The sequence below is a fragment of the Haliotis rubra genome, unplaced genomic scaffold, assembly GCF_003918875.1.
Source record: "Haliotis rubra isolate DU_JTF1 unplaced genomic scaffold, ASM391887v1 Scf53, whole genome shotgun sequence".
NCBI lineage: Eukaryota > Metazoa > Mollusca > Gastropoda > Lepetellida > Haliotidae > Haliotis > Haliotis rubra.
The window spans coordinates 511,386-655,564 of NW_025767224.1; the positions used below are offsets into that span (position 1 = coordinate 511,386).

At 41.1% G+C, this 144,179-nt stretch overlaps 8 protein-coding genes across 13 annotated transcripts in view; 1 reads left to right on the forward strand and 7 right to left on the reverse strand.

Annotated features, from left to right (window-relative positions):
* The window catches only part of LOC124252942 (deoxyribonuclease-1-like), a 7,913-nt gene extending 5,504 nt beyond the window's left edge, over positions 1 to 2,409 (reverse strand). The window contains exons 1-2 of the mRNA XM_046686630.1: positions 1,626 to 2,409; positions 591 to 679 (exon numbers count right to left, since the gene is read on the reverse strand). Coding sequence (XP_046542586.1) covers positions 591 to 679; positions 1,626 to 1,778 — 242 coding nt within the window. The 5' untranslated portion in view covers positions 1,779 to 2,409. The remainder of the gene's footprint in view (positions 1 to 590; positions 680 to 1,625) is intronic.
* Positions 2,410 to 8,066: 5,657 nt separating this feature from the next.
* On the reverse strand, positions 8,067 to 19,539 carry LOC124252924 (solute carrier family 35 member E3-like). Its single transcript, XM_046686598.1, has 6 exons — positions 19,126 to 19,539; positions 17,934 to 18,044; positions 16,724 to 16,882; positions 14,819 to 14,901; positions 13,832 to 13,944; positions 8,067 to 9,110 (listed from the first exon to the last, which is right to left on the reverse strand). Exons 1-6 carry the CDS (start codon positions 19,510 to 19,512, stop codon positions 9,037 to 9,039), a joined length of 927 nt encoding a protein of 308 aa, XP_046542554.1. The 5' UTR covers positions 19,513 to 19,539; the 3' UTR covers positions 8,067 to 9,036.
* Positions 19,540 to 21,553: 2,014 nt separating this feature from the next.
* LOC124252941 lies at positions 21,554 to 59,649 on the forward strand. Its single transcript, XM_046686629.1, has 21 exons — positions 21,554 to 21,823; positions 23,813 to 23,875; positions 24,511 to 24,706; positions 32,572 to 32,638; positions 33,215 to 33,290; positions 34,806 to 34,901; positions 41,986 to 42,061; positions 42,757 to 42,940; positions 43,950 to 44,016; positions 45,861 to 45,927; positions 46,454 to 46,534; positions 47,011 to 47,109; positions 47,474 to 47,576; positions 47,852 to 47,905; positions 49,715 to 49,782; positions 49,984 to 50,168; positions 50,798 to 50,851; positions 51,438 to 51,498; positions 52,137 to 52,361; positions 52,827 to 52,904; positions 56,206 to 59,649. The coding sequence occupies exons 2-21, from the start codon at positions 23,816 to 23,818 to the stop codon at positions 56,283 to 56,285; spliced, it is 1,977 nt and encodes a 658-aa protein (XP_046542585.1). The 5' UTR covers positions 21,554 to 21,823; positions 23,813 to 23,815; the 3' UTR covers positions 56,286 to 59,649.
* Positions 59,650 to 62,691: 3,042 nt separating this feature from the next.
* Positions 62,692 to 63,489, reverse strand: LOC124253015 (alpha-1,6-mannosyl-glycoprotein 2-beta-N-acetylglucosaminyltransferase-like). Its single transcript, XM_046686731.1, has one exon. The coding sequence runs from the start codon at positions 63,487 to 63,489 to the stop codon at positions 62,692 to 62,694; it is 798 nt and encodes a 265-aa protein (XP_046542687.1).
* A 3,197-nt stretch (positions 63,490 to 66,686) lies between these two features.
* Positions 66,687 to 95,123, reverse strand: LOC124252951 (perlustrin-like protein). 5 transcript variants are annotated; one of them, XM_046686641.1, is made up of 3 exons: positions 77,895 to 78,153; positions 69,712 to 69,784; positions 66,687 to 66,780 (listed from the first exon to the last, which is right to left on the reverse strand). In XM_046686641.1, the coding sequence occupies exons 1-3, from the start codon at positions 78,107 to 78,109 to the stop codon at positions 66,769 to 66,771; spliced, it is 300 nt and encodes a 99-aa protein (XP_046542597.1). In that variant the 5' UTR covers positions 78,110 to 78,153; the 3' UTR covers positions 66,687 to 66,768. The 5 variants fall into 5 exon arrangements, with proteins under 5 accessions (XP_046542597.1, XP_046542596.1, XP_046542600.1 ...); XM_046686640.1 differs by lacking the exon at positions 77,895 to 78,153 and adding an exon at positions 71,833 to 72,067; XM_046686644.1 differs by lacking the exons at positions 66,687 to 66,780; positions 77,895 to 78,153 and adding exons at positions 67,141 to 67,164; positions 71,833 to 72,071.
* A 4,267-nt stretch (positions 95,124 to 99,390) lies between these two features.
* LOC124252977 (universal stress protein YxiE-like) lies at positions 99,391 to 113,598 on the reverse strand. 2 transcript variants are annotated; one of them, XM_046686689.1, is made up of 5 exons: positions 113,388 to 113,598; positions 101,641 to 101,733; positions 100,376 to 100,473; positions 99,846 to 100,047; positions 99,391 to 99,794 (listed from the first exon to the last, which is right to left on the reverse strand). In XM_046686689.1, exons 1-4 carry the CDS (start codon positions 113,452 to 113,454, stop codon positions 99,850 to 99,852), a joined length of 456 nt encoding a protein of 151 aa, XP_046542645.1. In that variant the 5' UTR covers positions 113,455 to 113,598; the 3' UTR covers positions 99,391 to 99,794; positions 99,846 to 99,849. The 2 variants fall into 2 exon arrangements, with proteins under 2 accessions (XP_046542645.1, XP_046542644.1); XM_046686688.1 differs by having other exon boundaries at positions 99,391 to 100,047; positions 113,388 to 113,591.
* Positions 113,599 to 119,082: 5,484 nt separating this feature from the next.
* LOC124252945 (TRAP-T-associated universal stress protein TeaD-like) lies at positions 119,083 to 140,219 on the reverse strand. Its single transcript, XM_046686633.1, has 4 exons — positions 139,896 to 140,219; positions 128,644 to 128,733; positions 121,979 to 122,088; positions 119,083 to 120,700 (listed from the first exon to the last, which is right to left on the reverse strand). The coding sequence occupies exons 1-4, from the start codon at positions 139,972 to 139,974 to the stop codon at positions 120,494 to 120,496; spliced, it is 486 nt and encodes a 161-aa protein (XP_046542589.1). The 5' UTR covers positions 139,975 to 140,219; the 3' UTR covers positions 119,083 to 120,493.
* A 2,686-nt stretch (positions 140,220 to 142,905) lies between these two features.
* The window catches only part of LOC124252946 (universal stress protein YxiE-like), a 6,096-nt gene continuing 4,822 nt past the window's right edge, over positions 142,906 to 144,179 (reverse strand). The window contains exon 4 of the mRNA XM_046686634.1: positions 142,906 to 143,750. Within this exon, the coding sequence (XP_046542590.1) occupies positions 143,532 to 143,750 (219 nt within the window). The 3' untranslated portion in view covers positions 142,906 to 143,531. The remainder of the gene's footprint in view (positions 143,751 to 144,179) is intronic.

The window sequence follows — 144,179 nt, forward strand, 5'->3', positions numbered from 1 at the left end:
TAATATCTGATGACACAAGTTCCCGGGATTTCTCACAAAAAATACTTTGCTCTGGAGAACTAGACCCGATTGGCAGACTTCACAAGTTTGTATCAGCCATCCAACACCTGTATACTATACAAGGTAGGAGGTACTATATACTGTACATATTACATGTATTAATCCAGCAGTAGAGTTTATCATTATTTAACAGAACAGCCTCATACAGAATCTAATTATTGTTGTAGACTGATCACGAAGAGCAAAAACTATTTAATCTTGATAGAAACACATACTACCATCTAACACAACTCTCTCATTCACTCACTCATCCACTCACTCATCCACTCTCACCCACTCATAAAACGTACACTAAACAACTCACTCTCGCTCTTGAAGCGTTTTTTCAACATTGTATGCAGGAAATAACTAAATTTGTATGTGTGTGCATTAACACACATCCTATACGCGTCTGTACACACACACATTATGTGTGCACTAACACACATCCTACACGCGTCTGTACACACACACACACACATTATGTGTGCATTAACACACATCCTATACGCGTCTGTACACACACACACATTATGTGTGCACTAACTCACTGTTGTAGTCTCTCCGTTAACACTGACGTGGCCGTCCCCGAGATGTCGCGGATCTCCATCAGCAGGATGATGTCATACCGAGATATTATCTGCAGTTGATGGAAAAAACCCTTGAAATATACAACCCATTAATTCTTATCACACAGTCTCAAGTTCAAAGGTCGTTGTGTTAATGCTTTGTATACAAACACGTCATCGCCGTGGCTCTAGTGCGTGACAACGCCTTTGTGACGACATCATACTGAGGCTTTTCTTGGTGACAGTGGCTGTGTAGTTTAGTGTACACGTTGGGGATAAAAGACAATATTCCCGTCCAATACCGCTTCTGATTATATTTGTTTACATACAGGTTAAACATGTTGGCTAAGATTATCAACGATACCAATGTACAGATATAAAAAAAATGTGATACGATTTGATTTGATTTTACACCGGAAAGCAAAAGTGGGTTTTATCTGTTAAAAACGTGGTAGCATGTTATACTTGCAGAATCAAAATGAAATTTAACTGAAATAATCGTTGGGAAGTTATTGTTCATATATAATAAAGGACACTCGTCATTAACATTATCTCACATTACATAATCGATTTATGTTCAAAACCTAATTTCGATCTGATGAGTATCTTTTGCAAGCACTTAATAAAACATAATAGATACAGATCTGCATTTCCAGAATTCGATGTTGAAACAAGATTATATTATAAATTCCTGGAGAAAAGTAGACTGTAAAATATTTATTCAATCAGCCTGTTTCATGAAAGTCTAGGTTTAACAATATACATCCACTTATGGTTCAGTTTCCAGATAAGTTTAGTGCATTGATATTGTGAGCAAATACCAATACTGTCCGTAACAGAATTTAAAGACATTATTTTATCCAGTGAAGTTAGAAATAAGATCTGTACAGTGTACATCTACACTTACTACCCAAACAGACTATCGAGTATCGTACAATATATGGGCCTGTGGCCTGTCAGTATTTCCGCTGCAAAGAGATCGTGAATCAAAACCGTAATACATGTCACCCAACCTACCTTGGCAATTGTCTCCACAACATCGGGTTTAGATGCTTTGGAAGTTCCAAATATTTTCAGATTGAATGCTCCAAGACGTAACCCGCTGGTGCCAAGAAGGAAGTCTAGCACGCAAAGTACGACAACTAGGTAACTCCAGGCCAGTGTCGCCATAGTCACTCCGCGAAGTCGGGAAGCTGTGATTTCTAGAGATCCTCGTTATACCGTGTACACGATAGCCCGGGGCGATACTGGAATCATTGCGTCAACCTTACGTACTAAAACCGACATCGTAGTTTCTCCTTGAGCAGTTCTGTGTTTCCGTATTACTAAGAAAACTTATGTTTCCCTCTTTAAATATCCCGATATTTGTTCCATAAACAATGATTTCAAGCGAGTGCATGTGTTCACTCATGCAGTTGCTACATTCGCCATTTTGTCGGTATGTTTTCAAAAGTTGACGTCACTTGTATTAGCTCCAGTGATCTCGTGAGAAGAAAATGGGCAGATGCCCCACACACTGTCACGTGACCGCAACCCATACTTATACTGATACCCTTCACAAAGCAGGTAAGGTCAGAATATACAATACACATGAGACACGCCTGCTACACAATCCACATTCCGACATTCTTGTTATATAAATATCCAAGGGCTTGTCAAAGGATATCACCCTAAAACACATTGAGGGTTATGTATACAGTACAGTGGCGATACAGTTAACTACTTATATATACTTGTGCAAGAGGGAAATGATGATGTGTTTCCGCGATGTACAACCACGTGCAACGCGGAAGTGAATATGTTAGAAAATGAACCTTCTTAACTGAAGAGTGTACTTTGTAAACAAATCACGTCGGTAGCCTTCACGTACCTTGCAGACCGCAGATCACAGGCTTGCAATGGTTGGTGGCATTTTAGAAATTTAAAAAAAAAATAAAATACAGGGTTGACACAAATTAAACGTCTTCATTCCTTCGAGGCGACCTTAAGGTGCAGATCTGCTAAAAATGGTACCAGCAATAAAATATGAACCGAAACAACGCAAGGAAAGAATAGGAAGCAAGGGTAAATATCTACAGACTGTAGACATCAATATCTTCATTTATACTGCATCTGCGATTTTCAAATGATTACTTTGTAGTGTATAAATTGTATATGGCTGCGAAATTCATTTTGAAAAATTTAATAATCATTAGTAATCGTATTACATAGTTTTTTTCAGTTGAGGGCAATGAGTGAGTATGGTTTTACGCCGCCTTTAGCTCTATTCCAGCAATATCACGGCGGGGGACACCAGAAATGGACTCCACACATTAGATACCCATGTCGTCAATGTGTGAAGACCTGGGTTCCCGATTCCCCACCAGGGTACAATCAGTGTGAAGCCCAGAAAATTCTGGTGTCCCCGTCGTGAATATACTGAGATGGAATATTGATACTGAATTATAACACTTCGGAAAACTGTGATTGGCAACTCACTAACTCAGTCACTCTTGTGGTTGAGGTTGAAGATGAGAAACAAATGACCGCTCATTAACACACAGACAGCGTTTTACTACTCCAAGGCAAAACTAGCAGTTATCATATTCATATTTATCATATTGTGATTCCTTTAGAAGATAGTATGTTCACGGGGTTGTGTCCAGTGTCCTCTTTCAGTGGTGCACCTTCTCAACATCCCATGGGTACACAGGGATGATATGGATTGTAGTATTGGCGTGGTATTGACTTTTCTCTATATTTCGTAATTATAACAATGAAATGAGGAGCTTAATAAATCATGGAAAACAGCGTTTTTTGTGCAGGGACGTCCGTAAACCCTGCCAATGCCGGACTTGAGGTTCTCGGGATTGTTATATTCCTGCAAAGACGTATATACGTCTTTGATTCCTGCTATATATTCTCGGTCAGAAAATAATCACGGTTAAACGAAAACACAGTGATTTAGCATCAGTCTACACAACAAGGATACAATTATCTTCATCAACGAATGAGCAAACACGGATATTAGGTGACTGGTGAGCAGAATTTACTGCAAGACAAGTTGTCAAGCATATAACATTGTCATATTTTAATGTAAGCTGTGCACTTCTTGGTCTTGGGTACGGCCTGGCTTACATCGTGTTGGGACTTGGCCTGGCTTCCATGGTGATGGGACTCGGCCTGTGCTTGCTTGGTTATAAACAGCAGTGATCATCAGTGTGGTCATATGTTTATGGTTAGGGAGTATACTAACCCATGGATTACTGAGGATGGTTAGGTCACTGAGTGTCAGCTCTAATGGTCTTCTGATTTAACCTAGTGAGTGAGTGAGTTTAGTTTTACGCCGCACTCAGCAATATTCCAGCTATATGACGGCGGTCTGTAAATATTCGGGTCTTGAGCAGCCATACCAATGATCAACAGCATGAGCATTGATCTACGCAATCGGGATACGATGACATGGTTGTACTAGTGAGTGAGTGAGTGAGTGAATTTAGTTTTACGCAGCACTCAGCAATATTCCAGCTATATGGCGGCGGTCTGTAAATAATCGAGTCTGGACCAGACAAGCCAGTGATCAACAGCATGAGCATCGATCTGCGCAATTGGGAACCGATGACATGTGTCAACCAAGTCAGCGAGCCTGACCACCCAATCCGTTCGTCGCCTCTTACGACAAGCATGGGTTACTGAAGGCACATTCTAACCTGGACCTTCACAGGTGACAAGGTTGTACTACTGTAGTGGTAACATGGATCTCAATGAGAGTAAATCTGCAATTCTACTCCATGATCATCTGCTCCTGGCACAACTAAGGCCTGCAACTCTGTACCATCATTTTGCAGAGTTTAAGATGGCTGGGCCATCAATGCCAGAACATCCAAAACTTTGTTTGTTCTGTGTAATCAACAACCAAAAACATAAAAAGTGAATAAAAATTTATTGTCCCTCAAATGTTATTAACAGTGAAAATAAATACATGTGACAGAACAGAAGCAGCTAAAACTATGTATTTTGTTTAATCATATAACAATATATGATACCATCAGAACTTGTACAAGAATCAGATAAATACAGATAGCCATTTTTCTTCTGCTACCAAGTGCACAGAGATTTGGTCATTGTCAGAACTGTTTTCTTATTTTCGCCTCTAAATGGTTTCAGAAAGATTCCTTATATTCAATGTATGGTTGGTGGAACATGAAAACTTATTCAAAGAAAATTAATATTTGAAGTTTTAAAATGAGAAAGACTAATTTCAAGTTGGCAATGCCACATTTGTATATCACTCTCTGTACTTTTAAGAAAAATGTACCTCAAACAATACATTAAATGCAATTGTCCTCAATCGTTGTACTTGCGACAAAATGTATATAACATTCACGCCTGTATAACCATGCACACAGGCTAAAACAATTCACAATCTACCAAAAACTCACCAATAAAACAGTTTCCACAAAGAGCATCACCTGAAAGCTACGTTTTGTATGGATTGCCATGAAAATAAGAAATGCAATAAAATATTTCCAAGAACTAAAAATATGCCCATCACTGAATGTTTGCAGTTGACAGACCCAAAACCATACTTCCCTGACAATAGATCACCTGTTGTTAAACAGTGACATCTTTCTGTCCATAACACAAAAACACAACTATCCAAACCTATAAGCTTCTATTCCCAACTTTTTATCTTATCAGTACCAACCTATTCATATATTAACTGAAATAACAATTTTCTCATGAACGAAACTCTGAAAAACTGTTCAACAGTGTTGTGTGATCTGTTGTGCACATGCTGTGTTACGATCCCACAATAAAATACTACGTGGTCCATACTCTTCTAACTCACCAGTTGTGCAACGCCACCAGCTGGTTGTGCCTTTCTATACATACGTCCTGTCTACAGTCATAGATGCAACTAGCCTAGACACTCCCATATTGCACTGCAGGTTTCATCTTATCTTGACACATATATTGCACCATGTGTATCTAACCTAGCCACTCAGGTGTATCTAGCCTTGCATGACAGGTGGTTGTGTACTCATCTAGTCTAGACATAGACATGTTACTGTGCAAATGCCACAAATTGTTCCTCAGGAAAATATCAAACACAGTTCAATGTTTACTTGTCATGATTCATACAAAGACCCTGATTAGTCCAAAACTCATGATTCCAATGATGTTTTTAAATGTTCATTACTACCTGTAATCTATATCCCATTCTGCTGATTGGCAGAACAGGCAGGTTTACATTCACATTGCCTAAAATGATTTTCGGACTCCAAACGTAATATTTCAGAATTCATTCTAATATAGTTAAAGCTAATGAAATACATTATGAGAGTGACATTATTTCACCAATGAACATGATAAAGATGAAAAGCGTGTAGCATAAATAATCTTCTTTGACTGTTTTGGATTCAGTCTTACAAATACAATGTCAAGATGCCCCAGAAAAAATTATCATTATGGAACAAAAAATTAAAAGAAGGGGTGTTTCATAAATTAAAACACAAGTTTGTTAGTTGGAGTTTTTTACTCAAGAAAAAGAAGAAGACTATAATTATTTAAGCAAACATGAGTTAATTTGCCATAGTCATACATGTTGCATCCAGATCGTACATCAAAACTTGTGTAGCCACTACTCAGGGGAGACAACTCTAGCATGCCATGTCACAAAGCCATTACCCAGATACAGAAAAAAGATCCTGTCAACATCTCACAGAAAAACATAACATCATCACATTCTATATAAATGGATGAAAGAAGCTTCACAAGTATAAATGGATTTATAAATATTTCATCAAAAGAGGGGGGGGGGGGGTCATTCAAGTTCAGGTTTATGACAGTTCTTAATGATTATTTATGGTTCAGGTGTTCTGTAGTATTCAGTTTATGCTAAAGTTCATTCCATTTTATCGTGTCTTTGTATCATTTTCTTCAGTGCCAAGCATTTCCCAAATATAAGCCCTGGCCTTAATTATGGGTTTTTTAATTGTGAAAGAGGAGGGCTTAAATACAGGAAATCCCGGTATGTAAACATAAGTTGCCTGAGGCCCTGTGTGAAACCAGCTGCTGCTATGGAGCACATAAAGTGTATCACGTCAGTAATGTACAATGAAATATCCTGGACCCATACACCACCTTCTTTCTGGATTGCCTGTAACAATACAACAATAGACATTCAGTCAATTTACAAGTATGATTCATGATTGACTTTAGTAGAGGTATCACCAGCACTCAACTTGAAGTTTGCGGTCATCTCAGATACAAAATACTTGCTGCAAAAGGACCTGCCATAGTATTTGGAAGACACATTGTCCAGCTAAAACTTGATTCATAACTGTCTGTCGATGTGTTCCAGATGATCGAAAGTCATGATTTTGGAACAAAAGATTGTTTCATCTGATGTTTTTGATAAGAAAAACAGACATTTTACATTTTCTCATTTTCTGAGAAACAGGCACTGACCAAGAGATTCTCTCTATATTTGTTGCATGATGTTTTGCCTGATATTTTTTAAATATACAAACAAACAAAATATAAGTGTTCTGTGAACAAACCTGGATACCCTGCTGATCCCCCTAAAAATGTTTGGCCCCCTCCCTGGCAAGAATACTGACATACAGTTTCCAGGAGATGAAACCTTGATGCCGAATCCCACTCGATGCCGATACCATATCAACTGCCAGGCACCAAATAAGTATCCCGCAAACCTCTGCAAGATGGCCATCGCATACATTCAGCTCACAACTAGATTAGACAAAGTGTGTCTGATGCCAAGCACCAGATATTTATCCCGTAAACCTCTGCAAGATGGCCATCTCATACATTCAGCTCACAACTAGATAAGACAAAGTGTGTCTGATGCCAAGCACCAGATATTTATCCCGTAAACCTCTGCAAGCTGGCCATCTCATACATTCAGCTCACAACTAGATAAGACAAAGTGTGTCTGATGCCAAGCACTTGATATTTATCCCGTAAACCTCTGCAAGCTGGCCATCTCATACATTCAGCTCACAACTAGATAAGACAAAGTGTGTCTATACCACATTATCGACCACTACACACTGCAGCTGAAACCATACACACGTTCCACCACGAGACAAACAACTAAAGCAGTGGTCATTCTAGATCGAAGTGCTGCAGTATTACAACGCTCTATCGTTAACTAGGGCTGGTTAAACAGACAGAAAGGTAGTTGATTATTTTTCAAAAGTGCCATTATATAAATAAAAATCAGAAATGATAGAAATAAGAAAAATATTATTACTAATCATCAATATGAAAATTGTGTTGTTGATATTTTTGTCATGAAATAAACTTTCACTTTACACAGACAATACACAGATAGGACATTATTCATGGGCTGCTATATTATGTTCAGGATGGTGTTTTGTTAGTAATTTCTGTGGATATGTGCCACCACTCACCAGTGAAATATGTTAATTTCTTTCCGATTTTCTTTCTTTTCTTAGCGTTACTTCTCCTATATTTATTGATGATCCAGTCAATGATGTTTTATCTCTGTGATCCGTATTGCTAGTCAGCCCATGATACAAGACCTACTACAACCATCACTGGTTCCCACTGCAACAGAATCTAACCCAGATATTTATGCCCAGTTGAGCTTTATGTTTCATACTTAAATGAAATTAATGTCTTCCTCAGGAAACTGGGACAGAAATGTACTTTGTTTTTCTCAAATGTGCCACTGAGTGTGGACAAATAGAGTGCCTTTTGGAATTTGAGAATACCAAACAAAGGGATGGTTCAAAGAAATATGTTCCTTCAGGGTCCGCAATTTCAACTTTTCCACCATTTGCCCAATTTATATGTGTAAAGTGCATTTCTTCCCTGGCTTTAAATGATATGACCTGTCACAAGGAACAAGCTCATTACAAATAGCATTCTTAACCCTCCACATATAGAGTGCGGAGTCAAGGTATGGCTGGAGAGTCAGCATTGCAATGCTTTGAAACTGACAACACAACCTGACACTGAAACAAGCAGTTTGATAGATCCAATTATTAACATTGACTAGCTTACACTGTCTTATAGTTTGACTAAAACTAAAAATGTCTAATTACCGGTAGCTATTTTGATTTGTTCTATTGAAACACATTTCTTTCTGAATGCCCTCTCTCAGAATGATATCACATATTATCACTTGTGGTTTCTGTTTTTCACTAACTGGAAAGAACACTGCTTCAAGAATGTTCAGAGTCCTCAAACAACATATAAAAATATAATATAATCTCTAAAACAACAACAAACAACACAGTGTTTAAACATGACACATTCAGTTTCCCCAATGGCCAGATACACGCTTTCATGATGATGATGTTGTCATGACAACCCTGTATCACATCACCCCAGATTAGACTCCAACACAGATTGATTCTTGTGAAGAAACATCCTCACATATTCCCACAGATGACTTCTATTGCTTTTCTGTTACAGGCAGACTCTTGGCCTTCATCTCTTGCAGTTTAAAATGTGTGTAGGCAAGCACTCCTGCAACAGACAAATACAGATACTAACATGGTACATATTTTTCAAATATTGAAACACATACAATGACATATTTTTTATTCTACATTTTGATAGCTGAAGAGCACTTGCAATAGCCTGTAATATTTGGTTCAGCAAGTTTGCAATCAACTTGTTATGCCGTTCACATCTGAAACAACTGACACCCTCCACTCTATGAGCCCTGGATGTAGTTGATGGAAATGTGCAAAGCAAGTACAAAAGGGAGGTAACCAAGAATTAATCCCTATCTTCACAAACTTACAGTTTGGAATTATTATGAAAACATTTCCAAGGTATAAGGCAAGTGTGTAACATTCAATGCATTATAAATATTGCTATTTGAAATAGGCTATTATTGCAAGTATAAACATGTGTTTGCCACTAAGATGGCAATGTCCCCTCGCCGCTAAAGAAGAGTGAAATATATATAACATATTTACTACGTTTTATTTTGGGGTCACATACAAGAAATGACTGGTGTCTGATAAATCACCCAATGTAGTCTGTTGACATAATTGTTTTATGAGATATCTCGTTTACGTAAGTTTGAAAAGTGGTCAAAGTGTCATGGTGACCTTGAACATACGGTCAAGGTCACCCAAATGAGCTGATGTCTGCGTAATCCCCCCATATAGGTTGTCACTAAATTTGAAGACATTGGGTAGAATAGTTCATGAGATATCACGTTAACAAGAGTTACAAAGGTGGTCAAAGTGTTGTGGTGACCTTGAAAATCAGGTCATGGTCACCAAAGTCGACTGGTGTCTGACACACACGCACGCACGCACACACACACACACACACACACACACACACACACACACACACACACACACACACACACACACACACACACGCACACACACACACACACGTAGGCTGTCACCAAATTTAAAGACATTGGGTACAACAGTTCATGAGATATCGCGTTAACAAGAATCGGGACGTACATATGGATGCTGCTGAATACATAGTCCCCGTTCCGCGTTGCAGTGAGGGACAAAAAACACAATTATAGAAAGAATTACTCTCAGTTTACCACTATATTGGTAACATCCTCTTTACTCATGACTGCAACATATCTATTGAGGACTAAGTGGGACCCCCCAAAATCATTATTACTTTCCTCCCAAGGTGGCGAGAATGACAACCTACCTCTAGCAATGTGAGAATGACAACCTACCTCTGAGGGCGGTGAGAATGACAACTTAAATCCACGGGTGGTGAGAATGACAACCTACCTCCAGGGGTGATGAGAATGACAACCTACCTCCGAGGGTGGTGAGAATGACAACCTACCTCCAAGTGTGGTGAGAATGACAACCTACCTCCAGGGGGTGGTGAGAATGACAACCTACCTCCAGAGGGTGGTGAGAATGACAACCTACCTCCAGGGGTGGTGAGAATGACAACCTACCTCCGAGGGTGGTGAGAATGACAACCTACCTCCAAGTGTGGTGAGAATGACAACCTACCTCCAAGGGTGGTGAGAATGACAACCTACCTCCGAGGGTGGTGAGAATGACAACCTACCTCCAAGTGTGGTGAGAATGACAACCTACCTCCAAGTGTGGTGAGAATGACAACCTACCTCCAGGGGTGGTGAGAATGACAACCTACACTCCAAGTGTGGTGAGAATGACAACCTACCTCCAAGTGTGGTGAGAATGACAACCTACCTCCAAGGGTGGTGAGAATGACAACCTACCTCCGAGGGTGGTGAGAATGACAACCTACCTCCGAGGGTGGTGAGAATGACAACCTACCTCCGAGGGTGGTGAGAATGACAACCTACCTCCAAGGGTGGTGAGAATGACAACCTACCTCCGAGGGTGGTGAGAATGACAACCTACCTCCAAGGGTGGTGAGAATTACAACCTACCTCCGAGGGTGGTGAGAATGACAACCTACCTCCAAGTGTGGTGAGAATGACAACCTACCTCCAAGTGTGGTGAGAATGACAACCTACCTCCAGGGGTGGTGAGAATGACAACCTACCTCGAGGGGTGGTGAGAATGACAACCTACCTCCGAGGGTGGTGAGAATGACAACCTACCTCCGGGGTGGTGAGAATGACAACCTACCTCCAGGGGTGGTGAGAATTACAACCTACCTCCGAGGGTGGGTGAGAATGACAACCTACCTCCAGGGGTGGTGAGAATTACAACCTACCTCTGAGGGTGGTGAGAATGACAACCTACCTCCAGGGTGGTGAGAATGACAACCTACCTCCAAGTGTGGTGAGAATGACAACCTACCTCCAAGTGTGGTGAGAATGACAACCTACCTCCAGGGGTGGTGAGAATGACAACCTACCTCCGAGGGTGGTGAGAATGACAACCTGCCTCCGAGGGTGGTGAGAGTGACAACCTACCTCCGAGGGTGGGTGGTGAGAATGACAACCTACCTCCAAGTGTGGTGAGAATGACAACCTACCTCCGAGGGTGGTGAGAATGACAACCTACCTCCAAGGGTGGTGAGAATGACAACCTACCTCCGAGGGTGGTGAGAATGACAACCTACCTCCAAGTGTGGTGAGAATGACAACCTACCTCCAGGGGTGGTGAGAATGACAACCTACCTCCGAGGGTGGTGAGAATGACAACCTACCTCCAAGTGTGGTGAGAATGACAACCTACCTCCAAGGGTGGTGAGAATGACAACCTACCTCCGAGGGTGGTGAGAATGACAACCTACCTCCAAGTGTGTGGTGAGAATGACAACCTACCTCCAAGTGTGTGGTGAGAATGACAACCTACCTCCAGGGTGGTGAGAATGACAACCTACCTCCGGGGTGGTGAGAATGACAACCTACCTCCAAGTGTGGGTGAGAATGACAACCTACCTCCAAGTGTGGTGAGAATGACAACCTACCTCTCCGGGGTGGTGAGAATGACAACCTACCTCCAAGTGTGGTGAGAATGACAACCTACCTCCAAGTGTGGTGAGAATGACAACCTACCTCCAAGGGTGGTGAGAATGACAACCTACCTCCGAGGGTGGTGAGAATGACAACCTACCTCCGAGGGTGGTGAGAATGACAACCTACCTCCGAGGGTGGTGAGAATGACAACCTACCTCCGAGGGTGGTGAGAATGACAACCTACCTCCGAGGGTGGTGAGAATGACAACCTACCTCCGGTGGTGAGAATTACAACCCACCTCCGAGGGGGTGGTGAGAATGACAACCTACCTCCAAGTGTGGTGAGAATGACAACCCACCTCCAAGTGTGGTGAGAATGACAACCTACCTCCAGGGGTGGTGAGAATTACAACCTACCTCCTGAGGGTGGTGAGAATGACAACCTACCTCCGAGGGTGGTGAGAGTGACAACCTACCTCCGAGGGTGGTGAGAATGACAACCTACCTCCAGGGGTGGTGAGAATTACAACCTACCTCCAGGGGTGGTGAGAATGACAACCTACCTCCGAGGGTGATGAGAATGACAACCTACCTCCAGGGGTGGTGAGAATGACAACCTACCTCCGAGGGTGGTGAGAATGACAACCTACCTCCAAGTGTGGTGAGAATGACAACCTACCTCCAAGTGTGTGTGAGAATGACAACCCACCTCCGAGGGTGGTGAGAATGACAACCTACCTCCAAGTGTGGTGAGAATGACAACCTACCTCCAAGTGTGGTGTGAGAATGACAACCTACCCAGGGGTGGTGAGAATGACAACCCTACCTCGAGGGTGGTGAGAATGACAACCTACCTCCAAGTGTGGTGAGAATGACAACCTACCTCCAAGTGTGGTGAGAATGACAACCTACCTCCGAGGGTGGTGAGAATGACAACCTACCTCCAAGTGTGGTGAGAATGACAACCTACCTCCAAGGGTGGTGAGAATGACAACCTACCTCCAAGGGTGGTGAGAATGACAACCTACCTCCGAGGGTGGTGAGAATGACAACCCACCTCCGAGGGTGGTGAGGAGTGACAACCTACCTCCGAGGGTGGTGAGAATGACAACCTACCTCCGAGGGTGGTGAGAATGACAACCTACCTCCGAGGGTGGTGAGAATGACAACCTACCTCCGAGGGTGGTGAGAATGACAACCTACCTCCGAGGGTGGTGAGAATGACAACCTACCTCCGAGTGTGGTGAGAATGACAACCTACCTCCAAGTGTGGTGAGAATGACAACCTACCTCCAAGGGTGGTGAGAATGACAACCTACCTCCGAGGGTGGTGAGAATGACAACCTACCTCCGAGGGTGGTGAGGTGACAACCCACCTCCTGAGGGTGGTGAGAATGACAACCTACCTCCAGGGGTGGTGAGAATTACAACCTACCTCCGAGGGTGGTGAGAATGACAACCTACCTCCAGGGGTGGTGAGAATTACAACCTACCTCCGAGGGTGGTGAGAATGACAACCTACCTCGAGGGTGGTGAGAATGACAACCTACCTCCCAGGGTGGTGAGAATGACAACCTACCTCCAAGGGTGGTGAGAATGACAACCTACCTCCGAGGGTGGTGAGAATGACAACCTACCTCCGAGGGTGGTGAGAATGACAACCTACCTCCGAGGGTGGTGAGAATGACAACCTACCTCCGAGGGTGGTGAGAATGACAACCTACCTCCGAGGGTGGTGAGAATGACAACCTACCTCCGAGGGTGGTGAGAATGACAACCTACCTCCGAGGGTGGTGAGAATGACAACCTACCTCCGAGGGTGGTGAGAATGACAACCTACCTCCGAGGGTGGTGAGAATGCCAAAGACCTGCAACAGCTGTAGGTGGTCGTCGAACAGCAAGTAGCCTCCCAGGAGAGTGAGACAAAACTTGAGGTGCCCCACCATGTTATATCTGAACACAGTCAGGAACAACAACAACAACAACATCAACGCATGGACTAACACTGCTTCAAGCAACCGTGCTACATCTAGAGTCCTGTATTCTCATTCAGACCATGACATCAATATCTGACTTAAAAGATAACTTCATCAACACCAAGAAAAGCACTACTTTCATAATCCCATCAGGAACACAATTAAAGATACTGATTTTACTTCATACCTGTTGCAAATATTTGTTACAGTGCCTAGATTTTCAATAGTAAATGTGTCAACTTAGTTTATGCTGAAAATTCGAGAAACACAGACTTTGTCATTTCATTGCTTATAAATTTCAGAAAGCAACATTTTGACTGTGTACTCCTCTGACATACTGTGACATCAGGGCCTTCAGGTCACAATGCCTAGACTTGTCTGTGGAACATTATGATGTCCTCATCATGGCTAGGTACACGATTCAATACCTGTACAGTTTGCAAGTTCAAAATCTCACTCTGCTGTACTTGATATCAAAGGAAATATGAAGCTATTGAACCTATATTCCAAACTTCCTGAACATGTAACTTGAACACAATAAGCCAACCTCTAGTCCCAACAGACATACACACAGTCCCACTTTCAAATTAGGGGCAGTGGGGTAGCCTCGTGGCTAAAGCATTCGCTTGTCACACCAAACACCCAGGTTCGATTCCCCTCATGGGTACAATGTGTGAAGCCCATTTCTGGTGTTCCCTGCCATTATATTGCTGGAATATTGCTAGAAGCTGCATAAAACCAATCTCACTCACTCACTTTCAAATTATGTGTGACATGCTGACAATCGCAAATAGGTGCAGCTTCAATGATGTGATATAAGCAATGCGTATTCACAAACTGATAAAGGATACGTGACAGGTGATGTGTTGCCGATGATCCAAAAGATGGAAAGGTTAACTGAGAAGGCAACCACACCAGACAGGAACACCATCACCTGAAACAAATAGAGCATATTACATGGGTGAATGTCGTATCGAGTTTGTCAGTGTCTGTTTCAGTGTGTGCTGCAGTCAACGCTTTGCATTGTTTGTGTGGAGAGGTGTGATGGGGTAGCCAAGTGGTTAAACATTCCCTTGTCACACAAAAACCACAGTCCCTACATGGGTGTCCCAAGCTGGAATATTGCTGCAATATTGCAAAGAGTGGCATAAAACTATACCCACTCACTCACACACTGTCCATATCATGATGTCAATGATAGATCTCTGGCCTACCGAAGAAAGCTTTCCCACTGTGCAGAAAAACGCAGAAAAGCCCACATTAATCGTGGAAATAGCACATAAACATAATACCTCGCTACTGAAACAGTAAAAACGGCAACTTTAAATCGCTAAAACGGGATAAAAAAATGAAGAGCCTGCAAACTTCAATTTTGCGCATGCGCACATCGAAGAGGAAGTCTCGACCGCATGTTGACATTTTCCAGCTTGGACAAAAATTACATTCCCTTTCTAAAGTATTTCTGTTGTGTTATTTGGCATTTATCATCATCATACTTGTGTGCACACTTGTTTAATTTACTTTCCATTCGTATGAAATGATTGACAGCAATTATTTCGACATATTCAATACTTTTTCCACGCAAGGTTGCTCGGAAATTTGAAAGAAGCGTGGATTGTAATGCGCATGCGCAGTAGAGGTCAAAGTGCTCTGATACAAAATGTTGCAGTTTCATAGTCTTTCGTTGCCATTTTTACTGTTTCAGTAACGAGGTATCATGTTAATGTTGCTATTTCCACGATTAATGTGGGCTTTTCTGCGTTTTTCTGCACAGTGGGAAAGTTTTCTTTGGTAGGCCTGGATATGTTTGATGCTAGAGGCCACACTCAGCAACAATACATCTGTATGATGATCTGACAGTAATTGTGTTTAGACTATGTAACTGACATCACGAACATCTATGCAAATAGAATAAAATAACATTCATGTCAGTGAGTCTGACCACCCAATCCCTTTAGTCACCTTTTGACAAGTATGGTTTCCTGAAGACCTATTTGTACCCAAATCTTCACTGTGAACCGATGACAGACTGTGATGTTGTAAACGTCATGTGTTGTGATATCATTACACATTAATTTCCGCATTTCATTCAAGAGAACTTAATCGCCAATGTTGAACAACATGAAAATGTGTTCATGATTATTTTATTCACTCGAGTACCTTATGGACCATTTCAAAAGTTTGATGTCAGAAAAATAAATTCCTTAAGTTTAGGAGTTAGGTCGGGATTAATGGCCTTTCAATCCTCAAAAGTCAACCATATTTCTGTGTTTTTTATACAGGAACTAAAATGATCAAATCCCCTATCCTACTTCACTTATCCTCGCTTTACCATGAGATAGTTATCTAAACTGTGGACTTTTTAATACACACTTATTGTTCCTTGTCCAAAGATTCCAGAATATTGCTCATGGTGTATTAAAACATGGAATGGTACAGAAACAGGTTATATTGAATTGTACTGAAATAGACTTGTACTTCCTCATGTTTTTAGCATTACAGGGATTACAACTTTTTAAGAATTAATTTTGGGGGACAAGGGTGTATGTCTCAAAACTTAAGGAATTAGCATTCTCTCTTTCTTTATTTAACAAAACAACTTCAAACTTCTGAAATATTGCCATTTCTGTTACCTGATCTTTGTGTTTCTATACCAGTTGCCATAATCAATATCATGACTGATTTGTTAAGATACATAATCCAATCTGTTGCCATTATCAGTTATCTGGAACTGTAACGCCTACATGACTACGTACAAGAGCCTCGATGGGCCAGTTGTGGAGAACCCCGTGGAACTGCAAGACTGGTTCAAAGAACGGAATGACAAACATCAGGAGGACTGCAGAGAGGGGAGCTTGGTAGTAGAGGAGCTGCATGGAGTTTACTTGGAATTCATGCTGTTTCTCACCTACCCACTGAAATAAAACATACATGACTCAATCTTTTAAAAACATGGCAATAACTAGACATGACAGCAGTCTTCATATTACTATTTCTGTGACATTTCCAGAATTATTTCAATATTCACTAGACTGCAAAACATAATCTATAACACAAATCCAGTTCCATTGTTCACACTAACAATGCATATCAAACTCTGTTATCAGTTCATTCAGACAGCAGAAGCCCACTGGTATGAGTGTTCTGACTTCAGGGTTCATGGAAATATACAACTTTAATTGATCTGGTAAGTCAATACAATATCATAGAATTAGATACACTTTTAACAGTGGTGTTTGAAATTAGCATGGGTCCTTGGTCCTGTGATCCTTATAGGCCAGCTGCTAAAGCGTTTATATCAAAGGACCTTTTAATTGTTTAAACTCTTGACATAAGGCAGCTAACACTTCACATATCACATATTGTAGAGGAGCCCCAAATTCCTTGACATTGGCTGCCATGGTACTTGATTCAAGGGAGCCCTTAATCATGTTATGGAGTTGCATGCGTAATGATAAGAACCTTGACTGTCATTCATAATTCTGAACACCGGTAACTAGTGATGTAACGATGCATCGAACTATCAATGGATTGCAAATGTTGAGTCTCCGATAGCAATTAATCGACAGTAGAAACGAAAAACTCTTGATGCATCGATAGTATGTTTTACTATCGATAGTTTAGTAACTGGCTTCCGTTGATAAATTAGCAGCACAAAATACAAAATGTACCAGATTCGTTCACTTTGATTATGTTTTAACTGGTTACAAGACCTGGGTTTCAAGTTTCTAGTCAGTTATTGAAAGAGACTGAAACTACTTCAATTTGTATTTATTTCATATAAACTATACATTCATTTGGGAAATGACTCCAAATGAGACTATTCAAGGAGATAAAAAAAAACAATTGCAATAGTTGCTCGCAATAGACTGTCTCTATTGCAATTTATGCAAAAGATCTTTTCCCCCCCCTCCCCCCACTAGTGTCCCCTACTGGTGACAGTCGTGACCTGTGTAAGAAACCTACCACTTGGTAAAGAGATGTGACCAATACTCCCGCTGAAGCAAAACTAATACCAACGATATTAAACTTGACATCGTAGAAAGAGTTGAGGAAGACACCCATTGTGATGGGAATCTGAAAAAGAAAGACAGATTTGGTTCAGATGCAGAGCTAACTGTACACTAAAGAACAGTTTCTCTTTTAACATGTTTAACACATGATCTTTCACTAGTTTCAGCATCAGATTTACTATATCATGAGTAACCCCAAGACAATCACCTATCCCCATTTATTAATCTGAAGCAGCATTCAAACTTCCATGCCTGCCTGCCAACATACAAATTACAATTATGTTGAAAGTCTTAACATGCAGTCTGACATTATAATTTTATCATGTTTATATCTGAAAACACAGGCCCACATAAAACAGAGTTACTTTTAGAAGGAATATATTTCAATAACAATGTATTAAAGGCTTCCATGGCAAACATATTGTAAATTTTGCAAAGAGTGCAGTTTATCAGGCGTAGCTTATCATGCTTATTGAAGCACTAAGGGGCGACTGACGACCCTGACTCTCATTTCACAGATCTGGCGTGTCTCTTCATTCCTTTGGGTTAGCTGTGATCGGGTTTGGGAAGGTTATACCAAACTATCCTTATACCTTTGATCCCCTTTTGAGAAAGGTACCCCTTACCAATGAAATACCTCTATTTAAATCATTAGGGTTAGGCACCCCTCTATGATCTTTAGGGTTAGTTCACAATAGTTGTGAAGTAAGGAATGATTCAACTAACTCTTTATATAAATAAATCCAAGAAGTTTCTGAAAAATTCATCGATGATCATGTTTTAAACTTCATGTTTTGTGGAGAAAGTGACTACTTGGACTACAGCGCATGCACAGAAAGGTAAACAATTGGGTGCCATTGACTGGATGAAAACGAGCACTGATTATTTGTGATTGCACACAAGCATTGACAAACAAAATGAACTCTAGATAGTTGAATAGTTGAACTTAGCTTCAAACAAACCAAGTGATATTGGCTGCAGCACTCACTGCCATCCGAAACGGTGCGCGGGTAAAGTCAACTGATGCCCCATAAATTTGCTACACATGTTGTTTTAGGTATGACAAACCAGAAACAGGGAGATCTTAAAACAATAAAAACACACACGAAACATGCTGCAGCGAAACATCCGTAAAATGTCCTTACCAAGGTAGATTTCACCTTCCAAGAAAAGCTTCGTGAATAAGCATACGTTTGAATGGCAATGATGCATGGTGTTGTCATTGTCTTGATCAGCTGATACGTTCCAACAGTGTTCGTTTCAAGAGATAAATTAGTGAAAACGACAAAACCACAAAATGACAACGCAAGGGGCAGCATCTGCAGGAACGGAAGACTTTTGGGTTTAAATAGATTACCCAGTTTGCAGAGAAACAGTCCAAATGTGGTGACGATGAAGTGAATGCATGTCAAAGTGATGTTCGGAAATCCGTAATGAGTGTAGATCCATTTGTTTAACAAGACGATCACTATAGAACAGCAAATATTCAGCACGAGACAGATGGATACGACCGTGCTGCTGGGCGGCGCCATGTTCCCACAATGCAGCAAATAGTTTTATACGCGCTGATTCGTGTTTTAAAAAATTGAAACTTACTTAGACATCCCTAATTTCCCGTCAAATGTACTTCTACAGAATTTTGAATACACATAGTAAACATATTCAAACTCATAAAACGCTGATATAATTTTTCATTGAAGTTTGCAAACAAGCACCGCACTGTTAAATACTATAATCCGTGCAACTGATATCATACAACTTGAACTATGCTCGACTGCCTTGTGCCCAATTTCAGTCTTGGTCCATAGTCATTGGCTCGAACTGAAACGTCCCCCTGTCTTATCACGATAAATTATTAATTGCTATTTTAAGTAAAACAGTCATCAAAGTCAATTTTTTTTAATGTCAAAATTTTATCAAAGTCAATATTACATCAAAGAAAAAAATTCATCTAAGTCAAATTTCTTTAATGTCAAAATTTCAATATTTTATCATTTTCAATATTACACCAAAGTCAATATTTCAATATTTCAAAGCCTGTGTGGGAATTGTTTTCATCATTATAGTGAAAATAACTGGGTGGCAATTGACCTAGGTGGGAATTGTCCTGCTCCCAATTATGTAATGTCAATCTCATTATTGCTGGTTTTGATATGCCTTATTTGGTATTATGAACTATTTCGCCGGTTTAAGAAATCACATGACAAGCCATCGTCACGGAGCATGCTTTTATTAAAGTCTATTGAAACCTGCCTTTCATACATGTATACGCTAGTGGACACTATTATCTCTGGAAGATAATGGCAAGCAGGAGAAGTATGTATGACAGAAAAGTAGACCCTATTATTTGAGCAAAATTATTCTTGACAGTCATATTTAATTTCAGTCCTCATCAAGTGTAAATGTTCTGTATTTGATAGTTTTGGTGAGTGGAATCAAATCAAATTTCGTCTATACCCCCATGAGGTCATTTGAGACTGAAGCGATTCTCGTGCCTCAAAACATGTTGTTATCACATTATTCGTATTCGAGGACGACAGATGAGCGAAGAACCGCTTTGAGGGGCATTTTGAAGTATGGATGAGATGTATGGAAGAATAACTTCTACATTAAAGCAATGAGCGATGTTTTGGTGTAATTTCTAACACAGTTCGAACACCCAAGATCCCTTGAAACACGACTTCAAGATCATCACAGATCAGAATCCAAAGCTGACTCTAAGACAGCTTTACCAGACCACATATGTGACAGCCACAGCATCCAGTGGAACAAAGCATACCTTACAAACAGCCTCAAAGACTTCAGAATCAGAAAACTCCAAAGAGGCAATCACATCGAAAGACTCCAACAACCAGTTCACTGTGGTCGAGACTTTTACATATCACCAACATACCATAAACTCATCAAAGATACAATCAGTCGTAATCCTTTCTTTATTCTTTTGTTCATCCTGCTGGTTTCAGCTATTTTATCATGGATCATCGGCATTGTGCTTCTCCACTGCAACGTTAACCACATCACAATCCAATCAACTGTATATATATATACCTGTATATACGTTGTGATATAAACATATTTTATTCATGAAATATTCACATGACATGAATATGGATTGGCACAACAAGCCAACGGCTTATGTGAGTGCCGCTCCATTAAATATAATACAATACAATCAATAATTAATTTCAAATATATTGTATGTCCATGAACCATACTCTGTACATCACTTGCTTGATGACGGTGTCAGAACCTAGAAAACCCATTGCTTCTGAAACAGTTTTAGATTAATGTAGATGAAGACAGGTCAAGATGACCTGGAATTCATGAGCGTGCATACGGATGAGTGTTTGGGGACCAGGGCAAACATTTCAACTGTGCTGGGTTAGCTGGGTTAGTCGCGATCGTACCACAGTTGCTAGACACCCATGAGAAGTTAGAGGACGTCGCAGGCTCGTTTCTTTGTGTGCAGGTGAACTTGACACGGGTGTTCATTATCTTAAAAAGACGGCAACCGTCGTATGTTGTCCTGTGCATGTGTCACGACGCTTCTCCAGCGAGTACATAATCCTATAATCCCCTTCTTGTCGTAGAGGGACTGGTGGGTGAGGTTTTTCGTCGTTCTTAGCAACATTGCAGCAATATGACGACGGGGGATGCAGGAAAGGGCCTTTACACATTGTACCCATGTGTGGAATCGAACGCGAGTCTTCATCGTGTCTAGCGACCGCTTTAACCAGAAGGCTATCCTACCGCCCCTCATCCTGTACAGAGGTGTGCTGAAAGAGCGCCTATAGCGCTGCTCTGGGTGCCGTTGCACAAAGCAACCTTAGTGCCGCGAATGTCGTAAGTCTGTGTGAATTACGACCACCTTAGTGCTACAACTGTCGTAAGTCTGTGTGAATTACGATCACCTTAGTGCTACAACTGTCGTAAGTCTGTGTGAACTACGATTACCTTAGTGCTACAACTGTCGTAAGTCTGTGTGAATTACGACCACCTTAGAGCCGCGAATGTCGTAAGTCTGTGTGAATTACGATCACCTTAGTGCTACAACTGTCGTAAGTCTACCTTAAGGTAAGTGACTGACGATCACCTTAGCGTTAACATTACTTTGTGCAACGGCACCCTGGGATGTTGTGACGCCAGCATTCTACGACCAATTGATACCTTCAGATGTACAGCAACATATATACAATTTAGTAACGTGGTGTTCACGTTCACGCAGTATTCTAGTGAAAAACTGATGTGAAAACTTCCGGATTTATGTTGTGTTCATGGTGGGTAGGAATAGATATATAATCCTTTTTTATACAGATTAAACATTTTACTCACGAACCTCTTTATGTATACTCCCCATCAAAAGTTTAGACTCACAAGTGTAAATGTAGCCACTTACTTCAGTCAACTGTTCTAAACAAGATTTTGTAAAATAATCCACCCAGTTTAAAGGCACTGTTTATACATGAGCTGATGTATTGTAAAACAAATTCGTCACGTTGAAAAGTTGTCACGTGTTCAATAAATGATGAAACTCGGTGAAAAATGGCGATTTTGTTTCAAAACTTTACACCAATTTGCAGCTGTTCACATGCACGATATTTGCAGATGCTTTTCACCAATTTGATGCATGATCCTCGTGCAATTAATCTGCATAAGGTTTGTTGATGTTTCCCCCAAGTTATTGGAGAAATTCATCTTCGTTGTAACCATATGTACATACATAACTTATAGTGATTGCGAGTATAAACTTTTGATGGGTAGTATATTTGAGCATGATTATATAGAGAATTACATGTGGTAGTACCGATGGTCTATCAATCTTAAACACATGTATAGAAACAGGGAACTCATGTTTTTGACAAACCGTCTCAAGTCTATTGGCTAACAACTGGAGTATCCAACAAATGATGCATGTTTGTGAGGCTGTTTACACGGTTATGTTCATAGACTGTTGATCTAGCTGTATAGCAATCTACAGACTGTATTGATGATTTCTTTGAGAGGCATTTTAGAAGTAAAGATGAAGGAAAACCGAGTTGTATGGACAGTCAACTTCTTTATTGCAATGAGTGGGATGATTACACGCAGTGAGAGTAACGCAACGTCGCATTCATTGCAATAAAGAAGTTGACTACCCATACAACTGTTTTCCTGTATTGCAGATGTATGACATTTCCTATCATACCGGGCCGTACAAATCACTTATCCATTAGCGTTTAGGTCGAGTAATTAGTGTCTTGTGTGAAACTTACCTTCAGTAAGCGGGATAATTAATCACTGATTGATATAACTAGGTAATAAAACTCGAGTGAGGACTCAAGCATTTGGCTGTTTCAACACGTTCCAAATGACTGAGCGTTGGTCAACGTGACCTTCCGATCTTAGCAATTATAATGCATATATTATGCGCTTCGTTTATTATCGAATGGAGTGTCCATATAGTGTATTTAAAGAAACACGTGCACAGTATAATGCCAAAATGAACAGTATGACATGTGTGCTAAGTGAGACATTTTAATACACATTTGTAAATATTGTAAATGTTGTTTTTTTACATACGTACAGTGGAGAAAACTATTGAAATATGTTAATTATCATTTTGCGGTTATAATCCCTAAGTATGAATGGCTGCCAGAGATCCCTTCAACTAGTCTATTTAGTCGATAAGAATATCTCATGTGACTCACTTCCTGTTTACTTCCGTGTCACGTGATCTACGTTGATTGACATTTAGGAAGCAAAGCGTGTCATGTCACAGGCATGTAGACTCATTCATCACTTGGCAGTTACCGATAACAGTGTTGTAGCCGACTCTCATCATCTCTTTTGTAGAAAATGGGAAGAGAAAGCGACCTGATCAAAGCAGTAAAGCACAACGACGCTTCAAAAGTTCAGGTATTTGGTCGAAGCATTTTTGTGTTGCTCAGATATTTTTTGTTGGTAAATACAACAGTCTCGACCGTGTACTATTATCTACAGGTGGCTGATAACGTTTATGTCACGATGTAATTACCGGTTGGTACTCAACTGCACAGTTTAGCAAAGCCAAAGATCTATTTTTGGTCTCTGGTGAGCCTTCAATTCTTATCAACAAGTTTAAATTGACTTTCTTCTCGAAAGAACAGTAAATACTAGTATTTTAAATAATGAATGGTGATGATTATGTTTTTCGTTTGTGTTGTTATAACTGCAATTATATGGTTTGTCCGCTTCCTTATGTTATCATTGAAATAGATATACTGCAGGTACAAACATTTGATATTGCTTCACTGACTGGGTTGTGATAGGGTAGATTACCCCCAACTCTATCCTCAGCCCACAGATTAGATCTTATTAGATTCTTTTCATATTGCTTTGGTATTTATAATATATTGTCATATTCAAAATTTGAAAAGTTCTGGATCATGGAAGTGGTTTTGTGGTTATCTGTGGAGCTATATGGTTTGTGTGGGATTGGGCTAGAGTTTTTACCTATGACAGTATGAGTGTACTTCTTCAATATCACCCTGCTCTACTACATCCTGTTTCAGAAATTGCTGCTCCCGGATAAAGGATACAATGTGAAGCGAAACACAACCAACACATGGTCGGAGAGTCCACTGGTCAGTCCGCCGGACCGCACCAAGTCTACTGGTGGACGGATACGTCTTGAGCTTGGCCATATAGATATAAATTGTCACGAGCGGAATACGGAATACACACCTCTTATTATTGCGACACTGAATGGTAAGGTTACTGAGATACATTGTCTTGGAGAACTAAGGTCCCATACCCCAAATATTTGTGCATTTTGGGTATTTCACTGACCAATTGTTTTAGTTGCAACCCAGCTATTCTTGTAACAGTTGAAAACACCAGGTCAGCTGAAAACACTAGATCAGAAATCAGTATTTTAGATTCTGAAACAAACTGAATGTTAATGCATTTTATTGTTGCTGTAATAAGGTTGACCTACAAATTTTGGAAACATGCTGAGAGTATCAGTTTGACATTACTATGAAGGTGTATTGACACACAGCCAAGTTCTGATCACTGTTTGTTGGATGTATGTTACTTGAATATACAGATATTTAGTTTGTACTTTGTTACATCTTTGATTATTTGTTGAATCAAAGAAATACAAAAGGTGGCCATTGGTATCAACATTCGTTTATGGTATAACCGATTTGGCTTGAACATTTATTATGTTTACAAGTTATCTTGAAATGAACAAAATTAGGTACTGGGCAACTTTTACTGGGCAGTTTTCATTTAAACCTCAAAACCTTCCATAATGCCAAAGTATAATGTATGTTGTGTTACATATATGGAATGATTTGTGTCATGATACACCTGTTGTTTGATACTTTGATGTGTGCTTATGTATTGTGATATGCTCAGTGACCAACTGTATCATACAATGTACATCATCATACAAACTTTCGTATATTATGATATGATATTATTTATCTCAGGAACATAATTTATCACTTCTACAGGATGATTGCAGTGTATTGGGTAGTGGGTGGCCCAGTTGTCTTTATCTTCATCTTCAGCTATTTTTTCTCGAAAACCCACCAACGGTTGTACATGAGACAAATAAATGCAAATGAATGCAATAAATACCAAGATAGCAAGGATGTACAAAGTGATATCAACATCATTTATAATACATATACAAAGATATAATATTACTAATTGAAAAAGAAATCAGAAGCGCTATAATATGCAATGAAGAGTTATGTCCCTTTGTCTTGCCAGAATCTGCTGATCATTGGTTCGCAACTGCTCTTGGTTTCTTTCTAGGTTATGGACAACAATTACAACCTGTGTCACTTTTTCTCCCACACAACACTGACACACTTTCATGTATCGAAATACTGGTACCACGTATCAGAGCTGCAGATAGGCTGATTATTTCTATAAAATGCACTCACTTCGTGTTGGGTCGCTTGTGTAGAAGTGTTCATGTAGAAATTTGAAAAACAATGGTATAACAGCACACTACTCAATTGCCCAGTGTAGGTTTCTCAGACTGCACAGAGTGCATCTCTTCCTTCAGTGTAATTCAGACGTGTCATATGTCATGTGACTCATTTGAGGTAGCACACAATCCTAATAATAAAAATAATAATAATAATAAGAAGAATAATATACCAAATCTGTATAGTGCCCTGTATGCTGCAGACACATGATAACATCCTGGTATTTAGATTTAGGATCACATATGGTAATAAGGAGCTTCCTGAAAACCAGAAAGATGAACTCACTACCCATTGTGTCGGTTAACATAACAGCATGACTAAAGGAATAGATACTCAATGGCTCAAAGACTTTACTGATGCCTTGATGTGTACTGTTCCAATAAGGCTGAACTGACTCACATGGGTTTGACAATGCATTGTGAGACATTTTGCCAATATACATTAAAAAGCTCATTAAAATTAAAAATTCCACCTTCCGGATGACCGCTAATGGAAATATCTATTCCAAAGGACATTACTCTTTAACCAAAATTTCTTAATCTAAGAATTCTAAGTTTTAATGAGCATGGTACCACCTCTTTTTGCCCCCCTTTAATCAAGATGAGAACGGGGCCCCAACAGCCAGATGGCAAAATGTGGATGGGTGGTCATCCTCGATGACTTGATTGATTGTATGTCAGGGTACCTCTAGTCAGTCTGGCCTAAGGTCAGTTAGTTGAAGGCCGCGGTGACAGCAGTAATATAGCTGACTGCTTCATAAACAAAAACAAAGAACGACATTTTCACAATTTGTTGATTTAGGAACTGATTTTGTATTGTCAAGTTGAAGAGAATTGTTTTAATTATTTGATATTTACATACACCATTGTGACTTATCGTGATGATGAGAAGCAGCCACAGGCTTTGTAAGATCAGGTGTTTTAATCTGATTTGACACACTCTCAGTCAGAGTCCGACAAACACCCCATGACAGGTTACACCACTCTCAACACCTAGTCCTTAAGGAGGCTCGAGGGTTTATTCAAAGCGGAAATGTGCCTCCATTATGCACACATGTACAGAATAGACATAGAAAGAATATAGATCACATCACAATATTCACAAATATATTCATTTTATCAAATTCTCAACAAGAAACATAATGTACCTGTTGTTAAAATAATAAATATATCTTACTGTTCAGTACACAACACCATATCATTTCAGAATATATATTTTTACTCATATATTTCCTGTAAAGTCTAATGGACCATGAAGTTAGTGTTTGAGGGTCACCTGGACCCTCAGTTATGTAGGTCAAGGTAAAACCTTAAAGGCTTTGTGGGATTTTGTGGTCAGTACAATACTTCCATTTTACTGCATTATCAATTTTGTAATGTCTTTGTTTTGTATACTTCTTTGCCTCCTGTTTTGCCGATTTAGATGTTATGAATTTGATGAAAACAATCACAAAACAACATCTCTTAGGCAAGGGATTTTGTTTGAGATGTGCCTCTGTTCACCCTGCAGTTAATGGGTTCCCGGTAGGATTAGGATTCACTGTTAAACTTCCAACGCCACAGAGGCACAAATGTTTCCTACATAGTAAACAAAACTTTGGATGTTTAGAAAATCCAGGATGCAAAATATTCACAAAACAACATGACCAGTGTATTCACGTCATCCATTTATCTTCCGTCATTGAGGAACAAAATTCAGATAAGCTGCAGTAAATAGATATCTCACTCATGAGGAGGATTAAGTAGTCAGCTGATTGACAGATATGGAAGTTCACCTTACTTGACCTCTTGTGGAATGTTTTTCACATCTTGTCAGATTTACAGATTTATCAAAACAGTAGATCAGATTTTTATGAGATTGGACTTGATATTACCTAGATCACTCAAATCTTCAAACAAATGGGTATGTTCCACTCATCAGAGTACAGAGGCGTTGTTCTGTCAACAGTATATATACTCAGTGAAACATAACAGTTATCATATTAGTTCGCTGATAACTGCAAATCAATAGATGTTATGATGATAGGTGTATGACATCCTGAAACAGATTTGTATTTTATTTATGGTTTTATTTAATTTTCTTTTTCTTTTTCACTGGATAATGTGATTCATATCATTTCAAACTCCTGGTCATTTCAGATGGAAAGGAAATTTATACATGTCAGCTTATCGTGTAAAGTTGCTGGGCAGAATTTGAATGTAATCTGTTGAATATGTTTACCTGATGTAAAAATAATATAATCATTCAGTTTAGTTTTACGCCGCTTTTAGCAATATTCCAGCAATAAATGGCGGGGACACCAGAAATGGGCTTCACACATTGTACCCATGTGGGGAATTGAACTCGGGTCTTCAGCATGACAAGCAAACACTTTACCGACTAGGCTACCCCACCAGTGAACTCCCCTATTCTTGTTAGAGAGAGCAACACAATCAGGGATCTGTTAACTTCAGAGTGATGTTTAAAATATAAGAGGAGTTTGATAACCAGAACATGATGACGCTAGGGGAGTGCCTCCTACGCAGGCTGACACCTTGAGGCTAAACACAGTTAAAAAGAACTAGATATTCGATACTCTCCCAGCTACCTAGGAATGTTTTCTGTTCTGACGAACAGTAATTTAATCACATTTGTATAACATAACAATATTTCAATATGCTTTATTACTTGGTAATACTTTTTTTAACTGACAGTATTTGGAATCAGATGTTGAAGATGTTTTTAAAGAGAAGCTACATATTGTTATTCAAAATGTTGATGATTTATCCCACATGTCAGTGTAGCTACTTGTGTCGATGTAATGTCAGTAAAACATATTTACTAACTTCAGTATTATACAACTGGATCAGTTAATTGTTTCCTTATGAGACAGCATAATACTGACATTATGGCCTGATAAAGTTTTGTTGATTATGCAGCTTGGCAGATACCAGTGATTATACTATTTATGTAAATGTTCTCTCCTAATGTAACATTCATAATGGTATACTGAGTATATTGCTTTCATATGTGATTATAGATTTTACCAAAAACATTTATGAATATATTTTGTTAAGAAATCCAGCAAAGATGGAAGGAAAGCTAAAACCTGTGTGTCATGCAAGGATATGCTGTATTTCCCTGTCAATGAGTTCAGGAAGTTAGGAGTTTGTACAAATGTACATAAAATGGTTCCCCTTAGAGCAGCTTGTATAAAATATATATTTGTTCTGACAGTTACCATGTAATCACTGTAATTAGAAAGCAACCATTATTGTATTTATGATATTTCTTTTGGATGGTGGTACGGGCTTCTTCTAAAGGTGGTAAGAAGACGTCGTTTTTCACATATGCTGTGAAGAAACTAATGTTCTACCTTGGGACCTGTGAAGATCCACATAAGAGTCAGTCTTCAGTAACCCATGCCTGTTGTAAGAGTCGACTAACAGGATCGGGTGGTCATCGTATCCCAATTGTGTCAATCAATGCTCATGCTGTTGATCACTGGATTGTCTGGACCAGACTTGATTACTTAAAGATCACCACCATATAGCTTGAATATTGCTGAGTGGTGTTAAACTACAAACCAACCTTTTCTTGGAGACTGAAGAATAAAGATAGTGTTACCTTTTTTTCACTTATTTGAATAAAACTATTTTTGAGCACCTGTTTGAGCTCTGAAACAATAAATACATATGATGATCTCAAACCGAATATCAGCCACCCCTGAACATCAAATGCAACTTTAGCACAGTTGGAGTTAGATATGTCTGAGTGCACAGGAAGTGTCATCGAGGATATGAGTATGACCATGTTGACACTATTCACTTGATGCCTACGACTATACCCCAATACTCGTAGAATCATCCAGCAGCATCAAAATTCATGTATGTGAAACCTTCTTGATGTATGTGAAAACCTCTGTGATCGTGTTGTGACTCACTAGATATATGCTGTACATTGCCGTCAATCACAGTGAAACATTCACCTATACGTACTTTCTCTGTATTGTGATATACAACTGCCTTGTATCGTATCTTTCTATATATGGTTGATCGATATCACATATTGACTGATACTCTTTGAGCTGATCGTGCCCCAGACAGTCTCACGTAATCTGTCTACAAACATCAGCCATCTTGAAACCTTCCCTAAAGCTTAACCCAGATGATTGAGTGGGTTGTTTTTGAAGAAGTCGGTAACAGAGCTCACATGTCATTGCCCACACAGTTCTGACCATTTGTCTTCCTGAACTGTGACAATGTTTGGAAATGTAATGTCCTGCACACTTCCAATAATGGTCCAAACATTTCTAGTTTAGTGTTAATCTCTTCTTAGGTTTAAGATGTTTAAGGTCAGTATTGTGACAGGTGTAATTGATGACATGTTTAATTGTCAGGGCTCGGTGGTTTTACCCCAAGGTGGTTGTTTATTGGAGCAAGGCTTCTGTAGTTGCCTGCAGGCATCAATCAGGATGGTGTGCTGTGGGGATGGGGATTGTGGGAGGCTAAAACAGGAAGTGGATACAAAATACTCCCTCAATGAATAATTTAAGTACATGATCTGCTGCAAGGCGTCATTAAAAGTCCTTGTGTCTCTTAATTTCTTTTTATATGTGAATTGTGAAAGGGTAGGACAGGTTATAATTTGGTTCTATTGTTTCAATATCTTAACCACTTGAAACCATTTTCAAACTTGTACTAAATCATAAGAGGATAGAGACAGTCCTTTTTTTGCCATTTGAAATGTCTACAGTGTTTGTTATTCAAAAACAGGCCTATGGTAGTGTTGGTAGGATTAGATTGAACAAAAAGCGAAACATCAGAAATTTAACTAATTATGTTTCGGGACGGAATTTATCATGAAGAAATGTGAAAAGATCATCCTTTGAGAGGTGTTTAGGGACTGGCTTGATCTTAGGATTGGTTAGTGATTGGTTGAAAAACAAAGTATTTCAATGTATCATGATGGTCTGAGGAAGTATGATATATATAGCCTATTTACATCCTTCAATTTGACTCAAACCAGAATTACAGACAAGAAGTCATCATGATTAAGGATTTGAACTAATGTCATCATTCATGTGAGTAGATAAATGTTCTAGTGATTAGTGAATTATATCGTAGCTGATGATTCATGGTAGCTGTTGAGACCTATCTCATTTTTATTTTGTGGCGGTGGGGTAACCTTGTGGTAAAAGTTCCTTCGCTCGTAACGCTCAAGACTATGTTCGATTTCCCACATGGGTACAATGTGTGAAGTCCATTTCTGGTGCATCCCGCTGTGATATTGCTGGAATATTGCTAAAAGCGGTGTAAAACTAAACTCACTCACTCATTGTAATTTTCCTGCCATTGATTCCAAGGAACAGGGTCATAGATTTCAACTGACACGAATTGAACTTTTAGGCATGTGAAGTAAAGCAAACATTATCTTATTATTGGTTGCTGATTGAGTATTTTACTTGATACACATGGTGAATTGTGTTGATTTCATGACCCGTTTTAGGCTGTTGGGTGTGATGCTCACACAGTTTCACAATTACTATACATGATGTGCTAGTTCTGACCTCATCTATATATGTATGATGTGTCATTTATACAATGGTCACAGAGTTTCACAATTACTATACATGATGTGCTAGTTCTGACCTCATCTATACATGTATGATATGTCATTTATACAATGGTCACAGAGTTTCACAATTACTATACATGATGTGCTAGTTCTGACCTCATCTATACATGTATGATATGTCATTTATACAATGGTCACAGAGTTTCACAATTACTATACATGATGTGCTAGTTCTGACCTCATCTATACAAGTATGATATGTCATTTATACAATGCTCACACAGTTTCACAATTACTATAGATTATGTGCTAGTTCTGACCTCAACTATACATGTATGATATGTCATTTATACAATGATCACAGAGTTTCACAATTACTATAGATGATGTGCTAGTTCTGACCTCAACCATACATGTATGATATGTCATTTATACAATGCTCACAGTCACTGAATAATGAACATTACCTTGTAAATTGTGGAACTTTGAAAATAGATTCCTTCTTTGCAGTGTCAGTAATGTAAAAAACATGATATGAAAATATACCTTCAAAAGTAAATGATATATTTATGGGTTTCATGAATTATTAAATAATCAAACCTATCCAGACACGGCAAGAAATGAAAAAAGAGATCTCAATTTTATCACTGGCAAAGGAAAATAAGTTGACAGTATTTGCATTTTAGTATGTTTAGCAGTTCACGATGCTGATTACTCCAAAGAAAGATGATGTTCACTGCAGAGAACGCTACGATCTGATGTTATTCATGGTTCACAAACACACAACAGCTTACCATGATACCAGTTTACCTCTGTAAATTTTCTGTTTAGAGTTTCTTTCTTTTTTCCCTTGTATGTTTTACCTTTCTTTATTCTCATTAAATGGTAATGAGCGGCATATGGATAATGAGTTGTGAATTGATAATGTTAATCCCTGGCAGAAACTGAGCGCTGTTTATTCCCTGACAAAGACCAAGTAATTCTTATAGCTGGTCTGTTGTACCTCAGCTATTTCCCATCCACTGTTTGAATGCAGATTAAGATAAGTGACTATTTCTGTGTTGTTTTCAGGGTGTAAGACTATCGCAGAGACGCTTATCTTTCACTCTGCTGATGTTGATGGCAGAGACATAAAGGGGTAAGTTTACACTGTTTCCATGGCAACAAATATTTGTCTTTGTGAAAAAATATATAGTTATCATGTTTATCATTAAAGATATTTTCCAAATTAGGTTTCCAGCAACCCATGTTTGTCATAAGAGATGACGAACAGGATCGTGTTCCGACTTGCTGACTTGGTCAGTGCATAGATCGATATATATGCTCATGATGTCAATCACTAGGTTATCTGGCCCAGACTCAAATATTTACAGACCACCACCATACATCTGGAATATTGTTAAATGAAGATATTAATAATTAAAAAATGCACTCAAACTAGTGGGAACGTAGCACCAACAGTATAACAATATCTCAGTGGATTTTAAATCATTGGAAAGTTCTTAAGATTGTCGTCAATCTGAGCAATGGTTGTATGTGATGTGTGAGTCAGCAGTCGTTATTTATCTTTGTATGAAAGTAAACGTGGCCAGTGGTTAAGCCAAACACTTGTCTCAAGTCCTCCACCCAGCCACATGGACACCATATGTGACCACGCCCCTCTATGGTGCCCCCTGGGGCACTGATCAACTACATATGCCCTGTCATGTTCCAGCAACACCGCCCTACACATGGCCGTCTTCGCAGGGGAAACAGAGTTTGTGGAGATGTTTTTACAGAATGGTGCCTCGGTGAGTTGAACTCTGACCTCTGTAATAGCTTCTGTTGACGTGTGGCAGTCCTGACAATGGGAAATGTCAAACTAAGTGCTGCAATCATGAGAAGCTGATGGCATTTGACCTGGTAAAATATGTTGTTATTGCTGGCTGTATCGCCACTTCACACTCAGTGTGTTTTCCCACGTACCTGCATATGCTGATTGGTTACTTTAGGTTTTTCACAACAGGGATTTGAAGATTGTGCAAATGCGGATCTTTCTTAACTCATCCAATTAAAGAATCATCATTCTTGAGTTCCTAAGGATAGACATTAAGTCTGTGATGTTTCTTAATATTTTATGATCAGAAGGTTTCAGAGACACTTGATGCTTACATATTGTTTAACATATACTAGTAACAGGGATATAGCTATATATATTATGCTTAAATGCTATTAAATAGTTACCATGGTTACTGATTGTTTTAAATAGCTGAAAACTAGGAGACAATATCTCCAGCACTCTGTGAACTTTATGGCTTTTGAAATATTATGAGCTGATGAGCACTGGTCTCTCAGTCATCTTAGGAGGTGTACAGCGTTCCCTCCCCTAGACCGGCCAGGATCCTGTGATTATGTGTTTGCCCCGATTAGGTTTCTAGCTTTGTCTGCACTGTTTCTATTGGATTACCGGTAGCTATTCTGTCGGATGTCACTAGAGCGGTAAATGTCTGGGACTTGTATCACTTCAGTCTTTCCCTTCACACCATCTTGCCATACCATGACATAATTGATCTGCTGCTCAAAGTGTTTTAAGGGACCATCAATAATTTATGGCTAGGGGTGGTGATGATTTTTATGGAGAAGCATGTACAATGTGAATAACCTCTCCTAATATTTATGTACAAAATCAATGACTTCCGAGAAACTTATGAAGGGAAAATAAGTATATATATATTTTAATCATCAAACAAAAGTAAGTCTTTCTTGACAGATCTCGCGATTCGGCAATATTCAAAGTAAAACATCAATGTATTGTGGCCCATCTGAAGTATCGTATCGGGATATATGATAATGTAAAACTTTGTATCGATTCATCTTATCAGTGGTCCATGGATCGATGCATCGATGCGTATCAATGAATCGTCACACCACTAGTTTATACACACAAAATTGCTCCCCCCCCCCCTTCTTCCCAGAACAAAATGGGTGACACCCACACCCAACATATACCCATACAATCACCTCCACCACCACACACCCCTGAACACAAATTATGTACGGCCCCTAAAACACACCCCACCCACGCACTATTTTATATATCCTGAAGATGCCTGTAAAGTGTTTGACATTATATTATGCAGTGACCACATCATACAACAGTTTTACTCAGATTTTACTTCATCACTAATACTGTCATGTCTCTATTGCTCCTATCATGTACTCCCCACACCTTAACATAAGGTTTCGACCCTTATGTCACATGTCAATTGGAGCCCTACTGGAAAGGAGTATGCTTCTGATTAGCTTGATATTTATTCCTTATCTAGGTGAACTGTCAGAACAATGATGGCAACACCCCCCTCCATATTGCCTGCCAGAGTGATGCGGAGAACAACGTACCGATCGTCCTCCGCCTTCTCAATGTAAGTACACAAGATTTTACAGGGGTATCCCTATCACACTCAAGTATTCAGTATATGTTACCCTGTTTTGTTTGACATAAATCAGGGTACATTCACTGCCATAGCCTCATTTTCAGCCTAACTAGACTGACACAGTGACAAAAGTAGCTGTCCGGCCAAATTACCCGATCAATACATGTTTACAATTATACCACAGTAACATTAATGAATGTGAGTCTGATATAATTGGGGATGATTCAGGCACCACACCATACTGTGTATACCTGAGTTGCTTGAACCTGAACTAAGTATGCCTGAGTTGCTTGTACCTGAACTAAGTATACCTGAGTTGCTTGTACCTGAACTAAGTATACCTGAGTTGCTTGTACCTGAACTAAGTATACCTGAGTTGCTTGTACCTGAACTAAGTATGCCTGAGTTGCTTGAACCTGAACTAAGTATACCTGAGTTGCTTGAACCTGAACTAAGTATACCTGAGTTGCTTGTACCTGAACTAAGCATACCTGAGTTGCTTGTACCTGAACTAAGTATACCTGAGTTGCTTGTACCTGAACTAAGTATGCCTGAGTTGCTTGTACCTGAACTAAGTATACCTGAGTTGAGTTGCTTGAACCTGAACTAAGTATACCTGAGTTGCTTGTACCTGAACTAAGTATACCTGAGTTGCTTGTACCTGAACTAAGTATACCTGAGTTGCTTGTACCTGAACTAAGTATACCTGAGTTGCTTGTACCTGAACTAAGTATACCTGAGTTGCTTGAACCTGAACTAAGTATACCTGAGTTGCTTGTACCTGAACTAAGTATACCTGAGTTGCTTGTACCTGAACTAAGTATACCTGAGTTGCTTGTACCTGAACTAAGTATACCTGAGTTGCTTGTACCTGAACTGAATATACCTGTGTTGTTTATACCCTGAACTAGAGTATACCTGAGTTGCTTGTACCTGAACTGAGTATACCTGAGTTGCTTGTACCTGAACTAAGTATACCTGAGTTGCTTGAACCTGAACTAAGTATACCTGAGTTGCTTGTACCTGAACTAAGTACCTGAGTTGCTTGTACCTGAACTAAGTATACCTGAGTTGCTTGTACCTGAACTAAGTATACCTGAGTTGCTTGAACCTGAACTAAGTATACCTGAGTTGCTTGTACCTGAACTAAGTATACCTGAGTTGCTTGTACCTGAACTAAGTATACCTGAGTTGCTTGTACCTGAACTAAGTATACCTGAGTTGCTTGAACCTGAACTAAGTATACCTGAGTTGCTTGTACCTGAACTAAGTATACCTGAGTTGCTTGAACCTGAACTAAGTATACCTGAGTTGCTTGTACCTGAACTAAGTATACCTGAGTTGCTTGTACCTGAACTAAGTATGCCTGAGTTGCTTGAACCTGAACTAAGTATACCTGAGTTGCTTGTACCTGAACTAAGTATACCTGAGTTGCTTGTACCTGAACTAAGTATACCTGAGTTGCTTGTACCTGAACAAAGTATACCTGAGTTGCTTGTACCTGAACTAAGTATACCTGAGTTGCTTGAACCTGAACTAAGTATACCTGAGTTGCTTGAACCTGAACAAAGTATGCCTGAGTTGCTTGTACCTGAACTAAGTATACCTGAGTTGCTTGAACCTGAACTAAGTATACCCTGAGTTGCTTGTACCTGAACTAAGTATACCTGAGCTGCTTGAACCCTGAACTAAGTATGCCTGAGTTGCTTGAACCTGAACTAAGTATACCTGAGTTGCTTGAACCTGAACTAAGTATACCTGAGTTGCTTGAACCTGAACTAAGTATACCTGAGTTGCTTGTACCTGAACTAAGTATACCTGTATGCTTTGAACCTGAACTAAGTATGCCTGAGTTGCTTGAACCTGAACTAAGTATACCTGAGTTGCTTGTAACCTGAACAAAGTATGCCTGAGTTGCTTGTACCTGAACTAAGTATACCTGAGTTGCTTGAACCTGAACTAAGTATACCTGAGTTGCTTGTACCTGAACTAAGTATACCTGAGTTGCTTGAACCTGAACTAAGTATGCCTGAGTTGCTTGAACCTGAACTAAGTATACCTGAGTTGCTTGAACCTGAACTAAGTATACCTGAGTTGCTTGTACCTGAACTAAGTATACCTGAGTTGCTTGTACCTGAACTAAGTATACCTGAGTTGCTTGTACCTGAACTAAGTATACCTGAGTTGCTTGAACCTGAACTAAGTATACCTGAGTTGCTTGAACCTGAACAAAGTATGCCTGAGTTGCTTGTACCTGAACTAAGTATACCTGAGTTGCTTGTACCTGAACTAAGTATACCTGAGTTGCTTGTACCTGAACTAAGTATACCTGAGTTGCTTGTACCTGAACTAAGTATACCTGAGTTGCTTGTACCTGAACTAAGTATACCTGAGTTGCTTGAACCTGAACTAAGTATACCTGAGTTGCTTGTACCTGAACTAAGTATACCTGAGTTGCTTGTACCTGAACTAAGTATACCTGAGTTGCTTGTACCTGAACTAAGTATACCTGAGTTGCTTGAACCTGAACTAAGTATACCTGAGTTGCTTGAACCTGAACTAAGTATACCTGAGTTGCTTGAACCTGAACTAAGTATGCCTGAGTTGCTTGTACCTGAACTAAGTATACCTGAGTTGCTTGTACCTGAACTAAGTATACCTGTGTTGCTTGTACCTGAACTAAGTATACCTGAGTTGCTTGTACCTGAACTAAGTATACCCGAGTTGCTTGTACCTGAACTGAGTATACCTGAGTTGCTTGTACCTGAACTGAGTATACCCGAATTGCTTGTACCTGAACAGAGTACCTGAGTTGCTTGTACCTGAACTAAGTATACCTGAGTTGCTTGTACATCAGTTAAGTATACCTGAGTTGCTTGTACCTGAACTGAGTATACCTGAGTTGCTTGTACCTGAACTATGTATACCTGAGTTACTTTTGTACCTGAACTGAATATACCTGTGTTGCTTGTACCTGAACTGAGTATACCTGAGTTGCTTGTACCTGAACAGAGTACCTGAGTTGCTTGTACCTGAACAGAGTACCCAAGCTTCTCGTCCAAGCATAATCTCTGGGACTGCAGTACCCTCATACACAATGTTAACCCCTCGATGTATCTCACCCTTACATCAACAAATGCTCCCCTGTAGCTCCTTGCAAACACCATGCAACTAGACCTTTTACACTGTTGCCGATTCATGAGTGCATATGTAAAACAATATGGCTGTAATTTACAGTGGAAGCTGTCAAAACCGGCAGTTGTCCAATCCGGCAAGTTGTCAACACCGGCATAAAATCTCAGTCCCGTCCATGGCTACTGCATTTATCACCATTTAAAAGCTGTGCATTCCGGCAGCTATCAATTCCGTTTCCCGTGTCATCTGTACAATTCGTCACACTGTCTAAACCGGATTATTTCTTTAGTCCCGACGAGTGCCGGTTTAGACAGCTTCCACTGTATTTTGGACTATATCTGCAATGGGTTTTTCGAGGCGTTATTTTACCACAATGTTTATTAAGTTACCCATGTTTGTTTCATAAAATCGTATATTAGAAATACAAAAATATATACAACACTTGCCAAGGGCAGTGCTGATAAATTTCTGCTGATAACATGTGACCGTCACAGTACCAAGGCACACAGGGCTAATGTCAAGCCCAAACCTGCCTGGCTTGGATATGGTTAGTTCAGTAATGGGGCCAGATGGGTACCAGGAAGTGAAACACAGGTTGCCAGGTGACCTCTCAGTTGGGGCATGGGGTCAGAGTGGTGTTGATAACCTGAGATAAATATCCTGAACCACATTCAATGCACTTGTTGGTTTCGAATGTCAGATATGAATATTTATTGCAGGATTTGATTCAAGTATCATTGGTTGCAGTATTGTGATAATGTTGTGTTACAATAGTATTTTTCAGTGTTAGGTGATAGTGAAATTTTCACATACAAAATATGGTCTTTGGGCAAAGAGTATCAATACTCTTTCAAGACTGCATTACTCTCAACTTTCAGAACATATGCATGTTTCAATATTTCCAAACTGTTTACATGTTTTATTATATACCATATGTTATCATATTATTCATTTATGTACATCATAATATTGTTTCTGTTTTTGAGGGAGACAAAAGTATTGTATTTATCTCTGAACTAAAATTTCATTTGTATGAAATGAAACATTGTTTCACTCCAGTTGAATAAGCCCCAGAACTATTGCCATGCAATCTCAACCACATGCTAGAAATCCCAGAACCTTCCTTTGTTCAGGTCTTAAATTGTGTATGGAAGACTTAGATCAGATATTTTTCAAAGCATAATCTGGAATGAAAGTGACCATTTTGATACTAGTTGCTTTAAGCTTGAGTGTTAAGCTTTCTGACTAGCTTGTACCACATTCTTGTCAAACATTTCATTGGTCTTTCAAAGTTTGGGAAAGGTCGTATCCTTGGTCACTCCTGGAGATAAACGTCCTGAAGGTCAGACATTGTCCTCAGCTTCTTATATGTGACGAATGTAATCAAGTTGTCAGACTCTCTGACTTGGTTCCTGCGTTTCATCAGATGCCATTTGCATATATTGATGCTCATGATGTTAATCACTGGATTGTCATCTCCAAACTGAGTGTTGATGGACGATATTTACCGACTATTTCATATAGATAAAATATTGCTGACTGCAGTGTTAAACAACCAACAAGAGAAAGATTATCCTGTCACTTGACACGGAAAACAGATAAGCTGTATGTGTCATCCCAGTCCAAGGAAGTATGATAATAGGCATGTACTGATGAACTGTTTGTCCTGTGTATCATGTCAGATGCATGAGTGCAGGTGATGAAGCCAAACAGTGGGGAATACCTGGCTTGATAATCAGAAAGTTACACCTGTGTCAAATACATCAAATACATCAAATACATCAAATACAAGCTGATAGCACACTACTGCAGCTGCTAAGTCACCAGGTGGAGCTGCTAGTAAACGAACATTGATAGGGAGTTGTGGTATTGATCCTGGTCCATATTTCTAAACAAAAGTATGATTTACTTGAATAATTAGGCTGCTCAGTGTTCCTTGTTATTAAAACACCTTGACTCCACACTCATTTACCTCCACCACTTCAACTCAGCTTCCCTGTATATATTCTCTGATCTTCATTCAATGCAATAAGCTTGTGAAGAAAACTCCAATATGGATGTCAGTGGTGCCCCTATTGTGGTCAGTGGGACTGCTATGATGGTCAGTGGGCCTGCTATGGTTGTCAGTGAGCCTGCTATGGTTGTCAGTGGTGCCCCTATTGTGGTCAGTGGCCTGCTATGGTTGTCAGTGAGCCTGCTATGGTTGTCAGTGGTGCCCTATTGTGGTCAGTGGGACTGCCATGGTTGTCAGTGAGCCTGCTATGGTTGTCAGTGGTGCCCCTATTGTGGTCAGTGGGCCTGCTATGGTGGTCAGTGGGCCTGCTATGGATGTCAGTGGTGCCCCTATTGTGGTCAATGGGCCTGCTATGATGGTCAGTGGGCCTGCTATGGTGGTCAGTGGGCCTGCTATGGATATCAGTGGTGCCCCTATTGTGGTCAGTGAGCCTGCTATGGTTGTCAGTGGGCCTGCTGTGGTGGTCAGTGGGCCTGCTGCTATATGGTGGTCAGTGGGCCTGCTATGGTTTTCAGTGGGCCTGCTATGGATGTCAGTGGTGCCCCCTATTGTGGTCAGTGGGTCTGCTATGTTGGTCAGTGGGACTGCTATGGTTGTCAGTGAGCCTGCTATGGTTGTCAGTGGTGCCCCTATTGTGGTCAGTTGGCCTGCTATGGTGGTCAGTGGGCCTGCTATGGATGTCAGTGGTGCCCCTATTGTGGTCAGTGGGTCTGCTATGGTGGTCAGTGGGTCTGCTATGGTTGTCAGTGGTGCCCCTATTGTGGTCAGTGGGACTGCTATGGTTGGTCAGTGGGCCTGCTATGGATGTCAGTGGTGCCCCTGGTGGGTCAGTGGGACTGCTATGTTGGTCAGTGGGACTGCTATGGTTGTCAGTGAGCCTGCTATGGTTGTCAGTGGTGCCCCTATTGTGGTCAGTTGGCCTGCTATGGTGGTCAGTGGGCCTGCTATGGATGTCAGTGGTGCCCCTATTGTGGTCAGTGGGACTGCTATGTTGGTCAGTGGGACTGCTATGGTTGTCAGTGAGCCTGCTATGGTTGTCAGTGGTGCCCCTATTGTGGTCAGTTGGCCTGCTATGGTGGTCAGTGGGCCTGCTGTGGTGGTCAGTGGACCTGCTGTGGTGGTCAGTGGGCCTGCTATGGTGGTCAGTGGACCTGCTGTGGTGGCCAGTCACATTTGAACATTTGTGATATTGGTCAAGAAGAACATTAAGATTCGTTTTTCAGTTCAATATGCAGCATTTTATAGAGAGAGATATTTGGAGCACACTTGTATAAACTGTCTCTGTTGCATCCTGCCATGCTAACTTATGAATCCATTGTGACTGTTATACACCAAGTCGACCATCACGGGGGAGACTGACTGTCACATTGAAGTGAAGGAAATTCCCCCTCAGACATCAAGAGGCATTTTCCTTAATTAGAATGGTCTAATTTCTAAACACAGTGTATGAGCTTGTGACTTGTTTCTTCTTTTTGATTATTCACAATGGCCAATTAAGCACTACATGTCAAGTTTTACACGAGCGTTTGTGGACATTGTACATCTTTTTCTGAAATACTGCCATGATGTTTCTTACACAGTTTAGTTGTACAAGATAATGTGATCATTTCACAAATAAAATAATTTCTATATTTTTAACACAACTATAGATTAAAAGTAGTGTTGTATTTTTTATATTTAAGACCCATGAAGGCTCAAGGTCCCGAGCAATGTTTTGTTTTCTGAAAGAGGAACCTCAGGGGGCAAGGTGACCTGGGTCAATGAGTGTCATCATACAAGTGATGTGAGACATTGTATCAATAATATCAATCACTTGTTTACAGACTGAGGTCACATGACTACAACTCTGCTGTCGGCAGAACCTTAATGATGCTATCAGTACAACTTTCTCACATACAATATAATGTCTTCCTGTATTCCTAGGGCGGCGCAGACAGTGACAAGCGAAACAAAAAAGGCGTTGGACCATTAGACGCTGCTGCCATGTTCAATAAAAAAGGTTTGTTTGTAGATGTAGAAGTGAAAGCCATGATTTAATTCCCTGTAGGGATGTTAGATAGAAATTCACACAGATAAAAATATATATTTAAGGAGGAAGGCCACTTCCCCAGCATCCTGTACTATTTCAATACTTACGTATGTTGCCGTGGTAACAGGAAAAGTCCATATTGATTTCATTTTCACTGCATAATTTAACATAGTATCTGTTTCATAGAAAATGTCACCTCTCCTGTAAAGGTAGACTTTTCACAAGTCATTATACTTTAATCACGGAAGGAAATGTCTTTCTCATAAAGTGGTTGCTTCACCACTTAGTGGGCCAGATATTGTGAAAGTAGCAATCATTATTCAGATTTTGTTTCTATTTCAGGTTATGAAATTATAATTTTACATTGTTTGGTAATGAATGATCCGAAATAGATTCTGACATGGCAGGTAGATTTTACACACAAGTGTCTGCAATGAGAGCTATTCTGTATACAAGGTGGCTAGACTATACACATTATGCTATACATGCAGGAGGATAATATCTGATTTAAAATCCTGGTAGACCACTGTGAAATGATGTTAAAATGATGTTTAGGACGAAAGGTAACTGAAATCTGGTAACGTCAGTCTATCCCGATCCAATGTTACTAATCAACTCGCTGTCCCATCCCTGAGTTCTGTGAGTACTATGTGCGTCTGTCACAGATGCCGTGTCACTCCTCCTGGACCACGACCCACGTCTCCGACTTAACTCCATGGCCATCACTGAGGCAGCGACACGGGGAACCAAGGAAATCGTGGAGCTTCTGCTGGAATATGGCATAAGTCCCAACGGCATTGACGTCATAAAGTGTACAGCTCCTCTACATGAGGCAGTCAGGTTCCTCAGGTGACTATATTTCTACATCATACCTGCCCAGGAACAGCTCTAACAGGCACTTCCCATTTCCAGGGGTATTGAGGTTACACAAGACTAAATATTTTCCCATTGACTTCTATGGTAATGTTTTATGATTTAAATGTAGACTAAGCCATCAAAAGCTGTGCATGTGTGCATAGTCTGGCCTTAACGAAGCAATAACAATATCCAATATGACCACCTCAGCCAGCTCCTTTTCCAAGTACAGGAAGCTAAACAGACCAACCCCAGTCCTGCACAAAATATCAATGGCTTGAAAATACCTGCGGTTACATTCAACAAAAGTCGTCATGTGAAAAAGACGGCTCTAAATATTCAGAAAATATGGATTTGATTACTACCTATGTACATTTAAACAACAAAAAATCTTACACAGAATCCCCCATTCCATCTACCAGATGATTCAGTCTGCACTGAAGGCCTTACTGTATAAATGCCACTCAAAGAAGTTATCCTACGAAAAGTGTTTGTTATACTACGGATTCTGATTGAGCGTAGGCAGGCCTCAATGTATTTTACTGAACTGTTATATTCTGGATAAGTTGTCTCTGTCTTTTTCCATTTATGTTCAGTATGCCGTATTTGAAGTTTTTTTCTGTTTATGTTGCTCAACGATACCCCAAACATATTATGGTGGTCTGTAAATAATCAAGTCTGGGCCAGGCAATCCAGTGATTGACTTTGTTAGCATCAGTCTGTGTGATCTGGATACAATGCCATGCATCAACCCAATAAGGGAGACTGACCACCTGTTTCTGATTATACCTTCATATGACAAACAGGGGTTGCAGAAGACCAATTCCCACCCAGATCTTCATGAGTCTGTATTAGAAGCAATTCCATTGCATTTAGAATATCTAAATAATGTGATGGTTTTAATTGTTTTCTTATATCCTGTTTTAGATTTTAGATAAAGTTGCAACTGCTATGTTTATCTCAACTACAGAATCTCACAATTATGTTCCCTGTTTCACACCAGATTTGAGGCAGCGAAGGTGTTACTAGCATTCGGTGCCTCACCAGCTCTACAGAATACCAGCAGAGAGGTAGGTGTGAGGGAGTACCTGTCGTGACATGCTTGAAGCACAATCTACAGGTGCTCATTGATTCAGTTACTTACAAGGTGGATGAGTAATCAATGTAATACATGTATGTACTTTCCTAAAGATAAGTAGGATGTTTCCTGAACGAATGAAGGAGTAGCTTATTATTTATGTCCCTATTGGAAGGAGCATGACAAGGTTGTTCTATTTTTCAAGGGTAGCCTAGTGGTTAAAGCGTTCATTCATCACGCTGAAGACCTGGGTTCGATTCCCCACATGGGTACAATGTGTCAAGCCCATTCTGGTGTCCCCTGCCGTGATATTGCTGGAATATTGCTAAAAGCGGCATAAAACTATACCCACTCACTATTTTAAATTGAAAATATGTTATTGTGAACACTTTTTAAGGATTGGTAGTTTCTTAAGGGATGGAGTTTTCTTTTGGGGCCTGGTACAAAGCATGAAGAAATGTTACATACAATATGGTGTGTATGCTAAATATGCTAAGACACCAAGGCCAATCATCCACCCAAGCCACCAACTTGACATGCAGGTTGGGTGAACCCCTGGACCTGGGACCTAGTGTCGTTGTCTATATGTGCAGACATTTTGTTAGTGTCGGTCTTGGTATTGTACATCAGTGTTTGTTTTGAGTAGTGATGAAACTCACATCTTCCACTTTGAATATCACATCTTCCTGTAACACAGAACCTGCTGTCTGTTGTGATAACACAGTTGCATGCGTAATGTTATTGTGATGTCCTTGTGATGGTACTTTGAGTGAGTGAGTAGAGGTTTTGTAGAATTTCTAGCATTATATTAATCCATGTTGAGAATATGTATATCCGTTAAGTCCTAGTTGTTTATAACTGATATGTCAATATAGATGTACGTACGTATTACGTACGTACACGAGTGCACACATTCACACACATACATATATCTGTGATGTCCTAGTGATATATATCTGTGATGTCATAATGATGTATGTTAGTGATGTCCTCTTTATATATAACTGATGTATCATAGAGATACATGTCTGTGATGTCATTGTGATATATATCTGTGATGTCCTAGTGATATACATCTGTGATGTCATAATTATATGTCTGTGATGTCCTAGTGATATATATCTGTGATGTCCTAGTAATATCTATCTGTGGTGTCATAATGATATATGTCTGTGATGTCATAGTGATATGTAACTAATGTGTCATAGAGATATATGTCTGTGATGTTCAGGGTTGGGACAAGTCCAGATTTACACAATGCCCCTTCAGGAATAGTTGTGCCAGAGCCTTGGCAAAAAGTTAGGTACATGTAGTAAAACCATTTGCTCATAGGCCAGGAGTTGATCCCACATGTGGATAGTCCATTTCTGGTGGCATAAACCACTCACTCACTAACTCAAAGTGTTACTGTGACATCATAGTGATGTGGAAATGGCATCCTGTTGTCATAGTGATGCTACTGTGATGTCATCATGATCTCCCAATGTTACAGTGATGTTATACTGCTGTAATGATCGTATCTTCATTCTGTTCAGTTTAGTGATGCTGTGATATACTACTCAACTTTACACTGGAATAATCAGATGTGTCAGTCTATTTAGATGCTTGATGCACTTGACATATTGTGAGAATCAGTTTCCTGATCATGGAATATTGATACATCCTGATCACTTGTGGACATATTGTTGAAATGCTGTCTACAACAAAATGATTTAACAAGATTGTGTTGTTCACTTTGTTTGCTTTTGTTTGTTTAATGCACTTTGCATGCTGTTTATTTTACATGTTTTGAGATTCGCATTTTCTCTATGTGTTTGTTATCAAATTGTTTGGCAGACCCCAGAAAGTATCGTCCGTGAGCTCCCCAAAGCAATGTGTGATAAATTTCTAGATTTATTTGAAGGTAGGCAAAAGCGTCTTTGTACTCAGACTGATCTTGTTGACATAAATCATCAATGTTCGGATATTCAATGAATACATGTATATCATATGTCTTCACAATAGAATATAATTTCATGGGAAATGAGACAGATGTTTCTGTTACACAAATATCTTCTTCATCAATTAGACATCTGCTGGTATATAGATGAATTTTATGAAATTGCTTTTTAAGGTGACTATCTTGATTGAGATTCCTGCAAACTGTCTTTTTGTATTTTCTTATATTTTGTTTTTCCTTCACTGCTTTTGTTGTCCTTTTGTTGTCATTCATACACTGCACGGACATATTGACATAAGCATACTTCCCCAATGGAAGATCGTAGATATCATGTGTTGACTGAAATGTAGTCGAATAGGAAGTGATGAAGGAACATGATACGTCTGGATCAGATTTCCCTGATCACATGATGATATTCAGATCTGACATCATATGTGAACATCTCACCATCCCTCATTGGCTCTAAACTATTATATTACTTTTGTTGCAGAGTATAAGAAGTCATTGCCTCGACTGCCAAGGTTTTATGGTGAAAATGGCAATGAGAAAGCTACCACAGATGTCTCGAAAGGTACACCATACATAGTGGTTCCTACAACACTGCTGTGAATTATCATGCCTTATTACATTGTTCCAGCAGTCAGCCATACTTTGACTTTCAATAAAATAAAATGATAAACAGAATTATGGGGCATAGGTGCCAACAGGTACCACAATTTGTTGTGCAAAACAGCTTCCCTTAGTCATTACAGAATCCTATGATTGTGACTTGGAATATCAGATTATTCTGATTAGTATTCTAGGTCTTTGCCAGAGTGATAAAGGTACCAGGTCTACAGGTACCGGGTCTAAAGGTACCGGTCTAAAGGTACCGGGTCTCATGATTGTCTGTAGCACTGGTTCATAATTGGCCGGCTGTAGAGTACTCCATCCAGGGATTGTTCCTGGACAGTCACATGTGAAGCGTAGGTGTGATTTACTGAGGATTTGTTGTGATAGGTGAAATATTTGGTTTCCAGTCAATAACTATTTCAATCTTCATCCCAGATTATCCCTTACTACCAAGCAAAGGCAAATGGACCAAGAATATTCCAGACTTTTGCAGCACTTGTACAGAGAAAAACACAAACGAGCATGTGTTAGATGGTATGTGATGTAACGCAGATAGTTTTAAGTAGTGATACACCACATAAAATGTCGGTAACAGAGCTACAGATAACTTCATTGAGTCAGAGTCATTGAGTTATGTACTCACTTGTGTCTCAATTGAGTATCCTAATTTTCCTTTGAGTAACCAAATAAATTGTACCCACCCTACTCAAACTCATTTGGGTATTTTGTCATTTTCCATTAATCGTAAATATATAATAAAGTTTAAATGTTGGTTTACATGTTTTTTAGTAATATTTGATCTGTAATTTGAGAAACTATAAGAAAGACTGCAAGTTGCCACGTTCATGTGCTGAAATCGAACCTCTCAATACTCCTCAGTGATTTTGTTTATCCTCAGATAACCCCTACACATTCTGGGTGATCCCAAGTCTTCACCATGCCTGGACGGTGTTTGATCTGCAGCAGGAGCACACTATCACGGGCATCACGCTGTATGGCTGGTGAGGGCAGCTGATTAGTGCTCAACACTCACGGAATCATTGCCTGCAAGGGAGAAAACTCTTGTCAAGGAATTGTGGGCTAATAAGATTTAACTGTGGATAAAGTTTCCCATACACTGTCTCTTATCAAGATTACTCCCTTTCATTGAACTTAAATCAGTTCGGCTTTAAAAGTTCAGAGGTGAATTAGAGCGAAGTTGATTTAAGTTAGATTCAGTATTCCATTGTTATATTGGATATATAATTTTTGTACATTGTCAATTTTTGCATTACAGGCACAGTACTCAAATGGTGAAGAATTTTGAACTGCAGAAATCAGATAACATCAAGTAGGTTGATAGAAGTAGATACTGTAGTAGATGCTGGAGTAGATAGGACATGAAGGCTTTTGTTAACTGTTTGGAAAAACCCAAGCCAATCTATGACACGTGTGTGCATGTGCGTGTGTGTGTGCGTGTGTGCCATTGCCTCTGTGTCTTTGTCACAGCAAGTCATGGTGGTTGCATCAGATGGTTGTCCTGATCTGTGCTGTGTATTTCCAGGGGTGCGTGACTCAGGTGAATTTTATATGTGTCAGGCTGTGTGTGTCAAGTGATGCCTGTTGTACTGATCTGTGTTGTGTTTTACCAGGGCTCCGTGGACCACGTGTCTGTGACTCCGGTGAAGTTTGTGTGTGTCAAGTGATGTCTGTTGTACTGATCTGTGTTGTGTTTTACCAGGGGTCCGTGGACCACGTGTCTGTGACTCCGGTGAAGTTTGTGTGTGTCAAGTTATGTCTGTTGTACTGATCTGCGCTTGTGTTTTACTATGGTCCGTGGACCACGCGGTCTGTGACTCCGGTGAAGTTTGTGTGTGTCAAGTGATGTCTGATGTACTGATCTGCGTTGTGTTTTACCATGGTCTGTGGACCACATGTCTGTGACTCAGGTGAAGTTTGTGTGTGTCAAGTGATGTCTGTTGTACTGATCTGCGTTGTGTTTTACCAGGGGTCCATGGACCCGCGTGTCTGTGACTCGTGAAGTTTGTGTGTGTCAAGTGATGTCTGTTGTACTGATCTGTGTTGTGTTTTACCAGGGGTCCATGGACCACATGTCTGTGACTCAGGTGAAGTTTGTGTGTGTCAGGTGATGCCTGTTGTACTGATCTGCGTTGTGTTTTACCATGGTCCGTGGACCACGTGTCTGTGACTCGGTGAAGTTTGTGTGTGTCAAGTGATGTCTGTTGTACTGATCTGGTTGTGTTTTACCAGGGGTCCGTGGACCAGGTGTGTGTGTGACTCAGGTGAAGTTTGTTGTGTGTCAGGTGATGTCTGTTGTACTGATCTGCGTTGTGTTTTACCATGGTCCGTGGACCAGGTGTCTGTGACTCAGGTGAAGTTTGTGTGTGTCAAGTGATGTCTGTTGTACTTGATCTGGCGTTGTGTTTTACCATGGTCCGTGGACCACGTGTGTCTGTGACTCGGTGAAGTTTGTGTGTGTCAAGTGATGTCTGTTGTACTGATCTGCGTTGTGTTTTACCATGGTCCGTGGACCACGGTCTGTGACTCGTGAAGTTTGTGTGTGTCAAGTGATGTCTGTTGTACTGATCTGCGCTTGTGTTTTACCATGGTCCGTGGACCACGGTGTCTGTGACTCGGTGAAGTTTGTGTGTGTCAAGTGATGTCTGTTGTACTGATCTGCGTTGTGTTTTACCATGGTCCGTGGACCACGGTTCTGTGACTCGTGAAGTTTGTGTGTGTCAAGTGATGTCGGTCGTTACTGATCTGGCGCTTGTGTTTTACCAGGGGTCCGTGGACCACGTGTCTGTGACTCCGTGAAGTTTGTGTGTGTCAAGTGATGTCTGTTGTACTGATCTGCGTTGTGTTTTACCATGGTCCGTGGACCACGGTTCTGTGACTCAGGTGAAGTTTGTGTGTCAAGTGATGTCTGTTGTACTGATCTCATGCGCTTGTGTTTTACCAGGGGTCCGTGGACCACGGTTCGTGACTCAGGTGAAGTTTGTGTGTGTCAAGTGATGTCTGTTGTACTGATCTGTGTTGTGTTTTACCAGGGGTCCGTGGACCACGTGTCTGTGACTCAGGTGAAGTTTGTGTGTGTCAAGTGATGTCTGTTGTACTGATCTGCGTTGTGTTTTACCAGGGGTCCATGGACCACGTGTCTGTCCGGAGTGTGCCAGCTGCTTGGCAGTGCAGACCCTAAAGAACCCGGTGAGTGGTAGCTTTGATTCTATCTCATCTCAGAACACCATTCCTCTCACATCAGTTACTCTCCCTGTCACCTATCCCTTGCAACAATACCATGCTGGCTTGCTCCCTCCTCCCTCCCTCCCTCCCTCCCTCACTCACTCCCTCACTCACTCACTCACTCACTCACTCACTCACTCTCACTCACTTCTCTGAACATTTCAGGGGTGCCTCAGACATTTAAGGGTTTCGAGGTCACATGTCAGTACCTTCGCCTCTACATCCGCAACAACCACGGCGGCAGCTGCATCTGCTTTCAGGGGGCCCAGCTACATGGCGTGGAGGGGAAGGTGTCCTCAATCCTGGACAACAGCAACATTGTCGAAAACAAGGACAATATCATCTGCCAGGTACAACCTCGTCTGCCTTGTGATTGTGTGAGATGCTGGACTGCATACTTGCCGTATTGACAGCATACTATTGAGAAAGTTATGTTGCAACTCAAACAGCACTTATATTTGTAATCAACAGTTTACCACTCAAACCAAGCAGAATTTCATTTGGTCAGTGAAAGAAATGCTTTGAGCTTTTTCCCCTGAATTATTCTTTTTTTTGACATGAATTATGGATAAATATTTCCGTCAAAATTCAACTCACAGCTTCGATTATTTGTGATTATTGTTTCTGTCATGATTCTTACTGATTTATAGGACCATGAAGATCCGGGTTTAAATTGGTCTTCAGCAACCCATGCTTGTCGTAAGATGTGACTAATGGGATCAGGTGGTCAGACTCGCTACCTTGTTTGACATATGTCATCGTATCCCAATTACGTAGATCGATGTTCATGCTGTTGATCACTGGATTGTCTGGTCCAGACTTTATTGCTTTAGGACCGCTGCCATATATCTGGAATATTGCTGAGTGTGGCATAAAACTAAACTCACTCACTTAATTTGCAATACCTCCAAGGGGCCACAGCAGTTATTTTAATGAACCATTCCCCTAAATTCACCTATTGTCTGTTCTGTACTTCCAGGAAGCCAACACATACTTGAGGTTACTGAAGATGGAGGATGAGGCTATTAAACAGGTGTGCTGATGTTGCTTATATGAGCCCCAGTGATCTTTGAAAGTTACTAGAAAGCTGTTGAAAGCCGTTAATGCAACAGTGTTGTTGAAATTGCAAAGTGGGTCACATTTTTGCCCTCTCCTTAATGGCCTGGTTCAGTAGCCTAGTGGTTAAAGCGTTTGCTCATCACGCCTAAGGCCCAGGTTTGATTCCCCAAATGGGTACAATGTGTCAGGCCCATTTCTGGTGTCCCCTGCCGTAATATTGCTGGAATATTGCTAAAAGCGGCGTTAAACCATACTCACTCACTCCTCTCCTTAATTGCTGTGAATGTTCTGTCTATCCATCATCAGCTTTGATAGGCCGTGCCATGTCTAACAAATGCCAGAGAATGTTGATTATTTATTAACATGGTTGTCATGGAAGCCATATTGCATTTATATTTATCACTGATTTCTCGACCATTTTATTGTGTTTATTCTTATGAAAGTATTTAGGTGAGTTGGGTCTCTGCTTTCCAGATGTTTTAACGTCAAGGATGTCAGAATTACAGCTGTCTTGCAGTGCTTGTCAAGTGAAAATAATGCATTGGTTGTTACATTTGCAGATCTGTGGCTCTGAAGACACAACAGAATTACTGAAAACACTCCAGAATTTGAGAGAAAATGGTAAGAAACCATAGTAACATGACATAAGGAATATTGAAATTAGGACCCGTCAGTTAATCAAGATGATGCATTGAATATATGTATTTACCTACATCAGTGAGTGAGTGAGTGAGTTGTGTTCAATGCCTCTTTGGCCTCAGTGTTCCAGTCATATTACAGAATGGCAGTCGATGTAATGAAGACTTAAATGGGTGCAACTTCAGTGAAACCCATGAGAAGAGAAACATAGCTGGGCCAAACCAGGCTTCACACTCGTGATAACAGGTGTCTGTTTGTCAGTCACACTATGTCCTGCGTTGAGTGTTTGTTAGCCTTGGTGAAAGTCTGGTTGTGTTTTCACTAAACTTGGATATATTCTTGTGGGTGTGCTAGCCATCCCAAGACATGCTTCTTATAAAATTGTTGCTAAGACCATTTATTATGACCAGATTCCATTCACCAGGTGAATGCTCGTGACACCAGCAACCATTATAACCAGTCAGTTGATCGACTTTATTTTCATTCTCAACTCCCTGAGGAGCGCCACAACACAAATATATTTCTCTTAAATCAACTAAATCGCTCCTTTCTCTTTCAGAATTGCTGGAATATTGCTAAAAGCGGTGTAAAACTAAACTCACTCACTCACTCTCTTTCAGAATTTCCCCTGTCCACCCTCGACTGGCTGCGAGTGCCGATAACGCTGACAAGGGCGGAGGAGCAGCTGCCGGACTTCAGTGTCCAGTCCGACCCCGATGTTTGCCAGACAGTGGAGGCATACGTGGATGGCGGGAAGCTTGCAGGGAACACTCGGGTCAGACTGATTCCCAGTGACAATGATGAAGCATCCATTGCCATCTTCTCCGACATCTCATTCAAAACAGGTACTTAAGACTGTTAGCTTGCAATGAAAGGTTATGTATATGTCTTCTTGTAAATTCATCTGCAGTTTTATCTTAACATTATGTTTCCAATAGTCAATAACAAATTAATGAATGTCTTTATTTTCCACCTGAAGTGGCATTAAGTCATGTTGACAAGAACTGTGTTAAAGGAAACTAGCCAGACTTTCTTAAGATTAGATCTTGACCTGTTTCAGTGTAAATATTAGATCGGCATTCTAGACATTCTAGACATTCTAGACACTGGTGAGTAAATAATGAAACATACAACTTTGTGGCTAACAACTTCTTGTTTATTGCATAGAGCGACGTTGTTATCCATAAAGCTGTATGCTTTCGTCAGTTTCCAGCAACAATCTACAGGTGGTGGTGTTTTAGAGACATAGTGACATGCTCTGACTGATGTGCTGTCCATAGTGGCGTTACTCACTCACACACTATTTTCAGCTGGAAGTTTTACAATCAAAGTTCGCAGTGTGGCCAACCCAGATCTGTTTGTGGAGGCTCTGGAAGTAATCGAAGTCCGTAAGTTGTGTTAAGAGTCTAATATCGCTTGTTATAGTGCAGAGGGGTCAGTTCTGTAAATATGATATCATTTTAAGTCATTTCAGGAATTCATTTGAGACCCTCACAGGGCAGTCAGTAGTACATGTGATATCATCACAGGACAGTCAGCAGTACATGTGATATCATCACAGGACAGTCAGCAGTACATGTGATATCACAGGACAGTCAGCAGTATGTGTAATATCATCACAGGACAGACATCAGTACATGTAATATCACAGGACAGTCAGCAGTACATGTGATATCATCACAGGACAGTCAGCAGTACATGTGATATCATCACAGGACAGTCAGCCGTACATGTGATATCACAGGACATTCAGTAGTACATGTGATATCACAGGACAGTCAGCAGTACATGTGATATCACAGGACAGTCAGTAGTACATGTGATATCATCACAGGACAGTCAGCAGTACATGTGATATCACAGGGCAGTCAGTAGTACATGTGATATTATCACAGGACAGTAGTACATGTGATATCATCACAGGACAGTCAGCAGTACATGTGATATCATCACAGGACAGTCAGCAGTACATGTGATATCACAGGACAGTCAGCAGTACATGTGATATCATCACAGGACAGTCAGCAGTACATGTGATATCATCACAGGACAGTCAGCAGTACATGTGATATCATCACAGGACAGTCAGTAGTACATGTGATACGATCACAGGACAGTAGTACATGTGATACCATCACAGGACAGTAGTACATGTGATATCATCACAGGACAGTCAGTAGTACATGTGATATCATTACAGGACAGTCAGTAGTACATGTGATATCATCACAGGACAGTCAGTAGTACATGTGATATCATCACAGGACAGTCAGCAGTACATGTGATATCATCACAGGACAGTCAGCAGTACATGTGATATCATCACAGGACAGTCAGCAGTACATGTGATATCACAGGACAGTCAGTCAGTACATGTGATATCACAGGACATTCAGTAGTACATGTGATATCACAGGACAGTCAGCAGTACATGTGGTATCACAGGGCAGTCAGTAGTACATGTGATATTATCACAGGACAATAGTACATGTGGATATCATCACAGGACATTCAGCAGTACATGTGATATCATTACAGGACATTCAGCAGTACATGATATCATCACAGGACAGTCAGCAGTACATGTGATATCATCACAGGACAGTCAGTAGTACATGTGATATCAGGACAGTCAGCAGTACATGTGATATCATCACAGGACAGTCAGTAGTACATGTGATACGATCACAGGACAGTAGTACATGTGATACCATCACAGGACAGTAGTACATGTGATATCATCACAGGACAGTCAGTAGTATATGGATATCATTACAGGACAGTCAGTAGTACATGTGATACCATCACAGGACAGTAGTACATGTGATATCATCACAGGACAGTCAGCAGTACATGTGATATCATCACAGGACAGTCAGCAGTACATGTGATATCATCACAGGACAGTCAACCCGTACATGTGATATCACAGGACATTCAGTAGTACATGATATCACAGGACATTCAGTAGTATATGGATATCACAGGACCGTCAGCAGTACATGTGGTATCACAGGGCAGTCAGTAGTACATGTGATATTATCACAGGACAGTAGTACATGTGATATCATCACAGGACATTCAGCAGTACATGTGATATCATCACAGGACAGTCAGCAGTACATGTGATATCATCACAGGACATTCAGCAGTACATGTGATATCATCACAGGACAGTCAGCAGTACATGTGATATCATCACAGGACAGTCAGCAGTACATGTGATATCATCACAGGACAGTCAGTAGTACATGTGATATCATCACAGGACAGTCAGCAGTACATGTGATATCATCACAGGACAGTCAGCAGTACATGTGATATCATCACAGGACAGTCAGTAGTACATGGGATATCATTACAGGACAGTCAAGTAGTACATGTGATACCATCACAGGACAGTAGTACATGTGATATCATCACAGGACAGTCAGCAGTACATGTGATATTATCACAGGACAGTCAGCAGTACACATGTGATATCATCACAGGACAGTCAGCAGTACATGTGATATCACAGGACAGTCAGCCGTACATGTGATATCACAGGACATTCAGTAGTACATGGGATATCACAGGACAGTCAGCAGTACATGTGGTATCACAGGGCAGTCAGTAGTACATGTGATATTATCACAGGACAGTAGTACATGTGATATCATCACAGGACATTCAGCAGTACATGTGATATCATCACAGGACAGTCAGCAGTACATGTGATATCATCACAGGACAGTCAGCAGTACATGTGATATCACAGGACAGTCAGCAGTACATGTAATATTATCAGAGGACATTCAGCAGTACATGTGATATCATCACAGGACAGTCAGTAGTACATGTGATACGATCACAGGACAGTAGTACATGTGATACCATAACAAGACAGTAGTACATGTGATATCATCACAGGACAGTCAGTAGTACATGTGATATCATTACAGGACAGTCAGTAGTACATGTGATACCATCACAGGACAGTAGTACATGTGATATCATCACAGGACAGTCAGTAGTACATGTGATATCATTACAGGACAGTCAGTAGTACATGTGATACCATCACAGTAGTACATGTGATATCATCACAGGACAGTCAGTAGTACATGTGATATCATTACAGGACAGTCAGTAGTACATGTGATATCATCACAGGACAGTCAGTAGTACATGTGATACCATCACAGGACAGTAGTACATGTGATATCATCACAGGACAGTAGTACATGTGATATCATCACAGGACAGTAGTACATGGGATATCATCACAGGACAGTCAGCAGTACATGTGGTATCACAGGACAGTAGTACATGTGATATCATCACAGGACAGTCAGTAGTACATATGATATCACATGACAGTCAGCAGTACATGTAATATTATCAGAGGACATTCAGCAGTACATGTGATATCATCACAGGACAGCCAGTAGTATAGTAGTACATGTGATATCATTTCAGGACAGTCAGCAGTACATGTGATATCATCACAGGACAGTAGTATATGTGATATCATCACAGAACAGTCAGTAGTACATGTGACATCAGAACAGAGGTCAATTTAGTAATATATGTGATGTCATCAGAGGTGAGTTCCGTAACGAGTGATATCAGAAGTATGATCAGTTGTGTTATATTTTTTATATCAACACTGAAATACAAATGTACCACATTGTGTCTTTGTTCCAGGTCCTGCCAAGAAGTCGTCAAGTGAAATTGACGCAGCATTTGACGAGATTCAGAGCATGCTACATGATCTTGCATTCTGAACAGCGAACCGTTGTCACGTGACACATGTGTAAACATGATCAGCCTCGGTCTCTTCTGTATGTCTTTAGTACACGGCACCAACATGTACACGGCACTAAGATGTACACGGCTGTAGATGAGCTGTTCATGTCATCAAAGACTATCCGATTGCTGGGGTGTCTGTGCACAACTTGATGGACAAAGTAGAGGTGGTGTTCAGTGAGACAGGAGTCAGACTTTGTGGATACTTCCTCCAAAGTTATAGCCAGACAAATGGCAACATATTGTATCACCTATGTGATTATGTATAAACATGTGATAACTTGAGTACATATGCGCACAATACACCCATATGTATTCATGTGTGGAGGTTAATGTGTGTGTGACGAGAACCTATGTTTTGGTATGCCTGTCTGTATGTCTCTGTGTTGAAATGTAGGTAAACAAGGTTCACATATACGTGAAACACCTCTGGGTGTACTGTGCTATGTAAGTGTCTAATGTCGCCAACAGTTCTGTGTATGTTTGAGGGTACATTCCAAGCCTCATTTACTGTTGTAAGTCTCAATGTCAAGCCATCTCTGACCCAAGCTGTGTTCTGTGTTCCCCACTTTGTGAAGCCAGAATTGTCAACTGTGTTCTGTGTTTTTCGTGTGATCAGTTATCTCCCTTGTGTACCCCTAACATTCAAACACACCACGATTGTTCTACATGCCATATTTGTTTTATATACCATGTTTGTTATATATACCATGTATTATATCATGTTATACCTTAATACCATAACAGAATATATATGATGAGATGACATTATAAAATATAAATGGCACAGTGTGTTTCTCGATAGAATGTTCTTGCTGTCATGCAAAATACTACATGTATGTATATAGGTATATATACAAGACAAGGCCTAGATGACTGGGTGCGTATAAGCATTAAACAGAACATAGCAACAGTGTGCCAGAGTTGCCCAGCTTACAACTGTTCAGTGTGTGCAAACATGTATCTTATACTGAGAAGGTGTGGCCGTGGTGGCCCAGCGGTCTAGGTCATAGTATGGTGCTGGGTCTTAGATCTGGGAGTCAAACTTTATTATGATTTTCATTCTCAAGTTTTTAGAACTTTTTTTAATATAATATCCTCCACTATAATAAATACTAGTATATATATTTCTGATTTTATTTTGACACTATACTACTTCAACATGTTATGTTTTTAAAGTAATATGAAAGCAATGGGTGGTCATTAACTTAATGACAGTAGGTATTTGACATAGATATGTGTCACAGTGCAAGCTGTTCATAGATATCAGCAAAGGACTCAGTATTATACAGTGAGCCATTAGGTATTCACAAGGTTTCATAAGGTAGTGACACTTTTCTATCTGTACTCATTACATTTCAACTTCCTTGTTGGATATATTTACAGCATGGAATAGATATTTTTTAACGATCTGCTGACAATGCCAATTCTAGTGATTTTTAATTGTATATATTCATGTGCTATTCTGAGACTGAAACATATAGCTATACATATTCAAACACCGTTCTGTCAAACTTACAGAGACCTTTGTAAATACTTCTAGTTATCCCAGGCTCGACACAGCAAAAATGATGAATATGGAAGGAATACATGGGGAACAAAGCTTTTGTTTCGAGACAACAGTGTGTCTGACATATCAAAGTTCGGCACAATTGTTATAAACTGTATATGCCTAATGTACAAGAAATGACATGTAGTGTCATTGTATGGTAACTGTTCTGTACATGTTATGTATGTGTTATGTATGTGTTATATACGTGTTATGTACGTGTTATGTATGTGTTATGCCTGCATTCAATCAGTTAATGCTGATCTAAAAGAAATAACAGCATGCCAGTTGATGAGGATACAACAGAAAATTACGAAGTATTGCTAAATTAATGGGGTTTTGATTTGTGTATGCTCAAAATAAATTGGTTAATTATTTTACACAGATATGCAATTCATCTATAACCCAGATACGTGTAAAATATACACTTCGATAAAAATACACAAATTTGTTTTGTATTTGTATGGCAGTTGCCTTTCATTTTTTAAATTTGTTGCCTGGGGTGTTTGGACTGTCAACATTTGATGAATTTATGACAGGTCCTATTGTTCATATTGACAGAGCTGTGGGGGCATGTCATATTTCGTTATCATATTTCAGGTAAGAAATGTGATTTTCTTATTGGTCATGTTTGTTTTTCTTATTTCATATAATGATTATGAACATAGCGTATTTAATATGTAATAATCAGCATGGAGCAAATCATCTTTCAAATGCATTATGATAAAGTATACCTTTGTCACATCATGGTATTGTAATCAGCAGTACATTGATTCATGTGTAAATTTATGTATTGATAAAAATGTCTAGTAATAGGATGAAATATTTATTTGTCAGTTTAATGATTTAAACAGCTGATAAACTAATCTGAATACAATACCTCATGGTCGGTGTAACAGGCACCAATCACTCCCAGTTATTATGGAATTGGTTCTTGAAGAATGATGATGGATGTGTTATTCATGGAGAACTTGTGATAAAAACAGGAAATGTTTCTATGGTTCAGAGCACCTTAGTTTAATGAGACATTTCGGTATAGATGCGTATACTGTGAGGCTGTTGCTGATCTTAGTTGCCTCGTCGTTTGTACGCAGATGGCAGCTATATAATAATGTTTACTGAAATGTCGGATCATAATAAACAAAGACGCTGTCATCCATAAAATATCGTGACTTTACAGTTACTTGCCATTTTTAGAAAATGTCGATCAAACAGTACAAGGGATAGACACATATATAACTACTAGTGTCCATGATCAATGAATTTACTTGTAGGCCAGCTGTGGAAAGTATCTGTACTTGGCTGTGTGTCCGAGTTAGAACCAACCCTCAGCTCAATTGGCTGACCAGCTGTGTGACCCAGAGAGTGTGACATTGTCCTATCTGCTGTTGGTTTGATGAGCTTTGCAACCTAAGTTGTAGTTTACATTTTTTTTTCTTGCCTTTGTATCTTTGTGAACAGTTCAATCATCTGTTGTCATCAGCTGATCTGGTCATGTGATATCTTGCCATGATGCACTCGCCCATCCAATGCATTATTGCTTGATAGACAGAGTCGTATATCTTTGTCTTATGTCATCAGGGGGTGGGTAGCCTAGTGGTGTTCGCTCGTCACGCTGAGAAGCCAGGTTCGATTCCCCATATGGGTACAATGTGTGAAGCCCATTTCTGGTGTCCCCCGCTGTGATATTGCTGGAATATTGCTAAAACCGGCGTGAAACTAAACTCACTCACTCAATCATGTCATCAATATCTGACTATTCCTACATACTCAACAATAAATATTGAAATAGACCATCTTGTTGTTCTCTTCATCACTTCTGAAATGTTAGAACAAAACCTACGTGTACACCAGACATGCCCACCTTTACAAGCTCTTCACATCACCTGTGGTAATAATGACTATATATTGTTTTCAGGAAAATATCTTTTCTATCTCACCGGACAGACGATCAAATGAGCTTGTCAGGTCTCACTGTATGTCATCAGTGGCTGAAGGATTCATGGAGTCTTTGTTCTTGTAGGGATTGGAAGAAGCGCCTTGTTTTTGTACTGTTAGCAGAATGCACCTTCTTGTTCTGACAAAAGCGCTTAGTTCCTGTTCCCACAGAAGCTCCTAGTACTTGTACTGGCGGGAAAGAGCACGTAGTTCTTGTAATGGCATAATTCTTGTGCATACGGAAGGATACATATTCAGGTACTCTCTTTGACTTAGGTTCCTTGCATGATATATGTGAACGACGAAACATATTTCCATAAGCATAAGACATCTGTGATAAAAGCAGAGTTCATTCCGACTATACCATTAACCGGTGATTACAAAGTACTGTTGTACAGAGGGATACCAGCTGTTCGCAAATATGCAAAGGTAAGTAATTCGCACGAACAAAGCAGGAACATATAGTTCTAGCCACATCAGCTATTTTTGTCACTGGCGTGTCTGATATCGACCTAAACTACGGAATAAACTTGACAATCCAGAAAATCATACTTCCAGAAAGGACAAGTGCACAGGAATATTTCTGTATGAGCTATAACCAGTAAATTCACAAAACACCACGAAAATTGGAACTGGACATTGTGTTGTCAGACTTAGAAGACCATTCGTTAGCACTTAACTTTATATTAGAAGACGATTTGTTAGCACTTAACTTTATCTTAGAAGACCATTCGTTAGCACTTAACTTTATCTTTGAACGCTGCGCTCAGCAACATTTGACCTATAACGCGGTGGTATGGAAATAAACTAGTTTGGACCAGACAATCTTGTGATTGCCATCACCATTCATGTAATGTTTGCAGCAAATGCTTCACACAAATATATGTGAATGTGTGTGCACGGTCGAAGTGTCGGTCAACTTTATGATATATTACTTTAACATTCAGATTTGTTATCCACCTTGTACAAATATTCATATCGTTTAGAACATCCTCGTAATATATTTACCACTTAATATAGGTTCAATTCTCACCTGCCTCCCATATCTTAATGCATTAAATCATTGTAATTATGTCAGGCAGAAAGACTGGAAAAAAAGTAATTCGTGAAAATGATACACAACAACGCGAAATATGCGCACGAACTAAACCTATAGCCCATTGTTTTAAAGACAGCTTCCAGGCAAAATGAATATTACATCTCATGGTAACCATTGAATACTCCCCAGTGAGTTGAGTTGGTTAAAAGAATGAAAGAAAAAAGACATACGTTGATCAAGGGAACAGCGCCTTGAGCATGTACGTTGCGTGGATATGTGCGCTATATATATATCCTATAGTAATAATAACCAACCATAAGTTGACTTCATACAGATCTTTGGAATGGTCGAATATTTTCATGCAGGTGCCTTTGGTTGTTCACGACGTTTATTGATTACCATTTTACATATTTATGGCGACTTCATGTATAAATCATTTTTCAAGATATTTGCTTTCAAAATAGGTCAGTGATACTATATAACTTTAAAGTGGGAAAAGGTGCATATATTTTCCTGCAAGGAATATCCTTAGATCGACGATGGCATCTATGGTAGTCGTACGTAAATTTCCCAGCACATCTTGAGACGTCAGCAGGTAGACGTTTTCCATTTTGAAGGCGTATGTAAGTAAACTGACGGCAAAATGAAATTTTAAAACTGAAATTCTGATTTGGCAAAAGCCTCACAAGCGATATATAAAGATTATTGGTAGAAAACAGAAACCGAAACACTGCAAACGTAAGGCCCAAAACACAACTATGACCCCCGTATGATATACATCAGCATCAATTATCTTCTCTTGTTTGTTTCAGGTTTAGTCACTATTAAACATCGCTCTATATAATAGACTCTTTTGTCCGGCACTGTTGGTCACATGACTAGTTGTTGCAGATATTGCCGAAACAAAGTAAAAGCATTTTAGTCCTGTGTCAAGTCTCGAGAGCTCCTGACTGCAGAGTAAAACACTTATGAACGTATATTCGGCTGGATTCGATTCACACCATTCTCAATAGCTGTCCCTTCACATTTTACCATATTATGTGAAACGTCAATAACTAAGGTATATTAATAGACATCTAATTGTGTGTCATATTAGAAGGCAGTGCCCCAGTAGGTTATGAGCAATCAATACAGAAACGGTATGAATGAAACTTTAATATATGTCGTACGTCGATAAAACATCATAAAATATTCCCGCACGTCCCATTATCTTCAGCGTTGGTTTTGTTAGCGCGTCTGACGAGGCAGCATTAAGGACGTAATATATATTTCATGTTATGCTGTTCTCAGCCAGAGCCATTAAAAATTAAAATATCTGCTGGCAAAAAATAAACTGAGCTCCCGCAGTTATACACCCATCGAGGCAAACACCTGCCCAGACGTATGTGCGTGTATATAAGTTTCCGAAAAGAATTGAAATAATAGTTCCCGATTTGGGGTCGACACATATATTTTGGTGTAAAAAGCAGTGGTGAAATTATACAGTGGATCATAGACAATACCTGATGACAGGGGTGAGCAGCTCTTATCTCCCTATTACATATTTCTATAATCTTGATTTTACGTTCTGTTGTGAGATGAGAATTGATTTTGTACATGACATGTAAGGGGGTCACTTTGTATATAAACTGTAAAGGGGTGGGGGGTGGGGTGTGTTCCATTCACATTATATATGATTCTTCATAAGATCATCATCACCATCACCACCACCCCCACCGTACATTATGAACGGTCCCTTAAACATTTGTAAGCTATAATAACATATAGAACATTTATGTTTACCCCCTTCACTATACGCCTTCTGTCAGGCAAGTTTACTGAAGATTTTGTTCTGTTCACATCAAAAGACTGGTCAACGTCAGGTTCGAACACCTTTATTGATCAACTGAATCGTTTGTTCTGTAAGTCCCTTCCCATCAAGAAAGCTCTTGCACAGCCGATGATCTCTCGGGTCCATCCAACCTCCATTGGCAAAGGCATGTCCGGGTTCAAAGTCCACTTCAGGGTTGTGGATCAGCGACACTTTCTTGGGAAACAGGTGCTCCTCGTTTTCTATCAACAAATTGGTTACCTCACGTTTAATACTTTCTGATGAACAACCTTCAACGTTTCTGTGGAAACCATGACATAAGCCAATGTGGAATACTCTACCAGCAGATGGCTGAAGAATGTTCAGCGACCCCTTCATGCACTTCAACACCGTTTCCTGTAACGCCCAGTCCCAGTTGTAGTCGTCGTATGTGCAGAACACGTGGGAACATGCCTTGAAGTCGTGCCAGAACTCTTTACCAAACGCCATTCCACGGCCGACCCCGACATACCATTTCTCTTGTCTGATAATGCCGGTCATTCCCTCGTACGACCAGGTTGGTATTTCATCATAATCTCCAAGAATCATCATTCTGTATCTATCTGGTGCAGATCTTCTAATCTTATTCATTTCTTTTAGAATATAAATCACGTCTTCAGCGACGTAATAGTCTTCATCGAGTCTGAGAATTGTCCCTTCAAAATCTTTGAGAATCCGAATCTCTTCTATCACAAAGTGCAGTTGCCACAACCAATGGTGCTTCATCTGAGCGACGTTTGCTTCTCTGTAATGGCCATAACTGTCCGGATTATAAGCATTGTTGCACATCCGCTTCCGGGCCGCCATAACTGATATGTTCCAGGGACAATCATTTGGATGTTGCCCGGGGGAAGTCAGACGGATAGACTTGAGTGGAATAGGGGTAGAATATCTGCAGAACCGGGAACGTCTTAATACCATTAATAATAGTATTGATGTCCTTTGAATAAATATCATGACTAAAAATGACCAAACATTTATTGATATACCTTGCCCGTTCTAAAGATTCAATGAGGTATCGAAGTTCCTTAATCCTCTGATGAACCTGTATTACAATCACAACACTCTCCGAGTCCAATTCCAGTCCTAGGCGTTCCCCATTGCGCACAAATTGTTGAATGTTAAGACTGTCAATATGCTCTTTTAACTCTTCGTGGTTGCTGATGTTGAGAGGGCGAGGGGAGAGGTAACCCTGCGAACATCTGCCTTAAAGTTAACGGTATCACCAAGGACTTGATTGATGAGTTTATCCATCACTCTAGATCCGTCTGCACCCAGAGAATGAAGCACAAAGTACATCTCCCACAACACAAATACAAGCAAACAAATCAAAATTGTTCTGTGATAACATTTCCTTCGTATCAAAGCCATGGCGCGACTACCCAGCCGCTGATAGTGTCAACTACCTCTGTTGTTTGAAATAAACGTAAATCCAACACTGTCAAACTCCAAAATGAGCAGCCATCCCGCCGCAGTGGTTAAAATCATGTAAGATGATAACTCAGTTGGCTTGCTTGTGAATATGTCGATACATTTTTCATGAGAAAGCGTCAATATACCCTGGAGAAGCCATATTAGGAGTTTCTAGAAGAGGTCAATTACTGATATCATCTGCATATCAATGTCCCCAGACAACCAGGCCTGTGAGTAGATTGCTTCAGTTCGACATTGCTCTGTATCCCAACTGTCTTGCCTACAGAACAAGTCGGACTATATCGGACAGGGGGTGTGAGACGTTTTTGAGATTTCATATTAGAACATGTGTTGATATTGGATACACCCGGTTCAACCAGTCAATAGGTTCGAAAGGTAGCGTGATAAGATATCACCATTATCTTTACCCAACAATGAATACGGTTACGATAAAGCCGATTGTGAATGAGTGACCTTTCGCTATTGGTCGGTCGCTGTCACCATCTGACAGAAGCATATTATGTACTGAATGCATCTCGTACCCACTTACTATCAAACTATCACTGCATATGCTAGGGTACATACGATATGGTAATTGTAAGTAATCCCATCACCATCACGTTCACGTGAATTCCGAACTAAAGGTCAGGGTTTAGTCTAAAGGTCATGCTATGTTGCTACAACTGCAGCATTGCTAAATAAATTATCTCAATATTGAGTTTTTTGTGGAGGCATGTGTAAGTTTGCGGCAAGAGTCTGTTGTTAATTACTGCAATTCTAGCTGAGTTACCATTTACTGAGTAGTTTTCAGTTATTTAACTAAAAAGTATTATGATCTGTCTGAAATATGCGCTTCACTGTTGCATATTCATGTCCGCTGAGGCGAAAAGAGGTTAAACGTCGTGTTCAAGATTATTGTACAAATATGGAAAGGGGGTGCGTGCGTGCGTACGAGCATGCGGTGGTTTGTACATGTATGCGTGCGTGCGTGCGTGCGTGTGTGTTACTGGTACTGATACTAGTTATGTTGTTTGCCAACTGAGATACTATATCGCAGTTTAACATGGATGCACTACTCAGACCCAATATACTGACTCCGGGGCCAGCTGGCTCTCGTTTAATATCCGTCAGTGCCGAGCGACAGCCAGGGAAACAACACGTATCATCTAACGCGTTTTGGTGTGACGCACTCGGGGACCATCCACACCGGACATGAGATCACGGAGCCAATCCACTACCCATTTGGGACAGGTTTGATGGTGTGAAATATGGTAATAAGGTGCAACATATGTTTAACTTAGTTTAGGTGTGCATGCCGCCGGAAAAAGGAGGGTAATTTTGAAGACTTTACAAGGCTCAACTGGACAGTGAGGAGCGAGTGAGTGAGTTTAGGTTTACGCCGTTGTAAGCAATGTTCCAGCAATATCACGGCGAGGGAGGCCAGAAATGGGCCTGACACATTATCCATGATGGGATTCGATCCATGTTCTAAGGCGTTACGAGCGAACGCTTTTACCACTAGACTACCTTGATTGTGTGGAAGATATGTCAGGTTTCGACGAGGGTCACGCTGCGGATTAGCTGGATCTCGTGTATTCAATTTGGTTTGAAAGTTCACAATCTAATACGATAGGATAGTGTTCACTAATTATGATATCAATATCATTGTTTGAATAAGTGAGTCATTGACTGAGTGGTTTAACTTCGCTTTGAAAATTTCGCTCTAGGGGTGTTTGGGTAGTACGGGATTAATCCCTATAGTGGCGCAAGTCACATCAGACAGACAGAAATAGAGTGTCACAAGTTAAGAATACAGTATAAAATCATGATTATTGCATAAGTAAAAAATCTTAACAACCATCCATTTTTTGGCTTATGAGACACTATCATAAAATCACAGAAATAATTGGCGTCTAAAATACATGGTTCTTATTACAGTACAAATACATTTAATATTTTGGGGGTTACTTTGAGTTAACAATTTGATAAAGAGATCTGTAGGCCCCTGTGCATAGTAAAGGTTACTAAGGTAATTACGCAGGTCATTAATCCCTTTAACGCTAAAATGGAAGCAATGATTGTTTGACGCATACTGATAAATTTACGAGCGGTGACATGTTCAAGGGACGCAACTCTGTTTAGCGAAAAAGTATGACGTCCCAGTGAACCCATCCGCCCGTACACTCCTCATCAATATATTCATTAATTAATTCATTAGAATGTTGAATCACAAGGCTCGGGGAATGGATTTTCTAAATTATTACAGAGGAATTAACATTCCCATGGTATGCTTTGTAGACAGCTTCATATGCGTTTTTTATAAATCTACATCGAAATTAGTACACATGTATGTTGAGACATTCGACCAGCCTGGGATCTGCGAATCTTTGTACGTAGAAGAGACCGAACTCTGCGCACAGCAATTCAGCAGCAACTAGGCTGTTCACTGCTTTGGTTGAGAAAAACTCTCGTTTGTGATAGAATTGTGCGCGTGAGTAAATAAAATAATAATAATATACAAATTTATATAGCGCATATTTGATGAGCAGCTACATCACTCTAAGGCGCTTAAATAAGAACTAACAGTAGAGTTTTGCGGCAATGAACTTATTTATTCTTCGTGCAGCTCCCGTATGTACGGGGAGGTGGACACTTGCTGCCGGAGCTCCAGGCCTAGCCCTTCATCTGCAACAGGGAATACAGCTAGTGTTTATGTCATCTGGAACAGGGAATAAAGCCAGTGTTTATGTCATCTCTGGAACAGGGAATAAAGCCAGTGTTTATGTCATCTATGGAACAGGGAATAAAGCCAGCGTTTATGTCATCTCTGGAACAGGGAATAAAGCAAGCGTTTATGTCATCTGGAACAGGGAATAAAGCCAGTGTTTATGCCATCTGTGGAACAGGGAATAAAGCAAGCGTTTATGTCATCTGGAACAGGGAATAAAGCCAGTGTTTATGTCATCTGGAACAGGGAATAAAGCCAGCGTTTATGTCATATGTGGAACAGGGAATAAAGCCAGCGTTTATGTCATCTGGAACAGGGAATAAAGCCAGCGTTTATGTCATCTGTGGAACAGGGAATAAAGCCAGTGTTTATGTCATCTATGGAACAGGGAATAATGCCAGTGTTTATGTCATCTAGGAACAGGGTGATTCCATGTAAGGGGGACTCTACAGACCAGGTTTGGTGATCAGGTGGAGAGGTGGATGTTGGACATTTGGTGGCGACATCTTCCAGGGATAAGTGAAACGTTTGATATCTTAAGTTGTTTACACACACTTCCAATGCTTACATGCCGCAAGTTGTTGGAGTTTCTCCGCTTGTCTAATGAGAGAGTCAGATGGACTTGTCTAATGAGAGCGTCTGATGGACTTGTCTAATGAGAGTGTCAGATGGACTTGTCTAATGAGAGCGTCTGATGGACTTGTCTAATGAGAGTGTCAGATGGACTTGTCTAATGAGAGCGTCTGATGGACTTGTCTAATGAGAGCGTCTGATGGACTTGTCTAATGAGAGCGTCTGATAGACCTGTCTTATGAGAGCGTCTGATAGACTTGTCTAATGTGAGCGTCTGATAGACTTGTCTATTGAGAGTGTCAGATGGACTTGTCTAATGAGAGCGTCTGATGGACTTGTCTATTGAGAGCGTCAGATGGACTTGTCTAATGAGAGCGTTTAATGGACTTGTCTAATGTAGTATGGGGGTTTGATTAACTTGTCTAATGTGAGCGTCTGATAGACTTGTCGAATGTGAGCATCTGATAGACTTGTTTTAATGTACTTGTCTAATGTGAGTGTCTGATGTACTTGTCTAATGAGAGCTTCAGATCAACTTGTCGAAGCGTCTGATGACTTGTCTAATGTCTGATAGACTTGTTTTAATGTACTTGTCTAATGAGAGCGTCAAATAACATTGTCTAATGAGAGCGTCTGATAGACTTGTCTAATGAGAGTGTCAGATGGACTTGTCTAATGAGAGCGTCTGATGGACTTGTCTATTGAGAGTGTCAGATGGACTTGTCTAATGAGAGCGTCTGATGGACTTGTCTAATGAGAGTGTCTGATTGTCTAATGACTTGTTTTAATGTACTTGTCTAATGATGAGAGCTTCAGATCAACTTGTCGAATGTGAGCGTCTGATAGACTTGTTTAATGTAATGATGGACTTGTCTAATGAGAGCGTCACATAACATTGTCTAATGTGAGTGTCTGATGGACTTGTCTAATGTGGACGTTTGATGATGAACTGTCTAATGAGAGCGTCTGATGAACTTGTCTAATGTAGTATGGGGTTTGATAATCTTGTCTAATGTGAGTGTTTGATGAACTTGTCTAAGATGAGAGTGTCTGATGAACTGTCTATGAAAGACATGTCTAATGTGAGCTTCAGATCAACTTGTCGAATGTGAGCGTCTGATAGACTTGTCCAATGTAGTATGGGCGTTTGATGAACTTGTATAATGTGAGTGTCTGATGAACTTGTCTAATGTGAGTGTTTGATGAACTTGTCTAATATGGGCGTTTGATGAACTGTCTAATGAAAGTGTCTGATGAACTTGTCTAATGTGAGCTTCAGATCAACTTGTCGAATGTGAGCGTCTGATAGACTTGTCCAATGTAGTATGGGCGTTGGATGAACTTGTATAATGTGAGTGTCTCATCAACTTGTCTAATGTGAGTGTCTGATAGACTTGTTTTAATGTACTTGTCTAATGAGAGCTTCAGATCAACTTGTCGAATGTGAGCGTCTGATAGACTTGTTTTAATGAACTTGTCTAATGAGAGCGTCACATAACATTGTCTAATGTGAGTGTCTGATGGACTTGTTTTAATGCACTTGTCTAATGAGAGCGTCACATAACATTGTCTAATGTGAGTGTCTGATGGACTTGTCTAATGTGGGCGTATGATGAACTGTCTAATGTGGGTTTTGATGAGCTTGTCTAATGTGAGTGTCTGATGAACTTGTCTAATGTGGGTTTCTGATGAACTTGTCTAATGTGAGCGTTGTATGGACTTGTCTAATGTAGGCGTTTGATGAACTTGTCGAATGTGAGTGTCTGATGAACTTGTCTAATGTTGGTTGTCTGATGAACATGTCTAATGTGAGTGTCTGATGAACTTGTCTAATGTGGGCGTTTGATGAACTTGTCTAATGTGGGTTTCTAATGAACTTGTCTAATATGGGCGTCAGATATACTCGTCTATTGTGGGCGTTAGATGAATGTGGGTTTTAATGTACTTGTCTAATGAGAGCGTCACATAAACATGTCTAATGTGTGTGTCTGATGGACTTGTCTAATGTGGGTTTCTAATGAACTTGTCTAATATGGGCGTCTGATGAACTTGTCTAATGTGGGTTTCTAATGAACTTGTCTAATATGGGCGTCAGATGAACGTGTCTAATGTGGGCGTTAGATGAATGTGGGTTTGTGATGAACCTGTCTGATGCGGGCGTCTAATTTCACATGTCTAATGTTGGCGTCTCATAGGCATGTTTAAAGGAAGCGTTTCTTATCAAAAAGGGGTTGTCTTTTGACTAAAGGGAGTACACCCTGCTTTTTTCTTACTTTTAGCCTCAAAAGATAATAGCAAGATGCACTGATACTCACTGGCGTTTGGCAAATGCCTTTTCCAAACCACAAAAACCGGTTTTTTGATTTGCAGACCAGTCCTTTCTCGCACCTAAAACGAAAACATTGACGGAATGAGTAAAGTTTCAGAATATAGCCAATATCAGTTAAGTGTCCCGTTTCATTTCTCCATAACAGAATAGAAGTATCATGTCGGATATTGTCTGTATTCTAGCTGACTAATGGTAGGTGATGAAGGGTTTGCATACTGAGATACCCACCGAAAGTTACAAATGAATACCGCACCCCTGATCAGTCCCATGTCTATCCCCTTTTTGCCCTACGCAAGGCAAGGTAGGTAGGTAAGTATTTCAGCGTCTCAGACGACCAGACCCCTTATGATTTACGGAAATCCCCGAAGTATTTCAGCGTCTCAGACGACAGGAGCCCTTATGCTTTACGGAAATCCCCGAAGTATTTCAGCGTCTCAGACGACAGGAGCCGTTATGCTTTATGGGAATCCCCGAAGTATTTCAGCATCTCAAACGACCAGAGCCGTTATGCTTCACAGAAATCCCCGAAGCATTTGAGCGTCTCAGACGACCAGACCCCATATGCTTCACGGAAATCCCCGAAGTATTTCAGCGTCTCAGACGACCAGAGCCCTTATGCTTTACGGAAATCCCCGAAGTATTTGAGCGTCTCAGACGACCAGATCCCGTATGCTCTATGGGAATCCCGAAGTATTTCAGCATCTCAAACGACCAGAGCCGTTATGCTTCACAGAAATCCCCGAAGCATTTGAGCGTCTCAGACGACCAGACCCCATATGCTTCACAGAAATCCCCGAAGTATTTGAGCGTCTCAGACGACCAGACCCCATATGCTTTACGGGAATCCCTGAAGTATTTCAGCGTCTCCGACGACCAGAGCCCTTATGATTTACGGAAATCCCCGAAGTATTTCAGCGTCTCAGACGACCAGAACCGTTATGCTTCACAGAAATCCCCGAAGTATTTCAGCGTCTCAGACGGCCAGAGCCGTTATACTTCACAGAAATCCCCGAAGTATTTGAGCGTCTCTGACGACCAGACTCCCTATGCTTTACGGGAATCCCTGAAGTATTTCAGCGTCTCCGACGACCAGAGCCCTTATGATTTACGGAAATCCCCGAAGTATTTCAGCGTCTCAGACGACCAGAACCGTTATGCTTCACAGAAATCCCCGAAGTATTTCAGCGTCTCAGACGGCCAGAGCCGTTATACTTCACAGAAATCCCCGAAGTATTTGAGCGTCTCTGACGACCAGACCCCATATGCTTTACGGGAATCCCTGAAGTATTTCAGCATCTCTGACGACCAGACCCCATATGATTTACGGAAATCCCCGAAGTATTTGAGCGTCTCAGACGACCAGAACCGTTATGCTTCACAGAAATCCCCGAAGTATTTCAGCGTCTCAGACGACCAGAACCGTTATGCTTCACAGAAATCCCTGAAGTATTTCAGCGTCTCAGACGACCAGAGCCCTTATGATTTACGGAAATTCCCGAAGTATTTCAGCGTCTCAGACAACCAGAGCCCTTATGATTTACGGAAATCCCCGAAGTATTTGAGCGTCTCAGACGACCAGACCCCATATGCTTCACAGAAATCCCCGAAGTATTTGAGCGTCTCTGACGACCAGACCCCATATGCTTTACGGAAATCCCCGAAGTATTTGAGCGTCTCAGACGACCAGACCCCATATGCTTTACGGAAATCCCCGAAGTATTTGAGCGTCTCAGACGACCAGAGCCCTTATGATTTACGGAAATCCCCGAAGTATTTGAGCGTCTCAGACGACCAGAACCGTTATGCTTCACAGAAATCCCTGAAGTATTTCAGCGTCTCAGACGACCAGAGCCCTTATGATTTACGGAAATCCCTGAAGTATTTGAGCGTCTCAGACGACCTGAGCCCTTATGCTTTAAGACAGTCCCTGAAGTATTTGAGCGTCTCAGACGACCAGAGCCCTTAAGATTTACGGAAATCCCAAAAGTATTTCAGCGTCTCAGACGACCAGAGCGCTTATGATCCCCGAAGTGATCACAGTAGCAAAAGCTGGCAAGGTAAGTGTGAAACTTCTGCCGTTCAAGAAAACAATAAAAGTGAAACATACGGTTTAAAATAGGAGCACTGCTGACCAGCCTTCCCTGCACAGATGTTGCAGCACCCACATGGCGCTGGAGCAGCTTGGCAGGAACTGGGGAGGGGCTTACACCTGACCCTCACAAAACTGCATGGGGCACAGGTCAATCCCTCCACTCGGGGAAGGGACATGAGGAGTAGGGCGGCGCTCACCCCCACAGTCAAAACTACCAGGTATACGTTCATCTTGGACTGGATGCGGCAGACTGAAGTATGGCGAGGTAGCCAGCTGTATCTATAGCCCTGGGTGACTAGATCTGACAAGGGATGAGGTGTGACGCTTGGGCGTGAGAATCTATTAATGTACGATGTGTATTAGCCATGGCAGCTGTACCATGTGCCATCGTGTGTCTGAATCAACGATGACGTTAATCACGCACCCTCCATTGTAGATAGGTTTTCACACATGGTATCGACTCCCTCAACAACACTCTTCACTGATTGGTTACAATTATTAAATAATCTGACGTCCGAATAATTTTACCATAATGTAAATCAACCCAGTTTATAAAAAACAAAAGATAGATGCATGAAGTAAACTGTATTGATAAGATCAACGAAATCAACATTTAAGTGAATTGTCACAAAACCCCCGATAAACCCGTGAAGATCCGGGTTAAAATTGATCTTCAGTAACCCATGTTTGTTGTAAGAGGCGACTAACGGGATCGGTGATTAGGCTCACTGACTTGGTTGACACATGTCATCGTATCCCAATTGTCGTAGATCGATACTGACGATGTTGATCACTGGATTGTCTGGTCCAGACCCGATTACTTACAGGCCGCCGCCATATAGCTGGAATATGGATGAGTGCGGCGTAAAACAACAATCAATCAACCAACCAACAACCGATATTGACATGTCAAGAACAGGGATCCCATAATCTCTCCGGCGCACAGAAAAAGATCGTCGTCTGATGACGTCACATGGGATACGTCGCCATTCTTCTCGTAGGGACTGGATCAGTCCTTGTCGGTTGGCTAAAGGATGTGGTAAGTGTCGAATACGATGATACACGCCAACAGTGCATCAGGTTAGCTGCAGCAGCAAAGGAGCAATCACAGTTCTGCGACTGTAGACATTAATGGCTCCGATCTGTCTTGTTTGTTTGTTTGTTTTTTAACGCCACACTCATCAATATTCCAGCTGTATGACGGCTGTCTGTAAATAATCAAGTCTGGACCAAACAATCAAATGACTGACATAATGAGCATCGATCTACGCAACTGGGATACGATCCTCCCATCTGTATCCCACCCAGGGACCGCTCGCGTTGATCGGCATGTCAGAGGTTTTTTTCCAGCAGTGTGAGGTTTCTTCTCGAACATGTAAACATTCGAATTATCACAGAGAACGCCGGGACTAAGCCGGGACTGTGAGGCTTGATGGGTTTAAACAAATGACATACCAAGATCTTCAATAATTCGTGAATTTGCCCTACATCAAACAGACACATTCACTATTTCTTTACAGAAGATTCAGCGTGCTTGACTAATAGATACGCTTCATAAACTACTGTGACACTTAACTCACTCAAGTTGCCAAGCTCACATCAGGACAATCATTGCCAGAGGACACGTTTTCTTTTTTTCGAGGATGCCACGAGGGTTGTAGAACGAGTAATAACCTTTTGTGATTTAACACATGAGTGAAGTGGTAGCAGATGTTGCCGTCATCTCGCTCAGAGCAGTGACACATTTCAAACAGTTTGTATCCGGGAACAACAATAAATCGTCACATGGTTTGTTTCCAGCGGACAGAATATATACACGTGGTCATTAATTAAGCATTAACTGAATCCAAGGACATGTATATACATTTGGGTTAATACAGGCGATCATTTCCAAACATGCTGGGATTCACACGTAAAGCACGTTCATCACACAATATCTCAAAAGCTATGGGTTGTATGTTCACGTGCTGCGAAGGTACCAAGCGCGGATATAAATTTTGTGCACTTCAGTTTTCTGAGCTGATTTACCCGTGAAGATCCGGGTTAGAATTGATCTTTAGTTATACGCCGTTGTAAGCAATGTTCCAGCAATATCACGGCGAGGGAGGCCAGAAATGGGCCTGACACATTATCCATAATGGGATTCGATCCATGTTCTAAGGCGTTACGAGCGAACGCTTTTACCACTAGACTACCTTGATTGTGTGGAAGATATGTCAGGTTTCGACGAGGGTCACGCTGCGGATTAGCTGGATCTCGTGTATTCAATTTGGTTTGAAAGTTCACAATCTAATACGAAAGGATAGTGTTCACTAATTATGATATCAATATCATTGTTTGAATAAGTGAGTCATTGACTGAGTGGTTTAACTTCGCTTTGAAAATTTCGCTCTAGGGGTGTTTGGGTAGTACGGGATAAATCCCTATAGTGGCGCAAGTCACATCAGACAGACAGAAATAGAGTGTCACAAGTTAAGAATACAGTATAAAATCATGATTATTGCATAAGTAAAAACTCTTAAACAGCCATTTTTTGGCTTATGAGACACTATCATAAAATCACAGAAATAATTGGCGTCTAAAATACATGGTTCTAATTACAGCACAAATACATTTACTATTTTGGGGGTTACTTTAATTTGAGTTAACAATTTGATAAAGAGATCTGTAGGCCCCTGTGCATTGTAAAGGTTACTAAGGTAATTACGCAGGTCATTAAACCCTTTAACGCTAAGATGGAAGCAATGATTGTTTGACGCATACTGATAAATTTACGAGCGGTGACATGTTCAAGGGACGCAACTCTGTTTAGCGGAAGTATGACATCTCATTGAACCCATCCGCCCGTACACTCCTCATCAATATATTCATTAATTAATTCATTAGAATGTTCAATCACAAGGTTCGGGGTATGGATTTTCTAAATTATGGGCCAGTATTACAGAGGAATTAACATTCCCATGGTATGCTTTGTAGACAGCTTCATATGCGTTTTTTATAAATCTACATCGAAATTAGTACACATGTATGTTGAGACATTCGACCAGCCCGGGATCTGCGAATTTTTGTACGTAGAAGAGACCGAACTCTGCGCACAGCAATTCAGCAGCAACTAGGCTATTCACTGCTTTGGTTGAGAATAACTCTCGTTTGTGATTGAATTGTGCGCGTGACTGTGTGTTTTTCTGATGCTAATCATACATTTACAAAACACTCGCATCACAAGTTGGTAGAACCTACCTAAGGTGTCGCTTTATATAGGATTCAAGGTCATTGTTGTAAATAAAATAATAATAATGTACAAATTTATATAGCGCCTATTTGATGTGCAGCTACATCACTCTAAGGCGCTTAAATAAGAACTAACAGTAGAGTTTTGCGGTAAAGAACTTATTTATTCTTCGTGCAGCTCCCGTATGTACGGAGAGGTGGACAATTGCGGCCGGAGCTCCAGGCCTAGCCCTTCATCTGCAATAGGGAATACAGCAAGTGTTTATGTCATCTATGAAACAGGGAATAAAGCCAGTGTTTATGTGATCTGGAACAGGGAATAAAGCCAGTGTTTATGTCATCTGGAACAGGGAATAAAGCCAGTGTTTATGTCATCTGTGGAACAGGGAATAAAGCCAGTGTTTATGTCATCTGTGGAACAGGGAATAAAGCCAGTGTTTATGTCATCTGTGGAACAGGGAATAAAGCCAGTGTTTATGTCATCTGTGGAACAGGGAATACAGCAAGTGTTTATGTCATCTGTGGAACAGGGAATACAGCAAGTGTTTATGTCATCTATGGAACAGGGAATAAAGCAAGTGTTTATGTCATCTATGGAACAGGGAATAAAGCCAGTGTTTATGTCATCTAGGAACAGGGTGATTCCATGTAAGGGGGACTCTACAGACCAGGTTTGGTGATCAGGTGGAGAGGTGGATGTTGGACATGTGGTGGCGACATCTTCCAGGGATAAGTGAAACGTTTGATATCTTAAGTTGTTTGCACACACTTCCAATGCTTACATGCCGCATGTTGTTGGAGTTTCTCCACTTGTCTTATGTGAGCGTCAGATGAACTTGTCGAACGTGGGCGTCTGATATGAGCCTTTTAATGTGGGCATCTGATGGACTTGTCTAATGGGAGCTTCAGATCAACTTGTCGAATGTGAACGTGAGATGAATTTGTCGATTGTGAGGATGAGATGAACTTGTCTAATGTGAGCGTCTGATGAACTTGTCTAATGAGAGCTTCTGATGGACATGTCTAATGTGAGCTTCAGATCAACTTGTCGAATGTGAGCGTCTGATAGACTTGTCCAATGTAGTATGCGCGTTTGATGAACTTGTATAATGTGAGTGTCTGATGAACTTGTCTAATGTGAGTGTGTGATGAACTTGTCTAATGTGGGCGTTTGATGAACTTGTCTAATGTGGGTTTCTAATGAACTAATATGGGCGTCAGATATACTCGTCTATTGTGGGCGTTAGATGAATGTGGGTTTTAATGTACTTGTCTAATGAGAGCGTCACATAAACTTGTCTAATGTGTGTGTCTCATGGACTTGTCTAATGTGGGCGTTTGATGAGCTTGTCTAATGTGGGTGTCAGATGAGCTTGTCTAATGTCGGTTTCTAATGAACTTGTCTAATATGGGCGTCAGATGAACGTCTAAATTCACATGTCTAATGTTGGCGTCTCATAGGTATGTTTAAAGGAAGCGTTTCTTATCAAAAAGGGGTTGTCTTTTGACTACAGGGAGGACACCCTGCTTTTGTCTTACTTTTAGCCTCAAAAGATAACGGAAAGATGCACTGATACTCACTGGCGTTTGGCAAATGCTTTTTCCAAACCACCAATACCGTTTTTTTGACTTGCAGACCAGTCCTTGCTCGCACCTAAAACGAAAACGTTGACGGAATGAGTAAAGTTTCAGAATATAGCCAATATCAGTTAAGTGTCCCGTTTCATTTCTCCATAACCGAATAGATGTATCATGTCGGATATTGTCTGTATTCGACCTGACTAATGGTAGGTGATGAAGGGTTTGCATACTGAGATACCCACTGGAAGTTACAAATGAATACCGCACCCCTGATAAGTTCCATGTCTATCCCCTTTATGCCCTACGCCAGGCAAGGTAGTTAGTTAAGTATTTCAGCGTCTCAGACGACTAGAGCCCTTATGCTTTACGGGAATACCTGCAGTATTTTAAGCGTCTCAGACGACAAGACCCCATATGCTTTACTGGAATCCCCGAAGTATTTCAGCGTCTCAGACGACCAGAGCCCTTATGATTTACGGGAATCCCTGAAGTATTTCAACATCTCAGACGACCTGAGCCCTTATGCTTTACGGGAATCCCTGAAGTTTTTTAAGCGTCTCAGACGACCAGAGCCCTTATGATTTACGGGAATCCCTGAAGTATTTCAGCGTCTCAGACGACCAGAGCCCTTATGCTTTACGGGAATCCCTGAAGTATTTTTAGCGTCTCAGACGACCAGAGCCCTTATGCTTTACGGGAATCCCTGAAGTATTTTTAGCGTCTCAGACGACCAGAGCCCTTATGCTTTATGGGAATCCCAGAAGTATTTTTAGCGTCTCAGACTACCAGACCCCTTATGCTTTACGGGAATCCCTGAAGTATTTCAGCGTCTCCGACCACCAGAGCCCTTATGCTTTACGGGAATCCCTGAAGTATTTTTAGCGTCTCAGACGACCAGAGCCCTTATGCTTTACGGGAATCCCTGAACTATTTTTAGCGTCTCAGACGACCAGACCCCATATGCTTTACGGGAATCCCTGAAGTATTTCAGCGTCTCAGACGACCAGAGCCGTTATGCTTCACAGAAATCCCCGAAGTATTACAGCGTCTCAGACGACCTGAGCCCTTATGCTTCAAGGCAATCCCTGAAGTATTTGAGCGTCTCAGACGACCAGAGCCCTTATACTTTACGGAAATCCCAAAAGTATTTCAGCGTCTCAGACGACCAGAGCGCTTATGATCCCCGAAGTGATCACAGTAGCAAAAGCTGGCAAGGTAAGTCTGAAACTTCTGCCGTTCAAGCAAACAATAAAAGTGAAACATGCTGTTTAAAATAGGAGCACTGCTGATCAGCCTTCTTTGCACAGATCTTGCAGCACCCACATGGCGCTGGAGTAGCTTGGCAGGAACTGGGGAGGGGCTTACACCTGACCCTCACAAAACTGCATGGGACACAGGTCAATCCCTCCACTCGGGGAAGGGACATGAGGAGTAGGGCGGTGCACACCCCCACAGTCAGGACTACCAGGTATACGTTCATCTTGGACTGGATGCGGCAGACTGAAGTACGGCGAGGTAGCCAGCTGCATCTATAGCCCTGGGTGACTAGATCTGACAAGGGATGAGGTGTGACGCTTGGGTGTGAGAATCTATTAATGTACGATGTGGTTTAGCCATGGCAGCTGTGCCATGTGCCATCGTGGGTCTGAATCAACGATGACGTTAATCACGCCCCCTCCATTGTAGATATGGTTACACATGGTATCGACTCCCTCAACAACACTCTTCACTGATTGGTTACAATTGTTAAATAAGCAACGATGGGGGCTCCTCTGTCGTAATACAATCTAGCCATTTGTATCTGTCACGTACTTGTTACAGTATTAATGGCTACAGTTAGTATGGATCGTGTCACTGTGAGTAATGATAAATACTTCAGCCATTAGCTGTAAATTCTTATGGTCGAGGGTTAGATACAAAGCATTGTGTGGTATGGTTTGGATAATGATACTTGTGGCTTCGGAAACAGATGCTGACTTAATATAACTTCAACTGAATTAGCATACTGGTTTCAGGTTGCAAATTATTTATTTGCTTTAACTGAATAAATGACATCACCGACAATTATGACAATGTTTTCCTTCTATTTGAAAGTTTTTGAAGTGAGAGTACTTAGCGTCCTGTAAGTTTAGATTAGTTTATAGAAATCTTCCATACTTGAATCTGAAGTTAAGAATATCATTTGGTGTCTTGGGGTAAAAAAGAAATGTCATGACAGAACAATCTGTTCAAACCGTCAAAATAACACACCCAAAAACCCGACAATTTGGTAAGCTTAGCGAACAAAGGTGCAAGATTCACACTGTGATTCACATAACATTAATCAAAACAAATCTGTTTCTCAAAATACCCAGAACAAACGTTTCCAGTGATCTAACTTCAAGAACATGTAGGAAAATTACCCTGGAATTTGTTGATATACTTAAATTGTTATCGAGCTTGTGATGAATCTTGGAAATTCCACTCCACCAGCTCAAACATCGAACCAGTCCAGTTAGATAGACATCATTCACTGTAATCACTTTGGTGTAAATTTGACTTAAAATATTCATACCAGTTCCAGCTGAATGTTCATTACATTAGCACTATAACCAAAATGAATTTAATTGTAATTTCTTGAAATGAGACCAACAGAATAAATAGCAACTATTTCTGTTTCAATAACAAGATTTTGCAATTTCATCAGCAAAAATATACGTCAGGTACTAGATATGTTAAATCTGGTGAGACATTTTGGTTCAAAGTATCCGTCCACAAAGTATTTTATATGCCTAATAAACGCCGAAGAAAATTTTGAGGACTATTTATTTTCTACGGTTACAGGTCAGCAAAACAAGCCTGAGGGCGGGTGTCAAACTTAAAGTCTGTAATACGATGGAAACAGTATATGAACACAATGCATAGTCACATGAAGTCACTGCATGCTGCCAGATTCTAGCTGCGTAGGTGAAATAGTAATGACGCTGTGATTGTTTTTGTAAATTCATGTGTGTAAGATTCAATCCAATATGGCCGCCAAACGACGCCGTTTTTGATAAGCATCTAAGAACACAGAATGTTAAACATTGTACGTTTATGCATTGTACCAATTTTCATGTCTTTTTGTGCAGAATCGGAGCAGCTAAGCTGTTTCTAGATTAGTGTCACCAGAATGGGCCGAAATCCAATATGGCCGCCAAACGATTCACATTTTGACATGCACCAAAGAACAAAAACCGTTCAGCGCATCAAGTTATTGCATGCTGCCAGATTCTAGCTGCGTAGTTGAAATAGTAATGACGCTGCGATTCTTTAAAGATACAGTTTAATAAAAAAATAAACAACAAAACCAAAAATCTAGATATCCGTAACTAATCAAGATATCGCAACGTAGCTCGAGGATGTTCATATTTGAGGTATATACTCTATATGTGCAAATGTGCAAAGTTCTTGACATCATACATTCAGAGTTATGGATTGCAGAAATGCCTACCCGTCAAAAACGTGAAATTTCCTTAAATCCAATATGGCGGCCAAACGGTGCCTCGTAGCCCCATGGATCCTCAGTTGAAATTGAAGGTAATCGGATTCCAGACCTGCTCCAGAAATTTGGTAGTCATCGGACTTGTAGTTTCGGAGATTATTGCTTTGGAAATTGAAAATTTTGAATTAATTTTGAATTATCTCCCCTTTGCTATTGGGCCTGGAGGCTTGAGATTTTTGCAGAAACGACTTCAGGACTGTCGGCACCATGGTAATTTTTTTCAAACGATTCTGTCCAGCGGTGTTTTTTGTAGGGCTGGTACAAAATACGGCGGAATAATAAATAATAAAAACATTAACGACTCCAATAGGTCTCCTACCTTGTGGCAAGGAGCCCTAATAATCTGATGCATAATAGATACATGAAGTAAACTGTATTGATAAGATCAACGAAATCAACATTTAAGTGAATTGTCACAAAACCACCGATAAACCCGTGAAGATCCGGGTTAAAATTGATCTTCAGTAACCCATGCTTGTCGTAAGAGGCGACTAACGGGATCAGTGGTTAGGCTCACTGACTTGGTTGACACATGTCATCGGTTCCCAATTGCGTAGATCGATGCTGATGATGTTGATCACTGGATTGTCTGGTCCAGACTCGATTATTTACAGACCGCCGCCATATAGTTGGAATATGGCTGAGTGCGGCGTTAAACAACAATCAATCAACCAGCCAACAACCGCTATTGACATGTCAAGAGCAGGAATCCCATAATCTCTCCGGCGCACAGAAAAAGATCGTCGTCTGATGACGTCACATGGGATACGTCGCCATTCTTCTCGTAGGGACTGGATCAGTTCTTGTCGGTTGGCTAAAGGATGTTGTAAGTGTCGAATACGATGATACACGTCAACAGTGCATCAGGTTTGTTGCAGCAGCAAAGGAGCAACCACAGTTCTGCGACTGTAGACATTCATGGCTCCGATCTGTTTTGTTTGTTTGTTTGTTTTTTAACGCCATACTCATCAATATTCCAGCTGTATGACGGCTGTCTGTAAATAATCAAGTCTGGACCAAACAATCCAATGACTGACATAATGGGCATCGATCTACGCAACTGGGATACGATCCTCCCATCTGTATCCTACTCAGGGCCCGCTCGCGTTGATCGGCTTGTCAGAGGTTTTTTTTCCAGCAGTGTGGGGTTTCCTCTCGAACATTGTAAACATCCTAATTATCACAGAGAACGCCGGGTCTTAGCCGGGACTGTGAGGCTTGATAGGTGTAAACAAATGACATACCAAGACCTTCATTAATTCGTGAATTTCCCCTACATCAAACAGACACATTCACTATTTCTATACAGAAGATTCAGCGTGCTTGACTAATAGATACGCTTCATAAACTACTGTGACACTTAACTCACTCAAGTTGCCATGCTCACATCAGGACAATCATTGCCAGAGGACACGTTTTCTTTTTTCGAGGATGCCACACTGAGGGTTGTAGAACGAGTAATAACCTTTTGTGATTTAACACATGAGTGAAGTGGTAGCAGATGTTGCCGTCACCTCGCTCAGAGCAGTGACACATTTCAAACAGTGTGTATCCGGGAACAACAATAAATCGTCACATGGTTTGTTTCCAGCGGACAGAATATATACACGTGGTCATTAATTAAGCATTAACTGAATCCAAGGACATGTATATACATTTTGGTTAATACAGGCGATCATTTCCAAACATACTGGGATTCACACGTAAAGCACGTTCATCACACAATATCTCAAAAGCTATGGGTTGTATGTTCACGTGCTGCGAAGGTGCCAAGCACGGATATAAATTTTGTGCACTTCAGTTTTCTGAGCTGATATACCCGTGAAGATCCGGGTTAGAATTGATCTTCAGTAACCCATGCTTGTCGTAAAAGGCGACTAACGGGATCGGGTGGTCAGGCTCATCGTATCCCAATTGCGTAGTTCGATGTTCATTGGTGTTGATCACTGGATTGTCTGGTCCAGAATCGATTATTTACAGACCGCGGCCATATACCTGGATTTGCTGAGTGAGGCGTAAAACTAAACTCACTCACTTAATCACTCTCAGCTGATTTATTAGACGACGTTTACTTGATATGCCAGACGATGGCAAGTTATTGAAAATACACGATTGCAAGTTATTGGCGTGCAGGGATGTAGCAGCATCTGTGTTGAATGTTAACCACATGCTTCTCAGTCGACATGTGGGTAAGCACGTGGACACCGGTCAACCGTCCAAGACCGAAGAACACCCCAAACGGTGATGACTGAGTCCTAATTCGTCTGGCAAGACGCAGTGAAGAGTGGGGGTCCATCTCTCCTCCAGTTCCATCAGAAGGAGCATGCGTGCTGCTCAGACGTCATGAAGAGTGGGAATCCGACTCTCCACCAGTACCATCAGAAGGAGGCTACGGGCTGCTCAGACGTCCTGAGCTGTGGGAGTCCGGCTCTCCACCAGCACCATCAGGAGGAGATTGCGGGCTGATCAGACGTCCTGAAGAGTGGGAGTCCTACTCTCCACCAGTACCATCAGAAGGAGACTGCGGGCTGCCCACACGGCATGAAGGCTGGGAGTTCAGCTCATGTAAGAGTGCTGCCATCAGGAGTCCAGCTCCACCACCACCAGTACCAGAAGGGAGGCTACCATCAGAAGGAGGGCTGCGGGCTGCTCAGACGTCCTGAAGTGTGGGAGTCCAGCTCTCCACCAGTACCATCAGAGGAGAATGCGGGCTGCTCACACGTCCTGTAGAGTGGGAGTCCGGCCCTCCTAAAGTACCATCAGAAGGAGGCTGCTGGCTGCTCAGACGTTCTGAGGAGTGGGAGTCTGGCTCTCCATCAGTACCATCAGAAGGCAGAAGGAGATTGCAGCCTGCTCAGACGTACTGAAGTGTGGGAGTCCAGCTCTCACCAGTACCATTGGAGGAGAATGCAGGCTGCTCAGACGTCCTGAGGAGTGGGAGTCTGGCTCTCCACCAGTACCATCAGAAGGAGAATGCAGGCTGCTCAGACGTCCTGAGGAGTGGGAGTCTGGCTCTCCACCAGTACCATCAGGAAGAGACTGCGGGCTGATCAGACGTCCTGAAGAGTGGGAATCCGACTCTCCACAAGTACCATCAGAAGGAGATTGCAGCCTGCTCAGACGTACTGAAGTGTTGGAGTCCGACTCTCCACCAGTACCACCAGAAGGAGGCTGCAGGCTGCTCAGACGTCCTGAAGTGTGGCAGTGCAGCTGTCCACCAGTACCATCAGAAGGAGGCTACGGGCTGTTCAGACATCCTGAAGTGTGGGAGTCAAGCTCTCCACCAGTACCATCAGAAGGAGGCTACGGGCTGCTCAGACGTCCTGTAGAGTGGGAGTCCGGCTCTCCACCAGTACCATCGGAAGGAGGCTGCCGGCTGCTCAGACCTCTGAAGAGTGGGAGTCCGTCTCTCCACCAGTACCACCAGAAGGAGACTGCGGGCTGCTCAAACATCCTGAAGTGTGGGAGTCCGGCTCTCCACCAGTACCACCAGAAGGAGACTGCGGGCTGCTCAGACGTCCAGAAGTGTGGCAGTGCAGCTGTCCACCAGTACCATCAGAGGAGACTGCGGGCTGCTCAGACGTCCTGTAGAGTGGAAGTCTGGCTCTTCACCAGTACCACAAGAAGGAGGCTGTGGGCTGCTCAGACGTCATGAAGAGCGGGAGTCCAGCTCTCCACCAGTACCATCAGAAGGAAACTACGGGCTGCTCAGACATCCTGAAGTGTGGGAGTCCGCTCTCCACCAGTACCACCAGAAGGAGGCTGCGGGCTGCTCAGACGTCCTGAAGTGTTGGAGTCCAGCTCTCCACCAGTACCACCAGAAGGGAGGCTGCGGGCTGGGCCTGAAGTGTCTCCTCCACCAGTACTCACTCAGGAGTCCTCCAGCACCAGTACCTTGGAGGAGAATGCGGGCTGCTCACACGTCCTGTAGAGTGGGAGTCTGGTTCTTCACCAGTACCACCAGAAGGAGGCTGTGGGCTACCCAGACGTCATGAAGAGTGGGAGTCCAGCTCTCCACCAGTACCATCAGAAGGAGGCTGCGGGCTGCTCAGACGTCCTGAAGAGTGGGAGTCCGGCTCTCCACCAGTACCATCAGAAGGAGGCTGCGGGCTGCTCAGACGTCCTGAAGTGAGGGAGTCCGGCTCTCCACCAGTACCACCAGAAGGAGACTGCGGGCTGCTCAGACGTCCTGAAGTGTGGCAGTCCAGCTGTCCACCAGTACCATCAGAAGGAGACTGCGGGCTGCTCAGACGTCCTGAAGAGTGGGAGTCTGGCTCTCCACCAGTACCACCAGAAGGAGGCTGCGGGCTGCTCAGACGTCCTGAAGTGTGGGAGTCCAGCTCTCCACCAGTACCATCAGAAGGAAACTACGGGCTGCTCAGACGTCCTGAAGTGTGGGAGTCCGTCTCTCCACCAGTACCACCAGAAGGAGGCTGCGGGCTGTTCAGACGTCCTGAAGTGTTGGAGTCCAGCTCTCACCAGTACCATTGGAGGAGAATGCGGGCTGCTCACACGTCCTGTAGAGTGGGAGTCTGGTTCTTCACCAGTACCACCAGAAGGAGGCTGTGGGCTACCCAGACGTCATGAAGAGTGGGAGTCCAGCTCTCCACCAGTATCATCAGAAGGAGGCTGCGGGCTGCTCAGACGTCCTGAAGAGTGGGAGTCCGGCCCTCCAAAAGTACCATCAGAAGGAGGCTGCTGGCTGCTCACACGTCCTGAAGAGAGAGAGTACTACTCTCCACCAGTACCATCAGAAGGAGGCTGCTGGCTGCTCAGACGTCCTGAAGAGTGGGAGTCCGTCTCTCCACCAGTACCATCAGAAGGAGACTGCGGGCTGCTCAGACGTCATGAAGAGTGGGAATCCGGCTCTCCACCAGTACCATGAGAAGGAGGCTATGGGCTGCTCAGACGTCCTGAAGTATGGCAGTCCGGCTCTCCACCAGTACCATCAGGAGGAGACTGCGGGCTGCTCAGACGTACTGAAGTGTGGGAGTCCGGCTCTCCACCAGGATCATCAGGAGGAGACTGCAGGCTGCTCAGACGTCATGAAGTGTAGTAGTCCAGCTCTTCACCAGTACCACCAGAAGGAGGCTACGGGCTGCTCAGACGTCCTGTAGAGTGGGAGTCCGGCTCTCCACCGGTACCATCGGAAGGAGGCTGCCGGCTGCTCAGACCTCTGAAGAGTGGGAGTCCTGCTCTCCACCAGTACCACCAGAAGGAGACTGCGGGCTGCTCAGACATCATGAAGTGTTGGAGTCCGGCTCTCCACCAGTACCATCAGAAGGAGGCTATCGGCTGCTCAGACGTCATGAAGTATGGGAGTCCGGCTCTCCACCAGTACCATCAGGAGGAGACTGCGGGCTGCTCAGACGTACTGAAGTGTGGGAGTCTGGCTCTCCACCAGTACTATCAGGAGGAGGCTACGGGCCGCTCAGACGGCCTGAAGAGTGGGAGTCCGGCTCTCCACCAGTACCACAAGAAGGAGGCTGCGGGTTGTTGGTCTGAGGAAACTGTTCTATCTTTTGCACGTTACCGACAGTAGTTGTCGTGATGGAGACGTCGTAGCAAGGCACTTCACCTGTGGATGATCTATGCAGCTGAACGCTTTGCTGGTGGCTCGGTGATTGTGTGTGACTGGTTCGTATCACTTTCTATGTCATTAAAGTCGCTGAAACGCTCAATAGTCAACGTCCAGGAAGTAATGGGTACTGCTGCTATGCCACATGTTGATAACAATCCCTCTTCCAGTCGTTGGATATTTATGGATGACAATGCTCGACCTAGCCGTTCTCTGTCCATCGTCGCCTATGTGCAGACCAATGCTATAGAAACATTACCATTGCCTGCACAGAGACCCGATGTGAACTCCTGATATCGAACATCTTTGGGGCTATCTTGGACACCAAGTTTGGGCAGGAGACCATCCTGTATAAAATTTGACGCAGGCACTCCATGAGGAAAAGGATTTCGATGATTTCATGGAAGACAATTCCATGCTTGATTGCCAACATGAGGAGGTGACTGAAAAGTCAGATGCCTAACCCGCTTGTGGAAGCGTCTGACTTTGTGTGCTGGCAATTAGGTACCTGACTCTGAGGATGTGGGTTCAAATCACGGATGGGACTCAACCCAACAAAAGTACTAGAATCTAAGAAAGTGTAATCCCAAATATAACATATGTTGCATTGGACCATTTTCTAAATGGCATTGTGTATTCAGAGAGATGACATCATCTTGCCATAGTCCTTCCGAGATAATTACATTCAATCATTCGACAAATTTACAGAAACTCTTTCACAGATGAGTTATTTGGATGAGTAATCTTGCTTGACAGTATTTATTTATTTATTTATTTGGTATCGATGAACCCAGGGTACACTATATAAGTGTTACTATATAGTATCAGTGTCTCAACTTATATTGTATCATTGTTTTAACCTTATATAGTATCAGTGTCTCAACTTATATTGTATCATTGCTTTAACCTTATATTGTATCATTGTTTTAACCTTATATAGCATCAGTGTCTCAACTTATATTGTATCATTGCTTTAACCATATATTGTATCATTGTCTCAACTTATATTGTATCATTGTTTCAACCTTATATTGTATTATTGTTTTAACCTTTATATTTTATCATTGTTTTAACCTTTTATTGTATCACTGTCTTAACCTTATATTGTATCATTGCTTTAACCTTATGTTGTATCATTGTTTTAACCTTATATTGTATCACTGTCTTAACCTTATATTGTATCATTGTTTCAACCTTATATTGTATTATTGTTTTAACCTTATATTGTATCAGTGTCTCAACTTATATTGTATCATTGTTTTAACCTTATATTGTATCATTGTCTCAACTTATATTGTATCATTGTTTTAACCTTATATTGTATCATTGTTTTAACCTTATACAGCATCAGTGTCTCAACTTATATTGTATCATTGCTTTAACCTTATATTGTATCATTGTTTTAACCTTATATAGCATCAGTGTCTCAACTTATATTGTATCATTGCTTTAACCTTATATTGTATCATTGTTTTAACCTTATATTGTATCATTGTCTCAACTTATATTGTATCATTGTTTTAACCTTATATTGTATCATTGTTTCAACCTTATATTGTATTATTGTTTCAACCTTATATTGTATCATTGTTTTAACCTTATATTGTATCATTGTTTCAACCTTATATTGTATCATTGTCTCAACTTATATTGTATCATTGCTTTAACCTTATATTGTATCATATCAACCTTATATTGTATCATTGTTTTAACCTTATATTGTATCATTGTTTTAACCTTATATAGCATCAGTGTCTCAACTTATATTGTATCATTGCTTTAACCTTATATTGTATCATTGTTTTAACCTTATATTGTATCATTGTCTCAACTTATATATTGTATCATTGTTTTAACCTTATATTGTATCATTGTTTTAACCTTATATAGCATCAGTGTCTCAACTTATATTGTATCATTGCTTTAACCTTATATTGTATCATTGTTTTAACCTTATATAGCATCAGTGTCTCAACTTATATTGTATCATTGTTTTAACCTTATATTGTATCATTGTCTCAACCTTGATATTGTATTATTGTTTTAACCTTGTATTGTATCATTGCTTTAACCTTATATTGTATTATAGCTAAAACACATGGAATTAACATGAAACGGCCCTCCCATTAGTGGGTGCGTCGGTTCATTCGACATTGGCTTTGGGCTGGCAGATGTTCTGTGTCAAACAAGTCAAAGCAACCCGAATTCCCGCTTTAAATAGCAGTGATATTGGCTTTCTTGCTGGTGCTAACCTTAACAATTGCACTATTAACGCTGTTGTTGGACCAAGACCGAACACTGACATAGTTTGACATGTTGCAGGCTATGGTCTTGTCAAAGGCCAAGGTCGAATATCGTCACTTTCTGTTGTGACGTCACTTGAATTGTTCGATGACGTTATTGCATTCGGTCAGTCAACCCCGTCAGAGGTTGGTTTTGAGTAAACTCACAGTCAAATTCCTTCATTGTTTCCTTTTGCTTTTCAACACAAATTCCATGTATTTTAGCAATAATAACGGTAATGCTATTTGAGGGTATTATCATCGCAGTTTTTTTTTCAACTGCCCTCCTTCGTCGGGCAGTTAATGGAAGACCATGGGCTTCTGCAAATGATAATGCCCTCAAAAATAGCATTACCGTTATATCATTGTTTTAACCTTATATTGTATCATTGCTTATACCTTATATTGTATCATTGTTTTAACCTTATATTGTATCACTGTTTTAACCTTATATTGTATCATTGCTTTTACCTTATATTGTATCATTGTTTTAACCTTATATTGTATCACTGTTTTAACCTTATATTGTATCATTGTTTTAACCTTATATTGTATCATTGTTTCAACCTTATAGTGTATCATTGTTTTAACCGTATAGTGTATCATTGTTTCAACCTTATGTGTATCATTGTTTTAACCTTATATTGTATTATAGCTACAGTATATGGAATTATCATGAAACGGCCCTCCCATTATCAAATATTTGCGGGCCGCTGCAAATGATATTGGACCGCTCAACCTTAACGACGGGCCACTATCAGTTCTGTTGTCAAGTGACGTCATAGTGGGTGCGTGGGCTTACGGTTCATTCGTCATTGGCTTTGGATTGGCAGATATTCTATGTCAAACAAGTCAAAGCAACCCGAATTCCCGCTTTAAATAGCGGTAATAATGGCTTTCTTTCTGGTGCTAACCTTAACAATTGCACTACTACCGTTGTTGCTTGATCAAAACCGAACACTGACACAGTTTGACATGTTGCAGGCTGTGGTCTTGTCAAAGGCCAAGGTCGAAATCATCACTTTCTGTTGTGACGTCACTTGAATTGTTCGATGACGTAATTGCATTTCGGGCAGTCAACCCCGTCAGAAGTTGGTTTTGAGTAAACTTACAGTCAAATTCCTTCATTGTTTCCGTTTTCTTTTCAACACAGATTCCATGTATTTTAGCAATAATAACGGTAAGGCTATTTTTGAGGGCATTATCATTTGCAGAAGCCCGAGGTCTTCCATTAACTGCCCGACGAAGGAATATAAAACCTTATATTGTATCATTGTTTTAACCATATATTGTATCATTGTTTCAACGTTATATTGTATCATTGTTTTAACCTTTATATTGTATCATTGTTTTAATCTTATATTGTATCATTATAGTACCTCCCTTGAGTGAGAAAGTCGGGCAGTGTTTGTTGTCTGAGGTTTTAAGAATATTAACATGTTTCTGTATTAACCAGGGTCAGTATACTGCCCAGATGTATGTGTATGGTGTAAACATACCAAGTCAGCAAAATTGGCATTTCTACAGTTTGGAGAGCACGGATTGGATGTTTCGTTCAACCTGCCTCACACGGTGGGGGACGAGTCGTCAGCCATTACAATGGATCAACGACGTGGAGCAGTGGACTTTTTGTTACCATGTGTGTTCTGCTCAGTATTGTGTGTGTTGGAAACACAGTTTGTCAGATATGCTCTGCTGATATAAGCACCCTTTTTATCAGACTTGTGTATACTGAATATGTCCATTGTAGTAACCTCGAAAATGTGAGACAACAAGTGGGTAACATTCTGCAATTGTCAGTGTGGACCAGTCATGTTGCATTATGTGGAGATGTTGAACTTAAACCAGGGCCTACAGGTGAAGGACAGTGATGGTTATTCAAAAGGATATATTATCAGAATTAAAATAATTTAAGACTGACATGAAGAAAGAAATATATGAACTAAAGATGGAGACACGGAGAATTAACACGACCCTAGCTGAGGTGCAACGAGATATAAACAATATTCAGCATCAGCAGGACATAATACAATGTGACATTGTTGAAGTTGCTAACCGCCTAGATCGCCTGGAAGACGTAACCGAGTTGTTAAACCCCGACAATAGAACAGGCCTACTACAGCAGATTGACGCGCTTACTAGTGAAATTGACAGACAGGAGCAGTACAGCAGAAGAAATAACGCAATCATCAACGGTGTGTCAGAGAAGGAGAATGAGACTTCCCTCGTATGTAAGAAGTATGTTTGCGATATACTCAACGACACTGCCGGATAAGAGGACTCACCACTCACACTGATACTATCGTAGCTGCACATCGCCTGGGCTCAACAGGTAAAAGATCACCCAGACCCATGATAGTGAAGTTTATGTACCCAGGGATAAGTCATGGGCGGTCAGTCTGAGACATAAACTGAAATGTATTGGGTATGGGGACTCCAACGGCAAGCTTATCATCAATGACGCTGATGAATCATCTGCTAGCCAGCCAGATAGGCTGTCGGACGGACATAGAGAATACTACATTCGGTCTCATTACATACGAATTATACGAAACTCGTGCCCTTCCTATGGTCGCTTTCGCTCGGTCAGATATCATAGGAAGGACACTCGTTTCGTATAATTCGTATGTAATGAGACCGAGTGTGGTATTTTATTTATTACCCACGTCTTACATGCATTAAATTGACAAAATAGCGTATTTTTTGTTATTTTTATGGCTTCAAACCGAAACCGGTTTCATAAAGAGGTTTGCGGAAGAGTTTTGTACTGTAGTACAATATTTGCATAATGTAACACTGTAAGACGTCACTGCCTTGGTAACCGACGTCACGATGCATGTCAGTTGTCATCGCCTCCTACAGTAAACTACTCCGTAGCACCCCGTTTCTTGGTTTGCAGTTGCTTCATTCGGCTAACATCACTGGTGGAAACATTGCGTTTATGTTTTTCGACGGATATAATGTCTCAGTTCGACTCACAATTAAACAGCGACACGGCAACGATCGCAATGTTTGCATTCCCACAATGCATTTAAGTTGTAGAATGAATGAATTCACGTGTTTTTATGAATGAAAAAATAGTTACGTCAGAATGTGACCTAATTGAGAGGTCATCGGTTATCCAATCAAATCGTTAGAATCTCAGGTCAAGTCGTTACGACACAGGTCAACGCGATACGACACTCGTGTGACGTACGAGATTAGTATGCAACTACCCATACGTTGACAACGTGGGTAATAATGAGCGATACAAACACTCGCCCTCGACTACGAGCCCACCGACAAAGGAAGGGTGGTCAGAATGATAACGGATAGGGGCGTGGCCCCGCCCAGGCGGAATCTTGTATTAGTGTCATTTTTTGGAACATTAATGGACTGTATTCTAAGGTGTGTGATAATGTCTTCTTATCCTTCCTAGCACACCATGACCTTGTGGGACTCACTGAGCCCTGGCATGATCATACTTCTCTTGAAGATGATTTCCCTGAGTATGTGCGTTATAGTGTTCCAGCAGTGAAACTATCCAATGCAGGAAGACTATCAGGCGGCATTCTAGTGTTAGTTAGAAAGAGTATACAAAACTTCATTAAGTTACACAAATGTACTGAGAATGCAATATTGTTAGTGTTTGATAAAGCTATGCTCTCTACAAATAAGGATATACTTATGGCTTGTGTGTACAAACACCCAGAAAGATCTTCATGGTATAACAACAAGCCCACTAAGTGTGGAATACGTATTTTTCAAGAATCATTACTTGACATAATTTAACAGCTGGGCAATGTAGATGTACCGCTAGGTGTGGATTTTAATGCAAGAACAGGTATAGAGTTGGATTACATTTTACATGATATTTCAAGTCATGTTGGTTAGACCATTGCTCATATATACACGATACCCGTAATATATGACGACATTCGCGTGACATGGTGATAAACAAATACTGGCGTTCATTGCTACAGCTCTGTATTTACTTCAATCTCATTATCATGAATGGAAGATGTGGTTCAGATGCAGGTGTGGGTGAATATACTTTTGTTCAGCAGTGGGTACAAGTGCCATTGACTATATTATCACTTCAAGTTCTTTATTCACATGGTGTCACGAATTCGATGTCGTTACGAGGTCAGAGTGTGATCATTTACCTGTACGATGTACGTTTCAGTCACGTGGTATACACGCCACTCCACGCGAGGATGGTAACGTAACACAGGATTTAAAATTGGTTTGACAAAGAGTGCACATTTCTATGACATGAGAAAGACAAACTTTTGGGATGTTTTAGGCATTTTAACGATGTAGCATCGCTACGAATGTATGTCCAATTGTACTTTAAAATCTAAAAAAAAGAGATTACTACGGATCTGTAAAAGATGAATTACTTGCAAATCTGAATAACTCAAAATTGTTCTGGGACACCTTGTGCAGGCTTTCTTCACATAACGATGGACTCGTGGTATACGCATTTCAAAAACATATTTCAGCATACAAATACATTTAATGTCGAATTACATTCTCTTGATCATGATATTGAAGAAAAGATAGTTCAAGACAGCCCTAGTATACTTGACGCTCCTATTACAAGAGATGAGATCTGTGCAGCGATTACTGAACTAAAATCATCTAAGAGTGCTGGGCCTGATCATATCAAAGCAGAATTATTTAAATCCTCACAGGATATTTTAGTTCCCTATATGCAGCTGTTATTCAATGTTCTGTTTCATCGAGCATATTTTCCAGAATCGTGGTGTATGGGCCTTATTGTTCCTATACATAAGAAAGGGGGCACTAGAGTAATTAACAATTACAGAGGTATATCAATTACAAGTATCTTCAGCAAGCTGTACATACACATTCTGAATATTAGACTGGTGCTCTTGCTATGAAAAAATCGTTGAATCGCAAGCGGGGTTTCGCAAAGGTTACAGTATATTGATAACATTTTATCCTACAATCCGTTATTGAACGCTATCTCCCAAAAGAGAGGGGTAAATTGTATGCATGTTTCATAGACTTTTCCAAAGCATTTGACTTTGTGAATAGGGCAAAACTGTGGAATATATTAAGGCTAAGAGGAGTAAGCAGTAAAATGCTAAAATCAATCCAAGCCCTCTATGCAAGTGTTAAAGCGTGTGTCAAATTTAACAATAATTTATCAACATGTTTTGATTGTCCATTGGGTTTGCGACAAGGGTGTATCCTAAGCCCTCTTCTATTTCCCATTCTTATCAATGAACTAGCTTATGAAATCGAAGCATGTTGCGTACCAGGAATTCAGCTTCATCCTGAACTTGTACAGTAATTTCTTCTTTTATTTGCTGATGATGTTGTGTTTATCCCGATACAGTTTTTGTCTACAGAAAAGATGTGATGTCCTAAAGATATTTTGTTCTGAGAATTGTAAATATGGAAAAAAACAAAGGTAATATTTTTCACAAAAGGTGTAAGACTGTCGAAGTATGAAAAATGGTTCTATAATGGTGTACAAAATAGAATGTGTTTCCTGGTACAAATATCAAGGTATATTATTCAGTAGGTCATTTGTGTGGACCAACCACATAGAAAATGTATGTCTGCAGGCCAAACAATGTTTTTTTGGTATTTTTAAATCTCGGTTTAAGCCATTACCTTTTGACTTGTTCTTTAAGATTTTCGACACCAAAGTTTGCCCAATTATATTATATGGTGCAGAAATATGGGGACTGAATGTTGTTAACGAAACAGAAGTTATACATGTAGCAGCTTGTAAACGATTTCTTGGAATTAAATCCTCTGTTTCAGCGCACGTTGTGCGAGGCGAATGTGGAAGATATCCATTGTATATTTATACCATCAAAAGGGCTATTAAGTATTGGTGTAAAATATTAAAAATGAGCGTTATGTAAAGAAATGTTATAATATGCTTGTACAAATGGAAAGTAATGGTTGCAAGAGCTGGGCATCTAGGATAAAGCGTACATTAGAAGAATATGGATTTGGATTTGTTTGGCAAGAACAGATGGTTCGAAGTGAATCGCTATTTATAAATGAATTTCGGGGTAGACTCAAAGTTTATGATCAACAAGACTGGCATTCTGCACAAATACAAGGCACAAAAACATTTGGATACTCGTTGTTTAAACCTATGTTCGGTGTTGAATCGTATATCTTCACAATTAGCTATTTTAAACATAGAAGTGCTCTTGCTCAGTTTAGATCGGGGTCTCATAAACCACGAATAGAAACTGGCAGGTATATTGGAGAGGCTAGAAATGACAGATTATGTAATATCTGTAAACTGCCGTATATAGAAGATGAATATCATTTCTTGCTCAGTTGTAATAAATATTAAGCATTGCGGCGTCTGCACATCCCTTTACAATTTTATACATATCCAACAATCCAAAAATTTAATACGCTTCTGCAATCATCAAATGCAATCATCTAAGCTTATTATATATATATTACCTATTAATGTTTTGGTTTCAACTTTGGACTCAACACGTAACAACGTCATATAGTATCAGTGTCTTACCCGCGTAGAATATCAGTTTTACAATCTCAGATAACATTGATCAGTGTTATAACGTTATATATCATCAGTGGTAATACCTTAATTATTATGAGTGTTTTTGCGTTATGTCCTATCCTTACATTCTATCAGTGTTAGATGTATAATTTCAGGGTTATAACCACATATAGTATAGGTGACCTGCAGCATCTTAGACAACCAACGCTCTTATGGTGTTTTTGGAGGAAAATCTCCAAAGCGGTCATAGTGTAAAAAATTGGATCGGAAGAAAGAAACTTCTGCCGTTTAAGAAAACAATCAAAGTGAAACATACGGTTTAAAAAAGGAGCACTGCTGACCAGCTTTCCCTGCACAGATGTTGCAGCACCCACATGGCGCTCGAGTAGCTTGGCAGGAACTGGGGAGGGGCTTACATCTGACCCTCACCGAACTGCATCCGACACACCTTAATCCCTCCACTCGGGGAAGGGACATGAGGAGTAGGGCGGCGCTCACCCCAACAGTCAGGACTACCAGGTATACGTTCATCTTGGACTGGATGCGGCAGACTGAAGTACGGCGAGGTAGCCAGCTGTATCTATAGCTTTGGGTGGCTAGATCTGACAAGGGATGAGTCGTGACGCTTGGGTGTGAGAATGCATTTATATTAACGATGCATTTGTTACAGTCACTGCAGCTGTTCCATGTGTCGTCCTGTTACAGTTGAAATAATATTCACTCGCTTGACAGGGGTACCATTGTGCACAACCAATACACATAGCAGCACAAAACCTGAGTGAATATACGATGAGTTTATTAGTCAGACACAGTGTGATTTATGACTGTCTGTCGTCCGTTTTGTATACCCATTCTAGCTATCACCTGTAATCGCTGTAAAATACCGGTTCACTGATGATACAGTTGTTACAATGAACATCAGTTTCGCTATCTCGACAGAATTATATCATTTAGTTTGACCGAAGCATTGATGATAAAGGTGTATAATGGATGACGAGTTGTGAGCATATAACAAATGAACGTGTGTCATACTCGCGTGATTTGATCAACGTGAAATATAAACATAGCCGTAAATTCAGATTGTATGTAATACCCCTTAGATCTGTTAGCTTTACTCTACCTGACTAGCATAATACAAGATACTGGTCCCGGATGTGTCAGATGCTCGTTATCAATGGGACGGATAGCAGGTTTCAGATGATGGAATGTTGTCGGTTTGACTGTAATATTTACAATATACAATATCATATAACGTGAGTAATATTTCTAAACCTCGTTTATCTACCCCATGTTAATAATACACTCTTAAAAATGGAAACGCACAGGCGTTTTCAGCAGTCCATTTCGATATATTTTAGAGCAATCGTCATTAAGACAATGCTATGTTTGAATCCTCATCATGTCGTGGTTGTTGTGTATTGCGCGCAAACGCATCCCAGAATGTGTTTGTTAAAAGTTTTATAAAAATGAAAAGTGCATGCAGAAAAGGTTTTGCAATGCACGTGCCAGTGGGTGGACACATCGATTATGAAAAGCCACACCATATTCATCTTTCATTACGAAATTTACGACATAAAGGAAGATTAAAAAAATGCCAAGATTGAATGCTACTGACCGAAATATCGTCATTGGACGTTTGGAAGCAGGGGAGTCCACGTCTGCCGTTGCAAGACACTTCAACGTCCCCCACAGCACCATATTTCGATTATAGATTGATATACCCGCTTCAATTCGACCCCAGATCGTCACAGAAGTGGAGGACCAAGAGTGACCACTCCTGCTCAGGACCGATTCATCCGGGTGTTTCACCTACGTCACCGATTTGCTACAGCAACGGACACTGCAGGGCAGGTGTCTGGTCTTCGATGAATTTCCGACCAAACCATCAGAAATCGTGTGAGAGAAGTCGGAATTCGAGCATATCGACCTAAAGTTGGACCTGTCCAGACACGATTACACCGACAACAACGTTTCCATTGGTGCAACAGGGTACAGGCATGGAACCTGGGGAACTGGCGACGAGGGGTTCATTTTCAGCAATGAATTGCGTTTTGTCCTGCAACGAAGCGATGGGAGACAACATGTCTATCGACGTCAATACGAACGTTTTGTGCCGAACTGCGTTCGAAAGGTGGACAGATTTGGTGGAGATAGCCTCATGGTGTGAAGAGCCATGTCTTACACGGGTAGATCAAAGCTAGTGGTGGTTCAAGGTAATCTTACAGCAAATCGCTACATCGACCAAATCCTGCGATCTCGGCTCCTCCCAAATCTTAACCACCAGAGGGAGCTATTTACACACGACGACGCTCGACCCCACACAGCTCTGTAACAGGTGCCAGTGAAAACGTCAATGTTCTTCCTGGTCTTCCAAACCGCTTGATCTAAACCCGATCAAGCATCTATGATCGGCGCGTCCACACATGTGCAGTGAGTGAACTGAATCAATGCTGACAATGACAACAATACATATGTTCATCCGTGTGTCGAATTTCCTTCATCCATGTTCAAGCTTAATCGACTTATGTACAGCTAAATACGTTTAATACCTTTCCTTGTTTTTGGCCTGTGCGTTTCTTTTTCTTATTTTGTTAATGAGTTTATAAGCGGTATAGTCGATCACGCTCTGACGTCGACACATACTGGAGAAACCATCACTGGCGTACATGACTGACTTAACCCATAACCGGATTATAACCACATGGTCCCAAGGACCCCAGTACTGGTCGTATGCAGCTTTTAAACTGGATCGAATGGTCTGGCTCTCAGGTTTGGCTGAATGTGTCTACAGTAAGGGACTTTGTAGATATTTTGGCCTCAAGAAGCATATGTTTTATTGCTGAATATGCAAAATGGGACAGAACGCGAGAATCGTACTTGAAGTGTCACTTTACCTTTGGTTAAAGGCTTCACCAGAATAATAAAACAAGACCTGTACCACATCAGTGTAGCAGAATGTGAGACAACAACAGTGAGAGATCATTTCAGTCACATTTCCCCGTTGACGATTTGGCATGCTTGACGAACGTTGAAAACCGGGGTGCGCAAATACTGTTACACGGCAGTCTCCCGTCCAAATCTCATCTCAGCACCATGATGAAATAATGCGTTCCCCACATTCCACACAGACAAACAAGTAATAGATCTACTTTGCTGTGGATTGTTACGGAAGCGTCCTAGTGCCACAGTCAGAATTTTGTTATCTCCTAATTAGGTGATACTATCTCCTAATTAGGACTTAATATTTCCTAATTAGGACTTAGGTATCTCCTAATTAGGACCTAATATCCCCTTATTAGGACTTAGATATCTCGTAATTAGGACCTAATATCTCCTAATTAGGACTTAGGTATCTCCTAATTAGGACATAGCGAACTCCTAATTAGGACTTAGATATCTCCTTATAAGGACTTAGGTATCTCCTAATAAGCGCTTAGGTATCTCCTAATAAGGACTTAGGTATCTCCTAATTAGGACTTAGGTATCTCCTAATTAGGACTTAATATCTCCTTATTAGAACATAGCAATCTCCTAATTAGAACTTAATATCTCCTAATTAGGACTTAGGTATCTCCTAATTAGGACCTAATATCTCCTAATTAGGACATAGCAAACTCCTAATGAGGACTTTGGTATCTCCTAATAAGGACTTAGGTATCTCCTAATTAGGACTTAGGTATCTCCTAATAAGGACTTAGGTATCTCCTAATTAGGACGTAGGTATCTCCTAATTAGGACTTAATATCTCCTAATTAGGACATAGCAATCTCCTAATTAGGACTTAATATCTCCTAATTAGGACTTAAGGATGTTATAAATATGTTTGAAAAATTCGACCAGTAGTCATTTACTTCTTCTGTTTGGGTTTAGCATCTTGGATGAAGTCATGGATGAAAGCATATCCATTTGTTTCATGTTGGGCTTGCAGTATTCAGAAAATTGTGTCTTGTTTGGCCCATTTAAATGGCATCATTATCAGCATGAAGACTTTGAAAAGGAAATATTAAGTCCTATTAAGGAGATACTATGTCCTAATTAGGAGATATTAAGTCCTAATTAGAAGATAGTATCACCTAATTAGGAGATTAATTAGCTAAAACCTAATTAGGAGATAAAAAATTCTGACTGTGGCACTAGAACGCTTCCGTAGATTGTATACCGCCTTTAGTAATATTCCAGCAATACCACACCTGGACTTTTTACATAACAAGTCTATCCCGCCGCCCTTATTTGCAGCAAAGCCAATTGCGCACGCACGCACGCACACACGCACACGGATTCATTTCGCATACGTGGCAACGCATTACACGAGACCAAGAGTGCAATGTTTTGAATATTAATCGGATATTCGTGTAAATATTATTTGTGGAGCATCATGTATATTGGATCGGAATAGATTTACACATGGGTACTGACAAAATCTGTAGGTCTGAGAAGCATGTGTCCTTTCTTGCTATATATTAGGATACTTTGTACATTATTTTGTGTTTTATGGACATATCGTGGCACGTTAGTGTGCATTACTTTGTTTGCAGATTCAGCTGCATCTGTTACACAAGGCCTTTAAGCCTAAACGAACTGTGTAATTGAATAGAACTTGGATCGGTCTAATACCAGTTGATGTGAAACTTAGGAGATAAACATACTGTGTTGGAAAATCAGAGGTATATAAAGACATTATAATAGCTCTAAATAAAACGTCCTATGTATGTGTGTTGATACAGTATTCGTCTGTTGACAAGCTCTGTCACATACCGATGTGGTTTTCACTCAATATACCATTGCGAGCATATGTTACCAGTTATTAGTCAGATCTTAATGTTGACAGATGATAAACACACTTAGGGTACATAAAAGAATAACAATATTATATATTTTCAAATGTATTAGTTTCACGTTTGTCCATTATTGAGGAACTGGACATCTATTATAACAAGGAGGGGCACACAAACTTGTTACATGTATTTTGGGGAGAAGTGGGCGTGGCTTATTAGTGTAACAGAACCCTGGGGTGGTATTGAAACCAATCCGACCGCCTCCCGTGCTCATAACAGATGAGTGAGTGAATTGGGTTTTACGCTGCTTATCAGCAATATCACTGCAGGGGACACCAGAAATGGGCTTCTCACATTGTACCCATGTGGGGAATCGAACCCGGGTCTTCAACGTGACGGGCGGACGCTTTAACCATTAGTCTGCTCCACCGCCCTCATAACAGATGCCCAATCCCTAAGGCCGGTGGAATCTCATAACATTCTTTTCATGGCAAGTAATAAGCCAATTTAACGTGAACGCAACATGATTCATCCTCCAAGTTACAGCAATGTCACTATGCATCCTTGCAGATCATGACAGGCACCGTGGCGTTGTTCATGACGAAGTCGCACACGTGGCCAATGGGAGTGCGTCTCTTGACACCTCGGCCACGTGAACCAATGACGATGAAACTGACACCACGAGACGCTGCCATCTCCACAATTGTTTGTCCGGGAGATATCCCGTTAGCAGTGATTACCTCCCCTTTGACCTGAAACAAAATACCCATATAATGAACCGTTTTGATCATAGCAACAATTGGCTGGGAAGAACATATAAAAGGGAGTCCCTCATCCAGCTCTAAATTAGGAGAGGGGACACAGAATGTCCGGGCACTCCAGATACGTCCCAAAGGCGACCAGAATAATGTAAGGGTGGGTCAAGGTTGAGTGTCATGGGATTAACACTACAGCGATACAAGCTGATACATTTAATCTAGTACGAACACACTTAAGTTAGCTCAAAATACGTCTCGGAATCTCGAAGTTCGATATAACAGGATCACACAGTACGTCGTCTTTTGAACGACTGAAGCTCACCTGGGTAGTCTCAATGCGCATTGTAAAACGATCTATTGTTTCTTGGATACGTTTGTGCTCATCCTCAATAATTCTCATGATGCCGTCTGGGTTCTTTTCTGGAACAAGCAAACCGGATTAATTAATGGGGCGTATCTTGGGGAACGTTTTGTCTTACCTCACATGTAAAACATAACTTTTAAAACAGTTGTGCATTCATTCTCACACATAGTGGACAACTGGAGTAAACCACGAACCCGGATTCCATATGCTCCTTACACCGAAGAGGCTTCGCCTAATGCATATTAACATTGACCTTACAGTCCGTTTGATTTCATTAGACACCAATGAATTGCTCACTAACACAAAATCTAATAATTACAGTAAAACCAAATTTTGCACAGTCACATGAAATCGACAGACCAACTCTGATGATTTGTCTTAAAGTTTTGGACACCTGAATAAAAAAGTTGTTTTACAAACGATCATTATTTTGTTGTCACTTTTCGCTATTTAACGCTTTTTAACGAGGGCGGTGGGTGTGGTCACTAGCTGGTAGAACAGCCAGGTAATCAACAAGTGTGTGCAGTGAAATTTCAATTTCACACGTGAAATTCGCACACCTGGCTGTCCAAAATTAGGCGACAAATCATCAGAGTTGATCTGTCGATTTCATGTGACTGTGCAAAATTTGGTAGCAGTTATAAGATTTTCTGTTAGTGAGCAATTCATCGGTGTCAAATGAAATCAAACGGACTGTACTTGAACGTGATGCACAGCGCACTTGGAGATAAACAATCGCTTTGCACCCGTTTTCACACTGTGATAAATGACAATCAATACGATAAAAGAAATTGTTTTAGGCCTTCGCAGGATACGGTTCGATTTAATAGGTCCTACTGAGAGTACATCAAATTGTATTTCTGTGATTGCACCACGGAGGGTGCACATAGAAAGATTTTACGGCACTTCCTCTTTGGGTGTTGCTCTCCATGAACTGACTGTGTGAGGCAAGGTTTGTTGGTTGGTTTGTTGCTTAAAGCCGCACTCAGCAATATTCCAGCTATATGGCGACGGTCTGTTAAAAAACGAGTCTGGACCAGACAATCCAGTGATCAACAGCATGTGCATCGATTTACGCAATTGGGATACGATGACATGTGTCAACAAGTCAGCGAGGTTAACCACCCGATGCCGTTAGTCGCCTCTTACGACAAGCATGGGTTACTTTAGACCAATTCTAACCCGGATTTTCACAAGTTTGAGCGAATGGCACAATGAAATACCTTCCTCTGCTATGGAGGACAACCTGTTGGCGATCTGTGGACAGACCAGGCCAATCACCTCATCTCCCTCCCTGTATAGGTTTGTCACGTACCCTGAAACACACAAACAATTTGGTAAACGCATTGTGAATTCCATTCTATACTTATTCGCGACATACACAGATTATATATGATACGTTTACATATTGTTTACCATCCCTAAATACAACATATTTCTAGATTCAAGTCCTACACTGTCAAAGAGGCATTATACAGACAGACCTGTTATCAAACCGGGAACACAACCTATCTGTCATGTACCAGGAAACACAAACCTGTCTGTCATCTACAAGGAAATACAACCTGTCTGTCACATAACAGGAAACACAACCTATCTGTCATCTACCAGGAAACACAACCTATCTGTCATGTACCAGGAAACACAAACCTGTCTGTCATCTACCAGGAAATACAAACTCTCTGTCATCTACCAGGAAATACAACCTATTTGTCATGTACCAGGAAATACAACCTATCTGTCATCTACCAGGAAACAAAAGCTATCTGTCATCTACCAGGAAATACCTGTCTGTCATCTACCAGGAAACACAACCTGTCTGACATCTACTAGGAAACACAACCTATCTATCATTAACCAGGAAACACAACCTATCTGTCATGTACCAGGAAACACAAACCTGTCTGTCATCTACAAGGAAATACAACCTGTCTGTCACATAACAGGAAACACAACCTATCTGTCATCTACCAGGAAACACAACCTATCTGTCATGTACCAGGAAACACAAACCTGTCTGTCATCTACCAGGAAATACAAACTCTCTGTCATCTACCAGGAAATACAACCTATTTGTCATGTACCAGGAAATACAACCTATCTGTCATCTACCAGGAAACAAAAGCTATCTGTCATCTACCAGGAAATACCTGTCTGTCATCTACCAGGAAACACAACCTGTCTGACATCTACTAGGAAACACAACCTATCTATCATTAACCAGGAAACAAAACCTATCTGTCATTTACCAGGAAACACAACCTGTGTCATTTACCAGGAAACATAGCTTGTGTCATTTAACAGGGAACTCAACCTGTGTCATTTACCAGGAAACACAACCTGTGTTATTTACCAGGAAACATAACCTGTGTCATTTACCAGGAAACACAACCTGTGTCATTTACCAGGAAACACAACCTATCTGTCATCTCCCAGGAACTACAACGCGCCACCTATGCCCCAGACTGGCATCGGCATCATGACGGGCGAACATATTTTCTTTCCTTGAGGGAGTTCCAAATAATCAGTAAAACATATGGTGTAATCTGCACTCTGAACACGACACAGTTACTTCAGCCCTAGTATGGGAACTATCATCGATACCATCACTCCCATACATGATGCTTTAAGTCAGGAGGGAATCAGATTGCAGGCGACACTATGCCATATTATTTCTGTCTGTACTCCGCAACAATTCAGTTATATCCCGGCAGCAACATTATTGTCATATTATTTCTGTCTGTACTCAGCAACAATTCAGTTATATCCCGGCGGCAACATTATTGTCATATTATTTATGTTTGTACTCAGCAACAATTCAGTTATATCCCGGCAGCAACATTATTGTCATATCATTTCTGTCTGTACTCAGCAATAATTCAGTTACATCGTGGTGGCAACATTATTGCCATATTATTTCTGTCTGTACTCCGCAATAATTCAGTTACATCGCGGCAGCAACATTATTGTCATATTATTTCTGTCTGTACTCAGCAACAATTCAGTTTTATCATCCAAAACTGTGTTCCACAGGAGATATCGCTTGTGTGAGATCAAACGATATATCCTAGGAGATATCGTTTTGACAGTAGATTTTGTACAATGCCCAGACAATGATATGACGTCATGTACTTGATGACGTCACAATGATATAACATCGCTGCACTGCAAGTCTATTGGCAGTACCGTGTTCAGATATGTACATGTTTCATTGAAAATTAATCAAGAGTGATTTTGGATGATAAATAGAATCTCACCCTCGTATCTTTTGATATCAAATATATCAACACTCGTTGATAAAAGTTAAAATATCCTTGGCAAGCCTCGGATATTTGTAACTTTATCAACTCGTGTTGATATAATTGATATCAGAAGACACTTGGGTGAGATTATCTCTATATATTCCGGCGGCAACATTACAGTGATATCATGGCTGTCTGTACTCAGCAACAATTCAGTTATATCCCAGCAGCAACATTATAGTGATATCATAGCTGTCTGTACTCAGCAACAATTCAGTTTTATCCCGGCAGCAACATTACAGTGATATCACGGCTGTCTGTACTCAGCAACATTTCAGATATATCCTGGCAGCAACATTACAGTGATATCATGGCTGTCTGTACTCAGCAACAATTCAGTTATATCCCCAGCGGCAACATTACAGTCATATCATGGCTGTCTGTACTCAGCAACAATTCAGTTATATCCCGCTGCCATATCATGGCTGGCAACAATTCAGTTATATCCCGACTGCAACATTACAGTGATATCATGACTGTCAGCACTCAGCAACAATTCAGTAATAAACCGTCAGCAACATTACAGTCATATTATGACTGTCTGTACTCAGCAACAATTCAGTTATATCCCGGCAGCAACATTACAGTGATATCATGGCTGTCTGTAATAAGCAACAATTCAGTTATATCCCGGCAGCAACATTACAGTGATATCAAGGCTGTCTGTAATCAGCAACAATTCAGTTATATCCTCGCCGCAACATTACAGTGATATCATGGCTGTCTGTACTCAGCAACAATTCAGTTATATCCCGGCAGCAACATTATAGTGATATCATAGCTGTCTGTACTCAGCAACAATTCAGTTATATCCCGGCAGCAACATTACAGTGATATCACGGCTGTCTGTACTCAGCAACATTTCAGATATATCCTGGCAGCAACATTACAGTGATATCATGGCTGTCTGTACTCAGCAACAATTCAGTTATATACCCAGCGGCAACATTACAGTCATATCATGGCTGTCTGTACTCAGCAACAATTCAGTTATATCCCCGCTGCAACAATACAGTCATATCATGGCTGTCCGTAATCAGCAACAATTCAGTTATATCCCGGCGGCAACATTACAGTGATATCATGACTGTCTGCACTCAGCAACAATTCAGTTATAAACCGTCAGCAACATTACAGTCATATTATGACTGTCTGTACTCAGCAACAATTCAGTTATATCCCGGCGGCAACATTACAGTCATATCATGGCTGTCTGTAATCAGCAACAATTCAGTTATATCCCGGCTGCAACATTACAGTGATATCATGGCTGTCTGTACTCAGCAACAATTCAGTTATATCCCGGCAGCAACATTACAGTGATATCATGGCTGTCTGTAATCAGCAACAATTCAGTTATATCCCCGCTGCAACATTACAGTGATATCATGGCTGTCTGTACTCAGCAACAATTCAGTTATATCCCCGCAGCAACATTACAGTCATATCATGGCTGTCTGTACTCAGCAACAATTCAGTTATATCCCAGCGGCAACATTACAGTGATATCATGGCTGTCTGTACTCAGCAACAATTCAGTTATATCCCCGCTGCAACATTACAGTGATATCATGGCTGTCTGTACTCAGCAACAATTCAGTTATATCCCGGCTGCAACATTACAGTGATATCATGGCTGTCTGTACTCAGCAACAATTCAGTTATATCCCCGCGGCAACATTACAGTGATATCATGGCTGTCTGTACTCAGCAACAATTCAGTTATATCCCAGCAGCAACATTACAGTGATATCATGGCTGTCTGTACTCAGCAACAATTCAGTTATATCCCCGCTGCAACATTACAGTGATATCATGGCTGTCTGTACTCAGCAACAATTCAGTTATATCCCCGCTGCAACATTACAGTGATATCATGGCTGTCTGTAATCAGCAACAATTCAGTTATATCCCGGCGGCAACATTACAGTGATATCATGACTGTCTGCACTCAGCAGCAATTCACTTATAAACCGTCAGCAACATTACAGTCATATTATGACTGTCTGTACTCAGCAACAATTCAGTTACATCCCAGCGGCAACATTACAGTCATATTATGGCTGTCTGTACTCAGCAACAATTCAGTTATATCCCGGCGGCAACATTACAGTGATATCATGGCTGTCTGTAATCAGCAACAATTCAGTTATATCCCGGCAGCAACATTACAGTGATATCATGGCTGTCTGTAATCAGCAACAATTCAGTTATATCCCCGCTGCAACATTACAGTGATATCATGGCTGTCTGTAATCAGCAACAATTCAGTTATATCCCAGCAGCAACATTACAGTGATATCATGGCTGTCTGTACTCAGCAACAATTCAGTAATATCCCGGCAGCAACATTACATTGATATCATGGCTGTCTGTTATCAGCAACAATTCAGTTATATCCCGGCTGCAACATTACAGTGATATCATGGCTGTCTGTACTCAGCAACAATTCAGTTATATCCCCGCGGCAACATTACAGTGATATCATGGCGGTCTGTACTCAGCAACAACTCAGTTATATACCCAGCAGCAACATTACAGTGATATCATGGCTGTCTGTACTCAGCAACAATTCAGTTATGTCCCCGCTGCAACATTACAGTGATATCATGGCTGTCTGTAATCAGCAACAATTCAGTTATATCCCCGCTGCAACAATACAGTCATATCATAACTGTCTCTACTCAGCAACAATTCAGTTATATCCAGGCAGCAACATTACATTGATATCATGGCTGTCTGTAATCAGCAACAATTCAGCTTTATCCCGGCAGCAACATTACAGTGATATCATGGCTGTCTGTACTGAGCAACAATTCAGTTATATCCCCGCGGTAACATTACAATGATATCATGGCTGTCTGTACTCAGCAACAATTCAGTTATATCCCCTGCGGCAACCTTATGATGATATCATGGCTGTCTGTACTCAGCAACAATTCAGTTATATCCCAGCAGCAACATTACAGTGATATCATGGCTGTCTGTACTCAGCAACAATTCAGTTATATCCCAGCAGCAACATTACAGTGATATCATGGCTGTCTGTACTCAGCAACAATTCTGTTATATCCCCGCTGCAACATTACAGTGATATCATGGCTGTCTGTACTCAGCAACAATTCAGTTATATCCCGACAGCAACATTACAGTGATATCATGGCTGTCTGTACTCAGCAACAATTCAGATATATCCTGGCAGCAACATTACAGTGATATCATGGCTGTCTGTACTCAGCAACTTTTCAGTTATATCCCGGCAGCAACATTACAGTGATATCATGGCTGGCTGTAATCAGCAACAATTCAGTTATATCCCGGCAGCAACATTACAGTGACATCATGACTGTCTGTACTCAGCAACAATTCAGTTATATCCCGGCAGCAACATTACAGTCATATTATGACTGTCTGTACTCAGCAACAATTCAGTTATATCCCGGCGGCAACATTACAGTGATATCATGGCTGTCTGTACTCAGCCAAGTCAATACATTGATTACACAACAGTCTCGTTTCCTGCTGACTGGGTTTCGTCTTATTACGCAACTTCGTATAAAAACCAGTCCAGAATTTTGAGACCAATTCATTCAACTGGATACATAAATATTAATCATTATTATTTGATACATCTGAGCACTAGTATATTGCAGCACTACGCTCCTTCTAATCCTTGCAAACACGTCGTGCAGCGTGCTCTGTCGTACAGCGAGCTCTGACAAACGGAAATCTGGAAATCGTGGAAATCTCAAAACGAGGCTCTGCCGCTAGAAAAGTTTGGCGGTCTGGTACGGACTTGATATTATATCAATAAAATTGTGCAGTATAAAACCGCATTGAATAAGCGCAAAAAACACATAACAGGTGTAACCAGTGAGCCAGATGAATTGTGAATCATTTTACGACCTCATCAAACAGGGGCAGTCAGTGACGTCTTAGTTAAGGTCATGCTGCCTAAACCTCGACAGAAAATATAGAAATACGATGTTATTAAAGATTAAAATTAAAACTTACTTGTAAATACCATTTTCTTATGAAACAAGGAATGGAATTCAGTGTAACCATAGTTGTTTGTGGTGTGTCTTTTCACTTTCACACGAGAAAATACGGATCGGCTGAAAAGAAGGTCATTGTCTGAATAGGTTAATGAGACTCATGTTTCGGTTTGACAATTCAGTTATATCCCGGCTGCAACATTACAGTGATATCATGGCTGTCTGTACTCAGTTACAATTCAGTTATATCCCGGCAGCAACATTACAGTGATATCATGGCTGTCTGTACTCAGCAGCAATTCAGTTATATCCCGGCAGCAACATTACAGTGATATCATGGCTGTCTGTAATCAGCAACAATTCAGTTATATCCCGACAGCAACATTACAGTGATATTATAGCTGTCTGTACTCAGCAACAATTCAGTTATATCCAGGCAGCAACATTACAGTGATATCATGGCTGTCTGTACTCAGCAACAATTCAGTTATATCCCGGCAGCAACATTACAGTGATATCATGGCTGTCTGTACTCAGCAACAATTCAGATATATCCCGGCAGCAACATTACAGTGATATCATGGCTGTCTGTACTCAGCAACAATTCAGTTATATCCCGGCAGCAACATTACAGTGATATCATGGCTGTCTGTAATCAGCAACAATTCAGTTATATCCCCGCTGCAACATTACAGTGATATCATGGCTGTCTGTACTCAGCAACAATTCAGTTATATCGCCGCTGCAACATTACAGTGATATCATGGCTGTCTGTACTCAGCAACAATTCAGTTATATCCCCGCTGCAACATTATAGTGATATCATGGCTGTCTGTACTCAGCAACAATTCAGTTATATCCCCGCTGCAACATTACAGTCATATCATGGCTGTCTGTACTCAGCAACAATTCAGTTATATCCCCGCTGCAACATTACAGTGATATCATGGCTGTCTGTACTCAGCAACAATTCAGTTATATCCCCGCTGCAACATTACAGTGATATCATGGCTGTCTGTACTCAGCAACAATTCAGTTATATCCCCGCTGCAACATTACAGTGATATCATGGCTGTCTGTACTCAGCAACAATTCAGTAATATTCGGCGAACTGTACTCGGCAATTGTATAGTGGTCAAAAAGGTTTTCCCATGTATAGTGCGATGGTTTAAAGTCTCAAATTGAAATGTATCATTGTACCAAGAATATTATCATGAAAATGCTTTTCGCCAGCTGCAATAACTATAATTTAATGTGTCAGTCAATATTACATTCACATCACAGTTCTCAATCAGTCAGTATGGACAATGATTCCCGTCATTAATGTAACAGGCTGTTACAGTTTTCAACACGTGAAGTTTAATTAAATAAAATTAAAAACATTTCTCGCACGTACCAGAATAATGAGTATTGTTATCAGCTCTGCCGAGTAAAGTCTTCAATATCTTGCACCAGCGTTGGTCTGATAATAAACTCTGAGGCAACGTTATTGTGGCAGTGTGACGCAACTAAGCAGTGGTCGTTCGAATTGCACGAAATATACAAGGCTTATTCGAGAAATGTGGCGAGCAATGTTAACTCTAAAAGGCCAGACAACCAGATGTTTATAATTTCATCTCAATGCAAAAGCCAAGCTGTAACAAGTCCGACAAACCACGCCTCGGGGAAAACGATGGATCTGTCTTTTACCTCGCAGTGTGACGTTGCTCGCTGATAAAACATCAAAAGAAACATGTTTTGGCAAGGTTTTCAGCAAAACAATCAAGTTATAGACCGTCCACATAGTGACCTGTCATAGGAGCGACCAAACGTGAAGTACAATGGATTCGAACCACGCACCACCCACACAGGTTTCAGCAAGCAATCCTTCCTGCCCGTATCTTGGGGGAACTTGAATGCCGAGACGAGATTTGAACGTTCAGCCATGTGCATCAATGTCACATATTCGCTTCTGAACGTGTAAACAAGTCATGCTTATGCACCTTTTGTGGAGTGGCTCATTTGCATGTGCCAGGTGCGCTGTTCTTGATTGTTGCCATGCCGTGAAACATTTATTTTTTCATGTAATAACAAGGAAACGAAATAATGAAATAAACGAAGCGTGATAGCTGGACTATTTGTTAAATATAAATTGAATTTCCTCTCTTTCAAAACGAATACTTGTGGTGCAGGGTTTCGGTTTATGAATTTTGTTAGATTGAGTGAAAAAAGGCAGTCAATTCACATTTCTGAAATTTTGAGTCGGTAGATCATGACTTTCACAAGGCCGTATTACCATATGAAATTAATTATTCTGAGAGCCGCGCAACAGAAAAGAACTTCTTCTGCAACGTTGAGAGACGTTGTCGTGGTTGTCGTAAAGAATATAGCTTCCGGGTTTGATACATACAGTTAACAAACGGTAAATAAACGGAGATTGAAAATGTAAGGTCAAATCAAATGAAATGTTTCAAATCTACAAATCTATGTGCGCTCGACATTAAAGTAAGATTAATTCACAGTGAGCTTGCAGTTGAGCTTGCAGTTGATTGGCAGTGGTAAAGGGGCGGTGGGGTACCTTGGTTAAAGCGTTGGCTCGTCACGCCGAAGACCCGGGTTCGATTCCCCACATGGGCACATGTTAAGCTCATTTCTGGCATATTGCGCTCTAAAACTAAATCATCTCGGCGGCATGGTAAAGGCATACATAATTTATAAAACAATCACAGGCCGAGAGCTGTCGACTGCAAGCTGGTTAAACGATATTCAGATACATGTATAAGGTTTTTGATCGATGGAGAATTACCGCATAAATATGCATAGTCCCCTTTCGTCAAATGAAGTCCTTGGTTGTGGGAGTCATTTCAAAGAGTCAAGATATCCTAAGATGCTCTATGAATAATTAAGGTTTTGTCAAGCAAACCAATGGCTGACAGTCAAACACCTACCGCCGTCGCGTATGTTGACGTGCAGCCCTCGAGGACGGACATCCTACATGTGGGTATTCCTACAGACATAGTAATTATTGGGACATAAATCCGTCTCACCCCTCTAACCGTAACCACCATCCTGTCCCTCCTCCACTTCCCCAATTCCTGGTCCAGACAATTAGTTTGTTTACTTATACATACACTATGCGTGCAAGAACCACATGTGCACATGAAGATTGCCAATTTCAGGAGTTTTTATCGATTTGTGTCTGTTATGCTCGCATCTTCTGACAGACCTAATCGCTTGTACCGGGACGAACATATGCATGCAAAACTCCTTGCTGCAGGCGGATATAATCGACGTGGCATTTGATATGAGTACATGTCCTGAATGAACAAGCGAAGCACAGTGGCTCGTTTATGGCATATATACTCACCCACGAACGCACGTACGCACATTCGCACGCGTAGGTGTACTAGATTATTTATTATCATATATGCATGAACATGCACACATACACGAATGTAGGTGTGCAGATGCACAAACCAGACCTGTTATTTCCAGCCTAGCTAAATTATGCGTGTTTTATTCACAAGTTTCCTGGAATATTTTGTAAACCCAGCCCGGGGTTCCTGAGAACAGATGTGACACTGAACGTGCACATCTCACAATGCCGTTGTGACTATAGTTTGGCATGAAATGCACGTGGACCCGGTTTTTTTGTAAATATCTCTTCATCCAATGACCAAATCGATCTCAAACTGTGCAAGTGGATGTTTTGTCAGACAACCTAATCACATTGTAAATCAAAGATTTTATGCATTTGTATTAAAGAATCTGTCTATGTTACTGTCAACAAAATAAACAGCAGAACGCAGACGGCTTGCAGAGGGAGGGAGCCAATGACCTGTAACAGCGGCAGTTTTGGGTCATAAAGGTCAACGTTCGTCAATGTAGGTCAGCTATGCTGATGACCCTGATGTCAAAAGAATCTAACTTTGGATGCATGAAACTAGCATGAACATGTAAAACTTTTATTAACGAAGACAATATAATATAAATACGGGCTATAAATCGCCAACAACTGAAGGTAGATGACCATACTAGGAACCATGCGGACTTACATTACTTTTGCTACCTGCATGGACCCTAGTTGGATGTACACTATCCCTTCAGCAGCTGGCGATTGTAGGACAAGTTTAGCCAAAATTTAAATGAACAAATATACTACGTTTAAAAATCGGGTAAGCAAAAAGTGAACTGTGAAAGTTTTGGGACTTACGTACCCTTGTGGCATTACAGACGCGAGACTGTGACATTACAGATGCGAGACTGTGTCATTACAGACGCGAGACTGTGTCATTACAGACGCGAGACTGTGACATTACAGACGCGAGACTGTGTCATTACAGACGCGAGACTGTGACATTACAGACGCGAGACTGTGACATTACAAACGCGAGACTGTGTCATTACAGACGCGAGACTGTGTCATTACAGACGCGAGACTGTGACATTACAGACGCGAGACTGTGACATTACAGACGCGAGACTGTGACATTACAGACGCTAGACTGTGACATTACAGACGCGAGACTGTGACATTACAGACGCGAGACTGTGACATTACAGACGCGAGACTGTGACATTACAGACGCGAGACTGTGACATTACAGACGCGAGACTGTGACATTACAAACGCGACTGTGACTGTGACATTACAGACGCGAGACTGTGACATTACAGACGCGAGACTGTGACATTACAGACGCGACTTGGGACTGTGACGCGCGAGACTGTGTCATTACATTACAGACGCGAGACTGTGTCATTACAGACGCGAGACTGTGTCATTACAGACGCGAGACTGTGACATTACAGACGCTAGACTGTGACATTACAGACGCGAGACTGTGACATTACAGACGCGAGACTGTGACATTACAGACGCGAGACTGTGACATTACAGACGCGAGACTGTGACATTACAGACGCGAGACTGTGACACTACAAACGCGAGACTGTGTCATTACAAACGCGAGACTGTGACATTACAGACGCAGGACTGTGTCATTACAGACGCGAGACTGTGACATTACAGATGCGAGACTGTGTCATTACAGACGCGAGAGACTGTGTCATTATAGACGCGAGACTGTACAGACGCTAGACTGAGACTGTGACATTACAGACGCGAGACTGTGACTATTACTGACGCGATTACAGACGCGAGACTGTGACATTACAGACTCGAGACTGTGTCCATCTTGACACAAGAGCACTTTATTGGACCACAGTGACATAAACGAGACCAATCTTGGGTTAACATGGTATAATCAGAATTAGTCTCCGTGCAAGATGACACAAGCGAGGCTAATGCTTCATACACATTGACGCAAGCCAGACTAAGCACGGCTTAACATGACATTATTGGAATTAGTATCTGTGCAAGATGACAAGCGAGGATAATGCAAGATCCACATTGACGCAAGCGAAACAAAGTACGGGTCACCATGATATATAACTTAAATTAAAATTTATGAAACTGTCATGATGCCTTGCAAACCACACACATGAATGAGTCCTAACCACGAAACATCCACACAACCCGTGTCATATTGTAACAGCATAACCTGCAAGTACTGAGAACAATTAACCGACAAGCAACAGATCATCAGTGAAATAACTCCTCGCATCAACTCCCGCATTGATCGTCAGCTGGTCGTTACTGACAACAGAAAAGTACATACAACTGATACTCACAGTCAAACGCACGTTCGGAGTGCACACTGCCGTCCACGGCAATTAACACCGTCTTGTGTCCACTCATTGTATGCCCCAGGTGTCGGACCGTCCGAGACTCACAGCCAGGAATCAACACACAGATGCAAGGAAATCAGACCTTATGTCCTTGACCTTCAGAGACCTTGTGAAGGTTGAAGGTTGTGTGGACGTTAGAGCGGAAACTGATGATAGTGATATATTTGTGTGGCATACTGTCTCGGGAAGCTGTGAGGTTACGGTAGATGGTTCTGGAAAGTAATTATGTCGACATTGACCACACAGGTGTCCCCGGCCTGCGTTCTGCTGCTGGAAGCAGTTGCGTGACTGTCGTCGTATTTCTGGTGCAGTAGCTGGATCCAGTTTATCAGGTTAATCGAAAGACATTTACTACAACCACTGCAGGGTAGGACGAAATAACCCGGCTGCTGCCATTATGTTGTAATCACTCATGGTTTTGTATTGGTCACAGTGACCTCTTGAAATGACCAGGCGTGTAAGAATAAACGTGAGAGATTTCAAACATTTTAATATATTTATTGCATGCAAACAGTGCCCTCTCAAAGTATTCTGTCCAACTTGTGAGCCGATAGTGTAATGGTATTTTTCTAGATGAATTTATTATTTACTTGTTTTACTGAATTTCAATATTTTATTGATTTAATCGTATACCCAAGATAAGGCGATCTCCCTGACAGTCGCCTGTGTTATAGGAGCCCCCGTTTCCACCATCCATGGGTCACTATTGTGTCTGAACTCAGGCCAGCAGTGTATGACAGCTGTATGTCTGAATCAATCAATCCAGCAATGATAAGAGGATCGATCTCAGTGATAATTGTAAATGGAGAGTGGTGATTCACAAATAGCCAGATAATGCATTTTCACTGGGCTCCATAAGCTTGCAGAACTTCAGCCCCGGGGACTTGTATAGTGAAAAGTTATATATGCATTGAAAGTATGTGTAGACTGACTGACTGACTGACTGAGTTTGGTTTTACGCCGCTTTTAGCAATATCCCAGCAACATCACGGCGGGGGACACCAGAAATGGGCTTCACACATTGTGCCCATGTGGTGAAAGTATGTGTAGACAGGCTGCACCCGCATATATGCTCGTGAATGTAGAGATGTTGAACAATAACTCAATTATTTCCCCACCGCAAGCACTTTCAGGAATACACGATATATCTCAGCTTGGCCTCATACTTAACAAACATTGCAGAGTAACCAAATACGGAACAAAACCCTTTCGATAATCATGAACAGTGACGGCAATGTCAAAGCCCAGTCTCCGATTCCAGCTACACCATAGCAGAAGGATAGCTGACACATAGTGATGATAATAGGTGTCCGATGAAGAGTATCCTGCGTCAGCGGTTGCACAGTCACAAACACACGCAAAGACAAGTTAATTGTTCATCTGAAAACAACACAGGAACACAGGATACAAGTCAAAAATGGAACCCCATCAAATCAGGAAATGTCCAAATGACTAATTTATTTTTAAAGCTTTACTAAGGCCTCTCTTGAATGTTGTAAATCTCATGTAAAAAGTCCGAGAAATAGAGAACAATCCTCATTAATGCACACCCCACCCCAATAACCGCCAAATGTGACGCCAAAGGGTTTTAAAGGGGAACAGAGTATAAATCATCCCAGATGTCATACAAGCCCGTGGATCATGTTACAAGTATGCATTCCTGCCGCCAATTTGATTAAAATTTTATAAAAATGGCTTAATATCGATTTTTAAATATGAATATCAGGAAAACGGAAACAACGGAAGCTATAACTACAATTGATAACTTCACGGGATGTCAGTAGAAAGAGTTTATTACAATTTTATGTATTTTGAAACCTGGGAAGATCCGGGTTAGAGTTTGTGTTGAGCAACCCAGGCCTGTCGTAAGAGGCGACTAACGGGATTACGAGGTCATGCTCGCTGGCTTTGTTGATGTATCATTGTATCCCAATTGCGTAGATCGTTGATCATAATGTCAATCACTGGATTGTCTGGTCCAGACTCGATGTCATACAAGCTGCCGTCATACGCCTGGTATATGTCGACGTAAAACAACAAAAAACAATTATGTGTTTTGACATCTTTTTGATACCGTGAGCGTTGTCGGAGACATTTTCCCATTTATTGGTCTTCTATTGAATGTGTTAGATACGCAGAATACCTACAGTGGAACCCTTAAAGTCCGGACTCTGATAATCCTCATGGTTTCACGAAGAACAGTTCCGTCCAAGTCCGTTTCCTTGAATACAAACAAATACACCATAAACTATTCTTGAGAAAGGCTAGTGCGTGAGGCAAAAAAGTAGTCTGATTAAATGTGTATCCCAGCAATGAAGTCGAACAGCCTGTAGACGGGTGTCAGTCTTACAGTGAACGAGCCTCTGCAATACCGCCACAAAACCCTAGTAGAGTGGACTTTACACATTCAGGTCGTAAAGATGATATATCCAAAGATATTTTAGTCGTTTTGAGAAGATTAATTTGTCAATTGATATAATACATATTTCTGTCATTAATCAGAGACCATATAATAGAATATTATATGATCTCTGCATTAAGTCTTTCATTTATTAATAAAACTGATAATGAATCAAAGAGGTGAAAAGCACTCGGTCGTGGTTTTGGTTATCGATCGTACTAAGATACCTGTAACCTGATCAGGGCCTCGTCATGTTGCGACCGCTCCCTGACATACGGTATTTGTATCAGCTGCGAGGGCCTCTCGAGCGTGACAGGTGACCGCAGCTTAACCCCATAACCCATGAGGTCAAGGCCTATATTGTGGACTGTGTTTTGCACATATTATATACGCGACATCTTCAATCAAACATATCTTTTTGTGAAAAAGGTCGTGTCACGCGTCCTAATAAGCATTGTAAATGAGGTAGCGATTAAATTACAATATACATTATATAAATTATACACAACTAATATGAGAAGTTATAATATTGTTTCAAATTGCCAAATTAATATAACAGGGTAGCTGATGTGACAATAATTGCACATACTTCTCAGAAGTAGGGATATATTCTATATTTAATGGACATTGTTTCAAAAAGTCCCGACGTATCACAAAATTGAAATGATGATATTAATTGAGGTTTTCTGATAGAAATATCGACATAAAAGTTACAGTATTTGCTGAAAATGTCAAAGGGACAGATAAATATGTGTGTCGTGGAAGCCTTGCTTTAAAACAATAACATAAATGACAATATAAATCGCTTTATTAATCTTGTAGCAATGTACTGAAATAATATCTTAAAGAAATGCAGCTTCAAGATTGCATGTTTCGGCGAATATTTTAAACTTTATATGACAAATTCCTTGAAATAGAAAAGTATAAGGTTACACCAGGGTATAACACCTTCTGCCCATGAACAGCAAGGAATGGCAAATCAATTTCCGACATATTTGAACCCATATTTATGCTTCCATTATTAAAAAAACAACGGCCTAGTCAAATGAATACATATGTACTTCAGAGCATATTAATGAGCGGCGCACAAGGACACACACAAGTAATTTGATGGAACAGACACACACACACAGGTGTACGCTACCAAAGCGCTTACAGAACAGTGACATGACATTGAACGCATTTACAAAGAAGGCACTGAGTGGTGTTGAAAATACATTGAGGGGATGGAGGCGACACTCCTGGGGGATTGAGATGGTATAAACCTACAATGGGTGCACTTGTATTAGTGTCCGGGCAAATGATACACTGGGGATGTGGTGGGAGGGGGTGGAGGGGGCAGATTGGGGAATGGCCGTGGGAAGGGAGGGGTTGGTGGAATGCATTTTAGAAAGGACTGTTTGAGTTCGGGCCTTGCCGTATTGTTTTACAGGAAGACCTACATACCAAATAAGAGCAGACTGAGATAAATGTAGGGGGCAGTTCTTCATCAGCGCAATTTTGAACTGAGACAAACTTCTGGAATCAAAGTTCTTGAGACTGAACGAGTAGCGTTTAATTTTCGGCGGATTCCCCAGAGAAAACGTAATGTACTGGAGGACCTGTTATCGGACTTGCAGTTATGAAGGAAAAGAGAGGTATTGATGTTGACAATAATGAACCAAATAGTACCAACACTCACCATGTAGGGTACAACAACTGAAAACACCGAAGAATCACTGAAAGTCAGTATACTGGATATTGCTGGAATACTTTGCTTTTGTGAGTTCTTAGTTTTCTCCTCTTTTATTCTTCGTTTTGCACGAACACAGTTTTTGCCGTTTGACGAGCGGCGTGCGTGTAGCTGTTGAAGATGGATCAGTTCTTGTTTTCACACGATATCCCATGAACAAAAGCATAATATCACCGCAGTTGTACTGATGGATCATGTCCTTGAAACTGCGACAGTCCAAATTCTGACATAGTTGACAGGCGGGGTTGGCAGCTGTTCTCGTAGTCTGATGTTGGTGGCAGTTTCACTTTCGTTGTGTTGTGGACCCAGGATGGATGGATACCGACAGAGATCTGCTGAAAAGATTCCCTGCTGAGAGGTTCCGACCCAATATATCCCGGGTGTTTATGGTTGGGTTCAAATACAATAGTCTATCAGCGAGTCCACACTACTTTATTCGAGCTCCTGTTATACAATTACATAGAAGTACAGCCAACGGGGAGGCACCATCATACAGGCGATCGTCAGCCCCCCTGCCTAGCCACTGTCCGAGGGTCAAGTCCCTCTTACAATAAGCATTCGACGACTGACTGTCAGGTCGCCCTGTATGGTCAGCCTGCAGTAGCCACCCCCTCGATCTAAGGTTAATTACATGCAGCTGACCAACACATGGCTGTGCTGATGGTCATGATAATAAGCTGCTGTTAGTTCATTTACATTGACAGCACTGTGAAGATTTAGATGCACAACTTTAAGTTAACTCATGGAATATACCAACATGTCTGTACTCATAGTTATCCCGCCATACCATCCTACATTTTAATCAACCATGTATTTTAACTACTTGAGCAGACTCGAGAAACCGGAAACAAAATGGATCGCTTCATGACGTTGGCGGACTCACTGACGGTACAAACTGATAACATTGTGCGTCTTCTTCATCTGATCTCCCGAATCTTGTTGGATGGAATACTGGACTGACCTGGGACATGTTACAGGGTAGTTGTCAGGTAACTTGTCAGTTTGGTATGGACAGTAGCATTGTCCTGACTCAATTATGTACAGGTCGCTGTGACCGCCTCTGTGGTGTAGTGGTTAGAGCGTCCGCCCGGAGAGCGTCATACCAAACGACGTTAAAATATGGTACTTGTTGGTCCCTGCCTGGCGCTCGGCATTAATGGGTAAACAAGGACTGGTCGGCTCGGAGTCAGTATAATGTGTCTGAGTGGGGTATCCATGCTTCACTGCGGCATGGTATCTCAGTGGGCTAGCACTATTAAACCAGCTTAAGTCTGGGCTAGTACAAGCAGCCGCACATACACAAACACACGCATGCACGTCGTCATATGAGCGAAAGATTCTCAAGCACGACGTAAAAACCAATTTCACCTCACCTCACAGGTCGCTGTGACAGAGTTAGGACATCTATGTGAAGCGTCTGTAAAATCCCCCTTCTTAACACCGTGAACCATGCAATGATTAGTCAGTTTACAAAAAAAAAAGAAACAAAACAAAACTCCGTATTGTTAAATCTGAGAAAATATTTATTATATATACATCAAAAGGACAGCATATAGTCGTAAGTCTCTAGACCATAACTAACAAATATAACACAAAGGTTAATGATTGCGGAGTCTGTATGGCAGTTAACCGATGGATGTGCATAACAAAAATGGCACAACCAATAAATTCATGGTTATTTGTGTATGTTGCTGTTAACTGTTTTCAGGTATGGTGAGAAATTGTAAATTAAATGAAATCATTGTTCAATGTTTTCCGGGAAACTACTAGTTTAGATTTAATGACCAGAAAAACTAACAATTACATTGACAGCACATGCGTGCTGGATTGTATAGATGTTTTGTACAAATTTACTAATCGATTTAAATTGTTCTTTACAACGTCTTGTTACTCATATGACCTCCGGCACGACAGAGAAACATACGGTGTGTATTTCTATTCCACGAGATACGATGGGGTGGCCTCACGGTCAAGGTGTTCACACCTTAGGCCTGGGTTCTACTCCGTGCATAGGTATTTTGTGTGAAATCCAGTTCTGTTTCATTCAGCTGTGGTGTTGCTGGAACATTGCAAAATCATACTCGCTCACTTAAGATATCTCAAACACTTGGAAAAAACCTGACCTTGGTTGTAACTTTAAGACGAATTACTGGTCATATAGGAACAAGATCGTAAATGTTTAGGTGGTTTGATGATGCCATTTGGAGCTCTTCAATAACGATTGTAATTGGTATGCTCATTTGTCGTTAACTTCTGACACAGGCTTTGACTATGTCTCTTTGGTATGCATAGCCCTGTCGCGAACATTGGAGCAACGACGTATATACGTCTTTGATGTGACCAATCACCATCGCCATTACGAATGAAGCAGAAGCTGGAAACTGGCAATCAGTCATGTGTCTCTTTCAGGTAAGTTAAACAGGGATACCCCACTCGGACACGTCATACTGGCTCCGCACCAGTCCCTTATCCTCTTAGGGTCGAGCGCCAAGGTAACAACAATCACCATGTTTAAACGTCTTTAAGTGTGACGTGGTCGGGTTCGAACCATCGACCTTCCGCTCTACAGGCAGACGCTCTGTCTACTGGACTGAAGTAGGAGACGAGCACAGATATTTGGAATTAGAAAGGTGCATATATAGTTGTTGTATTTGATTCAGTTTGTATACCATACCAGAATATATATCTTCTAACAAAATGGGTTAGCATGAGTTCAGACACTTTCTCAGAAAATAGTCAAAGGTGAATAGTGATATCTACAATATATAAATACACATAACATACAGGACATGTATAAATTATTCATAAACATAACGATATTCTCTGTTGTCTTGTGAATGAGAGACGTGGCTTGAATAATGTTACGATGACATGAAGGTTCCCTGGATATGTAATGAAATCTAAATGTTCATCAAGTTATTTCCCCTTCTTGTCTTTGCAAACAAACACGGGAATGTGCGCGTGATGCACGATGTACTGACTCACGCTGCCTAGCAACGTCTGTCTCAGCTTGCTATGTCCACGGGTACCCGTCACGATGCACTCAGCTTCCTCCTCCTCCGCCAGACGCACAATAGCGTTCCCGGGACTCTTGTCTGCCAGTCTCACCACCCGCCCGTGAATCTGAAAGACAAAGACACAGTTCGATTCTTTATGAAACGTGTATGTTGTGAAATGGATGCAGTGTTTTTCCTGTGATTTCACCCGTACAAACTTCCATGTACCAATTTGGTGCAGCCTCATTTTAAAAGGTGAAGTTGTTGCAATACCTGGTGATTGGCATTAAGTGGCTATTACAATGACTGGTCGGAGCGGAATACAGTTAATGTGTCTGCAGCATGGTATCTTAGTTGGTGGCCACGGTAAAACCAGCATCGTCCGTTTGGCTCAAAAGCGGACCGATGAATTGCAATCTAACTCGAAAACTATTAAACATTTAGTACTCAATGAAACACTGATGATAATCAAAACATCAGACCAACTCTGTGATTTTTTTTTCAGAACTCATGTCATAAAAATAAAAAAGTTGTTTTACAAACTATCATTAAAATCTTGACACAGTTCACTATTTGTTACGAGGGAGGGGTGCAAAGAGAGGAACAGCCAGGTGTGCAAAAAGGTTAATGAATCAATGACTTTGTCGGCACTTGTGCACGTGCTTCCCGTACAACTGGCTGTTTCCTTCCTTTGCAGTCCTCTCTCGTAACAAATAGTGAACTGTGTCAAAATTTTAATGATAGATTGTTAAACAACTTTTTTATTTTTAGGTAAAAAATTCTGCCAAAAAATCACAGAGTTGGTCTGACGTTATGATAAGTGTTTCATGGAGTATTCTATGTTTAGTTTTTTCGAGTTAGATTGCAATTCATCGGTCCGATTTTCAGCCAAACGGACTATAGTACAATCACGCACATTCGCACGTGCATGCATATGGCGATATAAGTGCAATAATCTTGAACGAGAAGTTAGACACTAGTTCACTTCACCACGACATGGCCGGGACCAGCATTCAGCAATGTGCACGGATTATACAAAATGTATGATCTCAAATGATCATATTGAATAACCTTCTAAAAGTTAAATAATCCTAAACGATCATAGAAACAGTGAGCGAGTATGGTTTTACGCCGCTTTTAGCAATATTCCAGCAACATCACGGCGGGGGACACCAGAAATGGGCTTCATACATTGTATTCATGTGGGGAATCGAACACGGGTCTAAGGCGTGGCGAGCGAACGCTTTAACCACATGGCTACCCCACCGCTCCATTTTAGAAACTGTCATGATAGTACATTACATAATTATCAGTCACAAGATTTGTAGTTAGCTTGTTTTTTAACGTTTTACTTCAGGGTTATTTGAGACACGTGAGAACGGTCGCATCTGTCTGATCCGCCTACCCCAGACTGCTCCAGACAGGTATTCAGGCTCGCGCAGACGCTCTGTATATGATCCTCCTCTTTCCGGAACTGTTCGGCAATCTCCGTGGCGTCTGTGTGGAATGAAAACACTGAAAATAGAACAAGAAAATCGTTAGTCAACCCGACCTGTACACTGATTAAGAATAGGAATGTCCCTTCCTCGCCGAGTAGAACAGTTTGATTTGAATCAGAGAATACCACCTTGATGTAAGGAGCTTATATCGTGTGGGACTAGTCGGATACCAGCCAAGTCGGGAGTTGGCCATGATGGAGATTGGTCAACGTACGTCAACCCAGGGCTAATGAAAATATCTCTCTCGACCATAATCATCTTATGCTCGTAGTTCTTACACCGTTGTATTGAGCTGGCGACCGGCAGATATGGCTGCAGATTACATACATTACTGTAGTCAACGCTGCCCGAATATTTGGTTACAGTTCCTGTTCCGGTGGGTTCAGACACAACGTGGTAGGAACCGGATGTTGTGGGGGTAATGTCGCAGGTTCGGGTCTCTTATTGTCCGAGACAAATATTAGGAGACGGAGTTGTTTTAAAAAGCTGTTTATTTGCCTGTAATTTGAAAAGACAACATCATGAAATGTTGATATCTGTCTGCCATCGTCCGAGGCTGACAGGTGACAATAGGTGAATTCAAATTGTCCTGACGTCACAGGCAAAAGCCCGTGAATTACCTGTGCGTCAGATACAGGTAGCGCGTACAACTTATTATTTGATACTTGAGCAGCAGCCGCAGGAGGGAATAAAGGAGAAATACAACTGCCGGCGACAGTAATGTTAACTTTTGGATGGCCATTACTGATCACCCATCTCCATCAACCATTAACCAACAGCATCGCCAACATTGTCTCTCACCGTGACCTCCATCCAGCAACACCATTATAGTCGTCAGTACCGATGGTGCAATCTGTATCGTACCGCTCTACGAGACTCACGATATAATGTATCGATTTACATACAATTCATTACATTGATGTGAAAACATATATATTTTTATGTATGATAACAGAAACTGTCCCAGAACCAGTTTATGCAGGTTCCCTGGCGATTATAAACAACAGAATCTGCACAGTGCCAACAAGGTTATACGTTTCTCCACCACAATATCCCATCTTTGCTCTTTGAAGGCTAAAAACAAACAATTTAGGATTGTGATTTACCAGCAACAAATGAGAGAATATGAAGAACTTTTGAAATATACTAACGAAAACAAGTAACGGGGCATAACAAAAATTGCATAAAATAAAAACATATTTGAAAAGTTATAAAAATAACAGTAAATAAACACGTAGCAAGGCGCTTTGCAGGAATTTGATGTCACGTATCGCGCGTGGTACGTGCACTTTGTACACAATGAACTTACTCACTTTTTGCATGTTTTTGACACCTGATATTGAAAATTGAAGAACGGTTGATTCTCTACCATGTCATGCCATGGCTTACAGAAAATCAGTGTCTCCGCGCTGTGGGCATGCTGGAGACTGGAATGGCCCAAAATGAAGTGGCCAGACGCTTGAGTGTCCATCGAAACACAATTTCATCTCCATGGAAACGTTTTCGACATAATGGGAACAGATTTGCCTCTGACAGGCCGTTCACGCGTGAGGTCACGTCAGAAAGACAACCACATTCGGCTGACCCATCTAAGGAATCGGTTCCAGACTGTCAGGGCCATTCCTGGCTTATGTCCAATCAGTTCCAAGACTGTACGGTACCGACATAGGGAGCACAACATCCGGCCCCGACGGCCTGCAATACGTCCAATTTTGCTCCAAGGTCACCGACAGGCACGTCTTGCCTGGTGCAGACAGCATCTACGGTACATCAGACAAGCTGTTTCGTTCACTGACGAGTCGAGATTTCATCTGGACAGCTCAGATGGTAGTGCAAGGGACAGCAAGGTGAACGGTATGCTGACGCGTGCGTTATTCAACGTCAACAGTTTGGTGGCGCGGCGTTATGTTATGGGGAATAATCACATCACACGGTCGGACACAACTTGTTATTGTCAATGGCAATCTGACAGGTCTGGGATACAGGGATGAGATCTTTAGGCATCATGTGCAGCCGTTGATTCAATGACAGAGACGTCACTTCACACTTCAGCAAGATAATGCCCGTCCACATGTTGCTCGTGTTGTGACAGATTTCCTGAGACAGCAGAACATTCCGGTACTCCTTGGCCAGCTGTTTCTCCGGACCTGTCCGCTATCGAGCACACTTGGGATGAAATGGAGCGACATTTACGTCAAGCCCAGAATCAGACATTGACGTTAGCTGATTTCGGACAAGCGTTGGTTCAGACATGGAACAACATTGGAACACGATACAGACCCAGTCGACAAATACACTGTGATATCATCTATCAAGACAGCAGAATTGGGAGTAGCTTGAATGATGCACAGTGTCTTGTGTGCGTAAAGATAGGTACCCAGGTGGGGAATCGAACAGGGTCTTCGGCGTGACGAGCGAACCCTTTCACCACTGGGCCTTGTCTGGGAAATCTAAACAATCAAGCAGAATATGCTTGAATAAGAATGGGTTGTATAGTGAATACATTGGCGGATCCAGAGGGGGTTGGGGCAAACACCCCACCCACACACCCCTATGGCAACCCCCCTTTCAAAATTCCTGGATCCGCCCATGGAATATAAGGCGTGTGAAACTGAGATAAACCGTGAATAATTCAGGTAATGGGGCGGGTGATCAATAATTCCTTCAAATTACACATTAACAAGAACTGATGCAGGCAGGCGTACAGCGAATGCTTAACATGGCAGCAGGGGGCGCATGGTCGTCATTTCTGCACATTATATATCTGTTGATCAGTATTTGACCTCTCTATGGCAACCATTGCCAGCACTCGATAGTGTAATGTGGCTGTAGGGACAGTCATAAATACATGTTAAGTCGCAGTCAGCAGCAAGAAGTGATTAAAGCTATGCTGTCTTGTCAGATGTCGAGTGATGGTGGAACAGTAAGCGTGATTTAGAGTTATCTGCCCCTGGTGGTTTTTTTACGAAAATGGCAGGCTTGAAGTTACACAAGACAAGTATTTTCCAGCAGACTTCGATAGTAACGTTATTTTCTTAATCAACGCAGACCTCAACAGATATTACATGTACATGTGCGCACAGGACCTGCAGCTATAAAATATAAATCATGACTAGCTGTTCCAGTGTTCCCGAGTACAGGAACACACCAGTCCAAGTTCCGCACAAAACGCCACCGACTTGAACATGAACGGTCACATTAAGCATACGTCATCATGTTAAAAAACACATCACTACATATTACTGGAGGGGGTTCATTTTCAATATACAAAAATCTGTTTCAAAATTATCCTACCAGAGTTGCCAGATGATTCAACCTGCCCTGATAGTTCTTACGAAAGCTGCTTGTTGAATGACAATTCGGTGAAAAAGTGTCTTAATCGATTGAGATGACAGCTTTTAGAAGACTGGCTGTAACTATATGTAAGACACAAGGGAGTGATCAACCCCTAAACAACATGTTTGAATATTTCACATTGATTATTCTTTGATCTTGTTTGGTCATGTACTAATTTCACAATTTAGTTTATAAATGCCGCTTTCTTGGTTCACCCCAACGGTTCAGTCTCGAAATCCCTTAGACACATTTTGTATCCGTCCCCACTGCACCACTACCACCTTCCTGTACACATCCGTTCCGTTGTATAATGTTATACGTATCTTATGACATAATTGTACATGTCGTCATATGTATAAACGCATAACATAGTAGCATATATACACACAAATAATTTAGACATAATGCTGGACAAATTCTTGTTTCCGGTTTGTTTTTTCACATATATATCGTTACTTGATTTGAAACCTATGATTGGATACCATGAGAAAGTCCAAGAACATTAAAGTTATCACTTGTTGACATCACTTGATCGAGAATAACGAACCTCGATTTTGCCTTTCATATCAGTATTTTTTCGGTGAATATATTTCTGATATTTCTTCAGAGTGCAGATATTTGTTCAGTCATTCTAAACACGCGCTGGTTCTGCTTCTTCGGAAAATCCTCGACACATTCATTAGTAAATACAGTTCAATCACGAAATCGCCATTTTAGTTTTACGCCAACCCAAATGAGTTACACAAAACCTATTATACATTATTTACCACTGAGGATTATACATGTATTTTCAAATGCGAACATAATAAATGAGGAATGCAAGATCTGAATTGAAATGCATACAGTTGAATGTTCTTTTGAACGGGCATAACATTAAATTGCCCAGTTCATAACACGAGGTCATTAAGCAGTCAGTCATCCAGCATAGCCGGCTATGCAGCGGCAAGTTGTGACTGCTGCTATGGAGAAACATTAATGAGACGTAAACACCTTACGAACTGTACTTAAAGTGCGACTTGCCATAGTGTGATATGATCCATGCTTAAAACTCTGTTTTTCATCAGCCTTTACTCTGTGGACATTTTAAGCAAATGCACTTGGTATACAGGCAATGAAATATGAAGCTAAACTGGAAATTCCTGCCTGATGCGTATGCCCAGTCACTTGGGGTACTTGTATTTATGCTTGGGACATGGACGTTCATAGCACGACATTTAAGCGTTAAATTACCGGATTCTCAATTATATTACAACACCGCTGCATCGTTAAAACACTATATATATGGTCTTGTATTTTTCCACTGAAATACATACTGGGTGTCCCTGCTAGTATGGATTGCGTTCATGGCTGCTGATTAATATACCGATGCTGGAGTGCACTGATCCAACTTTTATTGAAGACTTTCTCCTGGTGTTCGAAAATCTCGCCCACAGCAGACATCGCTTCATCATCATTTGCAAATAATGTTCTTTTTCATGTTTGGGAAGAGGCCAGTTAGACTACCAGTTGTCGGAGTTATACTTGTGTGGAAGCCGTGATGGATGAGTCGGTTAGATCGCTGACTTTGTGTGCTGTCGGTTAGGTGGGCCATTCTGGGAGTTTGAGTTCGAATCCCTGGATGAATTAAACCTCCGAAACTACTAGAACTAGACCTGTAAGACAGACGTGAGGCCCCATCTATAACACATATCAATCATTTGACCACAACCAGTCGGATACCATGCAGACCATTGTTTTACCTGAGCTTGCCGAAAAATAATCTCGGTATTTGTGAGAGTAAGTGAGTGAGTGAGTTGGGTTTTACGCCGCTTTTAGTAATATTCCATCAATATCACGGCGGGGGACACCAGAACTGGGCTTTACACATTGTACCCATGTGGGGAATCGAACCCGGGCGTTCAGCGTGACGAGCGAACGCTTTAACCACTCCGCCCCCTCGGTATTTGTGAGGAGTGGACGGGAAGTAAGCAACACCAACACTGATGTGTTGGGACACATTGTGGAGTTAACTAACCGGTGCTTGCTAACTTATGTTGTACGCATGAAGCCATGAGGACACAGAAGACACCGTTATGTTCGGCCCTGATGTCAGGTGTGTGTCAACACGATGAACGATGCGACGCCATAATATTAACGCTCGTTTATGTCATGTCATAGTGCTCTGTCGTATGTTCTGCGTGCGGCATGAGAGTCGCTTCTTGTGTCACGATGCCGTGATCTCCACAGATCCTTACATTCCATTCCGCTCTGGCACTTGTAGAAGGACTACAGTTCTCATTACATGATAATGCAAGTGCCAGACCACATACTCCACTGAAAGAGTTGTTGTGATCTTAGATTAGACTTAATGTCATGAGGTAGATGGCGTTGTCTGTCTCACTATCCCTATAGTTCTATACAATATCAAACAAGGCCAGGTTTTTCCACAGGTTCCATCTCACTTGGGCTCATTAGGTGACTGTTTCTGTCAAAAATACTAGTATATGTGTTCTGAATAAGCGATAGACTAATTCTGGAGCAGCACAGACAGATGTCAGTTCAGCACTGTAAAGTCGGTGCTTATATCGTAAGTGGGGGAAATGGCGAACGTGCGAGGGGAAGGCAATTCTGGGAGAGTTACGCTTGACCCCCTCCCGAAACCACCGAGTGGTTGAATAGAAACCCAGAGTGTTTGGCCTTTTGCTTATCTGCAACACACATAACCAACAGGAGGGACAGATAAACCGTAAGTAGGTTGTTATAGATAGTATTCATTTTCATTGTTTGAAGTTGATGGAGAACGTCTATCATCCCGGCAGAGAATTTTCACGACACTCAGCTTCTTGCTCATGTTGAATCGTTATCACTGTATGGTGTGGCTAACGTCACCGTTTTTTCAAACATACCGCTTCAACAGGCTTACCAACACAGACATCCTTAACATGTTCATATGCATATAATGAGAATATTTCATTGTTGTTGTTGTTTTAAAGAAGCTGTTGATAGACCATGAAGTGGTCAGAAGGTATTTGTAACATATGAGTTGTAACCACGTCATGAACTTTGACCGGATAGATATAAGACTCACTCTGGAAAGTGCAATATGAATGTATCGTTACACGGTAGAGATAGGAACATTGTCTCATTTGAACTTTGACCAGTGGAGCTATATGATAGCGGTAGGGGATTTATTACACTGACTGTCTCAATACAATAATATGTAATTAGTTATAGTATCATGTAGATATCTACTCACGTGGAGAGTGGAAGAAGTGACCGTACTCCGGACAGTAGCCAATCACTGCTTCGTACTCGTCATTTGTTGTGTGGAGGTTAGCCACGTACCCTGTAACAGAGGGATAACTCATGGTGATTGTTAATTACAGGTTCGCAACAGACAACAGAAGAATAAGGGATGTCATCAGTCAGTCGTCGTGGACACGTAGCTCCGAGCTCAACATAATCCATTTCACGACATGCGTCTCCCACTTAAGATCTGTTTACTATGTCGTTACTGCTTAGTTGAAGTCGAATGTAGCTATTGGCAACACACACATGCCAATATTACAGTTCACTGACTCCTGGATAAATGGAACATACCAACAGATACCTTGGTAGTGAATACTCAGAACTTATCAACAACGCACCTGTTCGCTTCACGTTCAGCACGCGCGACTTTCGACGAACGTTTATGTGAAACGTATCATGTTACCAAAAACTATGGTTTGCTTCGCCAAGTTAGATTACTGAACGTCATGATGGAGAATTGTAGACCTTGGCGTAAACAACAAACAAATACACATTGACCAGACAGTCGCATGGATTGCAGATCAAAAGTGCATAATTACGAGTATTATATATAACGTCATCGAGAGAATATCCAGATGCAACCATATGCAGGGACAGATTTGATTTGACGTGAAAGGGAAAGCAGCGCACGTGGTGACAATTGGTGGTCGAAATGAACATTGCAAAAAGTTATTATTTCCTACACCCGTTCTCTTCAAGGTCAATACATGTGTGACACGAGAAGAGGAAATAACATCACTAAGACTTTGTATCGTTCTTAAAAAGGTGTTTGAACTTCGATCGAAACAAAAAAATCTCAGTGAACATATAATCTTATCTATTGATGTAGTAAGATATATATTCTCAGTGTGGTCCATATGCATGTTTTTGTCTGATCGTTTTACACATGTATTGTTGGCCTCGTGGCCATCTATGAATAACATCCCTGGTATAATTCCAGGTAATGCCACATGGGATGTTGACGGAACCTATTTAACTGCACGTCTCATTATGGATGGAACATAGTATTATATGAACATATTCTGCCACGTACACGGACTTCTGGTATATTCTTCACTTCCGATGACCTTGACTACACGGTCAGTGACCTACGTCCACAGAGACAGCATCAGCCAATGTATAATATATTTAATTACGCCCACTGGTCCGTCCTTGAGGCTGGCAAGTGTCAAGTGACTGTTAGGAACTACGGTCCTCGATTAGGATTCTGTTCTGAAGCATTCTACAAATTGATTTGTGGCTGTCGTTCTCTCGCTTACTTGAATCAACGCCACGTATGTTTTCACTTTGCCGTGAATGTCGTCGTATGTTTCGATTGTGAGTAAAAACATTACGTAATTGATATGAATGCAGTGAAAACGATAATCTATGATTAGTTCCCAAGTGTAAATATTTGAACGCGACTGTTTGAAGTGTATCGTGAATCAAATGTAAGAAAAAGACAAAATTTCTGCTGTCGAAAGAATAAAAACGGCAAAGTTGAGTTATCACCGCAGTTCAGCAAAGCAAGTAATGGAACTGGTGAACAAAACCTTGTGGTTACTGACGCATTACATCATTTATTTCTTGTTTTTAAAGGCAACAACTTCAAAACTTCAAGCTGTCTCTCTCGTAATTTAGCTTGGTGACAACTGGAAAAGTGACAGCTGGAAACAATGTAATCTGCTGCCACGGTAATCTCCAAACTCTCCGCCGAGAAGCTGTATCGCTAACAACCGTATGACGTCATAATATGACGCATGCAGTTCGAATAGCTGTTTTGGGGTGCACTATGTACACATTTATTTTACTGACTTTCACTGCTTTATTTGAACTATTTTATACATTGCATCGCTTGCACACTCAACTTAAACATAATTAACAATTTCTAAAGCACTTTTAAGCTTGTCAGAATACGTTTCACTGATTTTCAAAATCCAGTTGAGAGGCAGACGCCATTTTGTTTACATATTAGTCAGTAGCGACCTTACCGATCTTCAAAATAAATCAAAATGATATTTTGTACATTTAATATGGCGGTAAGATGGATACGCTGTAAACTTCTCCCTCCGGTAATACGGTCTGATGTACGCCTCTTTGTAGCAGTGTTATCCCTCGCCTACCGGATCGGGGAACGCTACAAAAAGGCGTACACCAGACCGTATTACCCTCGAGAGAAGCATACAACTTATATTATCTTGACCTATTAACTGCGTTCTTTTCCTTCTTTTGAGTTTTACATATTTGCGTCACAACACCTAATATTCGTGAGTGAGGTGTTAAACAACGCACATAAGTGATAGTACGATATTGCCTACATCTATAGCAGCTCAGTGTCCACATGATTCCACAAAACTTATCATGAACATTATAAAAGTCTTTTGATATATTTTTACATTTTGTCAATTGGTCATCCATCCGCACATCATCCAATTCATTCATTCATTCATTCAGTGTGTTCTGGATATCTGGAAATAGTGTATTTTGTCGATTGACATATGACGTCCTGTATTGTTGATTGTGACGCGCAGACAATCATACTACTGGTAGCAATAAATAGGAAACTGCATTATTCCGCCACCCTTTACATCCATTACCCTCGACCTTCGGCTTCAAGTGACTTGTACATACACTATTCAACAGCGAGATGAGCCCCCTAATCAATAGATGCACGGTTCCAATGTAATAAAGCCTGGAGAGGTCACCTGTTCCAATGTAATAAAGCCTGTAGAGGTAACCTGTTCTCTTCACATGAGATCAGAGGTGGTTATCATCAAGACTTGGGAAATGTTCTCCCTTCATCCAGGGACTTCAATGGCTGACAGCCAGTAAAAGCGCCAGAAGAATGCAGACGTATTCAACGTCAGTAACTTCCTGATTGTAATGACGATAATGGATTTCCCGAGACATTACTGTCGTTAAAAGATAGTATCACTGGAATATATTGTCGGTCAACAGAAAGTATACACATCAAAAATGGATTACCCCCAAAACTAACAAATCTTATCAGATGGTTGATAGGATGACAATAGTCCCCGACATACCAACAACTTAAGGCTCCAAACTAAAATATCCGTATAAAATCCATCAACATAAAGGCGATTGTTTCATTTTCAGCTCACCACCAAACATACTTGCTACATTTTCTTTTGCCTGGCAGTTTAGGAGTACATTATAAAATACCCGTCACTCCTGATGGGAATATGTATTCTTGTTGATCATTTACCTATAGAGTTTCAGTAATACATATAGTATGACCAGAAATTATTGAGAATTTTAGGAATATGTTTAATTGGATTTCTAGTATAAACAACCTTGACCAGCTATCAAGTGCTTGGTTTCATTCAAGAGAGACAACTCCGTTAATCCTTTTTCATTAGTTTGTGAAGAGTTATCCCCTTTGATTACTTGCTAGCAGACGACATTTTCAGTGATCCTCAGTATGGATGATTTAGAGAAGATGAAGTTGATTTTAGAGTATTATAACAAGGACATCAGATCAGCTAAAGTGATTTCAAGTAGAACAGGCATCCCTTTGTCCACTGTTTATCGTGTTTTGAAAAATATTGCAAATGGATATGGCATTGAGCACCAGGGAGGCGCAGGTAGGCCCAGAAAATTGACTGTCGGTGACAGGAGGCGGCTTGGTATTCTTGTTTCTAAAAACAAACGAAGGAGTTAAGAAAACTTCAGGCTGGATATGATTGATAGAGGAACTGTGGCTGTCTGTAAGGAGACAATTAGAACTGAGCTGCATGCAATGGGTTGGCAGAAAAGTCGAAGAATTCCATCACCGATCATGAAACCAAAACAAAAGGAGCGAAGGTTGAACTGGTGCTTACAGCATAGAAATTTTAACTGGGACAATGTGATTTTCTCAGATGAAAGTTCTGTGTGGCTGTTTCCTAATACACTGAAATTCTGGACCAAACAAACTGAAAAACCTTTGTATCAGCGCCCAAAGTACAGTCCGAAATTTAACATGTGGGGTGGCATATCTGTGTTAGGGGCAGCGCCCCTCTGTGTATTGAAGGGAATATGAACAGTGAGCGGTACACAGATATTCTCGAGGGACATTTACTTCCATCTGCTCACGTGTTCTATGGAAATTTTTGGATTTTCCAGCAGGACAACGACCTAAAACATCGTTCAAAGCATTCACAGGCCTGGTTTCGGACCCAAAATATGACATTATTAGATTGGCCAAGCTATAGCCCTGACCTAAATCCAATAGAAAATGTTTGGGGACTTATGAAGGAAAGTGTCAATAAGAAAAATCTGACAAATATTGCTGAAATGAAAGAAGAGGTGGTCCGATATTGGGACAGCATGGACCACGACTTTCTAACTTCTTTGATCAGTAGTATGCCCCGCCGCATTGAAGCCTGCATTGCTGCCCATGGTGACTTGACAAAATACTAACTGTTCACCTGTCTTTGAATCTGGAGTTATGTTCTGCTAATATTCACATTTAATACGTGAGTACTGAGTGAATTTTTTTATAAAAATTACAATCTTTAAATCTTTTGAATGAGAGAGTGGGGGTTTGGGCACGAAAGCTGCACATACGTGGAAAATCGAACATGTGCCAAGTACAAGACGAGCAAACACTGTAACTGGCTGACCACCCACGTCTCAACAATATACCAACACCTGGCACTGAGGGGTATTTATACAATTCTCAGTTACAGTATTATACAATATTTTTGTTCAGTTGCAATTAGTTGCAAACGTTTTCACGCAGAACACCACAGGCGTTCGTCAGTCACGTAAACCGATGAAAATGTTGTATTTACTTCGGTTACCATGACAATTAGAACTTTCCATCCAGAGAAAAATTGTACATTCAACAGACCTTACCAGTTAATACATGGTACTCTGCGAAAGAACGATGTTTGAAGACATTGGATTACCTGAAACTCAAAGCGTTTGCAAATGGTTGATATTATACAGGAAAGTCAAGAACAGGCAGTAAATGTTAGATGTAATGTGGCCAAGAACTGAAGGACCAGCTATACTTGTAGTAGTTTTCTACACGCGGTCATGAATGAGATCTTGAAATATCAAAGGGCACTCCGGCGAGATTTTCTATGTATCTTTGATGTCTCGATAGATAATATGTAACCTGATACATGATACTGTATCTACCCAGTTTCATGGGGAACCTGAATATATTACTCAAAATCCAAGGGTAAATGATCGACACTTATAAGACATATCTTTCCCATCAGGCGCGACGATCATTCATCTAAAGTACTTCTAACCTGCCGGGCAAAACATATGAAACAAACAAGATTGCTTCTCCGATGGTTCTGCATGTGATATTACACTGTAAGGCCTTCAGTGTTTCCACGACTGATTTTCCAAACACACCTGGTAATGTTTTAGTTAATTTAATTCTCATATCTTTATAAAATGGGTTAGGAATATTGAAATTTCTTCACATCGTTACCACCAGTTCCAGGAAATATAGCGTCAGGGGAACTTCAGACAAGTTATTTACGTTCTACAATTATGTTCAATACTGGTTAATTGTATGGATGGCATTGGTAACATAATGTCCCTAGATCGGATATTGGGATCGCGTGTTTTACGAGGTTACGTACTGCCCGTGTACGTAAAGGGTGCATCAATCTAGGACTACCGACGGGCTGAGTCGGAAATGTGCTCTGTGGCAATCCAGACAGATACAAAATTATAGCAAGCATGCTTAACACTTTTACATCGTCCTCAGATCAATCAAAGCTAGGTGAAACAGCATCCATTTATCACCCAACAAGCTCGCTATAACGAGGATGTACAGAAAATGCGACTATGTTATCCATGTACAATTAACACACTATATGTAGACAAAACGATACATTATCCACATGTCAGCAATCAGATGTCGACTTACAATGTTTTTATATTCGGTATGAGTCATGTATATTACAAGGAAATGGCACAGCGAAATTTCAACTGCACAATTAAGCTACGGTTTATTCTTCGTGACGCTCTATATATAGCTGTATGTCATCCATCACAGGATACCCCTCCAAGGACAGATGACGTCATGACAGCGCCATAAACACGTCTTTGCCGACAGCTTCACAGTTCTTTCGGTGTGAAGATTTTAAAACTTTAAACACTCTCGAACGCAAATATGCCACACCCACGGAGGAGTAATTGTGATATGCGTATATGAAGGGATTATCTTAAAACGACCGGAATTCTCCAGAAGAATGTAATACTATTATTTTACAAGCCTACGCAATGTTCATTTAAGAGAAGCTGTGGCGGCTAAATATAGACGAGTTGTAATAAGTTCTTCCTTATTCCGACTTACACCCACTGAAGTACACAGGGTAGGAATTTATGCTTACAGTGCATTTTGTGAGGGGAACACGTGTTTTCGTCTATGAGCAAAACAGGAAAAGCTAACTCTAAATGTCAAGTTATGAGAACAGAAATTAGCGAGGGAAAAGAAAGACATTGGCATTGGAAATTGGCACATTGGCACAGAAGCAGCATTATTCGCTTTCTATCAAAATATAGAAAATGCGGCTTTTCCTATTTGTAGAGACAACAGTTCCACCAATATCTGCATCAACGTCATCTCAAATAGCCTGTGACGTCACGAACAATAGCAAACGATCTGTTCAAGTACTGGCACAATGCAATGACGAAGGAAGCTTCACAACCCAACATAATAGAACTCCCGGACAGTCGGCATGAGGTACACATCTACAGTGAAGTATTCTTAGAATGGCGGGATGGTTCCATGGACGATGTTACAGAATGTACGGAGTTTAAACAGTTCTTTAAATTTTAACACACTGGGTTTTTAAGCATAGCAGTTTGGGACATATGTTTTCCGATGATATTTGAAGAAAGCTCAAAGAAAATGTATATCGAAATTCATCGCCAACATCACACATGTCACAGATTATTTCATTTATGGGGGTTCACTTACTTAGTTCTAAAGGTAAACGACGACAAGAAGTTCTAAATAAGTGGAATTTAACAACCAAACAGAAAGGGATGGACATGGATGTTACAGAAGTTTCAAGCACAAGTTCAGTTCTGAATATGCGATTCCAAACTTTAAAGGAATTTGAAATCTCTGCTCGCTGTGGTTGAGCTGATATATCCTTTAATGTTAAGGGAATAATAGATTAAGGTACTTTGAGAGAGACAGCCTCGTAATGTAACCAGTAAAAGGTATAGTCAGTTTCAGTAAAAATGGCCTCCACGAAATGAATTTTGAAGGCTATTGTTTATACAGACTTCGTTCTATAACATTGGATATAGAATTCTTGACAGCTTTCTTTGCTAAAAAAGAGTTGAGCCCAAAAACATACCATATGCCAGATTTCCCAGCCGTATAAAAGAATTGGCTTTTTCCCTGACATGAAAGAGAGATTATTTGCATTTTATTGATAGGTCAAATATACAAGCTTCACACAGTTCATTGCCTTCATATAATTAGGACAATGGAAGATCAGAAGCATTGATACAGCAGCACTAACAACACACTCAGTATAAAACACATGAATCACTTGGTGAGAATTTCTTGTTTCTGTCGGACTGATGAGCGGATTTTACGTTTAATATTCTTCATGTCAACCAGAACTTAATGGGTCCGTCAGCCGCAAACAATTTGAAGAACTCCTTATGGTAATAGTCTGGACTAGTTTGCCAGAATCAGTTCACTGGGATTCCGAGGGAGAATGCAGGATACGCCAATATGTGGAGTTCACTGTGTTAACTCTCAGCTTGGGCTGCTTTACCACAACCTCGCGAGCAAAGAACAAGTGTCCCAATCATATTATTTCCACCAATATTCCCCTTTTACGCCTAATGGAACCTAGTACGGCAGATAAACCAGCTTGCATAAAAGCGAGCAGAGAGCCACGATCAACTTCGGCAGCTTATAATCTACACTGACATTCAATGGTTGTACAGCTACAATCGCCCTGTGTTTCACAACAATCATTTATTCATATGGAAACAAGTCAACCAATAGACGGAATACAATTGAAAACACACTAAACACACACTTACCAACCTGATGTTAAATGGATTGCTGTTGAAAGCAACGTAAAACAAAACTCATTTTGTTTCTGGTAACCACTTCCACCTCCAGACACAATAGGACATTAAGGAAATTGGTATTGTAAGCTGGGGTTGTATAGCCAGCCTACAGTAATTTAAAAATAAACACAAAAGGCGTTAAAGAACATGTTGAAAACCATCGTTGTGTTCATGCTCAGGCTTAGAAGACCTCGAGGAACGTGTCTGAAGAGTTAGACAGTGGAAGAATGATTTCTCTGTGGTCAGTTCTGCATGGCCAACTGTCCAGGGTAATGGCGGACAGGAGATAGGAAGCCTGTATCATGTTATATTGCTGGCTGTCTACAGTTGTGTCCATGTCATTGTGTCATGGTGTGGGGATATTGATCGTGTATCGACCACAGAATTAAGCATCTTTTCTGAAACAAGTTTCCATCCACCACTTAGGAAATGTTGGCCGTGCAGCTACTATGGTCCGAATCCCTTCATCTGATGTTGTATTAGCAGTAATCCCGACTTCTCAGCGGAAATATAAAACTTGGGGTCCCCAAAGAAGTAGGTGAGGTGGGTCGAAATGAATTCTTGCTTAGTGTGCGTGTGCGATTGCGTGAGTGATTGATGAGTGAGTTTTTAGTTTTACGCGTCTTTAAGCAATATTCCAGCAATATCACGGCGGGGGACACCAGAAATGGGCTTTACACATTGTACCCATGTGTGGAATCGAACCCAGGTGTTCAGCGTGACGAGCGAACGCTTTAACCATTAGGCTAGCCCCACCGCCCCTGTGCGTGATTGAGCAGGTCCGGGTTTATGCTGATTGTATAGCGGAGCCAACTGATATGCCAATATGAATAACCCAAACAGGCACAGTGTACTGACTTCAAACCAATCAGGACTTGTTTTAGACCCTTACCGCCAATTGCCAGACAGGAAACAACGAGAACTATCTCTTAGCGTATTTCAGTACAACACAGGCCAAGCAGATACTCTTAAAGTAAATGAGCGAGTTGAGTTTTACGCCGCTTTTAGCAACATTCCAGTAATATCACGGCGGGAGACACCGGAAATAGGTTTCATGCACTGTACCCATGTCGGGAATCGAACCGGGCCTTTGGTGTGACGAAAAAACGCTTTAACCACTGGGCTACCCTACATACCCTTACTCTTAAAGAGAAGTCATTGTGACCCTTAATGAATGAGCAGCAAATCAACCGCAGTACTCGCCACAATTGTTATGTAAAGGTTCCTGTCCATATTGCAGAGAAAGAATGTATTGTGATATAGTTATGGATTACTGCAGTCACGGTGTGTGATCTCAAGGTATGACATAACGTTAAAACCAGGGATGTTTAATTAATAAACACACTACACTATCATCTCCATATCACACAGAAAAAAGAGACTTCACGAACAGAATGCTTCTAACCGTGACGACTCAATCCAATTCAATCAGGCTCGCAGTAAATCAGCATACAATCCGGCTCGCAGTAAATCAGCATACATGCAAGACAGAAGTCCAGAACAGACAATTCATCGATAAGCTGGCAAATAATAGGCTGTGTGGCCAACGTATTAACAAGATATATTGATGGATTAGTTCACGCGCTATGTACCAAATCAAGCTGGACGACAATCGTTGTTAAAGGCCAGGGAGAGCATATACTGAATACTGCGCCTCGTTATATATCTGTGTACGTTCGTGTATATATAGGTGATCCTTTTCTCACTAGGGCTGACCTGTACCTCCCACGTGCTAGGTGCCCTTCTCACACAACATGTATATACCAGGCTTGTATCTCACCCGTGCAATAGTGAAATACACTTAGTGCATATATGTATACTATTCACACTTTGCTAGGGATCAAATCATTGATTCAACAGAAAACTATGATGTGGGGTCTAATTTGGTTTAAATATTTAAGCTTATTGTAAGCAAGGATCGTAGGTTCCAGTATGTAACTGCATCTTGTGGATCCCATACCTGACAGGTGTTGTGTACTTGTCAATCACTAGTGCCATAATTTGCAAAATGGTTGATTGGCGCCATGAAAACCATTTTTATCGTGTACTCATGTATCAAGTGCATTAGGTGAGATTAAAGTGACTGTTTGCCTAAAGAGGGGTTACCATATCATTATTTATGCAGTTTTAAATGGATACACTTTCAAATTATAAATCTATGTATAAGTAAAGTTGGCAATTTTTGTGATCCTTAGCAAAGTGTGAGTAGTATATTTTCTATATATATGGTCTGCCCCCGTACAGGTGGTTTCCATCCTTTCATTTGAGGAAAATACTACAAATGCACTGCACCTGTGTTTTTCAAAGGCTATCTGGAGGTGGGGTAGAACAGTGGTTAGAGCGTTCGTTCGTCGCGCTGAAGACCCGGGTTCGATTCCCCACATGGGTCCATTGTGTGAGCCGATTTCTGGTGTCCCCCGCCGTGATATTGCTGGAATATTGCTAAAAGCGGTGCTAAACTAAACTCACTCACTCAGGGCATATACTGCAGCCCTACACCGGGGACAGTACCCTCATCACTGTCAATCCCACCTCAGATCTGCCTGGGGAAGGTGATACAGTATCTACTACACTCCTACATAAGGAGACCTTCTCGCACCAAAGGGGAGTTATGATTATCAACGATTGAATCAGTAACGGACTAATCTCATGAGGGAGTATGTTCTATTTCAGTCCGGACATTATTCATAAACATATGTCAACACCAGGAAATAACCAGAAACAGATTCCATTACACTCATTATATGTACTACCACTGTGATTTCTTTTATTTGTCTGTATTATTTCGTGAAAGGCAAAACAGCTGCTAACCTTATATGAATGGATCACTGACAATAAGCGCGATAACACCAGGTGTTCGTGAGAAGGGTAAGGGTGTCCTGTTCTACCGGTAGCACCACCACACATATATTTTTCTTTAAAAAAGTAAGTGGTTGTTGGCTAACGCCGCAAAGCAATACTCTTGTGTCATCACACGCCTGCATCTTCCCGCTGGTCCGTGCAACAGGTTCCCAATGTAAACATAATTACCACATGAAGATAGGTAGACGAGACAGGTGTACACAGACGTTCTGTTCGGGACGCATACTGCCCTAGACGTATATCGCACTAGACAGAACAGGTGAATTCAGACTAACATGTACTCACATTCAAACGCCCTCACCGAGTAATCGCTTCCATCCATAGCTATCACAACTCGCCGAGCTGGATGTGGGTGTGCCGCCATGTTTAACAGTGAATGTCGTCTGCTTCCTTCAAACTGACCTGAATAATCCACGATGCGATAACGCTCCAAAGAAGTTGGTCAACATGAACGAACGTCCGTGTACTGTCCGAGATTATAGTACTGCAGTCCGTGCAGGCCGACGGTGGAGCCGGCAGTCTGTTGGGGAATGTTCGGTATCAAGGGATAGTGCCAGAGCAACTGAATGACTGAATTTGATTAACTGCCGGTATGCGTGGACGCTTATGTGGGGTAATCGTGTGTAAATATTCTCGCTCTCAGGTGATGTGCAGAATATGAATGTTATTATTGAAACGTTATCGGTGTCTGTCACGCGCATATCACCAACTACATATATCACTCATCATTACTAACAGTTAAACACACACAAACACAAACACAAACACACACACAAACAAGCACACGCACGCACACACGCGCGTGCCTCACCGATGCAGATTGAAAGGAGTTCCGGCACAATTTGTAACAAGATCGATTTATTTTTCTAATTCAGATAGTTCTGGCATTTCAGCACTTCATACATACGATTTATTATTGCTCGCGACACCCAACAGATCGTAATGACACTTTCACGATGTTTAATCTCATCAATTGCAAAGGGAGTCTTGCAATAAACCCAGATATGGTTATGCAATCATAATAATGATAATCAATATATGAATACACAACATTGCGTCCCGAAGTATAATCAGTGACAAATGCCTTCACAGTTTGATTGTAAGTACACGACATGTACTGCTCCTTAGTCTAATGGATAGAGTGTCGCTGCGAAGGTTCGATCCCCAGCATAAAATATGGTACTTGTTGTTACGCCGCCTGACGTTTGGCCTTAAAGGCTAAAATGTGAAGATATGTTCACTGTGTAACAATGTTCCAAGTTAATAACACTGTACCGTTTCCTCTCTGTGTCAATGTTGGGATGAAGGCGGTAGGAAGAGGAGACTTTACAAGGTGGCTGAGCGCTAGGAATTCTTTCCGTACAACTCAGTTCCCCAGAACGTACTCAACTCTGTTGACTATGGTATCATTTAGCAACCATTCGTAGTGAGACTCAGACTATGGTGCACTTTAGCAACCATTCGTAGTGAGACTCAGACTATGGTGCACGTTAGCAACCATTCGTAGTGAGACTCAGACTATGGTGCACTTTAGCAAGGATTCGTAGTGAGACTCAGACTATGGTGCACTTTAGCAACCATTCGTAGTGAGACTCAGACTATGGTGCACTTTAAGCAACCATTCGTAGTGAGACTCAGACTATGGTGCACTTTAGCAACCATTCGTAGTGAGACTCAGACTATGGTGCACTTTAGCAACCATTCGTAGTGAGACTCAGACTATGGTGCACTTTAGCAACCATTCGTAGTGAGACTCAGACTATGGTGCACTTTAGCAACCATTCGTAGTGAGACTCAGACTATGGTGCACTTTAGCAACCATTCGTAGTGAGACTCAGACTATGGTGCACTTTAGCAACCATTCGTAGTGAGACTCAGACTATGGTGCACTTTAGCAACCATTCGTAGTGAGACTCAGACTATGGTGTACTTTAGCAACCATTCGTAGTGAAACTCAGACTATGGTGTACTTTAGCAACCATTCGCAGTGAAACTCAGACTATGGTGCACTTTAGCAACCATTCGTAGTGAGACTCAGACTATGGTGCACTTTAGCAACCATTCGTAGTGAGACTCAGACTATGGTGCACTTTAGCAACCATTCGTAGTGAGACTCAGACTATGGTGCACTTTAGCAACCATTCGTAGTGAAACTCAGACTATGGTGTACTTTAGCAACCATTCGCAGTGAAACTCAGACTATGGTGTACTTTAGCAACCATTCGTAGTGAACCTCAGACTATTGTGCATTTTAGCAACCATTCGTAGTGAAACTCAGACTATGGTGCACTTTAGCAACCATTCGCAGTGAAACTCAGACTATGGTGTACTTTAGCAACCATTCGCAGTGAAACTCAGACTATGGTGCACTTTAGCAACCATTCGTAGTGAGACTCAGACTATGGTGTGCACTTTAGCAACCATTCGTAGTGAGACTCAGACTATGGTGCACTTTAGCAACCATTCGTAGTGAGACTCAGACTATGGTGCACTTTAGCAACCATTCGTAGTGAGACTCAGACTATGGTGCACGTTAGCAACCATTCGTAGTGAGACTCAGACTATGGTGCACTTTTAGCAACCATTCGTAGTGAAACTCAGACTATGGTGTACTTTAGCAACCATTCGCAGTGAAACTCAGACTATGGTGTACTTTAGCAACCATTCGTAGTGAACCTCAGACTATTGTGCATTTTAGCAACCATTCGTAGTGAAACTCAGACTATGGTGCACTTTAGCAACCATTCGCAGTGAAACTCAGACTATGGTGTACTTTAGCAACCATTCGCAGTGAAACTCAGACTATGGTGCACTTTAGCAACCATTCGTAGTGAGACTCAGACTATGGTGCACTTTAGCAACCATTCGTAGTGAGACTCAGACTATGGTGCACTTTAGCAACCATTCGTAGTGAGACTCAGACTATGGTGCACTTTAGCAACCATTCGTAGTGAGACTCAGACTATGGTGCACTTTAGCAACCATTCGTAGTGAAACTCAGACTATGGTGCACTTGAGCAACCATTCGCAGTGAAACTCAGACTATGGTGCACCTTAGCAACCATTCGTAGTGAACCTCAGACTATGGTGCACTTTAGCAACCATTCGTAGTGAGACTCAGACTATGGTGCACTTTAGCAACCATTCGTAGTGAAACTCAGACTATGGTGCACTTTATTTTTATCCGCAGTCATAACCGAGTAGAGCTGTGATGATCATCGGGTCATGATGACGTCGCTTGTCTAATGTAATTATGCGTGTGTAGATTCTTCGAACAGAGAACAATAACCTTGGAGATAGATTTACATTTATTATGACATAAGACCTACAAAGCCGTGGTCTGACCGGTTAACCATCGTTATGTTGGAAACATTCATTGAACTGTTGAAGAAACAACATACGGGCGGACAGACGATGTAACAACAATGTAAACACATTGAGGGATAAGGGACATTTGTGCATTTAATCAGGTGGGTGCACCCTTGGTCATTGCTGATACTGTTGTATGTTGCTGTTGCTGGTACATGTTGCTGACACTGCTGCACATGTAAACTTTGTGTTGGTGACGTTGTTGTACGATGCCGACCCCGACAACTGTTGCCAAGGCCGGCGTATGTTATGACGATGTATTGCCGTCACTGTAGTGTATTGCTTAAACGCTACTATGTGTTGCTGACACTGTATATCCAGCTTACACTGTTGGATATCGCTGACGTAGTTGCATGTTACTGACGTCGTTGGATGTTGCAGACGCTCCTGTATGCTTAAGATATGTATATGCTGGCACTGTAGTTAATTACTGACGGTAAGATATATTTGACTGTTTCATGTTGCAGACGTTGTTGTATGTTGCTGACGTTGTTGTATATTGTCACCGTTGTAGGCGCTGACGCAATTGTATAATGATATCCCTGACGCAGTCTATTGCTTCTCCTCTGTCCCGTCGTGTGGTTTCTTACAGATGAGCACTGGTACGTTTGAGTGGTGTATGATGTAGTCACTGACGCTGCCGAGAAGTGTCCTCCTGACCTTGCCTTGACCTCTCGTGCCGGTCACTATGACGTCCACGTGCTCCGCTAATGCCGCCTTTACGATGGCGTGCCCTGCGTCGCCCGTCAGACGGAGAATACGGCCCTTGATCTGGGGAAAAAGTCCAAATCATAAAGAAATGGGCCTTTTGAGGTAAACCAGTATATGTGACGGGACATCTTAAAGGGAGTTTGTCAGGTCATGCAAGGAGGTGTCAAATCGGATGTTATGGTCAGATATTAATGAGATTGCGTCAATCACTCAGAGGGAAGGCGTACTGAACTCTAAATATGTTGTTAAACTAGAATAATGAGTGTTATTCTGTTGCGTAGATAACTATTCCAGGTTATTCATATTGGGGTCGAGTTATTTACATATATTCCAGCTATGATGTCAGCTACTTTGGTGAAACCCACTTGCCCGGCTATGATGCTGACAAACCTAAAAACACAATTGGGGTGGACAGGGATTGTCATTCTCATCGTACGCAACCAAGACAGCTTGGCCACTCATGCCTCCGTCGGACGAAGACAAACATTG

Excerpts from the sequence above, each read along its gene's own strand:
- LOC124252924 (XM_046686598.1), bottom strand. The coding sequence starts at position 19,512 with ATGGCGCCGCCCAGCAGCACGGTCGTATCCATCTGTCTCGTGCTGAAT. Across the intron at positions 16,883-17,933 it reads TCACATCTCTTTACCAAGTG|TGGGTAGGTGAGAAACAGCA; the intron begins GTAGGTTTCTTA and ends GTTTTATTTCAG. Across the intron at positions 14,902-16,723 it reads ACTGGCCCATCGAGGCTCTT|GTGATGGTGTTCCTGTCTGG; the intron begins GTACGTAGTCAT and ends TATTTGTTTCAG.
- LOC124252941 (XM_046686629.1), top strand. The coding sequence starts at position 23,816 with ATGGGAAGAGAAAGCGACCTGATCAAAGCAGTAAAGCACAACGACGCT. Across the intron at positions 47,906-49,714 it reads CAGAAATCAGATAACATCAA|GGGTCCATGGACCACGTGTC; the intron begins GTAGGTTGATAG and ends GTGTTTTACCAG. Across the intron at positions 51,499-52,136 it reads CCAGAATTTGAGAGAAAATG|AATTTCCCCTGTCCACCCTC; the intron begins GTAAGAAACCAT and ends ACTCTCTTTCAG.
- LOC124253015 (XM_046686731.1), bottom strand. The coding sequence starts at position 63,489 with ATGGCGGCCCGGAAGCGGATGTGCAACAATGCTTATAATCCGGACAGT.
- LOC124252951 (XM_046686641.1), bottom strand. The coding sequence starts at position 78,109 with ATGAACGTATACCTGGTAGTCCTGACTGTGGGGGTGTGCACCGCCCTA. Across the intron at positions 69,785-77,894 it reads CAGTGCTCCTATTTTAAACA|GTGCGAGAAAGGACTGGTCT; the intron begins GCATGTTTCACT and ends TTTTCGTTTTAG.
- LOC124252977 (XM_046686689.1), bottom strand. The coding sequence starts at position 113,454 with ATGAGTGGACACAAGACGGTGTTAATTGCCGTGGACGGCAGTGTGCAC. Across the intron at positions 101,734-113,387 it reads CTCCGAACGTGCGTTTGACT|GGTACGTGACAAACCTATAC; the intron begins GTGAGTATCAGT and ends TGTGTGTTTCAG. Across the intron at positions 100,474-101,640 it reads GTCCTCCATAGCAGAGGAAG|AAAAGAACCCAGACGGCATC; the intron begins GTATTTCATTGT and ends TGCTTGTTCCAG.
- LOC124252945 (XM_046686633.1), bottom strand. The coding sequence starts at position 139,974 with ATGGCGGCACACCCACATCCAGCTCGGCGAGTTGTGATAGCTATGGAT. Across the intron at positions 128,734-139,895 it reads CTCGGTGAGGGCGTTTGAAT|GGTACGTGGCTAACCTCCAC; the intron begins GTGAGTACATGT and ends CCTCTGTTACAG. Across the intron at positions 120,701-121,978 it reads CCTGTCTGGAGCAGTCTGGG|ATTCACGGGCGGGTGGTGAG; the intron begins GTAGGCGGATCA and ends TTTGTCTTTCAG.